At 37.1% G+C, this 144,179-nt stretch overlaps 1 pseudogene; it reads left to right on the top strand.

The window, feature by feature from the left end:
* The first annotated feature begins 83,136 nt into the window (after window positions 1-83,136).
* On the top strand, window positions 83,137-83,566 carry LOC100660382 (NADH dehydrogenase [ubiquinone] 1 alpha subcomplex subunit 5-like; annotated as a pseudogene).
* Window positions 83,567-144,179: the final 60,613 nt, after the last annotated feature.

The following is a 144,179-nucleotide window of genomic DNA, read 5'->3' as shown; positions in this document are numbered from 1 at the left end:
AACTTAAAGGTGATTTATTTTAATGCCATAATTGTACCTGCAAGATTACTGGCCCAATGAGGTTAAATAATTTTCCATGATTTGAAAGATGCTGAATGGAAATCAGAGTCTAGGTCTTATGATTCCTTGACTCCATCCTAATAACTTTGCCACGGGAAAATCCTTAGACCTTCCAAGGCTGAAACTAGAGCAAGAATGAATTTCTTATCGTAAGCAATCACAGCTTGCAGGTGGACGTTACACAGTCCTCCTGACAAAAGCTATACTTTTGACAGATGAAATGGAAATCTAGCCTCAATCATCTGGAAATTTGCCAGAAGGAGTCAGTCACTAGACCTTCTACTATCTGAGTGACCATCTGTGACCATATTTTTAGTACTATGAATATATATATGAATCTTGTATAGAATTGAGAATATAATACATATATCAATACACATATGGACACGCATACATAGACATGCAAAAGTACATATGTACATTGTTTTCACACTAAACAAAGGAGAAGTCTTTGAGTCAGACACTAAGCCATGGTATTTCATATTCTTATTTCATATTTGAAACCCTTAATTTTGAAATAAAGATGTTCAGTTTCCCAGAGGCTCTCTGTGACAAATGAAAAGGATTAAAGCTAAGCTAAAAGATACATTTGACTATCTGACATGTGTACTTGGGCCAGGTTCCCATGTTAACAGCAATCGAAGCTTCTGAATTTTTTATTACTTTTTTATTTTGCCATGAGACCCAGAAAAAATCACAAGCTGATTGAGATGTTTGGATAATGTTCGAACTGCTGACCTTTCTGTTAGCAGCTGAGTGCTTTAAGCACTTCACCACCAAGGCTCTTTCTAGGACAATTCATGTATGTGTTAAGTGTAAAATCATCTTGATGACAATGGTATTGATTGTGCAGATGGTATTAAATACAGATGATAAAATCCTGGCTTCAAAAATCTGCCTTAACTCCTGCTGACTGTTTGACCTTACTTGATTTCAACAGTGTAGACTATAGAAGAAAATAACCTGGGTCACTCTGGCTTTGATGTTTGTTTGCATGGCTTTAATTAGCAGCATTACAGAAGAGACCCAGGTCACCAATCAGGGCTAGCAAAGGGGTCCTCAGGGTAGACTCTAAATCATACACTTCTAAATATTTATTTTTAAGTGTTGTTTTGTCCCATATTACATGATTTACTGTGATGTCAAAGCTTTTTTGGAATTTGTACCATCGTCTGATCAAAGGGTAACTTCCAACGAAAAGGGGCAAAACCTTCTGATCAGTCTGGAACAATTTGTGGTTACCTATTTTGAGCTCAGAAGGTTCTTTTTGCAAAAGGTTGAGGGTACATGAGATCTTTAGAAAGTTCCATTTCTGTTAAAAGACACATTTAAGAGTAATGCTAAATAATTTATAACTTTCACCCATTTCAAATGAAATGTTCTATATATCTACCAGCCCCCACTCACGTATTATTGCTTTCTCTATATGCAGCCTCAAAATGTTTTAATTTTGGAAAAAAAAAAATCTTATGTGGAGATAGATTATTTGCACAATTAAAGTAGTATGCTTAGAATTTATTTTCTCCCTCAAACATTAAGCACCATTCAAAACCTAACACTAAAATGCCATTTAATTTTACATTGTTTGCTACACTTTGAAAATGGATTTTGTTGTCACAGTTCTATTTAATCATAGCACATGTCTGTGAGAAAAAAACTATGTATATATATATATATATATACATATCCTCTTTTTACAGACGCAGATGTGGAAAGAGAGTTTAAGAGAGGTGACAAGGAAAGTGATAGAACACCTATAGGTAGAATTGGATCTCGTATCAAAGGTCTTGTTCTACTTAATTGTGCTGTGGTGTCAGCACAAAAAAAAACTTTCTGGAACTAAACAGTGAAGGCAGAGTAGCGTGAAGAACAGTCCAGAATAAATCAGTAAAGAGTAGAAAAGAAACAATGATATGCACTCCAAGCTCTTGAAGAGCCTTGTGTCTTTTTGGTGGAAGCAGAAGATATAGACAGCAAAACAAGGTAGTTCTCAGTGGGGCAATACTGCACATGTGAGTATATTTTAGATATTGTGGGTGTATTTTTGGTTGTAAAAACGGGGCATGACAGAACCACAGCCTACAAGGGAAGGCACTGTAGTGGGTAAAATGATAAACCCATTGCCTGCCGAGTCCATTCTAACTCACAATGATCCTATAGGCAGAGTAGATGCCTCATTGGGTTTCCAAGGCTATGATCTTTATGGAGACACACTAACGCATCTTCCTCCCATGGAGTGGCTGGTAGGTTCGAACTGATGACCTTTTGATTAGCAGACAAGTGCTTCAACCACTGTACCACCAGGGCTCCTGGTGGAATGGTGCCCCCGCTCCCCCCGCAAAAGATATAGCCAGACCCCAATCCCTGGAACCTGTGACTCTTACCTTACTTGCACTAAAAGGATCTTTGCAGATGTTGTTAAGGATTTTAAAATGAGACCGTCCTGGATTATCTGGAGGGCCTTAAATCCCATGACAAGTAATTTTACAGAAAACACGCAGAAAGAGAAACACACAGAAGGTGATGCTGCCACAAACCATGGAAAGACTGGAGTGATCAGATGCTGGACGAGGTAAGGAATGGTTTTCCCTTGAGCCTTGGGAGGCAGAGCAGCCGTGCCAATACCTTGATTTCCGACTCCTAACCTCCAGAATTGTCAGAGAATAAATTTCTGTGGTTTTCGCCCATCGAATTTGTGGTAATTTGCTCTAGCAGCCACTAGAAATTAATTCAGGGTATCTCAGACAACTTTTGTTCCCACCAGACTTCCTCTTTGCCCACCTTCTTCCTTCAGCCACTGTTGTTAACTGCCATCTCAATTCAGCTGCAAAACGTGTCTCTCACTCTGTGCCCTGGGGATTCCCTGGGGCTACCTGTGCACATCTTTGGGGACCAATTCAATTGTTCTGATGGCTTTAGTGGCTAACCAGCAAAGAGGCCAATTGTCCCTGCCTGACATTTTCCTGGCCCACACAATTATTCTAGTTACTGCTCTGGCAATGAGCTGTTCAGCTGCAATCTGACAGCACGTTCTCTCAGCTGCACCATGTATCTTTTAAGATTTATTTGCTTTGGGGTTTCTCTGCTTTCCCCTTTCAGAATGCCTGTGGGAACCTGTTCAGATATTTGGGCACATGTATGTGCAAATTTAAGGTCCCTGGGTGGCACAAGTGGTTTGCAATAGGCTGCTAACTTAAAAGTTGGTGCTTCGAACCCATCCAGTGGCTCTGCAAAAGAACGGCCTGCTTTATTCTTTATAGCCAAGTAAACCCTATGGAACAGTTCTACGCTATAACACATGGAGTCACCATGAAGTCGGAATCAACTCAACGGCAACTTTTTCTTTTCCTTTTTTTTAATGTACAAACTTGGAGGTTCAGGGAGGTTAATACTGCAAATCTTAACCAACCGGACATATGCATGAGCCAAAGGATAAATATGCCCCACTTCCATCCCTTGTGTGAGCAATTCTGAGGTGCATTCAACATGGCTTCTCAGCGGTATTGAGTCCCAGTTGCCATCTGTTTTAATATTTACAAAAAACCCTATGAGGTAAATCCTATTATTGCCTAATTGTAAAGATGGGATATTGAGGTTTAAAGGTGTTAAGCAACATGCCCAAAGTCACAGTTTCTTAATGGAGGACGTGGAGTTTGAACCCATAGCTATCTGATCCTACAGTCTACACTCTTAATCTCTAAAGAAGTGCAGTAGCGTTAATCTGTGAGCTAACAGAGTTTAGGACAGGAGGTTGAAAAGCTACTAGGATGCTAACAGGATGAGAGAAAGAGAATTCTACACTTCAGGTATTTTAAACCCAATGTCTTCTAATTTGGCATTATTTGAGGAGCACCCAGATGGTGGCTTCTGCCCACTATCTCTCATCTCATCTGCCACCTTCCGTAATAATACATATTTCCTCCATTAGATATTTATTAGGTCTTCCAGGAGGTGTCTATTAAAATCAAGTCCCTTTTTAAAAAGTCATTGCCAGTCAAGCTCTAAAACCAGGCTAGTTGTCAGCTATCTGAGAATAATACCTTTGAAAGTGTAGGATGTGGTACGAGGATGCCCAAAACATACGGAAGGAATTGAAACTAAAAGAGGTAAAGGAGCTAAAAAGTCAAATTTTACTTTCATGTATTTTCTTTAAGGTTCATTTTACTAAAAATTATGAGAAGTATGCAGGTTCAAAGCAAAGATTCCGCTGAAACTGCCACCTTTTCCCTTCTAATAGCTTATAACGCCAATCTGCGGATTAATTAGGAAGCAGGCCTTCTGACTTGAATAGTCTCAAAAGTGTTTAAGGAGCAAAGCAATTTCCAAAGCAGCACTCCAAGTTTAGCTTTCTAACTTTAGTTAGGATATAAAGAAATAATTATATAGCTGGCTTCGTCATAATTGCACCATCTTCCCTCTCATGAAAGACTACAGATTATGTAACTGCAGCTATTGATTTTCCACATCAGACGCTTTAATTGAAAGGTTAAGGGGAAGCTGGATCAGCAAAGTTTGAGGTTACTAATTCTGCATTAAATAATTTGGGACTTCAAACTCCCTTGGCAGACAAGAGGCCAAGAATTTTATAAAAAAGATTTCACTTCTTGGAAAAAAGAGTATTACTATAACCAGTCAGGTGAAGATATTTAAAGCCAGGACTGAAATAAAAGACATGAACTTTTTGTAACCTTAGCTTATGAATGGGAATGTTCTGTTTTGATTTATTTTTGCTGATTTTTTTGTGGTGCATACTACAAAAGACCTTACTTCCACTTTATGACTGACAGTTTTTCACTGAACCCTTGACATTTTGGAGTACCTAGGTAAAAAGATGTCATCAGGATGATCATATAGTAGCCATTGGCATCCAGAGGTTGAGTTCATTTGTCAATCCTAAAAATCCTACAGGAAAAAGTAAAAAGATCAGTGCCCACTAGTCCGTTGTCAGCAGTACCGTTGTTCCCATGGCCATTAAGTAACTACAGAAAATAATAACTTCCATCACCATTAGGATTGAGGATCACCCAGAAATTTATCACCAGAATAAAATGATTTAAACGCTTTGTAAAGAACGAATTGGATAAATACATCTAAAACAAAAAAGGACTAGAAAAGATCAAAACCTTACTAAATCTGAGCCTTGCTCATAGGACCTGTTGCAAAAACTTCGAGTATAATCCCTGTATATTGAGTTGATTTAGGCTACACTTGAGTTGCAAAATCTGAAAACCAGGCATATAAAACTAAACATTTACAGTGAGACCCACATTAAAAATTCCAATTATTTTTTCTGAGTAGGCTGTACACTACCTATATCATTTTCTTTTCAGAAAGAAAGAAAAAAAAAACACTGCCATGAGTCAGTTCTGACTCATAACCACCCCTTTTAGAAAGAAAAGGGACAGCATAATTAATTAAATAAATTTTAAATTGAATTTTGTACTTCATGGCAAACCAACATCTGATAGGCAATAGTCATCTTTTTGTTGACACATCATGGTGAAACCATTCTTGATGCCTTTGTCTGAGTTGGGTCTCCCATAACATACTGCCCATGCCCTATTTCTTAGAATTTACCTGATTGTTTTAAAAATTGTCTATTTACAAATCTGTGTACCCTTGTAAACCAGTTGTTTAATCGAGGGGAGTGACCATGTTCTATACAACTTGGTAACACTCTGCTTGTCCCACCCCGTCTTGCATGTTGGATGGAAATGTCTGGCATCCAACAATATTGTTAAAATGGATTGAATCATAAACTCGGGATTTAACCTGACCCAGTCCTCACTCCTAACTACTCAGCTCTTAGAATACTGTTCCAGTAGAATTGAATTAGTTTACTGCTTTGAGGTAATATTCCAGTGACCTTTGTCACCATAGGTATCACATCTAATAATGACATGATACTGGGAAGTAGCTCAGGAGTGAGAATATGATGACGCTGGGATCAAAATTCAGGGTTTAATGCACGTGTAGGTATAGTTGAAGAGGAAAAGTCTACGTGAGGCTCCTTCCAATCTTTAATTTTTCATGCTGGTAAAAACAGTAAGAGTTGTAAAATGGCCTGACACAAAAACATTTAAATTATATATGCATACTCTAAAGGAGTTCATAAAAACACAGTGGACAGAAAGAAAAGGTTTGGATAGATGACTTTGTTGAACAATAATTAAATGTTTGACAGTTTGGCTAATGTTTGCATAATTCATCACTATGTGCTTGATGAAAATACTTTTTTATTTTAGGATTTCATTACCCATTTGGCCTACAAAATTTCAGGTAGAAAGTAAATAAACACTAATAACAATTTCAAGAGCTCCATTACATAAACTACATTCACACTACATGGTACATTTGTGTGTATTCTGTGGAAACAATACAGGTTGCTAATGACTTGATAGAAATAATGTGTGAGAACATAAATTTGTAGAGAAAGAAAATCAAGTTGATTTTTAAGTGCAGTAAATGTAGGTAAATATCACTATTTTACAACTGTTCCATTCTGCTATCAGGATACAGAAAATATTCGGATATTGAATTGTTTTTAATGCTCTTCATTTAACCAGCTGGAATTAATATTTTTTATTTTATTTTTAATTTTTATTGTGCTTTAAGTGAAAGTTTACAAATCAAGTCAGTCTCTCACACAAAAACTTATATACACCTTGTGACATACTCCCAGTTGCTCTCCCCCTAATGAGGCAGCCTGCTCCCTCCCTCCACTCTCTCTTTTCGTGTCCATTTCGCCAGCTTCTAACCCCATCTACCTTCTCATCTCCCCTCTAGGCAGGAGATGGCAACATAGTCTCAGGTGTCCACCTGATCCAAGAAGCTCACTCCTCACCAGCATCCCTCTCCAATCCATTGACCAGTCCAGTCCCTGTCTGAAGAGCTGGCTTTGGGAATGGTTCCTGTCCTGGGCCAAAAGAAGGTCTGGGAGCCGTGACCACCAGGGCCCTTCTAGTCTCAGTCAGACCATTAAGTCTGGTCTTTTTACGAGAATTTGGGGTCTGCATCCCACTGCTCTCCTGCTCCCTCAGGGGTTCTCTGTTGTGTTCCCTGTCAGGACAGCCATCGGTTGTAGCTGGGCACCATCTAATTCTTCTGGTCTCAGGCTGATGTAGACTCTGGTTTAGGTGGCCCTTTCTGCCTCTTGATCTCGTAATTACCTTGTGTCCTTGGTGTTCTTCATTTTCCTTTGATCCAGGTGGGTTGAGACTAATTGATGCATCTTAGATGGCTGCTTGCTAGCGTTTAGGACCCCAGATGCCACTCTCCAAAGTGGGATGCAGAATGTTTTCTTAATAGATATTATTATGCCAATTGACTTAGATGCCCCCAAAACCATGGTCCCCAAACCCCACCCCTGCTACGCTGGCCTTCGAAGCATTCAGTTTATTCAGGAAACTTCTTTGCTTTTGTTTTAGTCTAATTGTGCTGACCTCCTCTGTATTGTGTGTTGTCTTTCCCGTCACCTAAAGTAGTTCTAATCTACTATCTAATTAGTGAATACCGCCTCCCACCCTCCCTTCCTCCTTGTAACCATCAAAGAGTATTTTCTTCTCTGTTTAAACTATGTCTCGAGTTCTTATAGTAGTGGTCTTATACAATATTTGTCCTTTTGCAACTGACTAATTTCACTCACCATAATGTGGAATTAATATTTTTTTAAGTGATATCTAGTTCAGTTTTCTAAAATTGTTTGAAAAAATGTTTATACTGTAATTCTCTTAGTATTTGAATATTAAAAAAAAAGGTTATTTTCAAACAAGTAAAGGATTTAACTTGTTAAAGCACTAATAAAAAGGTACTTTGTTATTTGGCAAATGAAGACATGCCCCATTGAAACAATGAGAATTTTATCTTAAAATGTTTGCCAGTTTTTTAAAGCTTGATATTCTACTCTTGGCGAGCCTAGAAATAATGGTAATGATCATTTGATGGAGCTAAAAATACAATAACCTCCATCCTTTAGTAGAAATAGCTCAAAACTCTTCCTAGAAAATAACCTGGCAAAACTTCAAAAATGGAAAAATTGATGAATGTTAAAATAAAGTAATAATCATCTTTGCAAGGTAGAATGGTTTCACATCCTGTAGCTGGAAACCACATGGAGCTGAAGATCTTCCAGCTTTGGCACCTTTTCAAAAGTCTATTTCTATATACTTGCCAAATCATTGGGAACTTTCTATCCTGAAAATAGATCATTGTAATGTCCTGAGTAAAAAGGCCCATTGTTATGAATTAATGCCAGATTTATCTGTGCTATTTAAATTATTATGAGTATTAGCACAGCTATTAATAACACTACTTGGTAATTTTCAAAGAGCTTTCATTTGTATTGCCTCATTTGAGTCTTTCAGCAACTCTGAGAGGTACAAGGAACTGGTATTATCATCTTCATGGAGTATGTGGGAAACTGAGTCATGAAGACTGAATTGATTTAGCTAATTATGCAATGGGTAACTTTGATTCATACTCAGGAATCTTTTTAACTAAGAAAGAATTGAAAGCAGGAGCACAGATACTTGTATCCAATGTTCATTACGGCACTATCCACAATAGCCAAAACATAAAAACAACCTAAGTGTTCATCAATAGACGGATGGGTAAACAAAATATGGTAATACATATAATGAATTTTACTCTGCCATGAAAGAAATGAAGTCCTGATACATGCTACAACATGGATGAACCTTGAAAATCTTTTGCTGAGTAAAATAAATCAGTCACAAAAAGACAAATATTACATGATCTCACTTATATGAAATATCTAGAATTGGAAAATTCTAGCTACCAGGAGCAAGAAGGAGGGGAAAAGAGAAATCATTGTTTAGGGAGACTGAGCTTCTGTTAAAGGTGATGAAGATGACACAAGACTGGGTTGCCATCAGTCGGGAGCCAACTTGAAGGTAGCTAACAACAACAACATCATAAGCCAGATACTGAGCTATATACTGAGTAAACCTGTAGCAGAGGAGAAAGATACATGAGTAAACTAAACATAAATTAAATTTTACAATATTAGGTGTATCACAGAGTTCTGAAAAAGATAAAATGAAATCTTTAATATGTTTTAAGTTTAGTATGAAGAAAAATGTTATCACTGAGCTAAAAACATTTTAATATTGAGTCATATGTTGAAAGGAACCACAAAAAGAAAGCAGTTCAATAGATTTACATCCTTTGTTAATTATAAAATAATCATCCAGATAATTTTATTTTGGCTTATTTATGTTATTTATGACTTGGTAACACAACACTTTGTTATGTGTGCTGAAAGGATAGGTTAGTGTGTTTTGGGATTAAATCAAGAGTTAAGATCTCAATGATTTTTAATACTACTCCTAAATTGGCATACCATCCATTGCAATGATAATATTGTAATGAAGAATTGAAATGGATTATAGCCTTGTTTATTAAAATAGTCACATATTTGTGTGTGTGTACATGGAAATTTGTTTTCTGAAAGCAGTATTTTTTTCTTTTTTAAGATAAATTGTTATTAGGCTTCTTTGGACACAAAACCAAAAATAAAAACAAAAACAATGAACACCATATTTTACAAATCACAATCACTATTGCTCAGTTTTTTAAAGTAATAGTGAATTACTTTATTGCTTCTCTCATGATTAAAGATATATAAATCCTGCAATGCAGTTATATTAAAAAATTGTGGGAATCAAATATTGCATTTCTTCTAATGTTCAGGAAGTACAGTAGCATTCTCTTCAGCAGGAAAAGGTGATGTAATTTATAATTACCCAAGGTGGCTTTCATTTATAATAAATTCATTTATTCTTTGAAGGGCCATTGAAAATAAATACCACGTTTTATCATTCTTCCCCTTAGGAATCCCCTCTGCATAGACAGTTTTGCAATTACTGCTCAGTTTTTGATAAATGTTTAAATATTATTTTTACCAAAGAAATTTAACAACTATTTATTAAGTAACTGTTATAGGAAAGGCCCTGGTGGCACAGTGGCTAAGAGCTCAGCTGCTAAACAAAAGCTCAGCAGTTTGAATCCACCAGCTGCTCCTTGGAGGCTCTATGGGGCAGTTCTACTCTGTCCTATAGTCCTCTGTCCTATGAGTCAGAGTGGACTTGGAGGCAGTATATGTATATATATATATATATACTTTTTTTATATACGTGTATATAAAAAACCCAGTGCCATTGAATATATTAAATTTTTTTTTTTTTTTTAATATATAAATAGGAAAGGCAGTCCATGGCAACAAATGGTTAAGTACTCAGCTGCTAATGGAGAGGTTGGTGGTTTGAGTCCAACCAGAGCTGCCTGGAAAGAAAGGCCTGGAGATTTACTTCCAAAAGATCACAGTCATTGAAAACCCTATGGAGTGCATTTGTAGTCTGGTACACATGGGGTTCCCGTGAATGGAAATCTACTCAATGGCAAGTGTTATTTTTGTTGTTGTTACAGGTAAGACATTACGGGGTCATATAAGAGATAAAGAGATGACCAAGACTGGAATTTGCCTTCAGTGAGTTCATGGTTTCCTGAAAGATCTAATAAATACAGAAATAACCCTAAACCACAGTGTGTTGGTTTCTTAGTTATGCTATAACAAATTTCCACCAACTTAGTGGTTTAAAACAATAGTAATGTATGATCTTACAGTTCTGTAGATCACAAGTCCAAAATGGGGCTTACGGGGCTAAAAATCAAGGTATTGACAAGGCTATATTTGGTCTGGAGGCTCTAGAAGAGAATCTGGTTCCTTGTCTTTTCCAGCTTCTAAAAGCTAATTTGGTTCATCTCATCTCCTTCTCTGACTCTGACTCTCCTGCATCCTTTTTTCAGTTATCAGGGCCCTTGTGATTACATTGGAGTTCCTGGGTGGTGTAAAAGGCTAAAGTGCTTTGCTACTGACCAAAAATTGGGTGAACTTTGAGTTTACCCAGAGGTGCTTCAAAAAAAATGCCTGCCTGGTAATCTATTTCTGAAAAATCAGCCACTGAAAACCTATGGAGCACAGTTCTACTCTGATACCCATGGGGTCGCCATAGGTTGGAGATGACTCCAGGGCAACAGGTAACTGATGATTATACTGGGTCCATGTGAATAATCTCTCCACCTCAAGACTCTTAACTTAATTACATCTCCAAAGTCCCCTTTTTTCATATGATTTAACATATTCACAGTTTCTCTTGATTAGGATGTAGATCTCTTTAGGCAAGCCGTTATTCTCCCTACCACACATGGTTAAATATGGTAAGTAGATTAATACCTATACTTCATATTGTAGGTGTGGATACTGACTCATGAAAAAATTAAATTAACTTGTATTAATTCATATTAACAATGTTCAAATATTAATAGGAATATTATAAAGCCAAATGTTTAGCACATTCAATTAAATAAGCAAGCAAAATTTCTAATTTTCAGTTTCAAAAGAAAGAAGCACATTTGCTGATAATGTACAGACTAAGCCTTAATTAATGTACTTACTTACATATGAAGTATTTTCAATTTACTTCCACATCAGGAGCCCTGGTGGTGCACTGGTTAAGTGCTATGCTGCTAACTAAAAGGTAGTCGGTTTGAACCCACCAGCCACTTCATAAGAGAATGATGTGGCAGTCTGCTTAAGTAAAGATTACAGCCTCGGGACGCTTTGGGGCAGTTCTACTCTGTCTTATGGGTTAGTATGAGTTGTAATTGACTCAACAGTAATGGATTTGGTTTTTTTTTTGGTTCGGGTCACGGGTCAGCTACATGAATTTACCTTAATTTTATTTGCAAAGTCTTATTATCAGAGAGCAAACATGACCAAATGGTAGAACTTAAATTTGTCCTTTAGAATGTCTTTGTGATGCATTGTAAAATAATGAAATTTTAGATTTGTAAGTTTAATATTTTAAATTACCTAATAATAAATCTTTAAATAAATTTATAAAGTTCTCTTGACTCCACATCTTCCCCTACCACTGCATTTCTCTGCTCCTCTTAAATGCAAAATGTCTTAAAAGAGTTTTCTGAATTTGCTTTCTCTAATACTTCTCTTCCCATTCTACTTTTAACCTATTCTCTATTTAATATATTTAATAGTTTCACCACTTGTCAGGCAGATTGTCATACTGTGGTAGCTTGTGTGTTTCTGTTATGCTTGAAGCTACACCACCAGTATTTCAAATACCAGCAAGGTCATCCATAGGGGATAGGTTTCAGGGGAGCTTCCAGACTAAGAAAGAATAGGAAGAAGGACCTGGTGGTCTACTTCTAAAAATATTGGGCAGTAAAAACCTTGTGAACAGCAGCAAAATACCATCTGACATAGTACAGGAAGATGAGCCCCTCAGGATGGAAGACACTCAAAATATGACTGGGGAAAAGCTGCCTCCTCAAAGTAGAGTCAACCTAAATGACATGGATGGAGTAAAGCTCTTGGGACCTTTACATGCTGTTGTGTCATGACTCAAAATGAGAGGAGACAGCTGCAAACTTCCATTAATAATTGGAATGTGGAATATACAAAGTATGCATCTAGGAAAATAGAAAGTTGTCAAAAATGAAAATGTAATACTTAAAGATAAAATATCCTTAAATAGATATTAGTGAACTGAAATGGACTAGTATTGGCCATTTTAAATCATTTAATCATACGGTCTACTATGTCGGAAGGGACAAATTTAAGAGGAATAGTGTGCCGCCGAGTCACTGGGTCTGGGCTCTGGTCTAATGTGCATATGTAGTCAAAAAGAACAATTCAAGATCTATCCTGAAGTACAACGCTGTCAGTGATAGGATAATACCCATACGCCTACAAGGAAGACCAGTTAATACGATCATTATTCAAATTTACACACCAACTGACTGGTGTCTGGGGTTTTAATACCTAGCAATTGAACATCTAAGATGCATCAATTGGTCCCAACACATCTAGAGTAAGGGAGAATGAAGAATATCTAAGACACAAGGAAAATATTAGCCCAAGAGGAAATAGGGGCCACATAAACCAGAGACTCCGTTAACCTGAGACCAGAAGAACTAGATTGTGCCAGGCTATCACCAATAACTGCCCTGACAGGAAACACAACAGACAGTCCCTGATGGAGCAGGAGAAAAGTGGAGTGCAGAACTCAAATTCTAGTAAAAAGACTAGGTTAATGATCTGACTGAGACTGGAGGAACCCCAGAAGACATGGCCCCCAGACTATCTGTTAACCCAGGCCTAAAACCATTCCCAAAGCCAACTCTTCAGACAAGAATAGACTGGACTATAAGACATAAAATGATATTTGTGAAGGGTGTGCTTCTTAGTTCAAGTAGATACATGAGACTAAATGGGAAGCTCCTGTCCACAGGAGAGATGAGAATGCAGAAAGGGATAGGAGCTGGTTGAATGGACACAGGAAATCTGGGGTGGAAAGGAGGAATGTGAGGTCACATTACAGGAATAGCAACTAGGGTAACATAACAATGTGTGTATAACTTTTTGTATGAGAAACTAACTTGAGCTGTAAACTTTCACCTGAAGCACAATAAAAAAAAATTTCACAGCAACCACTAAGGTCAAAGATGAAGAAATTGAAGGTTTTTACCAACTTCTGCAGTCTAAAATTGTCAAACATGCAATCAAAATGCCCTGAAATTACTGGTGATTGGATTGGAATGTGAAAGTTAGAAACGAAGAAGAAGGATCAGTAGTTGCAAAATATCGCCTTGGTGATAGAAATAATGCCAGAGATTGCATGATAGAATTTTGCAAGACCAATGACTTCTTCATTGCAAATAAGTTTCTTCAACAACATAAATCGCAACTATACACGTGGACCTCAGCAGATGGAATACATGGGAATAAAATTGACTATATATGTGGTGAAAACAGACAATGGAGAAGCTCAATATTATCTGTCAGAGTAAGGCCGCAGGCTGACTGTAGAACAGACCAGCAATTGCTCATATTCAAGTTTAAGTTGAAGCTAAAGAAACTTACAAGTTCATGAGAGCCAGAGTAAGAACTTGAGTATATCCCACCTGAATTTAGAGACCTCCTCAAGAATAGAATTGATGCATTGAATACTAATGACAGATCAGATGAGTAGTGGAATGACACCAAAGATATCATACATGAAGAAGGCAGAAGGTCAATAAAAAAACAGAAAGAAAGAAAAGACCAAAATGGAGGGAAGAAGAGATTCTGAAACTTGCTTTTGAATATGGAATACCTACAGAGAATGGAAAAAGTGAAGTAAAAGAGTTGAACAGAAGATTTCAAAGTGTGGTTTGAGAAGACAAAGTAAAGTATTATAATGAAGTGGGCAAGGACCTGGAGTTAGAAAACTAAAAGTGAAGAACATAAGCTAGGCATTTCTAAAGCTGAGAGAACTGAAGAGAAAATTCAGGCCTCAAGGTGCAATATTGAAGGATTCTATGGTCAAAATATTGAACCAGGTAGGAATCATCAACAGAAGATGGAAGGAACTGGCCCACATTCAACCATTTTAGGAGGTAGAATATGATCAAGAACTGATGGCACTGAAGGAAGAAGTCCAAGCTGCTCTGAAGGCATTGGTGAAAAACAAGGCTCCAGGAATTGATGGAATATCAATTGAGATGTTTCACCAAACAGATGCAGTGCTGGAGGTGCTCACTCATCTATGCCAAGAAATATGGAAGACAGCTTCCTGGCCAACTGACTGGAAGAAATCCATATTTATGCCTATTCCCAAGAAAGGGAACCCAATCGGATGTGGAAATTATAGAACAATATCATTAATACCACATGCAAGCAAAATTTTGCTGATGATCATTCAAAAACGGCTGCAGCGGTATATCAACAGGGAACTCCCAGAAGTTCAGGCTGGTTCCAGAAGAGGACGTGGAACCAAGGATATCATTGCTGATGTCAGATGGATCCTGGCTGAAAGCAGAGAATACCAGAAGGATGTTTACCTATGTTTTATTGACTATACAAAGGCGTTCGACTATGTGGATCGTAACAAACTATTGATAACATTGTGAAGAATGGGAGTTCCAGAACACTTAATTGTGCTCATGAGGAACCTTTACATAGATCAAGAGGCAGTTGTTTGGACAGAACGAGGGGATACTGATTGGTTTAAGGCCAGGAAAGGTGTGCATCAGGGTTGTACACTTTCACCATATCTATTCAATCTGTATGCTGAGCAAATAATTTGAGAAGCTGGACTATATGAAGAAGAATGGGGCATCAGGATTGGAGGAAGACTCATTAACAGCCTGCGTTATGCAGATGACACAACCTTGCTTGCTGAAAGTGAAGAGGACTTGAAGCACTTAGTAATGAAGATCAAAGACCACCGCCTTCAGTATGGATTGCACCTCAACATAAATAAAACAAAAATCCTCACAACTGGACCAATGAGCAACATCATGATAAACGGAGAAAAGATTGAAGTTGTCAAGGATTTCATTTTCCTTGTTTCCACAATCAACAGCCATGGAAGCAGCAAATCCTACTGGCTCTTTCTTAACGTGGCTCCAGAATCTAAATACTTCTCACCCCGTTACTTAGCTCCTTTTCTCACCAAGATTATTTCAATGCTTTCCTAATGCTTCTCTGTATTTGTGACTTTACCTTCCTACAGTGTATTCTCAGACCCAATAGCCATAGTGATCTTTTTAAAATGTAAGTCAAATAATTGAATTTCTGGCCACACAGCCTTACAAATCTTCTCCTACTTATTTAAAGCCAAATCCCAAGTTACTATAGTGGCCTATACCAAAATCCAAACCAAGTCCACTGCCTTGGAGTTGAATCCATCTCACTGAGACCCTGTATAGGACAGAGTCCCATAGAGTTTCCAAGACTGTGAGTCTTTACGGAAACAGTCCCTCGGAGTGGCTGGTGGCTGGAACCACTGATATTTTAGTTAGCAGCTAAGTGCTTTAACCACTATGCCAGCAGGGCAGTTTAGTGGCCTACAATCTCCTGTGTTATCTACCTCCCTGTTATCCACCTTGCTCAACTCCTACGACTCTGACTCCACTTAAGTCTCATTGGCTTTCCTGCTGTGCTAACTCATAGCTTTCCACGTGCTCTGTACTCAAACATTCTTCTCCTAGCTATCGTCAAGAATTGTTCCCTAACATGTTTTAAAACCCTTTCTCAAATGTCACCTTCAGAATAAGATCTTTCCTGACTATTCTATTTAAAATGGCAACTTTTTACTCATTAACCCAGTATTTCCAATTTTTTTTCTCTGCTTTAATATTCTTAGCAATTAACACAGTATAGCATGCTATATTGCACTTACTTATTTTTTTTTTTATTGTCTCTGTTGTCTCTATAGAAAGTAAACTTTATGAAGGTAGAAGTTTTTTATGTTTTTTATTTCCAGTTGTAAGAATAGAGTCCGGCACAATGAAGACATTCCGTGAATATATGTTAACTAGATGACAATATTCCACACCCAGAGTCAATGATTTAATTGGCCTGACAATATTTCTGAAAATGGTCATATTTCAGGAGAGAGGGATCTCAGGGTTTTAGTTATTGAAAAAATATAATAATTTAAAATACATTCCTAATGATGGACCCAGCGCCCTAAGCATTGGTTTTTGATTAACCATTTAGAGTTCACGGAAAAATACCTAATCTCACACGCATCTAATAGCTCTTTCATCTTTTTTTCCCCTAAAGAGTTGGAATATGCAAAAGGAAGGTGATAAAATGGGAGAAAAAATGAATAAATATTGAATATACCCATTAATTGATCAGAAAATGAGCTCCCTTTATTCTTGCCACTGCAGAGGGTTATAGTTCTATGTGGATAAGGAAAGAGTTTATACTAAAATTAAGAAAAAATAAATCATTACGTTTCCTCCAGCAGTGATATTATTTTTAAAAACAATGATATGCATGTTCTTTCTTCAGATCAACCTGGAAGATGCTAGTTAATATCCTGGATCATGCTGAAATTTTGTGATACTGAGCAGATTATGTGAAGGCAAAATTAGTCCAGTGATACACATTTTCATAGTAGTTTTGTTTTATACTTGGCAGAGTTAAATGTGAATGAAATTTCTTATAACCAGCACATGGAAGCTAGTTTACTGTTACTTGCAGTTACTGAAAACTTATTGCTAGTGTTCCAAAACCTATTAAGGTTGAGGATGTAGCTCTTTTGTTCTATGGAGGTACCTGCTATTTAACAATACTGCTGTCATTTCAGCATAGATTCTCTGAATATGATAGGAATAAATAATTTTCTTTGTATTTGAAAATATAAAGATTGCTCATATATTTGTCTTGGTTTCTCCATAGTGCAATAAAATATTGCAGGGATAAATGGAGTCATTCATGTTGGACTCCAGTTCTGCTCCTCACAAATAAATCAAATCCTTGCTAGAGTCCAACCAGATGAATATATTAAGAGGAGAATGAAGAAAAATCCAAATGTTATGGACTGAATTTTGTCCCCCCAAAATATATGTTGAAGTCCTTACCCCTGAACCCATGAATGTGTACTTTTTTGGATTTATGGTCTTTGAAGATGATACCAGTTAGATTAACATGAGATCATACTGGAGTAAGGTTCTAATCCTATATGACTGGTGTTCTCATGAAAAGAGGGGAAGAGACAAAGAGACGGAGATAGGATGCCATATGATACTGGAGTTGCAAGCCAAGGAATGCCTGGAGCTACCAGGAGCTAAGAGAGGGGCATAAGACAAATTCTCCCTCAGAAGGAATCAATACCGCCAACACTCTAATCTCAGATTCCCAGCTTCTAGAACTGTGAGAATAAACTTCTGTTCTTAAAAGTCACCTAGTTTGGTAGGTAGCATTTTGTTACAGCAGTCCTAGGAAACCCATACACCAAGGTTTCTGAGTTCCAAATCCATGTTCCTAAATGCTTTCTATATATGCACAAATGTCATACATGGAATAAGCTCACAACTAATTTTATCGCATTATTTACTTATTACTTTTACATAAAAACATTTTTATCCCCCTGTGTCCTAAAAGCTTGGTAAATGATATTCCTACTTACCTTCTTATCCAACCTGGAAAAAAAAAACTTAATTTAGAAACATGTGGAAAGTTGATTGGGGGGGCTGATTATTAGAGAAACTTCTCTCTGCTATAATATCATTTGTATATTTCTTGTCATATTGCACTGACTAGAATTTTTTAAAGCAATATTGAATAATACTAATGAAAGTAGGCATTTGTTTACTCATTAACTCATGTATTCATTAAATACATGCATTCCTACAACATGTTGACTTAGTGGTTATTGAACTCTTGGGTCACAATATTTTGGTTTTTCCAGAGCACAAAAAAATATTGAAAAGATATAGTACACATTGCTTTATGTTTTTAATGTATTGAAGCCCGCTTTACACATCACCTAGGTCTTCACTACTGAGCAATACTTCACTGAAGCTCCACCTAATTAGGTCTCTCTCTTATATGCTAAGTACATAAAATGTCTTGGCATACAGAAGGGGATATAAAATGTAGGACTATCTCTGGCTAAAGAGGTCTTTGAAGTTTCAAACTTAATGTGAAGTAAAGTAGGTTCACTACACATTGTTCCATTTAGAAAATCAGTGAAAGCCAAAATGCAGAGGGTTTGTTTTTTTCTGCTCACAATTAGCACTGGATTCCAAAGAAAGTCACAGGCTGGACCACAGTAGTCACCCAGTGACTCAATTATATTTTTTCATTATAGATCACCTGCCAAACAGTAGAGGTATGGAGTTAAACACGCTTCTGCTTCTGTCAGGGCTCTTGCATTAACCGACCTAAGAGTGGGCTTCTGGTGCTCTCATAAACAATGGAGGCCGTTTACCAGTCCCTTGCTCACTCTCCGTTAGTCTGGTTCTTCCTGACAACAATCAGTTGGATCCTATTTTTGTGTGTTGTGTTATGTGTGTATTGCATTTCTTAACATCCCAAAAACCGTTACACTTTTCTGTGTTTTTTTTCCCTCAAAAGTTTAATTGCTTCATTTTGTGCTTCCATTATTTCTGCTGTTATATACACAGTACTCGTTTAATCAAGTTGTTTGTACTATTCACCTTCTCCTGCCCACAGATTGAGAATTCTCCATGTGCCAAATTAGGAATGTCTTTACTGCTCTTCTTATTCCCACCACAACACTTAGTACTTTAGAGATGTTCAGTGTTGGGTGGGAAGTATAACAGAAAAATATAACCATAAAATGTCTGATAACCTCTTAAATTAGATATAAACTCCAGTGCTGTCGAGTCGATTCCGACTCATAGCAACCCTATAGGACAGAGTAGAACTGCCCCGTAGAGTTTCCAAGGAGCACCTGGCAGATTTGAATTGCCAGTCCTTTGGTTAGCAGCCGTAGCACTTAACCACTACACCACCAGGGTTTCCAAATTAGGCGTATGATAGTTAAAATACCAAATATTTGATAAGGATAATCTGATATCTATTTTTAGTAAGATAACATTTTTTTCATACACACTCATTCCTTTAGCAGTCCCTGGGTGGCACAAATGGTTAAGTGCTGGACTATTAGCCAAAAGGTTGGTGGTTCTAACCCACCCAGGGGCACCTCAGAAGACAATCCTGGTGATTTGCTTTCAAAAGGTCACAGCTTTAAAAATCCTTTGGAGCAGTTCTATTCTGCACACATGGGACTGTTGTGAGTCAGAATCAACTCCCTGGCAGCTAATAACAACAACAACAATATTGCTTTTATTCCATTAACCTTTACTTCTTAATCAAGGAATCGTCAGGGCCAGCCTTAAAACCCAACCCAGTGCTTCTACTTGACAGCACTGGGTTGGGTTTTAAGGCTGGCCCTGATGATTCCTTGATTAAGAGTAAGGTTCTTACAACAGAACAAAAATAAAGAAGTCAATTGCTTGACTTTGAGATGCAGAACCTAAGATTCAGATGTAACGGGAAAATTTGGAAGAATAGAAGCTGCTGCAAGTGTCTGTCTTCTGTCAGTATAAAGCTTCAGTGGACCAGAGAGAGAGGACCATAAGTGCGGAAATACAGTTAGAAACTGATGATTCTGAGGAGGGGCTTCTACTCTGCTTCTTGAGAGGAAGAGTGACACTAGAATTCCCTGAGAGGCTTGGGAAATCTAGAATAGACAGCACTTGGGCCTTATTCCCACTTGGGAGCAGAGGGTCAGAAAACCTTGGCATTCCACCACCCAATAATAGTGGCATAAACCCTTCATAATAAATAATTGTAAACATCACATGCTAAATGTATAAGGAACATTGTCTAATTTATCTGTGCAACAACCCTGTATGAACTGACAAGAAAACTGATATTCCAAGAGTTTAAGAAATGTATCTAACATTGTATCACTAGAGAGAATGTGGGCTGAACAGTCAGGCTGCTTGGCTGTGAACCCTGGCTCCACCTCCTACCAGTTGGGAGCTTTGGGGAAGTTACTTCATGCTTCATTTTTTCATCTCCAAAGCTAGCAGTCGAATCTACTTCATGTAGTTGTTATTAAGATTAGATGAGTAAAAATCCAAATAAAATGCTTGACCCTTAGTAAGTGCTCAATAAATGTTGGCTCTTAGTTTATTATGTGCAGAGTCAGGAGTCACACTGAGGCTCATATGACTCTACAGCCTGTACTCTGACCACCATAAATTATGAGCCAGCGTTTACTGAACACTTACTGAAAGTCAAGCATTTTAAGTGGATTAACTCATTTGACACATGCAGACCTCAGATGATCTCATTTTTATTTTAAGGGTTGAAGAGGAATGGGATAGTGTTAATCTTCAAGAGCCACGTTTCCCTGATTCTAGGTAGGTATGAGTGGTAAAGGTCCAAGCTGACAGGTCAAGCTTTTCTTTCCTAAGGATGTTCCTGTGCTTGACTTTAACTTCTCTTTTCTCCATCCTTTCTATGGGTAGTCTTGGAATTATTTGGAACCATTTTTCCCCATGAATATCTTTTAGGGATCTTTTGTATTTATTTTCCATGGAGTAAGAGCTTTTACAATTCCTATAGTGAAAGCTCCCACTCAACCCTAAAAATGTGTTGTTTACTGGGATGTTATTACCTTATCAATACCAAATGTGTCTATGATTATCTAAGCTGTTTTTTTTTTAAATCAAGACCTGTGAGAAGGTGAAGAGTAATTTTCGAAACAAAATATAAATAATAGCTCTTATTTCTTGAGAGCTTATGATGAGAGAGGAATTATTCTAAGCAGTTGAAATCCAGTAACTCTGTTAGTCTTCAAATCAACCCTATAAAGTAGTTAGAATAATTTCTCCAAATATGTAGGTGAAAAAACTGTGTCTCAGAAAAATGTAGAACAAAACTCTAACTCAAAAAAAAAAGACCAGACTTGCTGGCCTGACACAGACTGGAGAAACTCTGAGAGTATGGACCTCGGACACACTTCTAGCTCAGTAATGAGGTCACTCCTGAAGTTCACCCTTCAGTCAAATATTGAACAGGCCCATGGAAAAAAACAAGACTAAAGGGGTCCACCAGCCCTGGAACGGGGACTGGAAAGCAGGAGGAAACAGGAAGGGTGGTAATAGGGAACTCAGGGTTGAGAAGGGAGAGTGTTGACATGTCATGGGGTTGTTAACCAATGTCATACAACAATGTGTATACTGTGTGATGAGAAACTAGTTTGTTCTGTAAACCTTCATCTAAAGTTCAATTAAAAAAAAAACAAAACAGAATTGTGTCTCAGTAGTAACTGGCCCAAACTAGTAAAGTTATAAAACCTGAATATTACCTGGCAACCTGGCCACAGGGCCCCATGGTTTAACCGTGGACCTCAGAGAAGCCAGGATTCCGTGCAGACATTTTTGGAGGGTTAGGCAGTCTTATGCAGCAGACAATGCCCTTTACTTCTTAGGCCTATTTCTGCAGAATGTCTGACTTTAACCTGATTGCCCCAGTGGATGCTAATTTTAAAATTTACACAAGGATATATTTCTTCCTGTGCGGGTATCCCCTTGCTTTTGAATATTTGCTTCTGAACATAATATAAGGAGATTTGGTAGATTTTATAAATATTTTAAGATTCTCCTACAGCCATGTCCTTTTACATCTGTGTATTTATAATCTCAATGCAATTACTTATTTTTAACTTGTATTTTTTCACTGAATTCTACAGGGGAATTTCTCCAGTATTTCTGAATTCTAAATAACCTAGAAATAGGGATGTCTGAAATATATTCTTAGCCCCATCTTGCGCACAGAGTAATTAAGCATGGGTAAAATCTGTTTAAAGTTTCATGTAATTAGCAAAGCTTGAGGGAAAAGTCCTATTTACATCTAACAAATGAAATGTACATATATTTTTAATTATGCACGAAAAGTGAAAAGGAAACCTGAGTCGATCATCAGAAAGATACAACATTCTAAAATTTCTTTGCTCAATTATCTGGATCTTCTCTAGATAGTTTCTTTGATTTTCTAATTCACTTTATGTACAGAAGTACAGCACGTAGGCAGCTATAGTTACAGTGGTTTCTCTTCAGTGTAGGTCGGTATTCTGTTACCTGGTGGTTGGGCTCTAAAATATACCTTTTATAACTTTTATGCACATTTAAGAAATTGATAAATTATTTCTTTCAACTTCTTTTCTACCTAAAGACAAAACTGAGATTTCAGGTATTTTTGAAAAATATTGGTTGAGTTTAATTTATTTAGAATCACAGTTCCTCACTTGGTCTTTTCAATCTTAACACTATCGATCTGTGAAGCCCACCTGGGTATATTCCCATTGTTCAGAACTGAAAATCATTTCCATTAGCCAAGAAAAGTTACCAGGGCAGATCGTAAACCTTCTATTCATAATATTTGATGAAAACATTTTTATTGTGCATATTTAGCCTAGAAAATCTACCAGCCATGTTAAGTTTAAGCATAAAAGAACACAGTTATCGATTTACATTGTCAAAATGCTTCTGGTGAGGTCTTTGTATAACATTGGATGTAGAATACCTTAGAAGTTTTTTCAATAGGCAGCAAAAAGCATACTACAGAAACAGAGAGAAATTCACAAGTCTTCTAGCTTTTATTTCTCCAACGAAGAAATCAAGTAACATTACTTTCAATATCTGGTCAGTACTAAGAAAGAAGTGATGAAGCAGGAGTGACACAGAAAGCTACGTTATATATGTTCAAAATATCATTTCCGCATTTTAGGTTCTGGAAAATTAACTGCATTTGAATTAGTTCCCATTTGTATGACACAATTTTGTATATTTCTGCAAAGTATGCGACTTGCTTTTCTCACTGACTCTCATTTGTCTTACTGAACACTCTGTGTAACACTGCCATTTACAGGAAGTCGAATGGTATATTTCCATTTTCACCTTCCAAGTCACATTCAAAGATATACTTTTTTTTTTTTTTTTGAAGACATCTTCGGGCCCCTAAACTGATTTATAATAGTTCTTTATTTCAAACTCTTACACATATTAATTACTGTATTACAGCTTTTTAAGAGTATTACCTCTTCAAAGATGGGGTCAAATATTTCAAATTCAATGAATATTTAGTTTCTGGTACAGATCAAATAATGTGGTAAAAAAAAAAAAAAAAAAAAGAAAAACCCAAACCCATTGCCATCAAGTCGGTTCTGACTCATAGTGACCCTATAGGACAGAGTAGAACTGCCCCATAGGGTTTCCAAGGAACACCTGGTGGATTCAAACTGCCGACTTTTTCAGTTAGCAACCATAGCTCTTAACCACTATGCCACCAGGGTTTCCAAATAATGTGGTAAGGGGCTGGGAATTCAAAGATGAATAAGATACTCAAGGAGCTCAAAGTTGGTTCTTACACTGCAATGCAAGAAGCACTGCAGTAGAGATGTACACAGAGGACTGTCGTATCACAGGCAAATGAATAAACATCGTGGCGTAGAAAGAGGTTAAGAGATGTGAAATTGAATATCAAACGTTCAGTTTGTGTTTCAAAGGATAAGTAGATGTAAACTGATGAGCAAGGGAGAGGACATAGGGAGTAAGGCCAGGTTATGAATAAAGACATGGGGAAACATAGAACATAGCCTGCTTGGGAAGGTGAACAGAATTATAGCAGACAGTTATGTAGAAAAGGGGATGGTAGGAGATAATGTTAGACAGATGGGATGCAGTCAGATGTTTATTTGTTTGTTTTTGCTTAAATATTTGTGCTTGTAGGAAATTGAGATATTGATCTACAAGCAGGAATGTTTAAAACTACATACCACTTCTTTTGGAAATCTTACCATATCTCCTACCTCTGAATTAGGTACCTTCTTAGGTATTCCAACATTCCATAGTATGCCATATTTATTTCTATCATAATACTTGTCATGGATTGAATTGTGTCCCCCAGAAATATGTGTCAACTTGGTTAACCTATGATTCCCAGTACTGTGTGGTTGCCCTCCATTTTGTGATTGTAATTTTAGGTTAAAGAGGATTAAGGGGGGATTGTAACACCTTTACTAAGGTCACATCCCTGATCCAATGTAAACGGAGTTTTCCTCGAATGTGGCCTGTACCACCTTTCACCTTACAAGACATAAAAGAAAGGGAAGCAAGCAGGTGGGGGTGGGGGGGGGCAGGGGGAGGACCTCATATCACCAAGAAAGCAGCGCTGAGAGCAGGCCAAGTTCTTTGGACCTGTGATTCCTCCACAGAGAAGCTCCTAGTCCAGGGGAAGATTGATGACAAGGACCTTCCTCCAGAGCTGACAGAGAGAGCCTTCCCCTGGAGTCGATGCTCTGACTTTGGACTTCTAGCCTACTAGACTGTGAGAAAATAAATTTCTCTTTGTTAAAGCCATCAACTTGTTATATTTCTGTCATAAAAATATATTTTTGTCGTAGCAGTGCTTAATGACTAGAACAGTACTTATCACTGAGTGTTATAGTTCCATGTATATATTTGTGTTCTATATTAGACTGTAAGTTCCTTCAGAGCGGAGTGCTCTGACAAATATTATTCACTGTTATACTCTCAGTCCCTAGCATTTGCCTTAGCCTATGATGGGTGCTTCATAAATATTGGTTGAGTAAGTTAATTGCTTCTTTCAAGTCTGACACAAGTGGCAAGGGTACAGAGATGTGAGACAAGATAGTGGTCAAGGAAAGTGACAAAGCCTGGATTTGAAACTGAATGAGTGATTGTTTTATTAAAGTATACTGTAGTGAATATGCTATATATACTATTGTGCATAATAAATAGCTCAATATTTAAAGCCATAGGTTAGTTTAATTAAAATAGACCATTAAAAATATTGGGAAAAAAATAGCTATCGGCTTAAGCTGAGTAAGCTGTATATTCAACCACACTGAATTATTTGATCATAAACTTTTTCTTGGCACCAGAGATGGTAATAAAATAAGGATGATATCTAATTTCTATCTAATAAGGTTGTCTATACCACAGACATAATCATGTTTGTAATATCTTATAAATCGCTTCTCTGTGATGGTATAATTCCCCATGCTCTTTAGGCTATCACTATATTCATATAAGCTTTTGATTGGCCAAAGGTATAAGGCAGTCTGGTATAGCAGGAAGAGTCCTATATTAACAGAAAGGTCTCTAACAAATTCTTGGTCCTGCTATTAATCTGTCTGGTGACACTGGACAAGTAATTATAGACTGGTGTTTTGTTGTTGTTAGTTGCCATCAATTCAATTCCAGCTCATGGTGACACCCGGCATGCACAGTAGAATTGCTGCATAGGGTTTTCAAGGCTATGACATTTCAGAAGCAGATTGCCAGGCCTGTCTTCCAAGGTTTCTCTTGGTGGATTTGAACCACTAACCTCTCAGGTAATAGTCAAGTGCTTAGTGTTTGTGCCGCCCAGGGACTCAGACTGGTGCTAATAACTCTGATTTCAGGTTGGTTATCAAATTGAAATGAGTTAGAATGTATAAAGCACCCAGTAGTGGAACTATAACATTGGAGGTGTTGGACTTATTCCTGGTCGCCTCTCTTTCTTGACTTGTTCATAGCGGAGTGATGGTTGTGACCATTTATGATGTCTTTATGAGTCGATAGTTCCATAAAGATGGAGTATAAAACTGGCTGTTTACATTCTACTGATGGTAGACAATTGTCTTCAAATATGGCAGGACATAATAATTGGATAGTTTTCTAACATTGGTTTAAAAGAAGACTTCTATTTGTAGCATATTTTCCCAAAAAAAGTCATTTCATACCAGCATCACCTTCTAAAACACAACATCAATAACAAGAGATTTTGAAATATAATGCATCACTTTGACTATTGATAACTAAATGTTGCAGCGTGCCATAGGGTTGAAATGCATTTGAGAGCCACGCTTAGCTTGAAATTTTAAAGAACTATTTAGCCATTTTCTGAAGAAAAATGGCCTTCATTTTTTTTTTTTTACTTATAGCCACTTTTATAAAAATAGAAGAGACTGAAAATGACAGTCTTCTATAACTCTAAGCTCTAAAGGGCTAGAAAGGATTTGAGAGAAAAGAAGTAAAAACTACCTGAAATTGTTTGATATAAAATAGTGGGTTTTTTTTTTATAAAATGATTCTGACTGGTATTTCAATTTTTTTTTTTTTTTGAATGAAACAGAAAGGAACCAGCTTCCTATTAATCTAGAATGGGGTGCTTTATCCTTCTTTGAAAAATAATCCATTTAAACATTTCTTGACAACATGCAGGAAGACTTTTCATGTCAATGGAAATTTTCTTTAAGGAGCCTCGCCTGATAAGACCAGGCCATCTCTTAAGACTTGGGGAATAATGAGCATTTGGTAAGAGGATCATCAGGTTAAAGCCAGCAGCTGAGTAGGAGATTGTCTTTCGTGAATCTACAAGGGCTATTTAGTTTTTCTAAAGCCTAGGGTCTTGTTCCCAATCCCCTTTGTTTTAAATTCAAGTTAATTCAGAGCCTGCAAACTTTACTGAAAGAAACGTATTGGGTAACTACTCTGATTTTGTCACTGCGATAAATATTAAAGATTGTAGAGTATAATGCCATTTTGCAATAATAATAATATTGCATAATTTAGAAAAAGTGGACAACCTTGCACCAGATTGTCGATGGTGGTGTTTTTTTCAGAGAATGAGATGATAAAGTTTTCTTTCTAGGCTATATGTCTCCAGTTTTTATGAGAATATAGATATCTTCAATAATTAAAAAAAGATGTCATCAAAAAATAGTATGCTAACATAAGAAGACAGTGAGATATGAAGAAGTTATAAACCCTGTGAAGACAGGCTCTCTTTCTATCTTATACACTATTGTTCTCAGGCTCTTAATAAATATTTCTTGAATGCATGAATGAAAACATTAAAGAAGCTGCCACAACCAATTTAGAGGCTGTCTTTCGAGACCGCATGAAATCTTTGCTCATATGGGAACATTTGTATTGTCAGACGACGATAAAACATCTTTAGCCATTGGCATGGGAAATAAACATCTTTGAAATACTGACAGGTGAAAACCTCTGGAAATAAAGTCACTCAGCAAGGAAAAACAAAGAAAAGCAGGTTCTTCATGTTTGCCTAAAATGGCTCCTTTTGCAGGATTATAGAGGTTTAGTGTGCATGATTTAATGCACACTAGATCTGGCAAAGTCTACGGAAATGGAAAGAACCTATCCTGAGTGCTTCTCATCAGCAACTCCTCAGGAGAGGCCCGGTGGTCTGCTTCTATGAAGATTACAGCCTAGGAAACTCTATGGGGCAGTTCTACCCTGTCATACAGGGTTGCTATGAGTCAAAATTAACTCAGCTTAATGGCAAGCAGCAAAACAACAACGACAACAACAACTTCTTGCCTAGTTGTATCTTCCTTCTCTTGGAGAATGTTTTACTGGCAAAGCTAATCAGTATCATTTTGCAAAGCATATGTTTCATTTTACTGAAATGAATGCATACTGGACTTTCTAACACAGAGAATTTGAGAAAATCCAGTGAGTCTTGGAATTTGACAGTCATTCCTAGTATTTTCTTCTGGCACAGGGGTTCTAAGGGTTTGATAAGTAGTAGCGCTGTTCAGTTATGTCTGCAACAAATACAGAGGCAATAACTACACTGTTCTGAAGGCCCATCATGTGCTCGGCATTACATATATATTTTCCAATTTAATTCTTTTAAAAAGTTCTGTAAGCTAGATCTTATTATACCCATTTTAGGTGACAAAACTGAGGCTCACAGATATTAAATTTGCTCACACAAGGACAGTATGTAAGTGACTGACCTGGAATCCAAATTCTGGTAGATCTGGATCTAAGCATGTTTGCTTTTATTATTCTTGTTTTGTTTTGCAGTTTTTACTATGACCCATTGTCCTGATGACTTGCTTTGTCAGCTGCCCCTCCTCCGTAAAGCGCATGCATACTCTGAGACATCCTACAGAAATTAGAGTACAATCCTGAAATGCCAGGGCTTGGATTGTACTTAAACTGTCCCATGCTTTCTAGCTATGATATATGGGTCTGAACTCATTAGTGATGGATTTCTTACGGCAGCAACTACACAGGTAAAACTTCTTAACTAAGCAGATATTCAATCATTCTGGCACTGCAAAATGTCTTAAGCACTTCCAGTATAATCGTCTGTTCTCCTCTTTGCTACATTTGGATGAGTAAAATCAGAAGAATTAGAATAATGCCAAACCTAATCGAAAGTATAGGCCAAACACTGAGGCATTTTGGGAAACCCATCTCTGTGTTCCACTAAGCTTTCTTGGATCCTGATTATTCATTGCCTAAAGTGCTAGCTGAGTCACGTGTAACCTTGTTCATTTGAATGCAGGAGAGAAAGTGGGCTCAGCTCTTGGTAGAGGTTTACCTTTGTTTTTAGACTTTCTACTTTGGCCATCCCGTATTTTCTCTCTCTGCCCCTCAGGCTCCAGGAGTTTGGCGTTTTGCCACACATTTGGCTCCTGAGACAGCATAATGAAAGTTAATGAACCTCTAACTCAGGTAATTCACATGAATTAAAATAACTTAAGAAACCATTTAAGGTTCTATAAAATCACATTTAAAATACTATGTGCAGAAGTTGTAAGAGTACACTTCAAACTTTCTGTCAAAGTAGATTTGAAATGTCCAACAGTTGTCACAAAGTCAGAGAAAATAGGATTCGTTTCCTAGTCCTCTGCAAAATAAATAATCTCAGCAAAGCTTTCTTGCTTGGTTCCTCCTAAATGTATTCAGACTTCATTTAAAGATTGCTTAAAAATTATAGAGTACATATAGATAAAAACCTTGCGCAGATGGTAAACAGGAGTGATTGTTTCATAGTTTCCAATAATTATATGAAAATTATGAGACAAAATAGAACAGAGACTAAGGAGAAAAAAGAAAGTTGCATTTGTGCAGAAACAACATTAAATTCTATGCCGAATGTAGGGGAACAGGAGGAACCTTGAATTTAATGTGAAAGAAGCATAATCACCTTAACGCTGAAAACTCCTTGAAGCCTTTCCTTTGCTGCAGTTGGAGCTGGTGATGTTAAAGCTCAGAGGGACTCATAGAATCTCTTTAGGAAGCTACATTTCTCAATCCCATAAATATTTATTAAAGCAGGCATCATGAATTCAGATACGCAGAGCAGCAAGATGTAGTCCTGTCCTCAAGGAATCTACAATTTAGTTAGGAAATAAGGCAAGCACAGACCTGTCACAGTGCTGAGAAGAATAGTGGCCATAGGCAAAGCACAGAATGCTCTCTGCGAGCTCTCTGACAGGAGGCTGACTGCATCATGCTGGCAGTCTGCATGATAAAGTGATAAAAAATAAGTGACATGGATTAAGGATTAAACCTTGGCTTTTCTACCCTCTAGCTCCAGGTCCTATGCAAATTAACCTTTTGGAGTTTCACCTTTTTTTTTAATTTTCTTTTTCTAAAAAATGGTTGTAAAAGAGTATATATCAAAAGTGTTTTGGACAAGTGTCTCGTGTATTCATTCATTTATAGCTCTGTACTGAGTGTTTAGAGTCCCTGGATGGTGCAAAATGTTTAATGCGCTGGGCTGCTAACAAAAGACTGGAAGGTGGAGTCCACTCAGAGACATCTGAGAAGAAAGGCTTGGCAGCCTACTGCCGAAAAAGCAGCCACTGAAAACCCTATGGGACGCACTTCTACTTTGACACACATGGAGTTGCCAAGTGTTGGAGTCCATGGCAACTTTTCGTCTTTTTTACTGAGTTTGCCTGGTCGTATGGGTATACAGTGTATAGCATGTGTGTGAGGGAGGCAGAGAGTATGATAAAAAGGACATGCAGGTCACAGTAGGCTATGAAGAAGAACATGCCCTATTCCTTGGTCTATCCAGCATCTCTTCGTGGAGGAGGCTACAGTTCAATAAGACTAAGAAAACTCGGAATGTTTGAATAATTTTTTCAATGACCTCCAGTTAGTAAGTGACTGAGCCAGTAGCCAGGCCTTCTGCATTTTTTCATGAGGTAATCAATCCTGCATTAGCTTGGAAAGGAATTATTAAAATAATGGGGCCTAAAGGAATTGTTTATATTAATAGAAATGCGTGTATCACAATATCTCAGAGGATTTCAGATACATTGATATTTTACTCTGCAATTGTTTTTTTGTCATGAATGGTGAAACTTATTAAACTCAATTAACTGTCATGCAAAGCAAGTATTTAAACAGTGTATGGATATTTAAAAAGTCTTCAAGTTTCAAGTTTCAGGTTACTTTCAAGGAGTTTGACCTGGTATTGTCTCCAAACCAACTCTGGTGAAAATGAAATCAACTGTGCCTGTATTTCAAAACTAAGCACTTCAGGACCTCCAGCAAATTCATATCTCTATCCCATGCTAAGATATTCCTGTAAAAATATATTAGGCCAAAAAAAAATAAAGTTCTTTTTTTTTTTCTCTCTATTGCTAAGACTCTCCTGTATCTTTCTCTCCCTCCTCCCACTCCCACTCCCACTGCTCTCACAGTCTTGAAAAAGCTGGGGAGACTTGTCCCTGCCATTAGAAGGCAGCTCCTAGTCTGTTGTGAGAGCCCTTGAGGAATCACTAGAATGGTTGTCACAGTAAACGCCCCTCGGTGACTGCTTTCTTCTGTCTCCCTCCCTTTTGCTTCCTTTGTTGATGCAATAATGGTTCGTGTATTGCTGCTCTAGCAATCACAGATAGAATACACAATAGAGTCGAAGTTAGAGTTCACAGAGAAAATGAGATGAAGGTGCCCATCGCCATACAGAGCAGATGCCTGGTTCTTAATGAGAAGTGGGAAAACATTGAAGGCTGTACACATGCTTCCAAATCCACAGATGTTTTGACTTGTGTCCCTAATATAGCTTGTGGGGAGCTCATCAGTAACTTTTCCTAATATGCATGGGCAATCCACTGGGGTTGCCTGAGTTTGCTTGTCTCCGGAAATCAGGCACAAGAATCTTTTTGCAGTTCTGTGGGCAACCAGATGAACAGAATCAAAATACTTCAGGCAATTTATCCTTGCCAAAAAGTAACAGGGCACCCTATCACCTACCAGGGACAAGCTTATCTTCTTGTTCTCACAGGGTCAGCTAAGGTCAACCTACAATAATGGGTTTCTTAAAACATGGATTTCTTAAAATATTTGGAGGCCTCATGGCAAAATCTGTAGGACTCTGGATTCTTTCACTTATGATGAATATGAAAGGTGCTGAGATGATTTTTTCCTTGCTGTAAAGCTTTCAAAATGAAACAGAAATGGATATTTTCCTACTGTGGAAATCTTATATTCTCTATATAGATGAGTTGCAGTGGTTCTCAGACTTTACTGTGCATAGGAATCTCCTAGAATCTCGTTTAAATGGAAGGTTAGTGGATCCACCCTCAGACATTCTCATTTCAGAAGAGTGTTATAAAAGCCAGGAATGTACATTTTATCCTAGGCTCTGGAGTCAGAAGAATTGGGCTTCATTCCCTACTTTGCCGCCTATTAGCTGTATGTCCTTGAGCAAAACACTTGGTCTCTGTGAACTTCGGTTTCTTGCCTATAAAGTTGGAATAACATTAACAGATAATTCCACAGCATCACTGAGCAAATGAAAGAAAAAAAAAATAAAAATAGCAGCTAAGTGCTTCCTGTGTTCTAGACAAGTTACAAGAGTGTTACATGTGTTATCTCCCTTATCCTATTCACAACCCCAGGAGGTAGGCTCTATTATTATTCTCCACTTGTAGATGAGGAAACAAGTACATAAGGGTTAATTAATTCTTCTAAAGTCATATATCTAGTATATGGCAAGCTGGGATTAAAACCCCGACAGACTCTAGACTTGGGACTTGTCTTTACTGTATTATTTATTTTAAATGAGAAAATGGATATCCATGGTGTAGGTTCTGTATAAATATAAGTGAAATAAGGTTTGCAAATATAGTGATCACCGTCACCTTGGTTTCTTAGTTCCAATTCTAAATATTCAAATCTATTGTTCTGGTGACTCTGGTTGCTTAACAGATGATCCTGAGACTTAATGACTTAAAACAACCGCAATCGTGTATTATCTTTCACGATTGCTAGAAGTCAGGAATTGAGGCAAGGTACAATGTAGATGAGTTGTTTTTGTTCTATGATGCCTGGGACTTCAGCTGGAGCCTTGAAGACTTGGGATGGAATCGTCTGAAAGCTCTGTCGCTCATGTAGTAGTTGATAAGGACTTTTGGCTGGGGACCTAGCTGGGGCTGTTCTTTGGAACACCCTGCAGTGACCTCTTCACCTGGTTGGAGCTTCCTTACAACATAGTGACCAGATTCCAAAGCAGATGTCCTAAGAGAAAGAGTCATCACATTTTCTTGCTCGAGGCAGTTATAAATGTCCACCCAGGTTCAAGGGTGGGACCACAGACTCCACCTCTCAATGGAGGGGTGTTAAGATTCCATTGTAAGAAGATCCCATAGGACTAGACATGTATCAGTGTGACCGTCTTTGGAAAATGCAGTCTGTTACAACCATATCGCTACACCAAAAAAAAGAAAAAAACATTGCCATTGAATGTATTCTGACTCATAGCAACCGTATAGGACAGAGTAGAACCGCCCCATACTGTTTCCAAGCAGCATCTAGTGGATTCGAATTGCGGACCTTTTGGTTAGCAGCCGTAGCTCTTAACCAGTACACTACCAGGGTTCCCATATCATTGTAGATTAGTACTTTAAAGAACATGAAAATTGATTTGCTTTGGGTAGAAAACAAACCAAGGTGAAACATTTCATGCCACCACAACGCAGCCACAGTACTCATAGGTTTGAATAACTCTGACCATTAATGACCATTAAAGAGTAAAATCATCACACATATCCCTATTCTTCCCATAAATCATTTCTTTAAAACGGGACTCCTCCAAACAAAGCCATTATTTTTTTTTTTTGGAACAGGAAAAAACCCTTATAGACTGATACCTCCTTTCCCAAACCTCTTCAGACCTTATACTTTGGTTATAATGAAGTTGCAGACAAGTTACAAGAGCTTTACACAAAAATGTAAGATGTTGCAGCAAAAATATAAGGAATTCTAATTCCATCTGTCTGCCTTCCAGATTAGTATGCCAGATTTACTTCCAATGTTTTCTTGTAACATTTTTTCTGGTTATAGAAATGTGGAAAGTATAAAAATATGCAAAATGTAGACAAGTATGAAGAAGAAAATTACCACCAATCACTTTTAGACTTTCTAAAATATTATTTTAAGTATAATACACATACAAAAAATATATAATTATTATCTGTACACCTCTGAGGAATTTTGGATGCTTATGTAACCAGCTCTCTCTGGTCAAGAGAAAGAACACTGGGGCACCCAAGAAGACCTATCCCCCACAAAACAAGGCTAACTGATCTTGACTTCTGTGAAGATTAATTTGCTTGTTTTTGATATATAAATGGAATCATGGTGTACACACTCTTTTCTTTCATTCAACTTGATGTCTTTAAGATTCATCCATATTGCTGTATCCGTAGATCATTTATTCTCATTGCCGTATTCTGTTACATGAATATCATGGATTAATTTGATGGCAAAGGTTTTTTTTTTTTAAGTTGTAATAATTGTATTTTAATTTCCCCATCAAACATATAAGAATCATGTATTATGATAAGCTGTTTGGAAACAGCACAGCCTACGAAATCCTTTATGTTCTCTAATGTCTCTGGGCCTTTTTACCTATTGTTTCCATCGCATAAACACACTATTTTTTCCCACAGAGTAATCCCTACTTAGCTTCCAAAACATTTCAATGTCATTGTCCCTGAGAATGCATTCCCTGACACCTACTCTCCCGCTTCCTAGATTAAGAACATTTCCTCCATATGTTCACTTTCATAAGAGAATTTACATAAACATCTACCGGGTGCTTGCGGATGTACCTCCTCACCCCGCCCCGGTTCTTCAGCCACATGGGAAGACCCCATGCTTTAATTGTTAATAAAATGGCTCAAGCCCACTCCCCCCAGCAGGAGCAATTCCAAAAGCTTCTTGGAGGTTTCTGCAGATTACCCACAACTTTTGGTGTTCATTCCACTAATACGTTCTGGCTCAATTCTGAAGCCCCTTTTGTTTTGTTTCACTCTTTGAGTTCCCCTCTTTGGGCCATACTGATCCAAATATAAAACAGATCCTTACTCCTTTAATTTCCCTAAGCAACACTAACACAAAGCTGTGCTGATTAGAGGCAGGGTTGAGGGCTGTGGAGTAAGTACTCAGGGTACCATGAAAGAAATAAAATTGAATATTAGATGCTGGCCACTCCTTCTAAATTACAAAATTCCTTCAGTGTTTACCCATCCCACTCAGAGTCATATCCAAAATCCTTACAAGTCCTACAAGTTCTAAATGCTTTTCATGCCGTAACTTACCGACTCCATTTCTTACTGCTCTATTGCTGTCTCAGTCTTCACCAGGCAAGCTGGCCTCATTGCTGTCCATAGCACAAACCAGGGATGCTTCCATGTCAGGTCTTCTGTTCTTTCTCTTCCCTCTGCCTGGAATACTCTACCCCAGATCTACCAAGGCTGGCTTTCACGCTTCTTTCAGATCTCAAACATTTCCTCATCAAGAGATGTCCCCTGGCCATCCCATACACGCACAATATCTGGTCCTCCTTACTTGAGCTATTTTCTTCTAAACATTTGTAAATACTTTCCATATTTTAAATTTTTACCTCTTCTGTATTGATGGTTCTCCCCACTAGAATGTAAACTCCTCAAGGGCGTAATGTTATGTGTTTTACTCACTGATCTCTCCTGAGCTTCTTGAACGATGTTTGGCACTTAGTAATTGCATAATAAATATGTTTGCATGAAAAAGTGTGTACGGTGATTTTCTTAGTATCCATTGTAAAATGTGGCAAGAAACTGAATTTTTTTAATGACAAATTGTTACCAAATTATTCCAATACTCTTCATTCAACCTTGCTTTCTTCCTTTGTTGTACACCATTGAGTCGATTCCAACTCATAGGGACCCTATAGGACACAGTAGAACTCCCCTTAGGGTTTTCAAGAAGCAGCTGGTAGATTTGAACCACCAACATTTGGGTTAGCAGCCTAAACTCTTAACCACTACACCACCAGGGCTCCTTCTTCCTTTAGAATTTGTATAACACCCTTTATCAGAGATAGAATTCTTAAAGAAAGAGGGTCTGTTACCGGGCTTTCTATTTCACTGAGCTCTCTATATGTCTATTACTGCTTGAGCAATACTTGTTTCTAATGCAAATGCAGCAAAATCCATGGCTAAAAACACAGATGTAAACTAAAACAGTTCCTTAGCTCTCTGAGTCCATACCGAAATGAATCACGGCGGGATCCTTCAAGTATTCCTATTTTCTCAAAAGGCCTTCAAACAAACAAACAAAAAAACCCCACTGCCATGGAATAGATTCTGACTCAGCAACCCTGTAGGACAGTGTAGAACTGCCCCATAGGGCTCCCAAGGCTGTAAATCTTTAAGGAAGCTGACTATTACATCTTTCTCTGCAGAGCAGCTGATGGGTTGGCTGGTAGGTTGGAACCTCTGACCTTTTGGTTAGCAGCTGAGCACTGAACCACTGCACTACCAGGGTGGCCATTAACATACTCTCTTCAGCTTTAGTTGCTTATCTTTGCTCAGTCTCCTAGTGGCCTGAGTGTGACTTATCATTTACCTGGCCACTAGGTGGTGACCTGACTATTGCTATTCCCATCAAGATTATCAGCACAAATGTTCCTGAGTGCTATGCACATCACAGGACATGCTGCTTTCACTAAAGAGCAAGAGAAATTTTGGTTCACTGGTGTGAAAGGTTATTGGGGTCCCTGCTGAGTTTTCCCATTCACTCAGCTTCTTATATTGCTCCCTGGAATATATTAGAGGGAAATTTTATTAAGCCCATTCTCTCAGTTTCTTACAGTTACCTCTCTCAAGGTATTTGTAACAAGTTCCCCTAAGGCTGGAGAGAATTGGAGTGTCTCTATCAAGTGTTCACAAATCGTCCTCCCATGCAGAGAATCAGCATATTTGCCAGGATAAGCCCCAGATGCCTGTCTCTCTCTATTTAGGGTAAATTTCCCACCTACCTGGAGTCCTCGTTGAAAGACTGGCATTGGAGAGAGGGGGTGGTTCTTTCTAGCCCTGTTTTAGTTCCATAGTCTTAATTTCCATATCACTTATAAACTATAATGTCTAGACAGGCCTCATTTTGTGAAGTCTCTGCAATATTTAAAAAAAAAAATTTTTTTTAGTCTTTTAGCCAACAGGCTATTTTGCCACTGACACAAACCCCATCCAGTACTCTAACCAGGTGAAGAGAAAGGTTGCAGCACATATACTAAATCTCTTTTAATTTTTATTCCCAAGAAACTAATTTTACTTGCTTTTTTGGTTTGTTTGCTCGCAGACTTCTTTAGAAGCTAACATTGGATGAAGAAATAATACTACATACAGAAATAAATGGTTAAAGGTAATTTATAACAGAAGAGTATTTTGAAAGTAGCTTTTTTCACTCATCCAACAAACAAGTGTCCATTGCTTATTCATAGTTAGGTATGTTTAGAGATGTTGTACCTACACAGATAATTATATACAGTCTATGACCTCAAGGATTCATAATAGAGATATAAACCTCTAGTACTGATAAATCACACTTTAAGAGCCTTCTTGACAAACTAGAGTATATCTTGATGAAGGTGATGATGCTGGTGAGGCTTTTTAGAACAGCTGAAGACACAGGAGGCACAGGGCATCATCTGTCTCCAAGTATTTGAAAGTCTATCATGTGCATGAAGGAGTAGACTCAATCTGTTTTGCTTCAGAAGGTCAAGTTTAAAGAGAGTCAGGCTTGGAACCATTGCAAGGAAGATTTATACAGTAACTTGTTAAAAAAAAAAATGGGTTTCCTAAGAAGAGAAAAGCTCCTATTCCTGGAAGTTGTCAAAAGAGGTTGTAATAGAAATCTTTGTTGCTGTTGTTTTATTTTGTATTGGTGGGAGGTTGCAATTATTTTTAGGATATTATCGAATGATCAAATTTTATAAAAACCAGATACTATTATAGCCTCTGTCTGAAGATTGTGTATCCTTTATGTTTATATTCTAATTCTTGCCATTCATAAAAAGAGGATGAACTCATAATCTATAAAAACTGTGATGAATTAGTAAGACTCAGGCAATAGAATCAGCTACAAATACACCATCTGCTTTACATTCCCATCTTGATTTGATTTGGACTTTATATGCATCTTCTCATGTGTGTGGGGATTTATATGGGCCTGAGGGAGTGTGGTAGAGGTACTCTAAGTATGTTTGGGATAGAAAGTGCATTCATTCTCCCTTATGTATTGAAACAAAAAGTTATAGAAAGATGTATCCAGTCAGAAACGTACAACAGGGAGACCTGGGCCAATAAAAGACTAAATGAAAGGCAAAATGTGGGACTTTGGGAGTTTCTCTAGTTTCTTAGGTTTTTCTCAGAAGCGCATTAGAGCTGTACTATTCTCAGGTCCCATGGTCTGCGGATATGTCTTATAGGAGAATATTACCTTTTTGGCTTTGTGCTCAGGTCCTTTTTACGTCTCCCTCTTTTTGAGCTTTGAAGGAATCTAGGTCTTGTGTGTGTGTTTATCTATTTATTTTTAATCTATGTATTTTTGTGCAACAGCAAGTCCTGGCTAAGCTGGAGGCAAATGCAGATATGTTTGGTGAGTGAAGTCAGATGACACATATCCCTTGACATTTGCCAGCCACCAATAATCATTCAGATTATCTATCCATACCTATTTTATCCATAGCTACATCTCCATCTGGAAACCCTGGTGACATAGTAAAGTGCTACAGCTGCTAACCAAGAGGTCAGCAGTTCTAACCCAGCAGGTGCTCCTTGGAAATTCTGTGAGGCGGTTCTACTCTATCCTTAGGGTCACTATGAGTTGGAATGGACTTGACGGCAACGGATTTTGGTTTACATCTTAATATATGCCTATATCTATATCTCTCTACATCTATCTACCTCACTACCAAAGCCTAGGAAACTGGCACTTAAAAGTGGCATTTGGAACCACAGGACAGTGTCTGTTTTCTGAATTTGTGCCAGTGGACACCCACTAGCTGGACATTTGTACCTTTAGGAAAAACAGGCTATAGGTAAAGAGTTGTCTCATTAAACAGCACAACACTGTGGAACTCAAGAGGAAACGCTGGTGGTGTCGTGGTTAAGACCTATGGCTGCTAATCAAAAGTTCGGCAGTTCAAATCCTCCAGGTGTTCCTTGGAAACTCTATGGATTAGTTCTACTCTGTCTTACAAGGTTGCTATAAGTCCGAATTGACTCAATGGCAGTGGGTTTGGTGTTTTTTTTTTGTTTGTTTGTTTGGTGGAACCCGAAGAGCCCTTCAATGGGACGATCCTAATCAAGGGAAGAGCCCTGTTTCCTATTTCAATTCAAAGAGAACAGTGAGCTGTGAGAGACAAAAGCACCAGCAGACTAAGAACTGAGGCCCTTGAAGGTGTGGCCAGAGTTGGCCTCAGAGCAGAACAATGCAGAGCAACTACAGCAGTGACAGAGTTGTTGGCAGAAAGGTGGTTAAGAACACCCCAGACAGAGCTATAACCTTAGTATCATAGCAGGGATGAAAGGCAGCAATATAAGGTGGTAAACGAAGCCCCAGGGTACAGCTCAGCAGAGAGCGATGGGGCAGTTGGTGGTCCAGATAGAATTGCTAGATGTAAAAATGTCACTGATGTTTCCTGGAAATATCCCAAAGGGGAGAGAATTTTGAAAGTGGAACTGAGAGACTGTTCTATTGTTTGGTGATAACAAGCTGGTTAATGTGACCTCATTCATGCCCATGAATGAGACTGGTGAGGCCGGTATGATTCTAGGTTATCTCTGTTACTTACTCCTCTTATGTATGCTATTACCAGGGGTGGATTATCCAATAGGCATGGTGCTTACCTTGCTTACCAGATGATCCGTAGTGAACTATTTTAGATTTTTTCACTGCATCAGAGATTCTGCTTCTAGGTATGGCTGGCATCTGTCTCTCTCCAGGCCTCACAGAACCTTCCTACAGAATCAAAGTCTTGTCAGATTTACAATCTCTGCTAGGGTTGGGTTACCCAGTAAGCAAGGTAAGCATGGGCTTACTTGTGCTTACTCATTAATCTGTAATGCACAATTTCACATGGGTTTTAGCACATTATGTGATGAATAAAAGGAAGATAAGGTAATACAAGGAAGAAAATATTCACAAAGTATTAAAAAAAAGAATGTCCCTTGAGCATTTAAAACACTTTTAAATATGTTGTTGTTGTTGTTAGGTGCCGTTGAGTCGGCTCTGACTCATAGCGACACTATGCACAACAGAACGAAACACTACCTGGTCCTACGCCATCCTTACAATCGTAGTTATGCTTGAGCTCATTGTTGGCAGCCACTGTGTCAATTCACCTCGTTGAGGGTCTTCCTCTTTTCCGCTGACCCTGTACTCTGCCAAGCATGATGTCCTTCTCCAGGGACTGATCCCTCCTGACAACATGTCCAAAGTATGTAAGATGCAGTTTCGCCATCTTTGCCTCTAAGGAGCATTCTGGCTGCACTTCTTCCTAGACAGATTTGCTCGTTCTTTTGGCAGTCCATCGTATATTCAATATTCTTCACCAACACCACACTTCAAAGGCGTCAACTCTTCTTCGGTCTTCCTTATTCATTGTCCAGCTTTCACATGCATATGATGCGATTGAAAATCCCATGGCTTGGGTCAGGCGCACCTTAGTCTTCAGGGTGACATCTTTGCTGTTCAACACTTTGAAGAGGTCCTTTGCAGCAGATTTCCCTAATGCAATGCATCTTTTGATTTCTTGACTGCTGCTTTCATGGACATTGATTATGGATCCAAGTAAAACGAAATCCTTGACAACTTCAATCTTTTCTCTGTTTATCATGATGTTGCTCATTGGTCCAGTTGTGAGGATTTTTGTTTTCTTTATGTTGAGGTGCAATCTATACTGAAGGCTGTGGTCTTTGATCTTCATTATTAAGTGCTTCAAGTCCTCTTCATTTTCAGCAAGCAAGGTTGTGTCATCTGCATAACGCAGGTTGTTAATATGTCTTCCTCCAATCCTGATGCCCTGTTCTTCTTCATATAGTCCAGCTTCTCGTATTATTTGCTCAGCATACAGATTGAATAGGTATGGTGAAAGAATACAACCCTGACACATGCCTTTCCTGACTTTAAACCAATCAGTAACCCCTTGTTCTGTCCGAACAACTGCCTCTTGGTCTATGTAAAGGTTCCCCATGAGCACAATTAAATGTCCTGGAATTCCCATGTGAAAATAAATATGAGTATATGACATTTGGAGCCCTGGTGGTGTAGTGCTAACCAAAAGGTCTGCCACTCCTTGGAAACCTTATGGGGGCAGTTCTACTCTGTGCTTATACGGTTGCTGTGAGTTGGAATTGACTTGATGGCAACAGGTTTGATTTTGGCTTTTTTTAAATATGATATTTCAGAAGTTGTAATCTACTAAAATGTGAAGAAATATCTTCGTTAAAACATAAGTAACACCAAACCATCTGCCATGGAGTTGATTTCAACTCATGGCCACGCAATGTGAATCAGAACAGAACTGTTTCCATAGAGGTTTCAGTGTAGATAGCCAGGCCTTTCTTCCAAGGCATCTGTGGACAGACTTGAATCCACAACATTTCTGTTAGCAGCTGAGGGCATTAACTGTTTGCACCACCCAGAGACACCAAAACATGAGTAACAACATTTGCTAAAATTAATCACCGACTCAGTTCAAAGTGGGGCAAGGATATCAGCTGCTTTTACAAACTGCTATCAGAAGGCTGTAAGAAGTTCTCAGAGTAAACCGTTACTATCCTTCTCTAAAAGAATCCTTCTCTAACGCTATCATTAAAACTAACCTATGTCGAACGTCTTATAATTTACAAACCACATTCATATTCATCATCTCATTTATTGTTTACAATGGTCTTTTCAAGAAAAGATTTTTGTTCTGATTTCATAATTTAGGAAATCAAAGTTCAGAGAGGTTAAATTACATTCTAGGTCACAGAGATTTTGAACTTGTCTTTGGATTCCAGTTAAAACTGCCTAACTATAAATAAGTCCAGCGTGCTTCTTAATAATTTTGTTGTTATTGTTGTTAATTGCCATTGAGTCAATTCAGACTCATGGCAACCCTATGTGTGCAGAATAGAACTGCTCCATGGGCTTTTCAAGGCTGTGACCTTTTGAAAGCAGATGTCCAGGCCTTTCTTCCAAGGCATCTCTGGATGTGTTCAAACCTCCAACCCATTGGCTGATATTCGAGCACTTAGCTCTTTTGCCTCTCAGGGACTCCTTTAATAATTTTAGGGTCATGAAAGTATATGAGAATCTGAGGGAAGTCGTAACCCTCTTCCTGGAAAATTACATAGACACGCACAATGACAAAATCAGAACGTTCTTTCAAAAACACTTGAAATATATTCGAGGATATCCCATACATCTAAAGATTCCAGGATAAAAAGCCTTGGCTGAGGGTTAGCTGTATATTGCCAATTAGGTTTAATGAATGGACTGTTTATATACAACAACAGACAAACAAAAAGAAAAAGATTTAAACCCTTCCCCAGCCTCACGCACACATCACTGAAATTCAAGGCATTTCATTTTGTCAAAGGCAACCTTATTTCTTGAGGTCCATCGATAATGTTACTAAGTGTCTCCTCCTAATTTAATTTATATATGCACATTGGGGAAAAGGGGTTTTCTATATAGTTCTTGTTTCTGGTCTATGTAGCCACATGACACCTCTTTCATCTTTGTCTCGGCCCAATGATCTCTATATGGAACAGTCCTTTACAGTTCCCTTTATTTTACAGTCCTGCTATGATGTTTCCAATTACTACTAGACAATTGCCTGTCATCATTGGTAACTATAGGGTGAATTGTTCTTTGATCCGTGTGGTACAATATGAGGACTCTTAATTTAGTTTCCTCCCACAGTTAATGAATAAATTACCAGAGAGTGATCCTTGAATAATAGCATTGCCTTAGGAGAAGCCACATTTCCATTCTTGCTTTGTTCTTAGAAAAACAGAGGGAAGAAAAAAATCAAGAAAGACCTTTAGTCATTTAGCAATTAGACCATAATTTCCTCTTTGGTTAATAACAGTGACTGCTGCAAGCAACTGCCAACAATTTTGACTTTTATTTAGCACCTTCGAGTGAAATGATCAGTGGATATCTGGGCCTGGTAAAACCCTCAACTTCCTAGTCCCATGACCCCTAACAAGACATTTGTGTATTGTAATGGTCTTTTTGATAGGTCAACTTGGCTAGGCTACATTTCCCAGTTATTCAATTAAACACTAATCTAGGTGTTGCAGTGAAGGTACTTTGCATATGTGATTAAAACCCATAGTTAATGGACTTTAAGGAAGAAAGGTTATCCTAGATAATCTGAGTGGTCCTGATTCAGTCATTTGAAAGGTCTTAAAGGAAGAGTTGAGGCTTCACTGGGAGAAGGAAATATTTCACCTGCGGACACAGCAATAGCTCCAGCCAGAAAAGAAGCTGATGATTCCCTTGAAGTTTTCATCTCTAACTGGGGGTCACTCCTTATCTTGACCTTGTGTATTCCCTGAGACATGAAAAGACACCCTGGAGTTATTGCTCTGTCTCAGTTCATTTTTGCACATATGCTTGAACAAGTCAGCATTTAACCAAAGAAGCAGAACCAGTGGGAGAGACATAGTAAGAAATTTATTGCAAGAAGTTGGCTTACACAATTGTGGGGAGTATACAACAGACTAGTAGAAAGAGCAGACTGGTGTTCACTGCACAGGTTGAAGTTCCTGTCACCAGGTGGAATCTGAGTCAGAAAGTGGCTATTTTAGATATATTTGCAAGCATGTTATTTATTAGTCTTAGTAGAAATGCTTTTTTAAATTAAAAAATATAGATGTATTTATATCTATCTGTATGTATAGCTTTAAATCTTAAAGTGTATTTACATTGCTGTTGTTAGGGGCTATCAAGTCACTTCTGACTTACGGTAACACTGTAGGACAGAGTAGAACTGCCCCATACAATTTCCAAGAAGTGGCTGGAGAATTTGAACTGCTGACCTTCTGGTGAGCAGCTGAGCTCTTAACCGCTATACCACAATAGGGTATACAAAGAATACTTACTTCTGTTGTGTAATGATATATTTAATAACATCATATCTGATTGAATTCATAAAAATTTAGAAATGAAATCCATTTGCCTTATATTACTACTCAAAGTTTCTGCCTGAGATAAAATTTTTGCTTCTTGCAGCACTGCCTAATATTTCATGGTAAAGTAACCTCGATACAATATTTCATTGAAAGTTATGCCTAAGATCACTGAACTGATAGATTGCCTGGTATTTAAAGCTTTGTCTGAATTCAAAGTGCTTAAAGAAAAGATATGAGTACATATTCACAATCATGCAAGTCTGGCTGTGATACAGGATCTAATAGATACAAAAAGTAGATCATAGAGAATATAGGGAAGTTCTGCTTCTGATCAAGTTGGAGTTGCAGGGAACAGATTTTACCTTTCCTTCTGAAATATTAAAAATTGGACAATGTATGGGAAACAGTGGTTTTAAAGACATTGGACACCTGGCAACAAAGGAAAATGATCCAGAGAAACACAAAAAAAGTTGAGGTTTAAAATTGCCCCAGCTCGTGGCCTTGAGGGAGTTTCCTGTCGCAGATCAGGGAAAGCCAGGAGGAGCCCAGTGGACTTCCTGAGATGAGCAGAGAAAACTGAGCATCAGGGAAGACCAGAGCTTGCAGTGCCAAGTACCAGGAAGGAGAGAGCAATCTCGAGATTTACGGAGAGACTTACGGAGGGTGCTCCTCCAGTACTCAAGTACATGAATGTGAGGTGATTACAAGAGACCAGAGAAGACACTCAGCATCATTCGTCATTGGGAAATGCAAATTAAAACCACAATGGGATACAACTACACACCTAACAGAGGAAGGAGAGAGCAATCTCGAGATTTATGGAGAGACTTACGGAGGTGCTCCTCCAGTACTCAGCACATAAATGTGAAGTGATTACAAGAGACCAGAGAAGACACTCAGCATCACTTGTCATTGGGAAATGCAAATTAAAACCACAATGGGATACAACTACACACCTAGTAGAATGACTAAAATTATAAAGACTGACCATACCAAGATGGAAACCCTGGTGGCGTAGTGGTTAAGTGCTACGCTTGCTAAACAAAGGGTCAGCAGTTCAAATCCGCCAGGCACTCCTTGGAAACTGTATGGGGCAGTTCTACTCTGTCCTATAGGGTTGCTATGAGTCGGCATCCACTCGACAGCACTGGGTTTGTTTTTTTTGACCATACCAAGTGTGGCAAGGATGTGGAGGAACTAGAACTCTCATACATTGCTGGTGGAAATGTGAAATGGTACCACCACTTTGGCAGTTTGGCAGTTTGCTATGAAGATAAACATACACATATCATATTATCTAGCCATGCCACTTCCAGGTATTTACCCAAGAGCAATGAAAGCGTATATCCATACAAAGTCATAAATGTTCATAGCAGCTTTGTTTGTAGTAGCCAATAGCAGCAAATACCCCAATATCCATCAAGACCTGAATGGGTAAACAAATTGTGGTAGGTGAATACAATAGCATGCTACTGTTGTGTAATAGGAGCCATGGTAACACAACGGTTAAGCACTCAGCTGCTAACCAAAAAGTGGGCAGTTTGAATCCACCAGACACTCCTTGGAAACCCTATGTGGCAGTTTTTCTACTCTGTCCTATAGGGTCGCTGAGTCGGAATTGACTCCACAGCAACAGGTTTGGGTTTTTTTAGCTGTTGTATATTGTACAATAGTGATAAAAAGGAATGAGCCATTGATACACACAGCAACGTGAATGAATCTCAAAATAATAATGGTGAATGAAAAAAACAGAAAACACAGGAATGCATATCACATGATTTCATTTATATAAAACTCTGGAAAACACAAACAAATCTATAGTTGCAGGAAGCAGATTAGTGGTTGCCTTTGTAGGGAGTAGGGTGGGGAGGGGATCACATAGGGATAACAGGGAGATGTTAGTCAGGGGCTCCAGGAAGTCTTGAAAGGTGATATGTATATTCTATACCTCGATCGTGAGAATGGTTTCACAGGTGAATCCTTATGTCAAAACTCATACAACTTATAAAATTGTACACTTAAAAACATGCAGGTTTTTTATGTCATTATATCCCAATGAAGTTGTTTAAAAAATAAAGACAAAAAAAAAAATGAAGGCTATACAGGAAGAAGTGATTGAAGCTGATTATAAAGAATATGAATGTGCTTCCTGTCGATAGTGTAGGGACAGAGGCATGGTAAGAATCTGCATGTTATTAAAAATGGAATCATGTGCCAGAGATTTAATACTGTGGGAGTGATATTCCTATTTACTCTTAAATTTCTCTTCTTGGAACACTCACTCTCTTGCTTCCTTCGCATTTCTGCTCAAATGTCATTCTAACAGAGAGACTGTGCTCTACTTCTGTGTAGTGAATTACATACCAGCTGAATCCTTCACATTTTATCCCTTCGCCCTGCTGGATTTTTCACGATAATATCCTCATATCACCAGTTATATGGATTATATGCTTATTTGCTGTTGTTAGTTTCTATTCACTATCTCTATCTAGTGAAACCCTGGTGGTGCAGCGGTTAAGAGCTTGGCTGCTAACCAAAAAGTTGGCAGTTCAAATCCACCAGCTCTCCTTAGAAACCCTGTGGGGCAGTTCTACTGGGTAACTATAAGTTGGACCAACTTGACTACAATTTTTTTTCTTTTTTTAGTATCTCTGTCTAGTAGAATGTCCTCTGTAAGGACAAGGGCTTTGTCTAGTTTGTTCATTGCTATTTCCTACCCCCTAGAACAGTGCCAAGCTTGGAAAAGGAACTCAATAAATATTGATTGATTGCACAAATAAATGAATTCCAGATCTACCACTTACTGCAAACTGTGGCAAGTTATGTAAACTCTCTATGCCCCAGTTTCTTTATCTGTCCAGCAGAAAGAAAGAAAATTTAACTTGCAGGGTTGATTTAAGGTTGTTGTCGTGTGCTGTCAAGTTAATTCTGACTCATAGCAACCCTAAAGGACAGAGTAGACCTGCCCCGTAGGATTTCCTAGGCTGTAATCTTTAAGGAAACCCTGGTGGCATAGTGGTTAAGAGCTACAACTGCTTAACCAAAAGCTTCAGCAGGTCAAATCCACCAGGTGCTCGTAGGAAATCCTACGGGGCAGTTCTACTCTGTCCTATAGAGTTGCTATGGGTTGGAATCAACTCGACAGCAATGGGTATAACAGGTAATCTTCAGAGGAGCTGTTCACCAGGTCTTTTCTCCTCAGGAGCCTCTGGTGGGTTCGAACCCCCAGTGTTGCAGTTAGTACCCAAGTGCTTACTGGTTGCTTTACTAGGGCTCCTTGATTGAAGGTTAAATGGTGACATATCTTATGTGTATACTTTAGCATATAGTAAGTCTTAATAAATGGTTGATATTACTATGACAAACTAGTTAGATACTATTTGAATTAACACGGTTTCTTAGCACCTTAATTTTCCTATTTTAACTCTCTTATGAGTCAATTTCACCTGATAAAAATTAGTAACAACTACTGCACATATACATTTTGAAAGATCAAATGAGACAAACAGTAAGTAAATTCTGAATTAGTGATTGGGAATACTCTATGAGAATTTGTAACTTGTTTTTCACTTGTTTATTTATTTGTGCAGTGGGATGCAAAAGGAAAAGCAAAGATATTAACCTACGTTTTTAAAGCAAAATATTATTTTAAATGAAACACACTGATCTCCTTTTTCCTGTCTCCACATCCAGGTGTATGCAGCTTAGACATAATAAACTCATGGCTGACTTAATGAATCATTCATGATTAGCCTGAACTAATCATCAGAATGATCAGAAATTGGCAGGGGTTCCTTTGTAAAAGGAAATGATCTACTGCCTGTAAGTGCCTCAGAATTATGAAGGTTTTTAGCTTTTTTCTTCATTCCCCCAACACTTATGTCATTCTCTGCAATCATTTATCTTGAATAAGCTAAAAGAAGGAAAGGTCAGCCAGATTCAAGACTTTAAAGGTGTCATTTCTTTAGCAAACATGCTCTATTCTTGATAGATTTTGAAATATTCTGCGTCTATAAAGGTTTCATTCAGAATTGGAAATTACAAGCTCTCCCAATAAGGCCATATTTTAAGCATGAGTCAGCGAAACCATGCAAAGTCAACTTTCTTTGTCCCAAATAGTAAAAGGATTGCCTTTGCTGAAATATCTAAATGGTTTGGGGACAATAGTTTTCTATTTTTTCTATCCTTGAAGAGAAAGCAGATTGTAAATTGAGAGGTATTGATTGGCATCATTTCTTTTAAATAAAACTAAAATATGTACATATTAAAGGTGTTCAATTGATCTGAAAAGTCTTTAAATACTCAGCTTAGCTAGTAAATATGTATCTATTAAAAAACAAAACAAACCCATTCTCCCAGACACTCTAAATTAGATGACATTATCTAAACAGGGTAGTCCCCTGGTGGTGCAAACTTGCCAGGCTGCTAACTGAAAGGTTGCCGGTTCTAGTCCACCCAGTGGTGCCTAAGAAGAAAAGTCTGTCAATCTACTTTCAAAAAATCAGCCATTGAGAACCCCGTTGAGCACAGTTCTACTCTGAAACACCTGGAGTCACCATTAGTCTGGTCAACTGGACAGCAAATGGTTTAAACTGGCTTTGCTATTTACCAATATAATCAACTGATCTGTCTAGGAAATACCCACCCAGCTTTTAAGAGTCACATCAAGAATGACTACTTCTCTAAAGAAGACAGGTAGACATGATTCTTTCTTCTTCACTGAAATGATTTGTTTACATATTGGTTTTAATTGGCTAATTAATAAAAACCCCTTTACCTTCAAATCCATTCCAACTCATAGTGACCCTATAGGACAGAGTAGAACTGGCCCACAGGGTTTCCAAGGACATAACCTTTAAGGAACCCTGGTAGCATAGTGGATTAAGCATTTGGCTGCTAACCAAAAGGTTGCTGGTTCATAACCCATCAGCTGCTCTAACAATGGGTTTAGTTTTTGCTTTGAATCTTTAGGGAAGCAAGCTACCATGTCTTTCTCCAGCAGAGCAGCTGGTGGGTTCATACCTCTGACCTTTTGGTTAGCAGCTGAGCATTTAGCCACTGGGCCATCAGGGTTCCTGCCTAATTCATAGTATCCTTAAATTATTTTGTCATTCTTTTTTAACTGCCCAATACTTAATACAGTTCGATATTAGAGTTCAATAATTTAAAGTAAGACATACATTTTTTGTGTGTATGTTTTAGTTACCTTAACGCTCTGCTGAAAAAGATCTCTTTAAAGTGTTGAAAAACAAAGATGTCATTTTGAGGACTAAGGTGTGCCTGACCTAAGCCATGATATTTTCAGTCATCTCATATACACCTGAAATCTGGACAGTGAATAAGGAAGACCATAGAATTGATGCCTTTGAATTATAGTGTTGGCAAAGAATATTGACTATATCATGGACTGCCAGAAGAACGAACAAGTCTGCCTTGGCAGAAGCATAGAAACAAGGATGACAAAACTTCGTCTCGTGTACTTTGGATATGTTATCAGAAGGAACCAGTCCCTGGAGAAAGACATCATGCTTGGTAAAGTATAGGGTTAGTGAAAAAGAGGAAGACCCTCAACGAGATGGATTGACACAGTGGCTACAACAATTGACTGAAGGATAGCAACAATTATGAGGATGGCATAGGACTGGGCAGTGTTTCCTTCTATTGTACACAGGGTCGCTATGAGTTGGAACTAACTCGAAGGTACCTAACAACAACAATATTTAATACAGTTCAATATTAGAGTTCAATAATTTAAAGTAACAGATATTTTTGTTAGTAGATATTAAGTATAATCACTATTACATTCAATGCCATTCAGTAAACAGTGAGCATCACCATGGAATGAAATAAGAAAGAGTGTAGAACATTGGACCTATAAAAATATCCAAGACAAAGCCCTTTTTCTCAAGAAATTTTCAGCCAACTAAAATAATGAAAACACTGAGTTGAGTAAGATACTGAAGAAGATGATCCATCCACTTACAAGTTAGTATTCATCCCATTTTTTATTCATTCATTCATTTATTCGTTCATACACACTTTATGTTAGGCTCTTTGGGCTGCTGGTAACAAGATCTTCCAGGTTATTTCTAGAAAAATACTACAATTAAAAATTATAAGAACTCCGATGATCCCAGGAGACTAGCTACCCTCATAATCTCTTTCACTGTCTGAACTTATACTGTCCAATTCAATAGACACTGGTCAGTTGTGAATGTCGCATGCATGCAATGCATCTAGTCTAAATCGAGATGTGTTTTAAGTGTAAAATACACACTTGATTTCAAAGACTGCTGAAAAAAAGAATGCTAGTTTCTCAATTTTTTAAAAAATTAATTACATGTTGAACTGACAGCATTTTAGTGACACATTGGGTTAAATAAAATATATTATTAGTAAAATTAATCTCATCTGTTTCTTTTAATTTTTTAGTGTGGCTACTAGAAAATTTTAAATTACATTATAGTTACATTTACATTACATGAATTACATTAAAATGTGGCTCACATTATGTATTGATTGGACAGTACTGCTCTAGAGTAGAGGTTGGCCAACTACACCTTCTGGGCCCAGTTCAGCCCACTATTTGTTTTTGTAAATAAAGTTTTATTGGGACACAGATGTGCTCATTTGTTTACATATCATTCATGCTTGCTTTCTTGTTACCATAGCAGAGTTGAGTAGTTGACACAAAGAATTTACAATCTGCAAAACCTTAAATATTTAGTATCTGATTCTTTACAGAAAAAGTTTCTAGATCTCCGCTCTAGACAGTTGTTCTTTCATTATCTGCTTTTCCCTGTATGTCTGTTCTGCTTCTCCCAGCTACTGAATTAGCCAAACATTTCTGTAATCTCTAATCTAAATTCCAAGGGAAACCAGATGATTGCTTTATCTAATTACCATTGATTCTATTCGGTCAAAGTATTTTTGCCCAGGGCATTTCATTCCAATTTACAGATCAAAAACACAATTCAGTCTAATAAGTAGCTAATTCTATGTGGAAAAAAAAAATCCGCCTAATATTTTGACCCTTCACAGTCTTCTATAAGTAGTCAGAATGGGATGCTACAGCAGGCACCATGTGTCCAACACATTTAACCCCGTGTTTGTTCCCGGGTAAGAAAGATTAGTAAGAGAGTGATATAGATACATGTTGTTGTTATGCACTGTCAAGTTGGTTCCGACTCATAGCGACTCTAAGTACAAGAGAATGAAATACTGCCCAGTCCTGTACCATCTTTACAATTCTTGTTATGCTTGAGCCCATTGTTGCACCCACTATGTCAATCCATCTTGTTGAGGGTCTTCCTATTTTTCTCTAGATACATATAACAATTAATTCAGATTCTTTTTTGGGGGAGAGAGTCTCTAGGAGGAGATTTTGTGGGGAAAGGAAGGTGTGGTTAAAAATAAGGAAGAAGGAGGAATTGTTCAGCTTTCTGGCTTCACGAATTATAACGTTGATATTTTATTTAAAATGGGGTTTATCTCTTGAGTACATTGTATTTGAATATAAGCATCAAAATATAATAATTAGTAAAGATCTATAAGCCAAAGTCATTTTAAATTTACATTTAAATGTATATTTGGGTTCTGCAGTATGGGGCTGCTGTGCTCAAAAGCCAAGAGGATAGGTCCACCATCCAAAGTTGAGGGGCAAGGATGCCATGCCAAAGGTGTAGGAGAAGGGAGCCTTCCAGGTCCAAGGGGATGGGGTCAATATTCAGATGAACTAAGAGAATGGGGCCACCCAAAGATGAGGGAGCAGAGTTGCTATCCCAGTGGGCTTGGAAGGGTGGAGCTAAATCCCAGGGCAGAGGGATTTTCACCCAGAATCTAGAGGGTGTGGCCAACACCTAGAATTTGGAGGGTAGGACCATTGCCCAGATAGTTCCAGAGAACAGATAAGTATTTTCAAGCATTGAGAGTTAATGTAGTTTATTCTGCTGGGTTTTGGACTTGCTTGCTACCTGTTATCCCTTTTTCCCTGTAATTTCTCCAGTTTGTACGGAAATGACTACCTTTTGCCTGTTGCACCATAGTACTTTGGAAGCAGTTAACTTTTATTCTAGACTTCACACATTCACAGAAGAAAAGAAATTTTGCCCCAGGTTGGAATACACCTAAAATCTCACCCATATTTGATTTAGATGATTCAGAGGATAACTTTGAACTTGGAGTAGCTTTAAGACATTTGGGACGATGTGATGTGTTTTGCATGTGGGAAGACCGTAAATTTTGGGGGGGGGCAAAAGAGAGGAATGTTATGGATTGAATTGTGCCCTCTAAAAATTTGTGTTGTAAATCCTAACCCCTATACCTGTGGTTATAAACCCATTTGGGAATGGATAGTCTTCGTTACGTTAATGAGAAAGTATTTGTGTAGGGTGTGTCTTCAGTAATGTCTTTTGAGATATAAAAAGAGCAGATTGGGCATAGAGAAAAAAACAAAGTTGGGGGAAGATAGATGCCGCAACACATGAAGATCACCAAGAAGCCAAGGAATAGAAGTTGAAGAGCCAAGGACCTTCCCCCAGAGCAAAGACAAGAAGTCTTCTCCTACAGCCAGAGCCCTGAATTTGGACTTCCAGTCTCCTAAACAGTGAGAAAATAAATTTCTCTTTGTTACAGTCACCCAATTGTCGTATTTTTGTTGTAGCAGCACTGGTTAACTAAGACAGATATCCACTAGCGACATAATGGCTATTGATCATTAGAAATGTGGCGAATTCATCTGAGGAACTGAATTTTTAATTGTATTTAATTTTAATTCATTCAAATAGGCACATGTAGCTAGTGGCTGTCATATTGGGCAGCACAGATCTATATGATTTTTTCTTAAACCAATGTAATTTTCCATTAACTACTGATTAAAAATAGTTACCATATTTTTCCCAATTAACATGTTCACCCATATCACAGGTGGCATAGTAAGCTTAAAAAAATAGCAATGGTAGAGGGCAGTTGGGAGGTTGGCAAAAAAAAAAAAAAAGTGTGTTATTTGCATAAAAATATGGTAAGAATAATTTAAATTTTTCTATATGGTGATAAAAATTGGCAATAAATATTGGTGATAGCTGTACAACACAATTGATGTAATTGATCTTACTAAATTATACATGCAAAAAATGTTGAATTGAAAAATATTGTATTATTTATACTTTTATAAAAAAATTTTGAAAAGAAATTTTGTTTTTCAAATAATGGTTATAGAGTAATTTTTTCATTATTCATCAAGTCTTCTCTAATGATGTTATACAACCTTCAGGACGATAACATAAACAACAGCCTTACTAAGATGATACCTGATTACATTGAGTTACACAATGAAGAGGAAGCAGATGCTAATAAAATAATCTCTGAATAAATAATTATAAATCTGTTGTTATGAATGATCAGAAAATAGTCAAGAGTAAAGAGAGGAGAGTAGATAGTGACAATAATTAATTGTAGAGAGGGAAGTAAACACAGGCCAAGTTAAAGAATTTTTATCCTAAGTATTTAAGAGTAATACATAGTTATGGAAGAGCTTTAAGTGTCCATATGATTGATTTATAATTAGTCTCAGTTGAGAACAAAGATGGATATGAGATTAGTTAATTGTGTAGGAAGGAGATGCTGGTGCTTTGGATTAAGATAAGGTGGTAGACATGAAAAGAACTGGAAAGACTCAAAGATAATTTGGGAGACAAATTAACGAGATAGGAAATGCAGATGATAAAGGAGAATAATTGTCAAGTGACTTCTAAATTTCTGGCTTCCACAACTGGATTGATGGTAACATTCACTGGTGTAGGAAACCATATACCAAGTCCATGATGAGCATTGGAAACCCATGAATTCATTTTTGGACATATTAAATTTGAAGTATTATTTTGAGACTGCTACAAAACAGATGTCAAGTAGCCATTGTAAATGAGGGCTTTTTGAGCTCGGTGTAGATCTCTAGATAGTTAATTAAACATTGTTTTAAACATTTGGATTAATTTATTTATAATTGTTGATATCAATAATTTTTGATATCAATAATTTTTGAGACCTTGTCAGTTTTGGGGATGCAAAGATGGTTTAAAACAATCCCATCTCTCTAAAAGCTCATAGTCTTTCTAGAGAGACAGCATATATGTGTAAAATATGCAAGTATTCACTTGCAAGTATTTACTTACCCATACCCTAAGTGCCATAATAATATAAACCAAATGCCATCAGGACATCTAGAAGGAAGTAAATCATTCTGTTGAGTGCTTGGGCCTAAGTATAAGGATGAGAACTGTGTCGCAGAAATTACAAAAATTTAGCTTTGTCTGAAAGAATATTGAGCAAAGCTATTCTTAGTTGAGTGAACAGCATGAGTAAATGCTCAGAGACATTAAGCTGTGTAGTATAATTGAGGACCAGCAAAAGGGCCTCTGGAAGGAATATTGTCCTATGAGTGATGCTTTCTTGCCTCTGTAATTGCTGGGAGGAGAAACCTCTGAGAGTCTCCATACTGTACCAGTTGCCCTTGAGTCGATTCTGACTCATAGCGACCCTATAGCGACCCAACAGGACAGGGTAGAACTGCTCCATAGAGTTTCCAAGGAGCTCCTGGTGGATTTGAACTGCTGACCTTCTGGTTAGCAGCAGTAGCTTTTAACCACTATACTAACAGGGTTTCCGCCTTTGAGGCTACTACTCATCAATTTTCTTTCCAATAATCTTGCATTTTGTAATTCAACCAGCTTTCTGATGATAGAAAAATTAGGTTGATAAATTACTAAATTCATTTTTGTATAACCATGCTTTTTTCATGCCTGTGCTTATGTCTTTGCAAATTTTCCTGGTTTTAGTCAGTCTGATTGCATCCAATGCAGAATGTCCAAGTAGTGCCTTGGGATGATGGTTATCATAGTACATGGTTTCTAGTAGAGACTCCCAGTGCTTCTGATAATAAAGAACATGTAGGTGTGCATTCAAAGGATGGCACCAGAACTAATTACTGCCTGATAAGAGCAAGGTGATTTCATAGCTGGAGTGCCAGAACTGGGGATTATCTCTGAATGACTACTCTCTATGTAGTAGGCAAAGCCTTTTACTTGATGTTATGATTGCTGAAAAGTGAAAGATGTTTGAAGAACAATTATATTGAATGCACCTGAAATTTACTCCAACAGAATGCCAGAGACAATGAAGATCAGAAAGCGAGTAGATTAAGAAACACCACAGGGACAGAATGAAAGCTACGTAGCAAACTCTGAATGCAAATGAAAAGCACAGTTAGCCACACAGAGGAATTCATAGATAAAAACAGAAAATCCAATCCAAAGTTCTTTTAAAGCATGGCCTAAAAATCTAGTTGTTGCTGATGATGTTACTGTCAGATATGGGCAAAACAAGAATATGAATGATAAGCTATTGCCCCAATGAATGGCTACAGAATTTAAGCAATAGTTAATACTTAAAGTTACATCTATTTCCTTTCTTCCTTTTTAAAATTAAAGAAAATTATAAAGACTAGATGTTACATAAAGTGAAGTCTCCCTGAGAAGAGGCCGAATAATTAGGAAGTGAAAGGATAACATCGCAGGTTCATAAAAGGTTAGAGAGTGTTGAAAAATCACCAGTTCTGGGCATCATACATCACGGAATGGTAAGGAAGCAAGAATGGAAGTTAGAGAAATGTTAGCCAATCCAGCCTTCCTCAGTGTGTTTAATTCAGCAAATATCCCAGGGGACAGGCGAGATGCTAGCATAATGCTTGCATCTAACTGACCACCAGAGCAAAGTGTGAGTGTGCAGCAGGAAGGGATACAGCAAGGATGGGATTGGGCAGTGATTTATATGGTTAAATGAATGAACTTCAGAGGTGCTATTGCATTCAGGCAGATGCATTGATGGGTGAGTGGTTTGGATGACCTACTGTGCCTCCAATTCCTGAGCCTGCAGTAACCAACACAATTTCCTTGAGACATTGAAACTTTGAAAAGTATGATGAAAAAAAAACTACATGCTTTGTTGAATACTAAAAATTGAATTACTGTTCATTATATCCAATGCTTTTTTTAGCTTGGATTTTTTCTTTACTAAATTTCAAATTTAAAAACCATTACCATTTTAGAATTATTATAAACACCACCACCATTTATGTAGCCCATCATAGTGTATTGGATTTTCCACTAAAGTCATTTCGGTGGTTTTTTACTACACTGTGAAGTGGCAGGCATGACAGATGTTATTGGTCTCATTTAACTCAGTGTAAATAGGCTCGGAGAGGTCAAATGATTTTTCCAATTCATCCAGTTTATGGAAACCCTAGTGACATAGAGGTTAAGTCCTAGGGCTTCTAACCAAAGGTCGGCAGTTTGAATCTGCCAGGTGCCCCTTGGAAACTCTGTGGGGCAGTTCTACTCTGTCCTATAGGGTCACTATGAGTTGGAATCGACTTGACAGCACTGGGTTTGGTTTTGGCTTTGGATCCAGTTTATAAGTGGTAAAGTGAAGGTTATTCCACTAATTTAGGGTTATTTCTATAACATGACAGTGTAGATTTTTAGGCTAGCACAGCATGAAGTTTAGATACATTTTAGGTTTTCTTCAGGACTCATAGGCTTATTATCATTGCATTTTTAGATTGTGGTCTCGTTTGCTGTCTCCAAGCAGGCAACACAGATGGGATTTGAGGAAGACATAGAAAAAATGTTCTAACTAAAATGTGTGAGCACCAGAATGGATTCTTGGGCAAAAATAAAAAGTGAGTTTTTTTTTTTCCTTGAATAGAACATGCATAGTCTTTTAATTAACTTTAGAATACACTTTTAGATAAGACAGTTTAACTCTTCTGCCAACGAGATGGTCCCAGGAGGTACACTGAACCCCCTAAGAACTGTATCTATCTGAAGCTACAACGCATATAGGCATAAAAATGTATACTGCTTTCTTCTTCAGAAATATTCCAAAAAAAAGTCTACTTACTGTTAACTGTATGCTAGATGTTGGAAATATAAAGATGAACTAAATAGGCACCAACCCCTCCAAAACACATACTTCTAAAATCCCAATACATTCTTTCCTCCCTCTCCTTTTTTTTCTGTTTATTTTTTAAAATTTTGTTGAATTTGGAAGCATAACAGTGGGAAAGGGCTGGCACCACTGGGGTGCATTGCTCATCATGATGATGATGATTCAGATGATTATAATAATTACAGGTATACCTCATCAAGCACTTCTATGAGCCATGCACTAGCCTACACTTATGAACTAGTCACAGTAATCCTATGTAATAGCTATATAGATATCATCTTTTCCGGGCATCATCAATGCAGAAAATTAGGCCTAGAGAGATTAACTGATAAAAAAAAAAAAATTTTTTTTTTTTTTAATCTAGAGTTGGAGCTGGAATCAAGATCTGTCTCTATTGTAATAAAAGAGCAGACATTTAAAAAGTATGAACAGCAAGATGGGAAAGTGAATTAACCTTGGATGAGGCTAAATGGCTGCCAATTCAAGACCTCACAACATGGCATTAATCTCTGTTAAATTTCTTTGGGTTCAGAATATTGTCTTTCGTTTTGTTAAACTCAGAAACTTAATCTTGTTAATGCTAAGACTTGACTAAGGTGGGGATTGCTGATACATGTTAACCAAACTCACAAGAGATTGAGATACATAATAAAAATGGAAATTTACAATTTTCCCATGAGAAAGGTGACAAATGGATTGGATATTTGCATTGGACTGAGCAGTAATTGTCAGAAGTTGTTTTAAGCAAATGGAATCAGGGTCAGAAGGCTTAGTCATGTAACTCAAATGACACCAATGTCTGATACCCTTAAGTCTCTCTATAGAGGTGAACAAGTACAGGCGTTTCTGTTATAACATGATACTTACATTCTTGTAAAACCCTGTAATCTACAAAACCAGGTACTGAAAATAAGAAGAGTTTATGGGGAGAATGGGATTGGGCCCAACCATCTAAAACCTGTGAGAGCCGTATACCCAGAGAATTAACAAACCAATAATTGGTACCTTGAAAAATTACATAGACAACCCAGGAACGTAGCTCACAATAGCTGGAAGCTGTGCCATGAGATATTAGAATGCCGAAAACAACTGAGTAAAAAGGTTGACTTGGGAGCTCTGGGGTAATACAGACGGAAGCAGAAGTCAGAGCCACTGTGGCTGCTGTTTAGATGGATACAGGAGTAAGTGCAACCTGCCACAAACCCAGAGCAAGGCTGCAGTCCTTCTTACTGGGGAGGAGATATGGGTACAGGGGCTCATTATCATTTTACTCTCATGATTTCAGTTCCACTTGCCTACAGTAATCACCTATAAACCAACACAACATTTCTGTTATATTAACATTACTCTTATTTTTTTATGAGCTACTGGAGTTACAGAAGATGTATTGTAGCAGAACAGTCTTCCTATGTTGGCCTGACAGAGCACTCTTTTTCCTGGGTCATCGAGAGTACTGGCCAAGAAGGGTAGCGGGGTAATGCAAATTCTCTGAAGTATATTTTTACAGGACTAACAACTTTTGTAAACTCCTCAAGCAGTTAATAATATATTTCTGATAAAGAAGCTAAAAGAGAAACTAATTTTTAATTAGATTCATTTTTACATCTAATTTGTAAATGGAAGAAGTTAAGTTCAGTAAACCAAATTACCGAAGTCTTTGTAAGTTACAGCAACAAAGACAAATACTGCATTTAACAGTCTATTAAATTTTGCATTTTATACTTGATTCCTAGAACCTATTACAGACCATGTGTCAAGTCTTCTTTGTTAATCAAAAGGAACAAAGCTATAAGAAATCTTTGTTCTTAATATTGGACAACATTTTCACTGAAAAAGAAACGCTTTTAAAATCTCAGTCTAGTAAATAAAATGGAGTTAGAGATAGAAGAAAACAACTACAGAAATCCCTTGGAAGTGGCACTGGTCCCTGACAGACTACTAAAGAACAATGTAATAAAAAATCTTTAGTATTGTTGTTATGATTTATAATCTTGCAGTGTTGTACAATAGAAGAGATAGAGATTTACAGTAGATAGTGAGGAGAGACCATGCATTATAATAAAAAGCAAATTCTCTTAATAGGCTGCAAGGTAAAGTAACCAAAATATTTTCATGACTGAAAGATATAGCTTATAAAGTCATCCAGGAAACTGGGTATAAAACTTTACCTAGGAGGTAAAGCTTCGGAGATACTATGTTTAAAAAGAAAAAAATTGAAAGAAAACTACATAGCAATGTACATGTTGAGGAGTATGGAAAGTTCTGAGATCTCAGGGGGTCATCTACTTACCTTTCTTACCCCTCTCTTTGACTTCTTTTCTAACATCTACAACAGCCTCACTTTTGTTTATTAACACTCCTGTTGTTGTTTTTTTAATTCTCCAAGATCATGAACAAAAATTTTGCTTTTGAAGCACCATTTCTGCTTTTTATATAGGGATTATCATGAGCTGGAATCCACTCAATGGCAACTCGTTACTAGTTTTCTTATAGTAGGTGTAGAAGTGTTTGCTGAACTTAAATAAAAAAGTTTACTATTAGTTCCTTCTCACTGGTTGAGAAAGCATAACCTTTTCTATTGGGGGGAGGGACTGGTCTGTATTTATAAAGAAGGGGGGGTAGTTAGAGCTATACAGAATGCAAAGTTTCTTGAGACCCACTATTATAAAGTGTATAAATTCAATGCCATAAGCATGTATGAAATTTTGACTATTAGACTCCTCCTTACTCTGACCCACAGTACCTAGGCCAAGAAAACAGCAACTGTGTCAAAGCATGGGCATGCGAGATAGAGCTTGTTGGGAAATCTCAAGTATTGCTGGAGTATATGATAAAATGAGAAAAGTGGACCTATAGGACGGAGTAGAACTGCCCATAGGGTTTCTAATGCTCTGGGGGAACATCGGTGGCATAGTGGTTAAAAGCTATGGCTGCTAACCAAAAGGTCAACTGTTTGAATCCACCAGCCGCTCCTTGGAAACACCATGTGGCCGTTCTACTCTGTCCTATAGGGTCACTATGAGTCTGAATCAACTCTATGGCAACGGGTTTGGTTTTTTTGGTTTAATCTTTAAGGGAGCAGACTGCCACATCTTTTTTTCCCCATGGAGCAGCTGGTGGGTTTGAATCACAGGCTGAGTACTTAACCACGGTGCCACCAGAGCTCCTTAGCATGAAGGGAAGGACCTGGAAATTTTGCTCTCCACTCCTTGAAATCTGATACTTTCCACAAGCAATGATTTAATTTTGCAGGAAAGAAAATAAAATCCAATACAGGAACATCAACATGCCAGAATATAGGAGAGAAATATTTTTATTTTAAACAAGTTGATGGAAGTCAAGAGAGGAAAACGAAAACTGGGTATGATGAAAGGCAAAACTGACAAGGAGACCAGCATTTTGCCGTATCTCCTTTCACACTTCTCAATGGGTGTGTCTTGTCATGTGGGGTAAAGCATAAAGAAGTATTTCTGGGACTGCAGATGAGTCAGTACAAGAGACTTAAATGTATATTCTGACTTCAAGTGGGAAGGTCATTCAAAACCTGTTTAAATTGTGATGAGGTTTAAAAGCTGAGAAAATTGGACGGACAGCAACTCTTTTAGTGGGAAAGGAGCAATTGTCTAAAGGCCACTAAAGGACTTCAGGAAAATACAGAAGCAGTAATTGGAATTTCCTCAGGGCTCAGGAAACAGTGCTTTAGTTATTTGTGGCAAAAAGTATCTTCTAAATTCCCCCCATTGAATGCAGAGTAGTTCTATGTATATATATATATGCCCAGGCTAATAGGAGCTATCCCTTTGGGGCAGAAAAGGATCAAAAAAGGTGAAGCTCATAGAATTCAAATGTGAGCTGCTGAACAGCGCAAAGATTTTGAAGGAAGGCAAAGAAAAAAGGTGGTATTTCTGGAGAATTAGCTATTAAATCATGCGCATTTATTATAGCCAGACTTGGCAGTACAAGTGCTGGTAAAAGTGTGTCAGAGGTTTCAATATAAAACTCCTATTAGAAATCGTTATTGTGTAAAATTAGCTATCCAGATCTCTGAGCATCCCACACCATCTGGCAGACATGTACAAGCCCAGATGTCCTGTGTCTTTATACAGAGCATAGTCACTGGATATTAAACCAAGAACAGAAATGTCTCATTCTGGGGAAAGCCTGAGATAGCGTTCATGGTGTCAGTTTACTCTACTTTATCATGAGTTCAAATAACACAGTGTAGTTGTTTATAGTACTCCCTTCACTGTAACCAACATTTCCATTTAATTTCTTAAAAGCAGGCATTTTCAATCAGTCCCTCCTGATCTAATCTTCACCCTTCTGCTCTTGCAATGTGTTGAGGGGTTGGGGTGCAATCTTTGACTTCCGGTTGATTTTGGCCAATGGTAGGACATCAGAAGGCAGGCAGAAAGTGAAGCCAATATATTTACTCCCAGGACTTTCTGCTTTTACCAAAATTCCTAGTTTACCTTGAGTGAACCACTTCCACAGCTATGAGTCTCTCCAGTTCAGGTAACTGCTAACTGCTCTTCTCCCTTTAGGCTTGGGGTAATAATATTAGTTCTCTCCTTCTGCTAGTTCCAAGGTATGCATCATCCCTTGCTCTTTTCTTTAATCTGCTCTACTTTTGTAAATAATCCCTTTGAGGTAGACAGCCTTAGAGCCCATCCTTTCTAAGAGACATGTGTTCTGGTTTATCCTCCTACACCAAGCAAATAAGCTGCGTTTTCTTCTGAAATTGTCCTTGACAATATAACCACAGAATGGGCCACAGATGGCCTCGACCCACCTCTGGGTGGAGATTTAACATCTTAATGAAGGAAAATCAAACTCTTCCTCCATCCTGAGGGGTGAACCTTCTTCTAAAGAAAATGCATAGTCATACCCAAGCCCTGAGCTGGTGAAGGTCAGTTCTGAATATTCATGATGAATTTACATTTCCTTGTCTGCTCTCCGTAAAAGCCTACCTCCCCAGCTACCTGTAAGCAGTCTTGGAGGCAGCAGCCCTGATTGCTCCTTTCCATGTACAACGAAATAAAGGTATCTTTCTAATCTCCCACCTCAGCCTTTTGTTTATTGGCTGTAACAAGTCACGATGAGCCAAACCTGGGGTTTTCATGCGGCAACACCTTCATTAAAGTGTCCTTGTTTGAATTTGCTGTCTTTCCTTCCAAGACTGATAGATAGGCATCCATTTACTAAAAGGTAAAAGATTTAGTTTGTGGGAAAAAATATTTTTATGTGATGTGCTGATCTGCATAGAGAAAAGGCAAAAGACGGCAGAAAACCAATTAGAGCAAGGAAACGGAGAGTCAGCCCTGACATTCTATTTTACACTTAGCAAAGCATCCTGAGATTTTGGCTTGGTGTTCTCACATTTCCAGTTAATACAGTGATATGAGGACTTAATCTTGAAAGTTGAACTTCTGAGATTTGAGGGCTTCATGTATATTTCAAGTACATTTTTTCTTTCATTGTTGATCTAGTTTCAATTTAATGTACTTCTTATTTTTGATAATTAGATTAAACTCACATATAAAAATAAGTAAAATATAAGCTCTCAGAGAGGAAGTATTTTGAAAGCTTACTGGGAAAATTAGAGCAAATCTGGTTATTTCTTTAGCATCTTATTTCTCTATCTCTCTGGCTATTCCTTCTCTGTCATTTTTCCTTATTAATGTCCATCAATTGCCATTCATATTGGCACTCCTCCAGGCTGTGCACTGACCTTCACCTTTTCTTCCTCTATACTACATTTTAGGATCTAATATGTATATATCCCAGAATTTCAATAGCCACCTATATTCAAATCACTCATTAATTTTCTTTTTTTGTATCTCTAAGTTCTAGTCCAACAATTTACTGGTATCGACTTCTTAAATTTCTTCCCTATTTTAAAACTTTTAACGATTTCCGGGAGCTGGGCAATGAATAAGGAAGACCGAAGAGTTGACACCTTTGAATTACAGTGTTGGCAAAGAATATTGAATATACAGTAGGCTGCCAGAATGAACAAATCTGTCTTGGAAGAAGTATAGCCAGAGTGTTCCTTAGAAGTGAGGAGGGCAAGATTTTGTCTCACATACTTTGGACATGTTATCAGAAGGGACCAGTCCATGGAGAAGGACATCATGCTTAATAAAGTATAGGGTCAACGAAAGAGAGGAAGACCCTCAACAAAATGGATTGACGCATGGCTGCAACAATGGGTTCAAGCATAGCACCAATTGTGAGGATGGTGCAGGACTGGGCAGTATTTCGATCTGTCGTACATAGGGTCGCTAGGAGTTGGAACCAACCTGATGGCATCAAACAACAGCAGCTCCCCTCTTCACTCACAGAAATACCCAAACATCATGGTCTCTGTAGCTAAACATGATTTGGCCCCTCTTTCCTGTGTTAGAGAACAGTCTAAGTTTCTGTGCTAAAAAAACAATAAAAAAAAAAAGCCCAAACAAACCAAAACACAAATAAAAAACAAAAAAATAGTGGCTTAAATAAGATAGAAATTTCTTTTTCCCTTATTTAACAGTCAAAAAGGCAGTTGTCAAGGACTGGCAATAGAGGGTTCTGTTAACCACTACATACAGCTTCCCTCTTTGGATCCATGGTTCTGCCTTCTCATTTGCATGCTATCCAATGGAAAAGAGGAAACAAAAGTGGACAAGAATGCATCCTATCTGTTCCTGAAAATAAGAGAACTTCTCAGCAGAGAAAGAAGGTGTCTTGGGAATAGTGTTACAGCAGTTACACTAATTGAGGAACAGGCCCCCCTCTCCACTCTTAGGCTGTGTTTCCACATCCTGATATACCCTGAGAAACTTGACAAATCTATTTTTCCTTTACAGAAAGTTGTTTGGGTGTTGTATGTTGATCGTCCTTCACAACACACTTCCTTTCAGCTTCCAGTATCTGCCATCTTCCTCTTCCCTTACACTATAGATCTTTTTCATTAAAGGTTATTTGCTTTTTGCTTTTTGGTCAAGTATAACAAGAGGGCCCTTAGCCTCTTCTTTTGCATATTTCAAATTTCAGCTTTAAACCAGCCAATTAGGTAATTTCATTCACTTGACAGTAGTTCTGTGATGTCTTGATTTCAACAAGGCAGCAAAGGCAACAAAACGAGTGGCCTGCCATCCTGCCTCAACGCAGTGAGCTTCATACTGGAAAGGAAGATTTATAACTTTGTGCAATTTCACATACTTTAAAAATCCCCTATTCCTATGACATCATAGGTCCTCTAACTACATTATACATTTGGCACCAGCTTAAATGGTCTTATGACATCCCTTTCATGTTAATTTACTCATATAAATGAAAACACCACGTTATAAAGAATTGCATTTCTAGAGATTTCCAAGTTAGTTGTCTGGAACTCAGAAAACATAGCTCTCATAGAAGTAATGTTCCAAAGGGAGCTTCGGTTTTCCTACTAACCCCCAGAATCATACTTAAGCTGTAACATAGGTAATGTGTAGAACTAACCTCAATTTTGTATCTTGGGAGCAAGGTGTTTCTCAGTAAAAGAAACTTAATGAGATGAAAGAGGACCTCCTCTCTTATTTTTGGAAAAAAACAGTTGGAGGTTTTAAAACTCCCTTAAAGCTTCTTGAAAACTTCCTTCTCCACATATGTCTCACCAACATTCCATGTACCCCTGCTGTGTTAAGGCCACAGATGTGGAAAGGCAAAGGTAAATCTAACTCCTACCCCGCTACTGAGTTCTCACATTTCCCAGATTAGCTATTCCTCCTCCTGTATCAAATGGGTCCAATCTCTCAATGACTTCAGTCTGATAGGAAGATTGTTAGATGATCAAATAAATTTCTCTAACGTGTGAAGAAAAAGCAATAGCTCTTAAACATTCTTGGAGATGACTGTAGTTTTTAAAGGATGATGACTTTATCAAGGATTTGTTGATTAGTAGAATTTTAGGAAGGGTGGCAGGGAAATAGGGCAAAACCAGGAAGCATAGAGACCAAGAACCAAAATGAAACACGGGCTGGAGTTTGAAAGGCAGAATAACATGGGGAGGGATCCTGATTAGAGGCGATAAGGCCCTGATTTAGCAGTGATAAGGTAATTGGGGTGAAGGGACATATTTAAATCATACTACTGGTGCAGAAATGACAGGGATAGGCAGTTGCCTGAATGTGGGATTAGGGAGAGGAAGGATTTTTTCCAGCATTAGGATTTAGGATGGTCCTAGGTTTTTCTTATCAGCTCTTTTTTGCAAACTGCAAAATGATTATTTATGCAGAAAATGTTTGTGAAGACTTCCCAAGGCTAAAGCTACATATTCAGGTCATAGTCCTTTTTTTTCCTTTTTGATATGATAATTTTCTTGTTGCAAATTAGGAAATAGCCCCACCCATTGCCAGATCTTTGCTGCCGGACTGCATTCTTAATGATTTACAAGGACGCAGGAATGCCAAAATGAAGTTCAGGAAACTTTGTGGTTGAAGTGAAACAGAACTTCGTCTTTATTCAATGTAAATGCTTGTTCAGTTGAAACGAGTAAGTGATTCAATTGGAGTGTTCTAGCGTGGTTTTCAATATTAAGATTGTTTTCGAGGCCCCATCGGACGAGCCTTTATTGTGACCTGAAGATAGACAAGATAACACTACAGTTCAGGTACTAGAGTTGACAGTAAATATCAATTTGGTCAGATTCTTTTTTATTTATATAGTTTCAAGCAAGTTTTTGTTAGGAGTATGGGGAACATTTGTTCTAAAGACAAATAAAGGAGTATCTTTCTTTCAAGGAGTTAATGTACTAAATAGACTGATAGACTAATTTTGCTTTGATTTAAGAATTTTAAAATATATATATGTACATACTTCTTTCTCCCAAATTTGACTTTAAGTTTTTTTAAAGTCAACTTACTTATTCATAGTTGAGTAAATTATTTTTTTAATGAGATTTTTCACCCCTTGAAGATTTATAACAGTGTGGCATAACTCCTACTTTTTAAGTTCATTGTTCAATCTATTTCAAGTACTTGACAGTTAGTTTTACTACTTTCAGCTTTCCTGGAGAAAGTAATCTCACTGTGACACCGCTTCTTGGGCAGATCAAGTGTTTCTGTCCTGTTAGAGGACAGCCCTGTGTTATATCCAGAACGTTTTTAAAAAACTCAGTTTATGCTGAGAATTGTCCTTTTGTGAATACCAAATATCTTTACGATAATGCTGTAGGCTCTGCTAAGTTTTGTGCATTTCAATAGTCAAAAACTGAAAATTTGTGCATTGATCATGACATTAAAAACACTGGTCTTTTTCTTCTTGAGCAATAGTATTTCCAGTGAATTATCTTGTTTGGCTGAAATGTCTATTATTTTTCATTGGCTAATTTTTGAGCTTAGACTTTAAGATGCTGGTCTACCACACTTTTCAGAAATGATTGAGCCCAACCCCTTCAATTTTCACATGAGAGCATTGAGGTAGAAAGAACTTGGCGAGGGTAACTGACTTAGACTAGGGTGTGGACTCAAGGCTAAACATCAGTGCTCTGACTCCCAAGGCTGTGTGCTTTATATTTAAGATCTACACTATAAAATCAAGGCTTTCTTTATTTACTCTTGGAAAAGCTACATTCTACTTTACAAACTTAACCCTTTTCTAAAATCATTTGTGTGCTGAAAAGCTTAGACCCCTCTCTCGGAGAGTAAGCTGCTTGGGTTATTGAACTCACGCTACATGTACCACAGAAAGTTGTTTTACAAATCTATTAGTCTTAATTCCTTCAACCAGCATTTATTGAGTGCTTTCTGTGTGTTTCTCCTGGGGAAGTTGCAAAAATAAAGAAGACTGAATTACTGGTCTTGAGTTCATGAGGGACTCTAACACATACACAAATGACTCAAAGATTAGGCTGTTTAAATACTATAGGAGAAATAAAAATGAAGTGTTATGGGACTATGCACAAGAAAGTTAATTCTTCCTGTAGGAGAAAAGAATAACTGAGTGACATCATGAAGGATCAGTAGGCTTTTAGAGCTAAAGAGCAGAAAGATAGGTCTAGAAAAAAATAAATAGCATAAAGCAAAGGAATAGAGACATAGAAAGGTATAGATGATTTGGGAACAGTTTATTCTTTGGTAGGGCTACAGTAAAAAGTATCAGGCAGGACACGAAAGTAAAATAAGGTTGCAGAGTGAAGAGTCTAACATGTAATGTTAAATTTTATTCTAAAGAATATTTGGTATTATTGAAAGTTTTGGGAAGATGAACAGGTGGAAAATACACGTTTTGCTTTAATGTTTTCCCACGGCTTTTGAAATCATACACCATTACAAAAGATAGCTACCCTCCAAGGTTTTTGGTTCACTTGCTGAATTCCTTTCTGCTCAGCTTCAAGACCCAGATTATGTTGCATGCATCTAGTCAGCCCTTCTTATTTTCATAACTTCTATACCACTAACAAATAACATGTTAAGTGCTCATAAAATATCTGTCAAAAGTAGTAATTGTTGCTCAGATATTTTCACCTACTGTTGGGTCTATGTTTTATACTTCATTACCTGTTACTATCATTTTATTCATTAACAGTTTGCAGAATAAATTAGTGCTTGAATGCATGATTTAATAAGTGGATAAATGGGTCTTCTAGGGATTTGAGTATTTCCACACAAAGAAAATTGTTTAAACTCAATCTGCTTATAGCTAATTGTTTTTATTACCCATAACCAGGCTGTAAATATTTTGGTATCATCTTTTAGTTCTATAATTTCATAGTCACTGAGATCCTCGAGGGTTTAAACATCTCAGTTGTACCAGCTGTATTCTTACCTTCTTTATTTTTGGCCATTGCAACAGTGGTTCTCCTTTCATACCTTTAGCTATGCCGTTGTGAAGATGTCACAAAGTTTATTTTATCCATGTGATAAGAACTTATTTTGTCAATTGATTATTCTGCTTCTGTTTTTCCTTTTTTTTTTTGGTTTGTTCTTTAAGATACTGCTTTCATCTAATCCTACAGAGCAAACTTTCAAGCTCAATGGCTTTCGGTTTTAAAAAGGTATTAAAGCTAATTATCAGTGCACTGATGCTTTTACCTGTACAGAAACACAAGCAACATCTTGTAGACATTAAAAATAAAATAAAAACCTTTAAAAAGGGTTTTCAGATTTTGAAATATGCCATTTTTTTCTGTAGGTAGAAGAATCCAAAAAACTATCTGAAATAGTTTGTTTCTTAAGGGGACAGCTCTTCTGGTGGCTTTCTTACAGCCAATTTTCCTGCCAAGATATCAATGTTTCTTGAGGATAGAAATATCCCCATTGTAGACAACAAAATGTCGTTTGGCATTACAGATCACCACTGCCAGAGAAAATGTAAATCACTTATTGTTAATGTTTGAAACACAACAAGTAGTACAATGGTGTCTTAAGAGATGGCTATTTCCATACAGAAAGACATTGTCAGAAAGAGATAGCAAAAGTCAGAGGAGGCCCATAGAATGTCAATTCCTTAGACTGAGAGTGCTATCTCCAGGAGAGAACATTCAGTCAACATAGAGAGCAGTGTAACATATATAAAGAGAGTTAAAAAGAACATGAAAAGAAAAAACAGAAAGCAGAAGCATAAAAGAACAATGTAGGACAGGAAGTGCAGGAGGAAAGAAAACAAAGCTTTTAAGGATTTACCGCAAGAGTAACACAAGCGTAGTTGTAGTTAAGTGGTCATTATTAAATTCCAACGGGGCATTTCAAATTCTTTGAAAAATTATTATAAGGAGAGGACAAAAAAGAACATCAGATTAAGACACAAAGTCCCCCAAAACAACACTAAGACACAATATAGACAATATGTAATCAGTGCTTTATGTTGGTTTCATTTTTTATTAGTCTTTTTGTAATTAGATAATTTCAAATTACTTCTTTTTGTGTTAAAATCCCACACGAGGAACTCTGATCTGCTGTTATCTGCAGGAGAATTACATGGATCCAGGTGGACTATAGTTACCATCTGGTCACTGGACAAATGCCCAGAATTGGACACTCTTGCTCATTTCTAGTTGCACTCACACCTTTTCCACCTCACAGGAGTATAAATGGAGAGGAGTTACATAACTTCTAACCTAAACAGAGACAACACACCAGCAAAAATACTAATATCATTAATAGGACTAGCTATGAGGCTAACATTGGTGTCAGTGTCTTTAGGTCTGTCTGTCCTTCTGTGCCAGAAAATATTATCTTATATACCTCCCACAATAATCCTATGAGATAGGCTTCATTTTACCCTAAAATTATGCATAAATAAACTAAGTCTTGTAGAAGTCAAATAGTTTCTCAAAGGCACACATCAAATAAGTGGCATGTCTTGGTCAGACTCAAAGACTTGACAGCAATGGGTTTTGATACAATCCCCAAATCAAAAAAAAATTGAAGGCTTTGCCATATGCTGGACCCCAAGAAAGATAACTTTCCCATTCTTCCCGTCTTTATACATTCATTTCACAAACTTGTTTGGCCTGATAGTGAAGTATGCTTTAGTAAGAGCAATATACTGGGGGTAGGGGAAGCCGTTGCTGCATACATCCCTAACTGATGGAAAATCTGGTTTGACATAATATTATATTTAAACAACTTTCCATGCTGTCAAAAACACTTTCAGTAATATTGAGTAACAGTAAACTTGAAGTTTTACTCCCTGACAATCTCAATGGCAGTTATACAAACTATATGTATTAAAAATTGTAACACACAGAACACCCATTGCCGTCGAGTCAATTCCAACCCATAGCGACCCTAAAGGACAGAGTAGAGCTGCCCCATGGGGTTTCCAAGGAGCACCTGGTGGATTTGAACTGCTGACCTTTTGGTTAGCAGACGTAGCTCTTAACCACTAAGCCACCAGGGTTTCCATTAAAAATTGTAGTGGGGTAGAATTAGCACCCTTTATTAAAATGGAATAGTTTTAAATGATTTGTAATTTAATACTATTCACTTAGGGGTTTTGGCCAACCCTTTCCTTGTTTTCAACATTTTCACTGTAACGGGAGAAGTTCTCTAATGATCAGCTAACTGATTTTATGCTGCTCTGAGCGTCTTTAATTAATCTTTGGGGTCTTTGAGATATTCCACTTAGCTAAAGAACTGGGACCAAGTCAACCGAAATTTATATCTGTTTGTATTTTCTTTTTCTTAAGCACTTACTACGATTCTAGAGAAATATAAAATGGAGCATGAGTATAAACAGAACATAGAGAATTGGAGAATTGGAACGAATTAAAATCACATCATCTGGGAGACTGAACTGAACATGTGCTTAACAAAGATTGGTTGAATTGATAGATGATCTCAAAATTGGAAAGAACTTGGGCATCATTCACTAGTCCAATTCTGCTTTATGCAAAAGTATATTCGATAGCACTAACTGATGTTCAAGAGCTTAGAGATAATCTATACGTGATTAAAGATAGAACTTTTTAAATCACTTCCTTCCACCCATTATTTGTCAACCCAAATGGCATATCATCACTTATCTTTTTTTTTTTTTTAATAATTGGGCCTTTGGTGTACCACCACAGACAAAGCTTTTTCTGTTTTGAAAGGCCTTTGTTGATTTCTTACTTTTCCTTTGGTCCTCTAAATATAAACACTTTAACACCACTGTTTCAAAAGATAATCTAAACACAGTCTGCTTCATGAGGGTGGGGCTGGGAGCAGGTAGTTTATGGAAGGAAAACATGCTTTACTTTGTCCTTCTCTCAAAACATACTAGGAATCATGTAAAATTGGATAAGATGAACTGAATGAGCAATGCCATGTTTTACAGGTTTTAAAGTACATTAGTTAAGAATTAGGACATACCCTACAAGCATTACTTTTTAAGCACTAATTTACTAGGAAATAAGTTGCTATTTATTTAGCACTTACTAAATGCTAAGCAGTTGGACTCAATGTTTCAAACCGCACATAATTCCAATAGGTAGGTTTTTGGTTTTTTTTTTTTTTCCATTTAGTACTGATACATGTGAGACTTAGGGAGAAGTAACACCTTAACATAAAGAAAACAAAAATCCTCACAACTGGACCAATAAGCAACATCATGATGAACAGAGAAAAAATTGAAGTTGTCAAGGGTTTCATTTTACTTGGATCCACAATCAACATGCCTGGAAGCAGCAGTAAATCGGCTGCAAAAGACCTCTCTAAAGTGTTTAAAAGCAAAGATGTCACCTTGAGGACTAATGTGTGCCTGACCCAAGCCATGATGTTTTCAGTTGCCCCACATGCATATGAAAGCTGGACAATGAATAAGGAAAACTTAAGAAGAATTGACACCTTTGAATTGTGGTGTTGGCAAAGAATATTGAATATGCCATGGACTGCCAAAAGAATGAACAAATCTGTCTTGGAAGAAGTACAACAGAATGCTCCTTAGAAGCAAGGATGGCAGAATGCTCCTTAGAAGCAAGGATGGCGAGAATACGTCTCATATACTTTGGACACGTTATCAGGAGGGATCAGTCACTGGAGAAGGACACCATGCTTGGTAAAGTAGAAAGGGTCCATGAAAAAGAGGGAGTCTCTCAATGAGATGGATTGACACAGTGGCCGCAACAATGGGCACAAGCACAGAAACAATTGTGAGGATGGCGCAGGACCAGGCAGCGTTTCCTTCTGTTGTGCATAGAGTCGCTGTGAATCGGAATTAACTCAAGAGCACCTAACGACAACAACAATAACATGATTAAAACAACCAAAGTTATTTATGGCCATTTCCCTTCAATTGTACCATGTAGTAATTGTGGCAGATGTTAATGATAAAATTGTGTTAAAAGAAAAATGAAGCAAGTAAAATAAATATATATATACTTTTTTTTTAAGAAAGTGCAAACAGAATTTTCAGGTGACTATAAATCAAGAAAATTATTATAAATCACATATGTTCATTTAATTAATAAAGTAATTTGGAAAAATGAGTTCTAAACATCTCTACTAGGTAAGAGCTTGAATAAAATTTGTAGGATTAACTTGAATTACTATGTGATTTGTAAATAATGAAGTTGCATTTAAAATATTTGATAATTCATGCTGTTCACTTATTTTTTCCAGAACGTGTAATTAATTTTGATTGCTGATATTTTACTCTGTAATAGCTACCAAAGCAAGCTCTTGTATTTTCATACGGAAACACACATATGCACACATAAAGCACTGCTTTCAGTTTGCCATTTCCAGATTTTCAGTCCAACATCAACATTCCTTTACACACTCTTTTTATTCTATTAGAATGTCATCCCATAGCCAAGGGAAATGAGAAGGATGTCACGTAGATCTTTTGTTTGTTTGTTTTCTTGCTTTAGTCACAGAAAGCTAGACTCAACATTTTCTCTCTTGTATGTTTGTTGGGTAATTAGAAAGACATTGTATAATAGATTTAGAGCCATATGTGAGGTTCGTTCTCCCCGGGCATATGCTAGAGCAGAAATAAGTTGCTATATATAGCAAACTACAGTTTTATTTCCATTGACATAGTACATTAAAATCAGATTTTATTTTTGATCTGAGGATTTATGGAAGGAAAAAAAAGCAAACCCAATTTTCGTGTATACGTTTGGTGGGACTGAAATAACATATTCTCTTAGAGTGGGACAATCGCAATGTTGGAGCTAATAGTCTCTTTATCAGTCAATGGCACAACTTCTTTATATTGCTTTAAATATTTTCCAAAGGAATTTTCAGCGCTCTGATCCAGTACGGTTAAAATATACACTCTTACCTGCTATAGTTCCTGCTCTTCTTTGCTGGTTATTTCGTATCCACTTCCAAGACTTAATGGTTGAGTTTTCCCTTGAGTATGATGTGACTATCTAGGGCAAATTTGGCCCACTTTCTATTATAATCTACGTTGGATACCCTCCAACTAGTGCATGGCTTTGTAGACTTTCCACATCAGGAGAGAATTGGTCTGGCTAAAGCTTTTCAAATTCGGTGGGAAAAAAAAACAAAAACTAGTTCCAGGGGAGGGCCCCCAGAGGCACAATGATTAAGAACTCTGCTAACCAAAAAGTTCAGCAGTCTGAATCCACCAGCTGCTCCTTGGAAACTCCATGGGGCAGTTTTACTCTGTCATATAGGGTCACTATGAGTCAGAATCGACTCAGTGGCAACGGGTTGGTTGGTAAGATTCATTACCAATTTAATGTAAACGGCAACATGAGAGAAACTCACAATCAATCTTAGGTGACATTCTCTTGTGCCTAATCACTTCTCTGAAAATTTCCTTTACCGTTTTCTTTTTAGTGAAGTTGGGTACTTCCCCTAAAGCACTTTCAAGTTGAGGCTGTTGCCTTTGCCACACTCCCCTATCACTGAGCCTGGCAGCAGAAAAGCTGTCTTTCTTTCTCCTAATTGTTATTCTTTCTTTTTCTCAACCAACAACTCGTCGTCTCAGCTGACGACCATGCTTCCTATTTTACAGAGAAGATGGATACAATTACGAGAGAGCTTCTATGGGCTCCCATACGCCTGTCTCCATTGCCACCACAATTAGTAAACATATGCTGTGTCTTCTAAGCTGTTAGTAGAATTCTGCTTTCCTATTTAAAATTAACCTCTCATAGATTATTCCAGTCAGCATTATAACATGGTGTTATTCCGCCCATTTTAGACATCAATGAAAACAGACCTCTCCTGATGGCATATTCACTTCTAGGTATATTCCGTTTCTCTCTTCTCTTCATAGAAATGATCCTCAGCAGTCTTGTGTATGTTTGTTGTCTCCAATTGCTCCTCTCTCATGCTTTCTTGAGTCCTTTAGAATGAGAATTCTGCCCCCATCATTCTCTTGAAAACATTTGCCAAAGTCACCGATGATTCCCAATTCTAAAGACCATTATCAATTTTCATTTATTACTTGATGCAGATGGAACATATCATAAAGAAATTTTACTCCTTAAAACACCTTCTTTATGTTGTTTTCAGGACAATTTCAGCTCCCACTTTTCCTCCTAATTCATGGCTTTTTTTTTTTCTCAGTCACTTATATTAGTTTCTCCTCATCTTCTTACCTCTAAATATTGGAGGCTTAGTGTTCAGATTACTACAACATATGCAAGTACTCTCTTCGTGATCCAGTTTCATGGGCTTAAATATTTTCTATATATTGATGACTCCCCAGATTATATGTGTAGTCAAGGCCTCATTCCTGAACTCCAAATACCAACTACCTACTCAACAAATCCATCTGGATGCCTAAGAGATATTTCAAACTTACTATGTCCAAAATTGAACTCCTAATTTCCTTATCAATGTTTCTCGTCTTGCTAAATGTAACTCCTACCATTTGCTCAAGCCAAAAATTTTGAAGTCATCCATGACTCCTTTGTTTCAGACTCAACTTTTCTCATTCACTGGCAAATTCTGTTAGCCATCATCAACGCTTACCTAGTTGTTTTATCTCAACTCATCGCCCTATCTCTTTCCTTCCCACCAAAAGTAGATCTTCACACACCAGCCAAAGTGGCCTTTTCAAAGTATAAATATATCATGTCACATCTATGCTTGAAACCCACAAATATCGTCCTCATTCACTCAGAGTCCTTAAAACTTCCTTCAGGGATCCATATAATCTGAGCTCCTGCTTACTCACTGATCTCATTTCCCACAAGTCTCCTTTCTTATTCCACTTAAAGTTTTCTAGCCTCCTTGACTTCTCTCAAGCATTGCATGCACTCTTGTTTTATTGAATTTTACTTGAGTTTTTTTTTTTTTTTTCACATGGCACTCTTTTCTTCTAGAGATCCACATGGCTCATTTCCTCACCTACTTCCTGTCTTTGTTCAAGTATCATATTTACTGAAAGGCCTATTCTGACTGCTTGTCCCCACCACACTATATGCTACTGCCTCTCCTCATCTGTTTTGTTTTCCCTTTCATGTAATGTATTACCATCTCACACTATACATTTTCGGGGTTTATTTGTTTATTGTTTGTTTTTAACTCGACCATAACCTCTGTGAGGGCAATAGTTTTTGTCTTGTTGGTCACTGCTATATCCCTACAACCTAGATACTACTAGGTACATGACATCCATTCTAAAAGTACATTGAAAATATTTATCCTTGAGACCTTGATAATATGGATGTCATAAAATTGTTGATTGGCTCCAAACTTCTATAGCAGGTTCACACTAATCTTGTGTTATCTTTCTATAACATCCAACACATTTACATGGTTTGAAATTTTGAACCTAAATTTTGACATTATAATAGAGGTTTTTTTTTTTTTCTTTTCTTTTTTTTCTGTGTTTTGAATTAATAGAAGGAAAGAGTGGAAGGAGGCAAGGAAAAAAAAGAAGGGAAGGGAAGCAAAAAATAAAATAGGAGAAAGAACTCTTATCCAATGATGCAAAAACTTTTAATCATGAAAAAATAAATAGTTGGCCAATAGAATTTGAAATCAGCATGCAGTTACTAAAGTTTTAGTTAATACCAAATTGCAAGCTAATTTAACCAAGTAGGAATCATCTTGTAACCAGATGAAAATATAGTAAAAGGTCATTTATTTGGAGGAAGCCACCGCAGCAACAGACTTGCCGTCAAAGGCCTGAGAATAATTTTAATAACTGAATAATAATAGTAATTTTCATGTATGATGGTGGCAATAGCATCCACAATGCTCTCATCAATCACCACTGTCATGGGGACCCAATCAGCATGATATGAACAAAGCCTGGACAATTGAAGTGATATCATAGAGATATAGGGAAAGATGTGTGTTGGTATCTTTCTCAGTAGTTTATGTTTTGCAGATTAAAATAGCTGGTCACAAAGTTAGCTAGGTAGATAAATATTGATGACAGACGAATGGATGGGTAGGTAACAGATGGTAGCACGTAGATACATAAAAAGATAGTAATAAATATACATTGTGTTTTGTTTGTTTTATCATTTTGTTGCTTGGAATTCCGACAACTCCATTCCAGAAATATTTTTAATCTGGTACAGATCAAGTCTTAGACACTTTGGGCATTCATTTTTCTAATATTTTAATGCCACCAATAGATTTCTTTCTTTTCCATCTGCATCAGCTTCTCCTGCTTCCCATATAATTAGGAGCAAAAGAACTCAAGTCACATAAACAGGTTCGTCAGTGCCTCACATGCACTTTCACATCTATGTGACATGATATACGTGGTTGTCTTTTGCTGGGATAAATGCCCTTTTATCATTGTCTAGCTGATCTTCCCCTGAGCATCACCTCCTCCAGGAAATTTTCTTATTCCCCAGTCTGAGGTAGATGCCCATCTTTTATATTCTGCTTGTGCTCTATACAAGTCTCTGCTATCGGACATATCACACGTACTACAATTAATACTATACATGTATGGATCCTCCAGTATAAAATATTAAGGGTTTTTTGAAAGTAGTGACTATACTTTTTTTTAAAAAAAGTTTTATCTTCAACTCCTAGAATAGTGCTAAGCATGAGTATTTGTTGGAAAAAAAAATTATGATAGGAATGCCAATAGCCTATTCTATCACATATGATAATCAAGATGGTTGAGAAGCATTCACTTATGAACTAATGATTTTCTTCACATCATGTTTTCCTTAAACTAAAAGCGAATCTCAGTTATTTAAAATTAAATAAGCAAACCTGACAACGGGGACCATCACTAAACTGTCATATGTTTAACAGGCATTTATTGTGTAATATGTAATGGTTTTTTAAACAAAATTGATTTCATATGAAAACTTTAAAATGCGCTTGGTAGATCAAATTTTGGCTGATGGAGAAGAAGAGGAGGAAGAAGGAGAGGAGAAAGGTGAAGTCATCGTATTGAATCATAGGCAGCCCATTTTTTTGTATTTTCATTGCCAAAATGGTAGATTAGAAAGCCAATTTAAAGAGTTTGGCATCAAGTGCCTTTAAAAGTTCAGTGGTGGTACAAAGGTTAAGCACTTGGCTGCTAACCAAAAGGTTGGCAGTTTGAACTCACCCAGCTGCTCTGCAGGAAAAAAGACCTGACTATATCCTCCCATGAAGATTACAGCCTAGAAAGCCCTATGGGGCAGTTCTACTCTGTCACATGGGGTCGCTAGGAGTCATATATCGACTGAACAGCACCTAACAACGACAATGAAATGAAATGAATGCTGGCAATGAAATGACATTTATTTCATTTTTAATAGACTGAGGGTGAGATTCTACAGGCAGATTTTACCTATCAAAACAAAGAAAAAACTCACTTTGTTTTTTATAAGCATCAAGGAAAACAAAAAACCTATCATGTAATTAAATTAGAACTATGTTTAATCTAATTAGCATCTTCTTCAATAAGTCATTTTCATTTTTTTATTTTCTAACTCCATTTATAATTTTTAGGTCCCTCTGTGTAAATTCATGTCCATAATCTTTCTAATCTTAATATTCACAAGTGTGCTGTATAGCATTATTTGTCTGACTTACATTTTGTTTTTCTACAGTCATGTCTATCATGTAGGCCAATGTGTTAGTTTCCTACTGCTGAGCTAGCAATTCACCACAAACTTAGCTTAAAAAAACATAAATTTATTATCTTACAATTCTGAATGAAAAAAGTCTAAAATGAGTCTTACAAGGTTAAAATCAATGTATTCCCAAGGCTGTAGTCCTTTCTGAAGTCTCAAGGAGAGAATCTGTTTTTGTGGCTTTCCAGCTTTTAGAGGTAGTCCGCACTCCTTGGCTTGGAGGCCCTTCCTCCATCTTCGAAGCGCATCCCTCCAATCTCTGCTTCTGTCATCACATCACCTTTTTTCTGACTCTGAGTCCCCCACCTTCTTCTTATAAGTACCTTCGTGATTACACTGGACCCACTGGGTAATCCAGGATCATCTTTCCACCTCAAGATCCTTAATGTAGTCATATCAGCAAATTCTTTAGCCATGTGTGGTCACATATTCACAGGATCTGGGATTAGGACATGGACATCTTTGGGAGGGCATTATTCTGGTCAATAGACTTTTTTTCTTATTATATTTAACCAAACAAAATCGTGAGACATCAGTAAAAAATACCATTGGAAGTTATTACTCAATTTATAAAGAAACTTTCTAGTAATTATTTCTTATTAAAATGAACCTGATCCCTGGAATATTGTCCCACTCCCCAACACTAGAAACATATGGACAGTAGCTAAGCAACCATCAATCAATTATGTTATGAAGGAGATTCTGCCTTTCAGGCAGATTTGAAATTGATGGCCTCCATTTCCTTATAACGTGAAGACTCTCTTTACTTTGTTGTAAAATAAAGACAGTAGAAAAACATCGCTGTTCACTTATTTATCTTTCCATTAAATCTTCAAAAGCTAAAGAATGGGAAGAACACAAAACAACTGCAAACGTGGTAATGGCTGGGATGTGAAATTAGTTTATATATTTTTTACATTTATCTGCTGTTTGATACTATCCATATGCTACCAAATGGCTGTAATTTTCTTGGTAACATAATATAACTAAGATTTTCAGCAAAAAGTAAAAGAAGCCTAGATTTTATCATTTGTTTTAACAATTTGGGAGGCTGTGAGAAGAAGGAAGGAGTGATGAACTACATTTTTGGGGATTAATGTACCTCAATTTAGAATGACCCATCAAAAAAAGAATATTTTGTACAGAAGAAATGGAAACCAAAAAAAATTTAGTGAGTTGCCCAAGGCCATAAAACCAGCTAATTGCAGAGCTGAAACTAGGCTCCAGCTTTTCTAACTCTTAATTTAGTACTGTGTTCAAAAAACATGAACTTGTCAATTTCATAATTAGTGTGTGCTTTGCACCTGTTGGTGTGATGTCTCTCTTTGTTCTCATTTTATATGTTAAAATAATATTTTTTTCATTTTTGTCTCTTACTAGAGGAAAAGAATTCATTTTCCAATAGAAATGATTTATGCACAAATGGACAAAATACAATCAAATTTCTATTGCCTCTCTCTCTGGAAGCCTAAGATGCAATTAAAGAAAGGAAAAGGAGCTTAAGGATGTTTTCTTCTATTTCCTCTGACTAGGAGATACAAAAAATCAGTTGAATTAAGGAGACTTTTTTTTTTTTTTTAAACAAATGCCAAAAGTTGGGAATAAAAGAATTACCGGGTCTCAAATTAATGAAGGCAATCATTATGGAAAGAGCTCTGGTTGCCCAGTGATTAAGTGCTCACTGCTAACTGAAAGATCGATGGTTTGAACCCACCAGCAGCTCTGCAGGAAAAAACATGTGGCAGCCTGCCTGCATCAAGATTACAACCTTAGAAACCCTAAACGGCAGTTTTACCCTGTCCTGCTGGAAATTGTTGTGGCGTAGTGGTTAAGAGCTATGGCTGCTAATCCAAAGGCTAGCAGTTAAAATCCACCAGGCACTCCCTGGAAACCCTATGGGGCAGGGCTATTCTGTCTATAGGGTCACTATGAGTTGGAATCAACTCAAAATGGCAAGTTTTTTTTTTTTTTTTTTTTTTTTTAATAGAGTTGCTGTGAGTCAGAATTGACTTGATGGCAGCAGTTTGATTTTTTGGTCTAATCGTTATGTGCATGTGTGGTGTGGGTACCAAATATATACGTATATGTACATGTATATGTGTGTGTGTGTATCCACTGCCATCCAGTTAATTCTGACTCAAACTCCAGCTGAAATAGTTAAAATATATTGGCAAACATATACATAACTGTAATGGCTTCAAATCTGCCTTGATGTATAAACAAATACCTTCCCTCAACTTCTTTTTTTTAAGTATTTTTGAATGTGCTCACCACCATGCTACAGATAAATTCACTTAGAACTTCTTCCATCACTACTTGAAGTCCTATTTCACTTTTTGTTTCAGGACACATATTTAGACTTGGAATCTTTTCTTGCTTTGACTGACAGGAAAATGATGATGTTTGGCACCAATGAAAAAAAAATGAAGGACACCATAAATTATTGATTTGTTCCATTCGATTGATTACTTTCAAATATCTTCTGCCCAGTTTGCGTCATTATATTCCAACATCTACTTCTTGGCATAAGCTTCATAATTCTACACATTTCCTCCTCCTTATCCATAGAGTACTTTAAGATATAACTAGAGTAATTTTATTCCCTGTCTTTGTCTAGCACTCAACCCAGTGTGAAGAATAGAATGTCTATAGTATTAAATAAATAACAAACATATTAAAAAGTCTTCATTGGGTCTTGGTCAGATAATATTTTAGTTTGTTTTGCACTACAATGATATGCACTAAGATACAGTCACAATGGCACAGAACATATGGAGGCATAAAAATACTCACCACTGATACTAATTCCACTTGAACAATTCCCAGAGCAGCCATAGACACAGACCATCCCCAGAAGTTATGTAGCCTTGTGTAAGGCAATATTTCAGCAATGACATTTTGGCTCCAGTGAATCATCATTTTCAATACTGATTCTCTAGTTGAAGAAATCCTACCATCTGGAATTGGTCCCTCTAGTAATCCTATTTATATCATCATGGGATAATCCTTCTTCATTACCTTCAGGTTAGGTGGAAAAATAAAAAGAAATGTCTATTTAATTTATGCCCTCCCTCTGGGGTTATCTAGATAGCTGTTTATTTGTATTGTTTAAACAACTTTATTACTGACAATTTTTTTCAGAGCATTTTAACCTACAAAGTTAATGATGAACATTTTGAATTTCTGATCAGATTTGGAAGTTCAGAGAACTGTAACTCTACTATATTTCTATTTGCTTGTAGTCATTAGAAACTATTCTCTATGGTGGTAGTGTGCTCATATATTAATGTAATACATATATGGAACCAATATTGTTTTTATTTCAATGGTACTATTATAAAATATGTATAAAAGAATAATTTCAACAGAGTATTTTAGATCCTTAATAAAAACAAAAACAAAAAACTCAGTTCCCAAAATGAGATGGAAAAGTAAAGGTAATATACTGATTCATCAAATAAAAATAGTCAAAACAATAAGTTCATGTTACTATTTAGAATTATAATACGATGCAAATAAATTGGAAAGTATGCATATATGAAAGAATAAGAGGATATATTTTGCTACCAAGTAGCATAAAACACAGAAAGTAATTCACCAGAGTATTAAAGTTGTAGCATCCCAGAGAGTTACAACCCAAAATAGCACTAAGGGCTAGGATGGTGAAGTGGAGTGAGGGGTGGGGAATTAGTCAACAATTTAAAAAGACACAATGTTGCAATATTTTTCAAGATAAACAACCTGGTTCCTTCCTTATAGGAGTTCTTAGCTTACTGAGATTACTTCCTTCTGAGTTGCGAGGAGTGTCAGGGAAGGCTGTATGGAAGAAATGACATTTGAGATGCATCTTAAAGTATAGGTAAGACCTGGGCATATGGGGAAGAAGAAAAGAGCTTTCCAGGGGAAGGCAAAAGCATGCACACAACAGCATCTGTGATCTTCTCTTCAAACTTATTTTTATTCTTCTGAAGACTTGGTATAAGGTACACAGTAGGCATAGTTCTGTGATATGTGCTTTATAACACCTTGTTTTCAAAGTAAAAAGAAAAGATAAATGTTCTTAGAAAACACTATTTTTTATTATTTCAATGTTTTTGAGTAATTAGTAGCATTCTTCAGGTTACTTAGCACTATGGATGGAGACGGTCCTACGGAGTTCCCGTATCTTGGATTCCCGCTTCCCCCACTCCAAAAAAGGGTTTACTGCCTCTTACATAGCAAATACCACAGAAAATTAAACTTCATTATGATATGCTGTGCAAGTGTTTTTGAAATATATTTCTTAAATACTAGGTACTCATGAAGAGGGTCTGTTTTAAGTATTATTATTGTTATCATATATTGTTGCAACCATTGTATCAGCTATCTGGGTTGAATGGAGAGAATCAACTCATGCGTTATCAGGTGGACTTGCTTTTAGACTACCAACATCAGCAGAAATGTTACTATAGTGGCTAATTGGAGGTCAAGGTTTTTCAAGGACTTTGTAGAAGTTTCTATTGAAAAGAGCAGGAAAATCAAGATAAGTAGAGTGACTGAGAGAGCAATCCAAGAAAAAAGAGTGGTGAAATAACATTCCTAATGGTGGTCATTTTTCCATGACCCTCAGCCCTGAACATTTTTGGATTGAGTAATTAAAGGAAATCCCTTGCCTCACCTTCCCTCTTTGATATTATTCTTAAATCATAGAGAGAATTTAAACTACCTTATCGCTGGCATACTTTGCAAAAACACAAGAAACCCATTATTTGCAGCCTGGTCAAAGAAGCGATATTTTATTTTGTTATAAATTCTTTAAATATATCCATCCCCTCTGTAATCCCTTCCTCAGGATTAATTGGAACTTTTTTTTTTTTTAATATGGTTTAGCTCTGATATTATGGAATCACTTTTCATATCTTGTATATTTTTCCTAAGAAACTTATCAGAGGTGTCTTTTTGATTGCAGGTTTTATGCACATTTTTAAGGTGACAAGTTGAAAATGGAGTTTTGACCCAAATTATGGGATGGTTTTGAGAACTCATGCTGATAACTTTCACTTTTCCAAAAGCTGAGAAGGGGAAACAGCACGATTGAAGGAGGAAGAGAAGCTTATTTTATTATCAGGAGTCCCTTCTACATAGTGCACAAAGGACTTTAGATTTGGGTATAGGTTGTTTAATGTAAACACTATATTTACATAGAGTTCTATGGCTTACAATGCAGTTTCACATGTATTATGTAATATTATCAACAACTGCATGAGTTCCATTGCTATTGTACCTATTCCATAGTTATGGAAACTGAGCTTCAGAGAGCTTAAATGACTTATTAAAAAGTTGCACAATAAGGACTTAAAACCAATTCTTGTGATTTCAAGTTCGGTGTCCTTTTCACAGGGTCATTAGCTTAGGGATACAATTTAAAAAGCGATTTTAAATGTTGTCATGATAATGTGAACTTCATTAAAAAAAGAAAAGCCTTCAAGATGTTTAACTGATAAGTGGCATACACTGAATAGAAAAATAATCAGTTCTAGATGGAGTAGTTTGGTATTTTCTTTCCCCCGGTAATCAGTTCATTAGAAATATTTAAAATTCAGCTACTTTGTGAAGATAATAATCCCAGGAAGGAAAGGTAACATTGGAAGAATTATCAAAAGCTTTTTAAAGCAGCTATAAAATGGTCACAGTCTCTCTTTTTCCCATTTGAGCCATACCTCCAAATTTAGTTTTAGAAAGTTCAGGGAGTAAGGTCTGACTTTTTAAAAAATATTGAAAAAATCAGGCTTTTTTTTTTCCTTTTTCAAATATCTTGGGTAAATCACAATTTTAAAATTTGTTCTTGTATTTTTTGGTTTTTAAAAGAATGCATCATTTTACGGTATTTGTAATTAAAAGCAAATCATTTGTTTAAAAAAAGACTGCAAAAAAAGCTGTTTTTGTCTCTTATAATTCTTATTAAAAAGAAGATCTGGCAAATTAAAAAAGAGAGAGAGGGCTGCACACCGTCAGTTTGTCGGCACTGTCACGGCGGGCCTGCTGAAGAAGACCACTGACCTTGTGGGAATGGCTGTATGTGAGAGTCCATGGAGAGACTAAAAATGTTACACACGAAGATCCTTGATGTTCTTCAGTAAATGCGTAAAAATGCAAGATATAGAAAGTATACAGAAGAAACTACAAATGAGACGCTGAAAATGAGAGGCTGAGTAAGGTTAACGCAGAGCCAGATGTTAAAAAATTAGAAGACCAACTTCGGAATGGACAAATTGAAGAAGTGATTTTTCAGGCTGAAAATGAACTAAGTCTGGAGAGAAAAATGGTACAGTGGAAACCATGGAAGCCTTTAGTGGAAGAACCTCCTGTCAATCAGTGGAAATGACCAATATAATCGTCATTAAATGATTTTGGTGTGTTGGTAGGCAAATGGTATAATTATATACTCTGTTTTATATATATATATATTTTTTAGAGGAACACCATTTCAGAACCATGTTTAAGAACTTAGGTTCCAGGCATTCAGTGTTTAAACACCTCTGAATGTTAACCTACATCCTTAAATGGCACAGGAAAATAATCTTGTTCACATATGTGCACTCTTACGCATTCATTCAAATGCACAGATAATAACTCACTGTGATTTTACCTAACCTACCACAACTGTCTGGTTTTGTACCTACTTCCTTAATTTCATAACTAATTTTTTTTAAAGTAAAATGTTAATTAATACATAAGTAAATCAAATGCCCAATCTTATTTTCTAAGTTGCCGCTTTATCCCATCCCATGTTTTTCCTTCACACATTTTCTCAGTGCAAAAATAGAGGTTTTTATAATAATTGCCAATCTAAAATCCTTAAGGCTGTACCTGAATTCTGAATAGCAAAAGTCAGCAACAGAATATGTGGTACCTTTTTAAATTTTTGTTTTTTAAATTGTTGTTGTTAGTTGCCGACCAGTCATTTCCAACTCATGGAGACCCCATATGCGCAGAGTACAACTGGTCCACGGGGTTTTCAAGGCTGTGACCTTTTAGAAGCAGATCTCCAGGCCCGTCTTCCCAGATGCCTCTGGGTGGGTTCGAACCACCAACCTTTAGGCTAGTAGTCAAGTGCTTAATCATTTGTACCACCCAGATATCCCATTTTTTGAAGTAGACCTCCTAAATGGTTCTGATATCTCTTCAGAATACCTGGCAAGGGCAAAGCAATTCCTTTGATATGGCAAAGAACTTTTCCCTAGAGAATTTTTCATTAAATTAAAGACTTGTAGCTAAAGTAGCCAATGCATTGGCTTTCAGTCTCACTACATTGATAACTGATCTTTTCAGGGGAGCACATTTTGACAGGTGAGTATATAGAAGCTTGAATATATGGACCATGTGTGTGGAGACAGGAGCAGAGGAGAGGGCGAAGCAGCAGGAAGCAGGGAATTGAAGAGAAGATTTGGAATGTTAAACACAGAAGATGATTAATTCATGATATTACCTATGCAGGCTCACCCTGGGTCTCAAAGAATTTAAGATTTTTCAATCTTCATCATCCTATAAAAGGATTTCCCAGTTTTTGAGGATTGATTCCATATCATTAAACAGAATCTTTCTAGAGTTTAAAAATGAAGTTTTAAGATAACCCAGACCCAACATTTTATAAATGAGGACACTGAGGTTGGAGGAGGTTAAATAGCCTTCCCAAAGTCATATATGTACGCATATATTGTCAGTGGCAAAGTAGGGGTTTGACATTAGGGCCCCTGGTTCCTGGCTGCCCTGCTTTTCAATTTTGTGCTGCTTTCTCTCCCAACAGAGCATCAATCATCATTCTAGTAACTTCTAAGAGAAAATAGTCTCAGTGTTACGGAGAGTAAGAATTTTCCAAGAAAAATGAAGAAAAATGGCACCATTTTCATTCTTTTAAGTTGCCAAGAGAAAGAATATTCACTTTCTGCAAAATAAAAGTTTAAGGGGCTGAAGGAGGATGAGATAAATTGGGAGTGGGGAGCTATGCGCTCTTTCAAAACATGAATGGGATTCCTTGGATCTTTCACTTTTTACCACATCAGAGTTCCTGGGTGCAGAATTACAGGCTCTTGCAAACTTGAAATTGATCCTGTCTCGGAGAGGATGTCTCCAGAAAGCAAGACATATAGGAGGAGACAGGTTTTTAAGGGGATTTTAGGGAAATCGTCAGTAATCTCTGTTTAGTCATGTCACTGTTTTCCTCTTAATTTCTTTTGGAAATTGTAAAAATGAGAGCTTTAACTAGATTCACTGTGCATTAACCTACTGCTACACAAGCCCTTTATGCCTTTGATTATTTTCTAACAGTAATTAAACATGAGGGGGCTTGTACATGGTATATTGCATTATAAAACATTCAATCATATAATTATTGAAATGTTCAGAACTCCCATCATGTTTATACTGGTTTAAGGCAATTGCCTTATTAAAGGCAAGAGTTCTGATTGACCAGGTGGTTTTGAACAAAAAGAACAGTTTTGTTTTGGAGATTATTGCTGAATCATTGCTATTTTATGTCTCTAGTGTGAGAAGTACAGTGGTGCTAAGTTCCTTAATGTATTTCTAGGTAAGAAGATAGTGAAATGATTCCTCAACTTAAGCATGATATCCCCTGATAAGACATTTTTCAATACATTTATCATACAAGCCTGATGGCTTTAAAGTTCAGCAGTGACTTCAATGTATGGATACGCCCATGTCACCTCTTTTTAACTCTTCCCCAAGTATCAGACTCCGGTGTAAATGCTTTGACTGAAACCTGGACAGCCGTATTTATATCCTCCTGTCTTCCCAGGTCAGCATTGCAGATCAGAGAAATTCATGGTTCGGATTCACAGGGATTACTATTTCGTTAAATTGCTCAAACAATAACCTGCTAAAAATCTTATTGGAAATGAAAAAGAAGTCTATTCTTTGTACTATCAAGGTCACTACTGAAGTCGATGCCTTCAGTTTAAAAGCACAGAGATGCCATCTAGCAGCCACCTTCAGGAATTTCCTACACAGAAACCGTCCTCTATGAAACGGAGCAATAATTGAATTTCTACAAGCTTTCAGTTTATTTCTTTTTAATTAACTTATTGAATGACAATTTGGCACACTGCCTATAATTCAGACTCTTTTACAAATGAAATTAATTGACAGCTCTTAATGTAGGCAAAATGATATACCCAGGAGTTTTTTTCTAACTAGACTTGGGAACTTGTTAATTAGACTTAAATTAAGAAAATGTAATTCTAGGAATTTTCCTGAGAGGAAAATTGACAACCTGTCTATATGAAAATACAAATAACTAATTAGTGGTGAATTGCCTTTCTTTATTAGAAGAAAAGTACTAATCTGGCCAATTTTCTGATATGTTAAGTGAGAGGGAAAAGTAAGCACATGCTGAGAGTAAGTTCATCTTATGAGCATAGAAACTTGGCCATTTCTTTGAATATAAAAATAAAACCGATTGTCAAGTAACTTATCCTACCATAAGATGGCGATACTTATGCACTTTGCAAAATGTCATAGAAGATCTGTGAGCTTCAATCACAGAAAAAAATCATAACCAGAAACATTACATGGTCTTTCATGAAATGGCATTGGCACTGTTGTTAGAAAACTGTTGTGTTTACAGGTAAATTAACACAGGGGAAGCCCATCTAGGGTTTAGATTCTAACATTTGATGTATCTGACAATTCTATACTTAAAAAAAAAAAAATCTATTCAATTTTAAGAGCTCTGCTATTTTGCCAGCTGGTGGGTATCCATGTGTGATTATATACATATGTTTACTATAAAAATAAAGTTTAGTCATATAGAAGACTACTTCGGTGTAAATAAATTTGGTTAAAAATATGATTATGGAATATATCAGCCCTATAATATTAACAAAAACAGAGTATTAGCATTAAAAAAAAAACAACTGTTTAGAGTTTTTGCACACTTAATTGTCATCACTTAAATTATTACTTATTTGTCCAAAAACTGGCCTTTGTGGTACTTTATTATTGAGTTTCAAATTTCATTTTCATAAGACAAGATTTGCATTATGGATGCTAATTTAATTATCTAAATCCTTAAGTAGCCTTATGACAATAAATAAAATTTGAGAAAATTCACCATTTTTAACCTAACTGACATTTACTTTGAGAACACAATGGTGTTCTTTATAATTTTGGGGGGACAATATAAGCTAGTAATCAGCAGTAGTTTGATAAAGCGTGCAAAAGTAGTTTCTAGTCATTTTTCTTTCTACTGATATTTTGTCTAAAAGTCCAAAAACCTTTTATAATAGGAAAATAACTCGCTATAAACATTTTCCCCTTCTCTATAATGGCATATGTGGTGTACAGCCAAATATCATCTTCTGTTCTTTGCACACTGTATTGCACCATCTAGAAGCTGAGAAGGTTAGTTTGAAAAGTTAATGCATGCTATTTCTTGCCTAAATTCCTCAGCTCAGCTGTGCTAAACAGTCACAGTTGTGTCTGAAGAGAAGTTTCGTATCACTGAATACATAAAAGTAAACTCATCAAAAGCAGAAAAGACCATATGGATTAAAAAAAAAAAGAGCTTTATTTGTCTGGGAGATTTATCTTCATATTTCATAAAAGATCTGCTGTGTTTATGTACATTTAATTTTGGAAAGAATGGCAGTGAAGATATTTATGTATTATGTATTAAAGATACCAGATAAATCAATCACACATGTTGTTGTTAGCACATTAAGTTAGCGTATCTACATTACTGTATCCATTTTAAAGAATGACAAATAAAAGACATTTTAAGTCAAATAGCTTTTTCTTCCGGAAACCAGTAATTTTGCTTTTTAAAAATATTTTAGGAGGAAGGTTTTAAACATGATACATAGAGCAATATGTTAAAAAATTTATAACCAATGTAACATAATAAGAGAGGCAGAATATATCAATATAGGTACATATATATGTATCAGTGTTCCCCAATATATACATAAAAGCAAAATCAACACTTTTTACCTAGGTGCAAAATGTTTTCAAGCTACCACTTAGTATGTAAAAGATGCCATTAAAATCATTAAGATGACATTCACACACTGTGAAGCTTTCACAGTGACAATATCAGTACAACCATAGCTTTAAAATAAAATGATTTTATTCTGATCAGGTTTCCCCAAATATGAAAACTGTACAGAAATAATTACTAGCACATACGACATGATTCTAAGTTGTCACTGTCTACTATATTATGCCTAGAAACATCAGCGAACTACATATTAGATTATGCTCATGAATTATGATAGGAAACTTAATTTCTCTATGCTACACAGATGATATGAAGCTGCAAAAATAACTTCACAATGTTGCAAATACAGCTTTAAATGTTTTCATAGCAGCATTATTTTTCCTGTAGTATAAAATTGGTCTTGACAATTGAAATAAGTAAAATGATAAATACATTGTGTCTCTCGCTCTTCTTACTCAGATGCTTTATGTCTTACCCCAGATAATGATTTTCTTAGAATGCTGAAGCTCTCAAATTACCTCACTTTATCAAGACTACACCCTTGAAAATATTTCTCCATATTTTTCCACCTTTTCATCAAAAGAGCTTAGCGTTCTCTTTAATTGCCAGTACTGGATAATTTTCAGAGTCCAGCAGCCAGGAGACAACTCATCCCTCCTATTGCCCCCCCCCCCTTAGTTTGATAGGGTTCTCACTTCCTGTTTCTTAATACTGGTAATAAGAACTTCCTCAGTGCCCCTTAATTTCCTTAATGACAAGAATGAAGCAAACAAACACGAGCCCCTTTCACCAACCGCTTCTCAGCCATGACAGAGAGTATAGCCCTGGGGCTCTGCCCTGTGTCTTACAAACAGCATCCCAAACGTTTTGGACACAAACCGCAGCACGTCTGCGATGGGAGTCTTGTTGAACAGGATCAGCTGGAAAACGCTTTACTGCTTTCAACAAAGAAACGCTTCACCATCTCCTAATACATGTTTACAAATTACATTGTTCCAACTGCAAACTCCTTTGCATTACCCGCCCGACTTCAGAAGAGCGCATAAAGCAGTTTGACACGAAAGAAGCTAAATTCCCCGGAGAGCCGCATTGCCCGCTGCCCATACACATTATAGCCTCTCCTGGTCCCTCCCCCCTCTCACCAGGACTCTCTACCTTGAGGAGCTAGTCCTCCGGTAGTTCACCTTGTTATCTTCCAAGCAATGGGGATAAGCCAGGCACCACAAGGTAGCTGGAAGAGCTGTTTCCCCAGCCGTTTTTGGCATATTTGCTTAGATTTTTGGTCGGCTTGTTACATATTGCACATTTATTTCAAACAAGAGTTAAAATATTGCCAGTACCTTGGAAGGGTCTAATCCAGCAAGCAAAGACAGCAGCAGGAGGTTGAGAAGGCTGGATGTCGCCTGCATTCTGATCTGGGTTTTTGCCCCCTCTTTACTCTCTTTTATGTAGCCACTCCACTCTCACTGCAGAGACCTTCCTCGCGTCAGTTGCACTTTCTGCCTGCCAGTCAGAGCAGAGTGGAGGCAGAGGCGGCGGCAGCAGCAGTAACAGCAACAGCAGCAGCGGTAGCAGTAGCAGTAGCAGCGGCAGCCGCCCTGGGGGGCGATCATTCCGCAGGCATTCTCAGAGCTGGGAGTCGGGGAGCTCTAGAGGGTGGGTTGGGCGGCAGTGGGCGCTGACCGAGGTGCTGAAGCTCCTCCAGCCGGAGCGCCCCAGTCTACCCTCTTCCCCGCTGCTTTCTAGCCAGCCCACCTCAAAAGTTTTGACCCAAGAAAAAGAAAAAGGGAGTAACTGCTGGGAGAGGTGTGGAGACCTGGGCAACGGATATGACATCACTACAGCTCCTGGGGGCTTGGTGGGGGGGGGGTATTTTGCAGAGAATTTGTTAACCAAACAAGGGTTGACCCTTGTGCTCCTGTTCAGCGTTTGCTGGCAACTTGAGCTGCAGAGGAGAATTAAAGAGTCAGCTAGATACAGGATTATGAAACAAATCGCAGAACCCTGGAATCTTCTGCTGTCATTGACAGAGGACTTGATATCATTTTTAGTGCTTTAAACAAAGTTTGCAGTGCAGACTATCACTGTGAATTTTCTATCCAAATCACACAATCTGCAGCTACTGTGCATGTATATATGCACTGCCGTTTATGAATAAACCATTGAAATAAGCCTATCTGGTTAGGAATTAGTGTGTTTATCTATACAGGGCCTTTGGTCAACTGAAGATACTATGCATAAATAAATAACCAAAAACCAAACTCGTTGCTGTCAAGTCAATTCCTACTCATAGAGACAGTATATGACAGAGTAGAATTGCCTCATAGGGTTTCCAAGGCTGTAATCTTTATGTAAGCAGACTGCCACATCTTTCTCCTGCAGAGCAGCTGGTGGGTTCCAACCACCTACCTTTTGATTAGCAGCCAGGCACTTAAACACTGAGCCCCCAGGGATCCTTGCATTAATATATAACCTTTTCCCCGTTACCCTTGAGTCTCCTAGCGACACTGTAGAACAGAGTAGAAGGTCCCATAGGGTTTCCAAGGAGTAGATGGTGAATCTGAACTGCTGCCTTTTGGTTAGCAGCCAAGCTCTTAATCACTGTGCCGCCAGGGCTCTGCATTTATATATAGGCTTTATTTATTTATTTATGTATTTAAGTTACTACTGGATATTCAGCGAGGAACACCCTCACCACTGAAATATGCCCTTCTCCCCAAAACACACACATACAGTCACAGACTGAAGTTTCCGTGTCGTTCTGACTTCTGTTTATGTCTGAGGAAGAAATCAATGATGGATGGACAGTAGGGTGCAAAAAAGTGATTATTCCTAAGTTTCCAAATGCTTCTGTTTTCTAGAGCTCAAACAAAGAAGTAGAATAGCTGCCTCACTAGAGTAAGGGAAAGGTAAATGACAAACTCACTCACGCTGAATCACTTAACCATACTAGAGTCAATTCACTTCTATGGAACTAAAAAGGTAAGGGTTCTTCTTAACAAGATCAAAGCTGGGGAGAAGCTGGCAACCACTTTGGAAACCTCCTCTCATTCAGTTAAGCCTTTAGTACTCCTTGAGTTATGTCTTATGTAGATTTTTCTAGAATTGATGTTTCCTAAGGATTAAAATATCTGAATAGGGGCTGTAGACTTTTTATTTTTTTTTACTTCCACATTAAAAAATAAGATAAATTGAGAAATCAGAACACACACTGGGTACAAAATGTCAAACTTGGCTGTATTTTTTAGTACAAGAAAGCTGAATTAGGATTCAAATACTTTTGAAAGTTGTAATCCCCAAGGATATACATCATATTGCATCTATTTTTATCTTGATATCATAAATATGTGTACATGTGTGTATGATTCTTCAGATCTTCTTTATACCAAACATAAGTGATAAACATAAAAATGTGTCTGAAGTTTTCTGTTGGGGGGATGAATCACACATAGAAAAGGGATTGTAGAAAAACTGAGAGAAAGTGGAACTATTTAAAAGGTGCTTGTTATTTAAGGATAATCATAAGATAAAAATCATACTTAGGAATTCTTATTATTTTCTTGTAGAAACAAAAAACAAAATTTCACTTTTGAGGTAATAGATGAAACTTGTGGAGTTGTGTCTGACATGCTTTAAGATAACCTCCCAGAGTGTAGTTGTAGCTAATTCATTTTTTTTCCTTTTACATTTGTTTCTTAAGCCAAACATCTCTCTCCCTTTCCCTCTTGCTCTTTCTCTCTCAAGTCAAATCAGCAGAGAGTAACTTTTTTCAATGATCCATTCAGAAAAAATTGTTAAAAATTGTATTCTGAACCGATTTTTAAGCCTTTCACATCACTGCACAATTTGAAAATGAATTTGCAGTGGTGTTGTAGCTGTATGGTGATAATAGTGCATTTTACCCCTTATTCTCTGAATACAACATAAATTTTTATTTGCTTTTTGCACGTGCTTTTCTCTTTTCTCAAAATGTATTCTACCATCTTTTTCCATCTCTACCTCTACCTCTCCAAAGCCTTACTCATTATCATCTATGAAGCCTTTTCAGGGCCAATGTGATGAGTCATTTAAGTCACCTTCTGTGCTTCCTCAGAACTTCATACCTTCATCTATGAACACACTTGTTAAATTATATGGACATATCTTGCTCACATAGTTAATAGTCTGCTGATACTCCTGCAGTGCAAGGGCCAATTGTTTATTTTTGTGTTTCCAGAGTTTACCATAAGATCCAGTATGTTTAGAATAAATTTAAAAAAAATGCACCTGTATAATTGTTTATTTTTATCTTCAGAGTTGACTGTGTATTATTAAACCCATTGCTGTCAAGTCTATTCCAACTCATAGCAACCCTATAGAACAGAGAAGGACTGCCCCATAGGGTTTCCAAGGAGCAGCTGGTGGATTCAATGGAGCCCTTCTGGTGCAGTGGTTAAGAGCTACAACTACTAACCAAAAGGTCAGCAGTTCAAATCCATCAGCTGCTGCTTGGAAACTCTACGGGGCAGTTCTACTCTGTCCTACAGGGTTGCTATGAGTTGGAATTGATTTGTTGGCAATGGGTATACTATTAGGTGTTTAATATAATTGCATTGAATTAAAAATAACTCATTGTGTTTGTTTTTTGTTAATTGGTGTCTACCCATTCTAATGTAAGCTCTGTACAGTTGCAAATTTAACAACTGAGTTCATCACTAGATCAACTACAGTTTATTACCCTAGTCTCATCACCTAGAGCAGAGATTGGCACAATGTACACAAACATATAATCTCGGCAGGCAATGTAGAATGCTTATTTCAGTACAGAAAGCTGTGCTTGATAGATACACAAAAAAGTAATATGAAAATATAACCATGTCAATTTACTACTTAAATGTTGTTATTTTTGTTAGATGCTCTCGAGTCAGTTTCGACTCATAGTGACCCTATGCACAGCAGAACGAAACACTGCCCTATCCTGCCCCATCCTTACGATTGTTGTTATGCTTGAGCCCATTGTTGCAGTCACTGAGTAAATCCACCTCGTTGAGGGTCTTTCTCTTTTTGGCTGACCCTGTGCTCTGCCAGGCATGATGTCCTTCTCCAGGGATGAGACTACTTAAATATAGATATTCTTGTAATGACACAAACTTTTCTTCTGGGAAGAAAAATTATTCTGGTCTTGTACATAGTTCACAGTATTAGTGACTAAACCAAAAAGCTATATGGCCACATTATTTCTTTCACTCTCCATTTTCCTATGTGTCATGGCACTGGAAGATCATTTATAATCAGGGGTTAATAAGAAGAGAAATTCTATGAACAGCTGCCCCAAAAAAGTGATGGAAGAAAACAATAATACTTAGAGATCTCTCATGGATTGATTTATGTCGCCCCAAAAATGTGTGTATCAACTTGGTCAGGCCATGGTTCCTAGTATTCTGTGGTTGTCCTCTATTTCGTGATTGTAATTTTTTGTTTGACAGGATTAGGGTGGGATTGTAACAACACCCTTACTCAGGTCACTTTCCTGATCCAAGGTAAAGGGAGTTTCCCTGGGGCGTGGTCTGAACCACCTTTTATCTCAAGAGCAAGCAGAGAGTTGGGGACCTCATATGCCACCGAGAAAGCAGTACCAGGAGCAGAGCACATCAGGCGGACCTGGAGTCCCTGCACCTGAGAAGCTCCTTAACCAGAGGAAGATTGATGACAAGAAATCTTCCCCCAGAGCCAACAGAGAGAGAAAGGCTTCCCCTGGAGCTGACACCTTGAATTTCGATTTGTAACCGATTAGACTGTGAGAGAATAAATTTCTCTCCATTAAAGCCATCCACTTGTGGTATTTCTGTTACAGCAACACTAGATGACTAACACAAGATCCAAATTAAGAAATGTAAGGTAATTAAATTACAAATGAAAACATATGATATTAACAAACTTAAAACAGACTTACAAAAAGAGAAGCTTAGTCATTTGTAGAGACTAATCAAGTTCAACAATACATCAAAAGAAGTATTAAACATGCCACTGAAAAACAAAAGCTGTAAACTGGCAACCCAAATTCACCGATACCCTACTACTTCCTCTCTCTTTAAAATAAAACAAAATTGCCTAGTTGCTCTTAAACATAATTCTGACTATTGCTTTCAGATATTCATTTGTTTATGCAGTAGAGCACTCTATATTTCCTTATAATAAACTTGATGGCAGTGTAGATCACATGATATCTTCTCTGTGCATAGCAATCCATAACATTTTTCCCCTTGTAAGGAGGAATGTTCACAAATCTCTTTGTATCTCGTGACCTACACCGGCTATTCAGAAGAGTACTACTATAAGAAGAAAATGGTGAATCTGCTTTGTTGTCATTGTCACTTTAGACTGATGGATTTAGTGAACTTAAAACAAAATGGTAAATGTGGTACATGGCATAGACTTAGAAATCTTGCATCTTTTGATACATCCATGAGAAAATATTTGATACTTATGCATGTAGTCAAAGTGTGTCTTCTACACCTACAATTGATACAAAATTATTTTGAAATTCATAAAACACTACAGAAATGTTACTTAAGAGTATTCACAGAGGCATCCATAAGGATAAGTTTATAAGAAGATAAGTTTATATATATAGCACATAGAACAAATAATTCAAATTTTTGTAACATATATGCCCAATATTACAAAATTAACCTCTTAATTAAGTGGATTACATTATTACACTATTAGTTGACATTGTCGTGTGTTTTAGTCTTCTTGTGATAAGAGCCTATTATATTATGGCTTTATACACAAAATATTTATATTATTAAATGTTCACTTATATACATTATTATTATTTCTCTATATACTATATACTATCAGTTTGTCAGAAACTCTGGTGGTATAGTGGTTAAGAGCTGTGGCTACTAACCAAAAGACCAACAGTTCAAATCTACCAGATGCTCCTTGGAAACCCTATGGGGCAGTTCTACTCTGTCCTTTAGGGTAGCTATAAGTCAGAATAGACTGTGTGGCAATGGGTTTGGTTTTTGGTTTTATCAGTTGACCAGGAGTCCCTGGGTGGTGCAAATGATTAAGAATTTGACTACTAGCCAAAAGGCTGATGGTTTGAACACACCCGGAGGCACCTCAGAAGACAGGCCTGGCGATCTGCTTCTTAAAGGTTACAGCCATAAAAACCCTATCGAGCAGTCCTTCTCTGAACACATGGCTTCTCCATGAGTCGGAATCAACTTGACAGCAGCTAACAACATCATTTGGGCAGCTACTGATCAACTGGTAAGGAAGTATACTAAATTTCAGTTGTACTGCACCAAGCAGAACTCCAAAATTTCAGTTTCCTAAGTGTTGGGCTGCTAACCAAAAGGTTGGCAATTTGAATCCACCAGCCACTCCTTGGAAACTCTATGGGGCAGTTAAAAGCTGTTCTACAGGGTTACTATGAGTAGGAATAGACTCAGTGGCACTGAATCTGGTTTGGGGTTTGGAAGACATAGGTCTACATTGTTTTGAAATTTAGAAAACAGCAGAAGTAAGCCTGCTGAAGAAGGCAGGTAGAAAAGGCCCATTAAATTCATAATTTCATTTTATGTTAATATTCGAACAACTTATGGGCACTTGAAAGACTACTGGGGAAGAGCTGCCTCCTCAAAGTAGGATTGACCTTAATGATGTGGATGGAATAAACTTTCAGGACCTTCATTTGCTGATGCGGCATGACTCAAAATGAGAAGAAACAGCTGCAAATATCCATTAATAATCAGAACCTGGAATGTACAAAGTATGAATCTAGGAAAATCGGATATCATCAAAAGTGAAATGAAACACATAAATATCAAAATCCTAGGTATTAGTGAGCCGAAATGGACTGGTGTTGGCCTTTTTAAATCTGACAATCATATAGTCTACTATGCTGGGAGTGACAACTTGAGGAATGGTGTTGCATTCATTGTCAAAAAGAACATTTCAAGATCTATCCTAAAGTACAACGCTGTCAGTGATAGTATAATATCCATACACCTACAAGGAAGACCAGTGAATACGACTATTATTCAAATATACGCACCAACTACTAGGGCCAAAGATGAAGAAATAGAACATTTTTATCAACTGTTGCAGTCTGAAATTGATCGAACGTGCAATCAGGATGCATTGATAATTACTGGTGATTGGGATGCGAAAGCTGGAAACAAAGAAGAAGGAACGGTACTTGGAAAATATGGCCTTGGTGATAGAAACAATACCGGAGATCCAATGATAGAATTTGGCAAGACCAACGACTTCTTCATTGCAAATATCTTCTTTAACCAACATAAACGACAACTACATACATGGACCTCACCAGATGAAACACACAGGAATCAAACTGACTACACCTGTGGCAGGAGATGATGGAAAAGCTCAAAATGATCAGTCAGAACAAGGCCAGGGGATGACTGTGGAACAAACCATCAATAGCTCATATGCAAGTTCAAGCTGAAACTGAGGAAAATCAGAGCAAGTCCACGAGAGCCAAAATATGACCTTGAGTATTTCCCACCTGAATTTAGAGACCATCTCAAGAATAGATTTGACACACTGAACACTAGTGACTGAAGACCAGACGAGTTATTGAAGGACATCAAGGATATCAAACATGAAGAAAGCGAAAGATCATTGAAAAGACAGAAAAGACCAAGATGGATGTCAGAGGAGGCTCTGAAACTTGCTCACAAACGTCGAGCAGCTAAAGCAAAAGGAAGAACTGATGAAGTAAAAGAACTGGACAGGAGAATTCAAAGGGTGGCTCAAGAGGACAAAGTAAAGTATTATAATGACACTGGCAAAGAGCTGGAGATGGAAAACCAAAAGGAAAGAACATGTTCCGTGTTTCTCAAGCCAAAAGAACTGAAGAAAACATTCAAGCCTTGAGTTGCAATAGTGAAGGATTCTATGGGAAAAATATTAAACCATGCAGGAGGCATCAAAAGAAGATGGAAGGAATACACAGGGTCATTATACCAAAAAGAATTAGTCAATGTTCAACCATTTCAAGAGGTAGCATATGATCAGGAACTGATGGCACTGAAGGAAGAAGTCCAAGCTGCTCTGAAGGCATTGGCAAAAAACAAGGCCCCTGGAACTGACAGAATATCAATTGAGATGTTTCGACAAACAGATGCAGTGCTGGAGGCGCTCACTCATCTATGCCGAGAAATATGGAAGACAGCTTCCTGGCCAACTGACTGGAAGAGATCCATATTTATGCCTATTCCCAAGGAAGGTGATCCAACTGAATGTGGAAATTATAGAACAATATCATTAATATCACAGGCAAGCAAAATTTTGCTGAAGATCATTCAAAAATGGAAGCAGCAGCGTATCGATAGGGAACTGCCAGAAATTTCAGCTGGTTTCAGAAGAGAACGTGGAACCAATGATATCATTGCTGATGTCAGATGGATCCTGGCTGAAAGCAGAGAATACCGGAAGGATGTTTACATGTGTTCTATTGACTATGCAAAGACATTCGACCGTGTGGATCATAAAAAATTATGGATGACATTGCCAAGAACGGGAATTCCAGAACACTTAATCGCGCTCATGAGGAACCTTTACATAGATCAAGAGGCAGTTGTTTGGACAGAACAAGGGGATACTGATTGGTTTAAAGTCAGGAAAGGTGTGCATCAGGGTTGTATACTTTCACCATACCTATTCAATCTGTATGCTGAGCAAATAATCCGAGAAACTGGACTGTACGAAGAAGAGCGGGACATCAGGATTGGAGGAAGACTCATTAACAACCTGCGTTATGCAGATGACACAACCTTGCTTGCTGAAAGTGAAAAGGACTTGAATCACTTACTAATGAAGATCAAAGACCACAACCTTCAGTGTGGATTGTACCTGAACATAAAGAAAACAAAAATCCTCACAACTGGACCAATGAGCAACATCATGATAAACGGAGAAAAGATTGAAGTTGTCAAGGATTTCATTTTACTTGGATCCACAATCAACAGCCATGGCAGCAGCAGTCAAGAAATCAAAAGATGCATTGCATTGGGTAAATCTGCTGCAAAGGACCTCTTTAAAGTGTCAAAGAACAAAGATATCACCTTGAAGACTAAGGTGCCCCTGACTCAAAAGCCATGGTATTTTCAATCACATCATATGTATGTGAAAGCTGGAGAATGAATAAGGAGGACAGAAGAAGAATTTACACCTTTGAGTTGTAGTGTTGGTGAAGAATATTGAATATACCACGGACTGCCAAAAGAACAAGCAAATCTGTCTTGGAAGAAGTACAACAGAATGCTCCTTAGAGGCAAGGATGGCGAGACTGCATCTTACATAATTTGTACATGTTTTCAGGAGGGATCAGTCCCTGGAGAAGGACATCATGCTTGGCAGAGTACAGGGTCAGCAGAAAAGAGGATGACCCTCAACGAGGTGGATTGACACAGTGGCTGCAACAATGAGCTCAAGCATAGCAACGATTGTAAGGATGGCACGGGACTGGGCAGTGTTTCATTGTGTTGTACATAGGGTCCCAATGAGTCAGAACCAGCTCGAGGGCACCTAACAGCAACAACAACATGGGCCCTCTCAGTGCACTTTCTGCTCATTATTAAGCTGAATATTAATCAGTCCTGCTCATTGCCCTCTCTTTGGGTTTCCATGAGGAAAGACTTCTCTATGATAACATGTCTGTTCTTTCTCCCTCCCCTTATTCTCTTCTCTCCATGGGAGGAGGAGTGAATTATCTGACTACCAAGTTTGGGAGACACCCCTGGTCGTGATTATTTAAACCCCTTCCTCTCCCTCTCTATGGGATCTGCCTGACTGCTGTATATATTTATTGTTTGATTCAGAACTCAGGTGGTGTAAAAACCTAAGCACCAATGAGATCAACTGAGGAGCAGTAAACAACCTATACATCTGCCTGTAGTGTGTGCCTATACAGTTATGGGCTTTTGTGGTCATAGAATCATTACGTGACTCAGCGCAATGAAGAAAACACGTTTAGGCTGACTGAATGCAGAAGAGACTCTTGCCACCCCGTAGCCCTGTCTTCGAAGAATAGAAGGAGCAATGATAGTGACAAGGAGATGAAGGGATACGCAACTAGATAAGAGAAATTTTCCACATAATAGTTAACAATTCATTTACAGTAGTGTTTTGGAATAAAACAATAGACAAGATCTGTGCCTTTTAAAATTCAAAGAGAATAAATCTAGAAGAAATGGAGAATTGTTTGCAATTAGCCCTGACAAAGCCGATACAAGGGCCCCTCATGGTGCATTCTCACATGGGATCGTGAGAACACTGTGAAGATAATCTGCAGAACGTGTGGGAACGAATAAAAAGAAAACCAGTGCTTATCAACTGACTTAAAGCACCTCCTGCATGTTAGCCACTGTGCTAAACCTTTTAGAAGGATTATCTTACATCATCCCCACAAAAACCATTGGAAGAGGCTCTGCTCTATTTTCCATTTTACAGATAAGGGATCTGAAGTGCAGAGAGAAATCTTTTGGCTTACCCTAGGTCACACATTTAGAAAGTGAAGGAATCAAGCAATCTGACTACACTGACTATCCTTTTATGTCTTCATTACATTATCTTTGATTCTCATTGTACTAGAATAATGACAGGTCTGTCTGTCTTTCAATATTTCTTGCAGTTTAGTTCTCAGTGTCCTAGCATTAGAATTATATGAGACATTTATTAAAAGAGCAGATTCCTCAACTCCACACCAGCCCTTCAGAAATGGAAGCTTTAGGTTTAACAAGTTCCCCACATTTTGAACACGCCCTCTAATGACTGAGAACCACCTATGTGAAGGATCCCGACAATATCTTGTGGAATTTACTATTAGATTTCTAATGTATAGTATTAATATTTGTGGAAAAATTGTGCTTCAGTTAATGGTATGTCAAATAGAATAGGGCTAGTATGGAATTAAGTTCAGACTATTTTATGGAATCCTAGCTTGTTATTATAAGCCCTGGGGTTAAAAAAAAAGTTATAGATAAATAATAGGGCTCCACTTGATAATTACAATTAATATTGTGGAACTCAAAGTAGAAAATCAGGCAAATAATATATTTTTTAAAGTAACTATAGCAATATTTGTTTCTGTCTGACTTTGGTGCATTTCACACGCACACACATGTGCACACCCACACATGCGCACACACACACACACACAAACATGAAGTTCTTTTTAAGCCTTTTAAATAATTTTATTATAAATTATCCAAGGGGAAACAGACTGGGAGTAAATATCTGTCTTACTCTTATTAACGGATTTCTTCTTTTTCTCTTTGATCATGCAGGAAAAGAAAAAAAATTACATGTAGATGCTAATGGGTAGTCTTTTTCCAAAGGTCACAGGTAAAAGTCATCTATATTTTAGGAAAAAAAAATATTATGCCAAGTATTTTATCACAAATGTTGAGATGAGGAATAGGTTGCAAGCGCTGCTTGAAAAAGAGGTAATGTAACAGGAGGTGCTTTGAAATTCAATGCTTCTCAGGCATTTCTTGTACATGACTCCATTCCTTTTGTTTCTTTTCTTGTGGCTACTATTTCTGCATTTAATATCAACTGCCTCAATCAGCCCTAGTACAAGATAATGGGCAAGATTACTTGAGTGAAGAAATTATAACACACAGCAACTAGTAGAAGACTAAGAGAAAGGACAAAAAATTTCTCTATCACTATGGTATTTTCAGTCACCTCATTTGCATGCAAAAGCTGGACAATGAATAAGGAAAACTGAAGAAGAGTTGACGCCTTTGAATTGTGGTGTTGGCGAAGAATATTGAATATACCACGGACTGCCAAAAGAACAAACAAATCTGTCTTGGAAGAAGTACAACCAGAATGCTCCTTAGAAGCAAGGACGGCAAGACTGAGTCTTACATACTTTGGACATGTTGTCAGGAGGGATCAGTCCCTGGAGAAGGACATCATGCTTGGTCAAGTACAGGGTCAGCAGAAAAGAGGAAGACTCTCAATGAGATGGACTGGCACAATGGCTGCAACAATGGGCTCAAGCATATCAAAGAATGCGAGCATGGCTCAGGGCGGGGCAGTGGTTCATTCTGTAGTACATAGGGTCACCGTGAGTTGGAACCGACCTGATGGCACCTAACAACAACAACAACAACAACATGGGTGGCTACCAGTCATATTTTAGTGCCTTGTCATATGCAGAAAAAGTAAATAAAGAGAAAAATTTAAATCCTCTACTTTTTTACTCCTTTCAGGGATCAGCATGCTGGTATACAAGCCAAGGTTAAAAAATATCTGAGGTCTAACAAAACGTTACAACAATGAAACTTTTAAAAAATAAAGTCATGTAAGTGTATGGGATCAAACCTTGGAGCTTAATGAATGAATGGAACAAAGTTTTTTGAAATGAATAAGAAAGAATTGAATACAGATAATCTTCCCTTTGCCAGATAGCTTGGTATGTAAAAACGACATACAATGTGCAAAGCAATTGTAATAATCAATGGGGAATATTACGATTGTTCTGTGAACTTTCAAAATGTTTGTCAAATATTCAAAACTTCTTGTTGCCTATAAGTGTATTAGTAAAACTAATACGAATTTTGCTGCTGTTGTTAGGTGCCATTGAGTAGGTTCCAACTCATAGCAACCCTATATACAACAGAACGAAACACTCCCCAATCCTGCACCATTCTCACAATCATCGCTATGTCTGTACATTTTATGTCTATAAAGGAGATGCATTGGAGGTACAATGGTAGAATTTTTGCCTTCCATAAGGGAGTCCCTGGCTAACACAGGTCATGTGCAGCCACCACCCATCTGTCTGTGGAGGTGTGTGTGCCGCTATGATACTGAGGAGGTTCCAGCAAAGCTTCCAGACTAAGATGGACTAGGAAGAAAGGACGGGCAATCTACTTCTGAAAATCAGCCAGTGAAAACCCCATGGATCACAATCAGTCATGGGGATGGTGCAGGACTGGACAGTGGTTTGTTCAGTTGTGCACGCAGTCACCACGAGTCAGGGCCAACAATATGTTCATATAAAATGAATCTATAATAGTTTGAATAATGCTTGCCTTCTTCTTCTCATTGAATGACTTTTGATACAGAGTGAGTGTCTTTTCCACGCCTTGGAGAATTGTCATACTCTTTTCTAAGTTCGGATAAGTTTCCAATATTTTATCCTTTGCACTATCAGTGTCCTGAAAAATCTCTGGGAGTTCCTTTAATATGAAGTTTCTTGATGTTGTCACTTTCTCTAGAACATCTTTTCTTTACATCACAACCATTTTCCTCACTTATGATGCTAAGTTTGCCTTCACTAAGTTTCTCTGGCTAAACGTCTAGAGTCTCTTGAATGATGGCAGTGTTAATATTCTACATTTAGCTGTTTCTTCTATAATTTATTTACTTACATTGGATTGAAATTTTACTTCCAACATTACCAATTTTCTTTGCCGCTCTTTCATCTGTGTTGGTCAATTCCCTCTTTTTAGTTTGCATCTTATAAAATGTCTTATGAGTTTATCACTGGGAGACAAGCAGGTACTCACTTTCCTGTCAACTGAATAACAGATGTGCAGTGACCAATCATTGATAGACTTTGAAAGAAGTGACGTAATTACTCATTCGTCATGATGTATATCTTTTTTTTTTTTTAATGCAGTGATTTGTGAGTTGAAGATCCAGCAACGAATTTTACTTTATGAAATTTCTCAGAGCTATTACACCATGATAACTATTATTTGAACTGTATTGTTGGAGGACTGGTGTTTTATAACTAAATCACGGTAATGAAAATGTGTGCTGTTATGAACCATGCCAGTAATGTCCTTGCTATCTGAAAATGGAAATTTGTAAGTAAGCATCTTATTTAGAAATGTTCAAAAAACTCATAGTGAGAGAATTAAAAAAAAAAAAAAAGTCAATGTGGGAATGACAACATTTTTTTCCTCCTTGTTCTTGACCAACCTCTGTCAGGTAGGAGTGAGATCTTTGTTAAATAAGACAAAGAGGGGAAGACTTTGTCTGCATAATACTGTGCCAATGTTTATTTATGACAAAAAGGTTTGTTGTCTTCATACCAACTCCACTTAAAAAAAATTAAAAGCCTCTCCTAAAATTGGAACTTCAGTAACCTTAAAAAGAAGGGATCTATAGCATGCTTTCCCAATGGAGGCAATATTGCCCACAAAAGGGCAAAAATTGTTTTTTTGGGGAGGAGAAAAACATCTTCTATATTACAATATTCTGTGGTCCTTCAAAACTCAACTTTATAGAACTAAATCTTAATATGTTTTTGTTATTAGTTGCCCTCAAGTTGACGCCAATTCGAGGCGACCTCATATTTGCACCACCTACCCACTGCCATCGAGTTGATTTTGACTCATAGCGACACTATCGGACAGAGAAGAACACCCCACAGGGTTTCCAAGGAGCGGTTGGCAGATCCGAACTGCTGACCTTTTGGTTAGCAGCTATAACTCTTAACCACTGTGTGCCACATAGGGACTTAAAAATCTTATTACCAAGTACTTTATTGGAGCCTTGCTGGTGCAGTGGTTAACAGCTTGGCTGCTAGCCAGAAGGTCTGGAGTTCAAATCCACCAGCTGTTCTTTGGAAACCCTATGGGGGCAGTTCTACTCTGTCAATATGGAGAAGTCAAATTTAATCTAATTTTTCTCCTTGAAGGGGGGCAAAAATTAAAAAAAAAAAAAATCGTGGAACACTGGTCTAGAGTCCAGCTAAGAACCTTGAAGGGATTTGTGGGCTTTTTAGGGAAGTAGCTGGAAGAAGAGCAGAGTGATTTAAAAAAGACTAAACTGGATTAAGGAAAAGCAAGGCAAGAAGGCACGCTTTGAGCAAAGAAGCATTTGTACTAAAAAAAAAAAAAAAATTTAAAGTGTTTGTACTGCTTTTTGAACTCGGTATTTTTGTGATTAGAAAATAGAAAGATTGTTGTTTTCTGATAATGAACTATACCTGCAGGCCTTTTCAGACATTTTGGGCATTAATTAAATCACCACATATTTAATTTTTTACTAAATACAAGCTTTTTACTGAGGATAATGAAACTCCAAAGCTCCAACATTTAAAAACTATAGACTTACATTGAGAAAACAGGCTTTAATATAACAAAAATTAAATAGTGGACAAATATCCCAGTGCCATACAAGATCAATTATTGAATAAATTGTTGGCTTATAGAGCTCCGAGTTCAGAGGAATAGAAGATTTTAACATTGATCTTGAAAAGACTTGATCTGACCTTTAAGAGATGAATAAGAATTAAACAACAGCACAAGGAAAATATTAAAGTTATCTAATTTTTGCAGAATATATTTACTTCTCTAAAAGAATCACCTTGAGTATTTTTCAAAATAGCTATTTTTGTGAAGTACAGGCTATTAAATGATAATTTTTTAAATGTTAGAAATTATGTCTGTCATAGAAATATAGAATAAACATGTGCCAAAGACCTTACATAATTCATTAATTAACAAGGAAATAATCAGAAAAGTGTCATAAATGTTTCAAATAAGAATCCACAGAGCTGAAACTTTTATAGGCCATTAGAAATGCTGAAATGTAAAACTGGCTTCTTCCCCAGAGGAGGGGAAGTCAGCTGAACCTCCACCAGACAGATCTTGTATGTCTACGGACAAGGCTGAGTTGCATAGCTATCAATTTTCTACGGATTAATTTCTTTCTCTCCAAAGTTGTTAAAGGGCCTAGTCAAAGCAATGAAAGGCAACAATATCCCAGTGGCTGAGCCAGAAGTGTTTCTTAATTTTTATTTACAAGGCTATCAAGAAGTTGCTTTTTAAAATCATAAAGCAAAATCTAAATACTAAGTGGCTTAGAATTTAACAACTGATTAAAAAAAAAAAATACAGATATACCCAGCTAGCAGGCAGGGCCTAACATATTCTGAAGAATACTTCTTAGCCATCTACTGGATTAACTGAACACGGACTCTGAAATACCAAGATCCAGTTGTAATTGAACAATAATCAAGACCTCCAACAAACTTATTTACAGCTTTTAAAGTGTACAAGAATCCCAATAAACCGAACTAATTCTGTTTCCCTGGCTTTACAAGGTGTGTTTTTCTCTAAGTAAAACTATTTTGGGGGAACTAACAGCCTGACCGACTTTCTTTCTTTAAATCATAACATTTCTGCATACTGAAACACCATCAATCAGAAATAGTTCCTCAAGGGAGGTTATATTTACCATTCTAAAACGCGTTTCTTTTTCTATCTCATAGATAGGAAAGTTACAGTATCCTTTGCTTGCAGTTCTGTATTGGTTATGTTTTGAAAGTATTGCTCTTAGACTTTGGGATTAAATCATTTGGACTTTCGTATGGCCAAACCCACTGCTGTCGAGTTGATTTCAGCTCACAGCAACCCTATAGGACGGAATGGAACTGCCCTATAGGGTTTCCAAGGCTGTAAATATTTACGTAAGCAGACAGCACATTTTTCTCCTCTGGTGCAGCTGGTGGGTTTGAACCACTCATCTTTAGGTTAGCAGCTGTGCACTTTAACCACTGTGCCACCAGGGTCTACTTCATATACAGTGATATTAATTTATTTCTGGGGTCCTCAGACAAGAGCAAGCTGATATCTTCTGTCAGTGGTAAGACAAATGTTTCTGCAGAGAAGTTTGAAGTATTTTCCTTGCATGGACTCTTTGCCACTTAGCGGTATTTTCAAGGCTTTATGATCTCTTAATTAGTTTGAGTTTAGAAAGGAAGCACTAAAAAGTCTGGTCGCTGTGAACAATAGTGTAGTGAGTTAGTTTTACTATAAATAAATAAAATAAAAGAGAGAATGCGATTTTTTCACTTTAACCAAATTCTGCTTTGTAACAGCAGACAAGGTTGAAATGTTTTTTGCTCCTTTTTCCCCTTTCTTTTTTATGACGATGCTGATGTACCTAACATTTCACCACTGGCACCTACTAGTAACCTTGACTCTGTTGTGAAATTATTTCCCGTGGTTGATTGTTATATGGTATAACCCAAAGGTTTATATTATTTTATTAAACCTGGATATTTTGTTTTTAGAACAAGGGTCTTACTGCAACCAAATATATATATCCAAGAAAAATATACAGAGATGAGAACATCAAACCATTATTTTTATGGAAGTTAAAAAGTAAGTATTCTTTAAAAATAAATCAAGAATAAGATAACTTGAAGTGGGGTGGCGACTTGTGAGAACACTGATGTCAAAAGATACTCAAAACCTAAGGCTATTAAGAAACTTATTTGTAAATGTTAATTTTAGCAAAAACAATTCAATCTGAATCAGACAGATTGGAGCCAGTCTGTTCTTAGAGGCATCTATTCTTAATACGATTCCGACTCATAGCAACCCTATAGGACAGTAGAACTGCTCCATAGATTTTCCAAGGAGCGTCTGGTGGATTCGAACTGCTGACCTTTTGGTTAGCAGCCGTAGCTCTTAGCCACTATGCCACCACGGTTTCTCCTCATAGGGTGGCTATGAGTCAGAATCAACTGAACTGCAGTGGGTTTTAGGTTTTATTCTTAATACAGAAACCCTGGTGGCACAGTGGCTATACGGCTGCTAACTAAAAGTCAGCAGTTCGAATTTGCCAGATGCTCCTTGAAAACTCTATGGGGGAAGTTCTGTTCTGTCCTATAGGATCGCTATGAGTTGGAATCAACTCAATGGCAGTGGGTTTGGTTTGGTTTTGATCATTCTTAACACAAAAACTCCTCTCTAATCTGAATCCTTTCATTTTTAGAAACCTTACTATCATGCATTTTCATGTTCTTAATTTTTTTAACTGTACCTCTGAGGATTAACTGGGGATTATTACAATACTCCTCCACCCCCAAGCAAGGAAGAGACAAAACTAATACATGGATTTTTCTTTCATAAATAAGCTCTTTAAATCTTTCTGGGTTACAAAACTTTCATTTTCAACTTCGATACCTGGAAAAATACTGGGGAAAAAAAATCAATCAACTTTGACAACGCATTGGTGATCACAAGTAACTGGATAATAATTAGCACTGTTTGGTACAAAAAAAAAAAATCTCATAAAACCAATATAATTTTTACTTTAGGCAGGGTGCTGAACCTGTTAGAGCAAATTAACAGAAATAAATCTTGATTTAGCAGGGATTTTGATTTGTGTTTGAATGAAAAAGTCATCAACTTAGAATATATAGTCTAGGTTAGACCCATGGCAGAAATATAAATCCATGGACACACCTCATGCTTTTTACCCACCTACTTTGATCCATCCAACTTATACATTCACCTGCAATTCATGACAGCCCCTTGACACAGACTTTTGTTGAGAAATTCAGAGCTTGATATTTTGGAAGCCCTGAAAGAAGATAAAATGTGCTGAAGTTCCGTATAGATTATGTAGCTTGCATAGAGATGGTATGAAATGGATTGATTTTTTATGGTACTTGGAGCTTCTTAGTGTTCAGTCCCTTAGTTATTTAGCCAGACATGATAGAAATGTGACTGGTAAATTTTTAGGCTTACGAAGCTATGCCATGGGTCCACTCTTTAATTAAGTTTAATCTTTTGTAAATCCATGAATTTAAGTTCAAGAGATGGCCATTTATATAATTAAGATTGAGATTTTAATAAAAATTTGGAGATCCTTCCATAGTGCAAAATCGATTCTTCCAAAAACCGTTTAGTGGCTCCCCATTGACCCCAGGACCTAACATTCCTCTTTAGTATCAACTCTCCTACTTGTTAGATAAAAAATAATCTAGTTGCATTGATACACTTGTAGCCTTCCTAAAATGCTATATAAAATCCCTCACAACAGGCCTTTAGAAAAACAACTATTTCTATCTTGAACACATTTTACCAACTCTGTATTGGGCTTCACATCTCAATTTGCTTTTCCCTATCCCCTCCAGGGTGTTTTAGGGAGCCTTCTCTAGACATCCTGTGCTTGCTTGTTCTGTCATGGTACTTTATCACATTGAATTGTAATCATGTATTTGTGTCTCTATTTTCCTCACTACATACTGAAAACTTTCAGAACCGGAACTGTTATCTTTTATGTCTCTTTCCACAACATCCAGCAAGGTGCTCAGTTGTTATTAGGTTCCATCTAGATGGTTCTGACTCATATCCATCCTATGAACAAAGAACAAAATACTGCCCAGTCCAGCGTCATCCTCACAATCATTGCTTTGTTTGAGCCCATTATTGCAGCCACTGTGTCAATCCATCTCATTGAGGGTCTTCCTCTTTTTCTGCTGACCCTCTACTTCACCAAGTATGATGTTCTTCATCCGGGGCTGGCCCCTCCTGATACCATGTCCAAAGTACTTAAGACGAAGTCTCACCATCCTTCCTTCTAAGGAGAACTCTGACTGTAATTCTTCCAAGACAGATTTGTTCCTTCTTCTGGCAGTCCATTGTATATTCATCATCCTTCGCCAACACCATAATCCAGTTGCATCAATTCTTCTTTGATTGTCCTTACTCTTTGTCCAGCTTTCGCATGCATGCGAGGTAATTGAAAATACCAGGACTTGGGTCAGACACACCTTAGTTCTTAAAGTGACGTCTTTGCTTTTTAACATTTTAAAGAGGTCTGTTGCAGCTGATTTGCCCAATGCAATACACCTTTTGACTTCTTGACTGCTGCTAATAGGGGCATTGATTGTAGATCCAAGTAAACTAAAATCCTTGACAACTTCAATTTTTTCTCTGTTTATCATGATGTTGGTTATTGGTCCAGTTGAGAGAATTTTTGTTTTCTTTATGTTGAGGTGTAATCCATACTGAAGGCTGTAGTCTTCGATTTCATCACTAAGAACTTCAAGTCCTTTTCACTTTCAGTGAGCAAGTTTGTGTCATTTGCATAATGCAGATTTTTAGTGAGCCTTCCTCCAATCCTGATGCCCCATTCTTCTTCACAGAGTCCAGCTTCTTGGATTAATTGCTCGGCATACAAATTGAATAAGTATGGTGAAAGGATACAATCCTGACACACACGTTTCCTGATTTTAAACCACACAGTACCCTGTTTTTGAATTACCTTCAGTAAAATTTTACTTGCGTATGACATCAATGATGTCATTTGATCATCTCCATATTCTCTTTGATCACCTTTCTTTGGAATTCAACATTCCTATTGTTTGGCCAGGTAACTGCCTTCCAAATTTCTTGGCATAGAAGAGTGTGCACTTCCAGGCTTGCATCCATTTGTTGAAATATCACAACTGGTATTCTGTCAATTCCTAGAGTCTTGTTTTTTGCCAATCCCTTCAGTGCAGCTTGGAGTTCTTTCTTCAATACCATCAATTCTTGATTGTATCCTACTTCCTGATATAGGGTCCTTATGCTTCAGAATCAGCTCGATAGTAATGGGTTATACAACACTGAAGGAAAATACAACCAACAGACTCAAGAAACTTAGTGAATCTAAAGTACATAGTAAAACTCCTGGAAACCTAAGACAAAGAAAAATCTTAAAATTAGCCAGGGAGGGTGAATAACTTTCAAAGGAACACCAATAATACTTTTCAACACTAAAATAGAAGCTATATGACTGTGGAATAACATCTTAAAAATGATAAAAGGGAAATTCTAGTATAATTTGTGAATGGATAAGTGTGATGGTTGAAGAATGTAATGAACACAATTTATGTCACTGACCTGTACATGTGAAGATTATTGAAATGTGAAAGTTTTGTTACATATATCTTTACCACGTTAGAGGGTGAGAGAAGAAGAGATCCATGTTAAACTACAAGTCTATGGCCAAGAATAAGACTCAGTACGAAAGTAAAATGATAAAAGTACCATACGAACCCTAACCACAGGAAGGTTCATGTAGAATTACTGCTATCAAACAAAGCAAATTTCAAGTTAAGAATCTTTACTACTAATACACAGGAACGTTTTTACTTATGAAGCAATCTACCAGGAAGATAAAACACTTACAAATCTGTATCACCTAATAACGTAATTTTAAATATATAAAGAGAAAATTAACAGAACTCAAAGTAGAAAGAGGAAAGAGAAACCAGGATGCAAGAATTGAACATGCCTTCTCAATTGCTGACTGATAAAAGGACAAAATCAGCAAGCTTATTAAAAATTCGAACAACACAATTTATAAACTGACCTAATTGACATATATAAAGTACTGAATCCAGCAATAAGAAAAGTTGGACTACTTTTAAGTGCATGTGTAACTTTTACCAAAATTGATTGTATTTTGAATCTCTAATTCAATAATTTAGAGTACATGCTTTGGCCTTAATGGAAATTAGCTCTTGCTGATCAATAACAAAGAAATAAGTAGAAAGTTCCTAAATTCTTGGAAATTAAACAATGCATTTCTAAGTAACCTATGGGTCACAAATATTATAATTGAGATTAGAAAATATTTTTAACCTAATGGTAATAAAGATATATATCAGACTTGTGGCATGTAGCTAAAACAATTGAAAGTAGGAAATGAATATATCAGAAAAACGAAGGCTAAAAATCAGTTATCTAAATTTCTACCTTAGAAGCTAGAAAACGCACAGCAAATCACATGCAAAAAAGGTAGAACAAAAGAATAATAAATGTAGGACAGAAATCAATGGCTTGGAGACTGAATGTCTAATAGAGAATATCTCCAAGCTCAAGTTGTGTTCTCTGAAAAGGTTAATTAAATTTATAGCCTCTTGCAAAACTGATCAAAAAAAAAAAACAAAGAAAGAAAACAAATTTTCAATATTAGAAATGAAAAAGTTAGCATCAATACAGATTCTTCATCATTAAAATGATGATTGGGAGGTAATATGAGCAACTTTACTCCAATAAATTTTACAATTTAAATGAAATGGACTAATCCCTCAAAATTCATAGCATTCCAGAACTGATACAAGGAGAAAAAAAAAAAAAATGAATAGTCTCCTACCTTCAAAGACATTGAAATTCTTGTTAAAAATATTCACACAAAGGAAATTCGAGGCTCAGATGACTTCTTCAGTGAATTCTTCCAAATAGTTAAGGAAGAAATAACACCAATTTACACAAACTCTTCCGTAGAATATAAAATAGAAGGGAAAATTCATAGTCCATTATGGATTCCAACATTACAGAAAAATCATAATATGTTATGAACAAGTAGACTTTATTTCAGTAATGAGAGGGTGGTTTCCATTAGCAAATCAATCAATACAATTTCAGAGGGTAATGTCAGGAGATTTATTATCTTGGCAATTATCTTAGTTATCTAATGTTACTATAATACAAATACCACAAGTAGATGGGTTTAACAAAGAGAAATTTATTTTCTCACAATTTAGGCTAGAAGTCTGAATTCAGGGCGCCAACTCTAGGGGAAGGCTTTCTCTCTCTGTTGACTTTGGGGGAAGGTCCTTGTCTCTTCAGCTTGGCATCTATCTTGCTCGTCTCTGCTTGCTTGATCTGCTTCTTTGTATCTCATAAGAGATTGATTCAAGACACACCTGCTTCATTAACACAACAAAGACAACTCATTCCCAAATGGGTTTATAACCACAGGCATAGAGGTTAGGATTTACAACACATATTTTGGGGACACAATTCAATCCATAATAGAAATACTCAGATTATTCATAGAAAATGTACAGCATTTGCCCTCAAGAGGCTCATGGTTATTTAAGCAGATAGGTTATTATCAATATGATGCTAACTACTATTAGGAAGGGGCATGAACAAAGAGCTGAGGGGGCTCAGATTTCCTAGAGAAACCAGTGAAGGCCATAACAAAGACTGGTATTTAAAGCATGATTCCATTGCTTTATTCCGTCAATAATTACTTAGTGGGCACTTTCAATGACTCAAAAATTGCCTAGGCATTAGGGAAACAAAGATGTACAAGCACCAGTTTATTGTACTTTTCTTCACCTATAGTCATGTTGTTGTTAGGTGCCATCGTGTCAGTTCTGACTTGCGTACAATGGAACAAAACACTGCCAGATCCTGTGCCATCGTCATTATTGTTGTTATGCTTGAGCCCATCATTGCAGGCACTGTGTCAATCCATCTCAATGAGGCTTTTCCTTGCTTTCACTGACCCTCCACTTTACCAAGCACGATATCCTTCTTCAGGGACTGGTCCCTCCTGATAACATGTTCAAAGTATGTGACATGAAGTCTCACCATCATTGCTTCTAAAGATCATTCTGGCTATACTTCTTCCAAGACAGATTTGTTCATTCTTTTGGCAGTCCATGGCATATTCAACATTTTTTTACAACACCATAATTCAAAGGCGTCAATTCTTCTTTGATCTTCCTTATTCATTACCTAGCTGTTGCATGTGTATGAGGTGATTGAAAACACATTTAATATTTTTCTTTATCCACAGAGTATAAGCTTTGTGAGAATATCAATTCTTACTTTTTCACTGCCACATCCCCAGCATATACCTTATTGCCCAGCCCATCCAATAAAAAGCTTTTGATAATGCTTTAGTCCCTAAAATACTTGCGTGCCCAAAATATGGAGGGCCACATGCCTTGGGATTGGGGACAGGATATATCAAACATTTTGTATATGAGATAAGACTGATATTTCCAATGTAGAGTTAGAGGTATAGAGGTGATGACAAAAAGAAAAAGGAGCAGGCAAATTTATTCCATGCAGAGGGAGCTTAGAAAGCAAAATAAAGATGAGAAACAATAATGGATTAGGTGACTTGTCAATGGCTTGGGATAGCTGAAATTTAAGATATGAAGGGTACCACTGTCAGATACAGTATTGGGGAGTGCATGTGGACTGTCTGTTCTTGAATTCACTTTAAAGAGTAATGGAAAATCTGAGATGATCACATTCTGTTTGGATAACTCTACGTAATTATAGTGTAAAAGATAAATTATGTGCATGAAAACTTCATAAGGGTAAATAAGGAGCACATTAAAAGACTCCTGCAAATTTCCAGGCAAGAGATAAAGTGGATGTGATTTAAGGTGATATTTTAGAAATTGAGATTGAGGGGGGATCTGAATGCTGCTCAGGAAATAGTAGAACCCGCAGGATTACTGAATGTAGGAAGAGTCAAAGACAGTTCCTTGATTTCTGGCTTGGGGGACTAGACTGGTTGAGTGGTGGTGTTGTACTGAGATAGATAATACTTGAAAGAGAATTGATTAGGAGAGTAAAAATCTTTTTATTTTGGATTTGGAGGACTAGTAAGGTATCAATAGTAAGGTATAATAGCAATTCTCTATTTAGGACTGGTGTTTACAAGAGATGTCTGGGTCAGAGATTTAGATTCTTAAGTCTTTTTCATGAGAGTTGATTCCATTTTAGAGCAGATGGAGTGTGGAGCTAAGAGGGACAGAGACAGAACCTCAAAGAAAACTCTAAGAGTCTTCTCAAGGAGTACTTAAAAAGTTGCTGTCTGACTTCTGGTTTCTGGTCCAGCAAGTAAAAAGCTTGGAAGTCATCCTCTCATCCTTACAACAAGAAGACAGCTGAAAAACCTTCTTAGATATATCAGAAAATTGAGGTAACAGATCATACTCCCATCCTGAAAACTGGAGAGATAGACAGGCTAATACAAAGAATTACTGGGAGCAAAAATGGCCCAAAGTCACTGGGTGTACCTAGAGGGCAATAGATTGATTGCTGGAAGTGGAGTAGCTTGAGAGACAAAAATTACTGAAGAATCAGGATGGGGCTTCTGGGGGAGGGCATACTCATGAGTTTTACCTCCTGAAGCCTCATGGCTTTCTCACTGTGAAGACTGAAGAAAAATGCCCCTATGCTAATGGCAGGTGGGGAGGAAAAGTAATCTTTTTGAAACATTACTCTGTTCTCCTTAACAAAGGCCTGCCCTAAAGGGAAACTGCTTTACCAGAAAAAAAAAAAAAAAAAAAATTTATTTTCAGTCAAACTGACTTTTATCAATGTCTAACCGAAGAAGGAAGGAGCCCTGGTGGTGCAATGATTAAGTACTCAGCTGCTAACTGAAAGGTCAGCAATTCAAACCCACCAACAGCTCTGTGGGAGACAGATGTGGCAGTCTGTTTCTATGAAGATCACAACCCAGGAAACTCTATGGGGCAGTTCTACTCTGTCATCTAGGGTCACTATAAGTCGGAATGGACTCAACGGCACCCAACAACAATAACAACAATTGATGTAGCAAGTCCCTGGGTGGCACAAATGGTTAAATACTGGACTACTAACTGGAAGGTTGGTGGTCCTAACCCACCCAGAGGTGCCTAAGAAGAAAGGCCTAGCAATCTACTTCCCAAGGGTCACAGCCATGAAAACCCTGTGGAGGACATTTCTACTCTGCAACGCATGGAGTCACTATGATTTGAAATCTACTGACTTCAACTGGTTAATTGACGTAGAGGAAGGGAAATGCCCAACTACAGAACACTGTAGTCTTCCTCTTTTACCTAAGGGGTTAAAAAAGAAAAAAATAGCTGAGAAGCACTTGTGAAGATCACAACCCTGGGACACGGGCTTACTAAGAACTGAGGCCATAAAATCCTTCTTCTCTACCCAGATCTTACCACCACATCAACATCAACAGCATTTACAGTTGATTACAATTCAAAGGACCACAATTCCTTCTGTCTAATACATCATGTCCAGGTTTCAACAAAAATTACAAGACATGCTAAAAGTAAAAATTCATAGTCTGAGGAGACAGGGCAAGTATCAGAACTAGACTCAGATAAATGGCAGAGATTTTGGAACTATCAGACCAGGAATCTAAGATAACTATGACTAATATTCTAAGAGCACTGATGAAAAAAGTGGTCACCATGCAAGAACAGATGTGAAATGTAAACAAAAGGATGGAAATATTAAGAAAGAATCAAAAGAAAATGCTGGAAATCCAAAATACCACAGTAGAAATGAAGAATACTTTTGATGGACTCACCAGTAGACAGGGTGTGGCCAGAGATTCAGTGAGCTTAGAGATAGGTCCATAGAAACTTTCCAAACTGAAAAGCAAACAAAAAAGACTGAAAGAAATGTAACGGGATATCCAAGAACTGCAGGAGAATTACTAAACGAGATAATATGCATATTGGGAATACCAGAAAAAGAAGAAATAAACAAAAAAACACACAAAATAATGGCTGAAAATTTTCAGAAATTGTTGACCAACACCAAACCACAGGTCTTTTGTGGAGGTTAATATAAAAGAAATCACATAGTTATCTTGGAAGCTAATATTCTTTTGGGTGTGGCTTCATTTGCTTAGCATAACGGCTTTGAGATTCATTTCTGTTTTTGCCTGTAATTCATCCTTTCTTATTAGGAGAATACAAAAACTATTTAAATTATTACTTCTTCCTAGATGATTATTTTCCTCTTAGACGGTGACTGCCAATCTGGTTATGTAACCTCACCTCGGCGGGCTTCCTGGAAGATATTGTCAGGAAAAGAATTAACTTTGAACTCCAAATTTTCTTGGTCCTGCTGCCTCACAACTGTTTATATGCTTGCTTTACCTTGATTTTTCCTGGTTTCTTCCTACCTCTCTTTATCTTTAACCATTTGCCTTGCTTTTCTCTTTGATATCTGGTTATTTCTGGCTTTTGATGGATGTCAAAATACTTTATTTTTATGACCTATATGATCTCTATACATTCTAGGCTTTGGATTTATCAACAGCTTCATGATTTTACATGAAGCGTTCTGTCTGGAGCCTAATGGCAAATTTGTATTGAATCTTCTCATTTACCCTTCTGAAATCCAGGCAGAGCAATGAAAATAACAGCTTCCCTTCCTGTTTGTTTTTTAAATGTCATTGATATTTGAAAAAAAAAAAAAATGTTTCATATATATGTGCACTTAAAATAATGTGGGTTTCTTCCAGTAATCACTAACTCTAGATCTTGGACAGAGAATGCACAAGGAGAACAAAGAATATCTTGTGCCAGAAAGAAGAAACTTTTTAAAGATTAATAGGTTCATGTCAAAAGGACATTCGATCCTATAGGACAGAGTAGACTTGCCCCATAGGGTTTCCAAGGAGTGGCTGGAGGATTTGAACTACTGACCTTTTGGTTAGCAGCCAAGCTCTTAACCATTGCACCACCAGAGAACCCATATAGAGAAGTTCTCACTGGCCAAATTTGTAGCAGTTAGGGAAAATTAAAATAATACTGAGCATAATTGGCAAAATCTGTTTATCTATATGGCTATTTAGAGAAGAAAAAGAAAAGAAAGTTAAAAAAAAAAAACCCAAAAAACACCAAGCTTATACTATTACAATATCCAAAGAACTGAAATGCTCAAGATGTTTCTATTTTTCTATATAACTTTGGACTGGGCAGTGTTTCGTTCTGTGGTACATGGGGTCAATATGAGTTGGGACTGACTCCACTGCACCTAACAACAACAACACGAATAAAAATTTACATTGTTTACTGTCCAAAACTCCCTCTCTTTTGAATTATTTTTTTCTGTGTCTTCAAGAGCTTTAAAATGAAACCTTAAATCGTCATTTGTAATTTCTTTTTATTGATCGTTCATGTTATAACAACAAAAAGCCTAATACTTAAAAAAAAAAAAAAAAGCCAGTTTTTATGAGTAAACTTGTGTCCATTGATGAAGTATGTAATCTGTGGTAATGAGTAGCAAATCTGAATATCAAATATCAAACCATTATGACGCTTACTGTGCTATTTGAAGTGTGTTAAAGTTCTAATACAGCTGTCAGAGGTAGGCAGTAAGTAAATGCCTGCTGATATTACCTCAGAAATAATTTCAATCAAGTAGATAGTTTATGTTTTGCTCTGCTTCTTAAATTAGTGTTGGTTTTATAATTGATAAACCTTAGTGACATGCGATATTTATAGGAGCTTTCAATTGACATAATGAATATTGGTTTATGAAAGACAAATATTTAAAAAATTCAGTTGGTTTGTCTAATTGTCACTGTAAAAAAAAAGTATGACAAGATAACTTTCTCATCCTTTGTAACTAGCTCTTTATCCCTAAAGTTTGGCTCCCAAGTTAACAAACAACTTAATGGCTGTTTGCATTTAATTTCACGAAGCACTTGTACATTCATGAAGGGAAACCAATGTGTCTTTTTATGTCTAACCAAAATTCTGTAGCAATATAAAATCTTACACTTCTCATTTTCTTTTTATTACTTGCTGTATTTGTTAATTTTTAAACTAATTATAAATTTAATCTCAACACTTGTTTATCACCCACATTAGGAAATAACTCAAATGGAGAGAAAAATGGGTGCTGTGCAGCCCGGTAGTTACATTAAAAGCCATTGCTACAGGGAAAAGGAAAATGTGCTAAGTCTTCAGCAAGAATTTGAAAACAAAAAAACACCCCACAAACTATAAACCTCTTACAAAATACATTTTTATTCCCTAGAAGACTATTTTGAGTCATTCAGCGTATTTTTGTCATATAACAAATGTCATAAGGCATTATGTTTTCATATTTCCCATATTAAGCAGACAATGCAGTAGCATCACGTTAAAGTGCCGTTCCCATGATTCCGTTGAAAACTAGTGCTTGCTTTCTGTAGAATTTCAGTGAAACAGTAGAGAACTACTAATGCCCTATTATAATTTGATTCAATTGATTCAAATTGAATCAAATATATAGTCAAATTCAATAATATTGTAACTTCACATTTTAATTAAACTGTAATATCTGTACAAAATAAATAGGATACTGTAAAGGACGGTTTAGTGGTGAATATATTGTTGTTGTTAGGTGCCGTCGAGTTGGTTCCAACTCATAGCTACCATGTGTACAACAGAAGGAAACCCTGCCCAGTCCTGCTCCATCCTCACAATCGTTTTTATGCTTGAGCCCATTGTTGCAGCCACTGTGTCAGTCCATCTCCTTGAGTGTCTTCCTCTTTTTCACTGACCCTCTACTGTACCAAGCATGATGTCCTTCTCCTGGGACTTGTAAATATAAAGAATGTAAAGAAGCTAAAAATATTGTCCTCAAGAAGCCACAGCTATTCTGTGAAGATAACAGAAAGTACATTCATCAAATAAGTGATAGATATAAATGTTCTAGAAATTTGGAGGTAGGAAAACCTGTGGTGTTGACATGCATAGGATCTTGCTGGGTGAGAATAACTGAGTAGGTAAAAAGACTGAGGGAGGGAAACCCATGGTGATAGTGTAGGTTATAAAAAAAGAAACTGGGTGTTTTAGAGGTGAAAAATAAACATGTTTGTCACAGAAGTTTTGCCACATTGTATGTAGGTATGTGTGTGTATATCTCTACTTATAATTGTATTCATATTTATGTGGAAGAGTTGGTGAAAGGAAGCTCTGAAAAATAGACTGAGGTCAAATTATAAAACAATCATGATTTACACAATGAGAAATTTGAAATTTAACCCATAGGTAATTGGGAGCCACTCAGGGTTCTAGAAAATGTGTAAAAGCAGTATCTGATTGAAGGCTGAAGAGAGAAATAGTTGTATTAGTTGAGTTAAGAAACAGAAGTTCTGGAGTTGGGTAGAGACAGGGAAAAATGGACAGAAAGGACAGGTTGAGGAAATCAAGTGAATGAAATAACAACTGAACTCAGGGAAGGATGGATAAGGAACAGAAAATGAATATGGCTTCACATTTTAGGAAGGGTTACCCTATGGAACACTTCTACTCTTTGCTAGAGGATCACTATGAGTTGGAGTCAACTGGACACACAACAATAACAACTGCATTCTGGGATCTCTTGTGCTCAAGAAAAATGAATAATTAAATTTTCTTTTTCTTTGTTACTTTTGAAAAGGATCTCACCTTACACCTGTTGCCGTCAAATTGATTCAGACTCGTGGAGATCCTAGAGAACAGTAGAACTGCCCCATAGGGTTTCCAAGGCTGTAATCCTTACCAAAGCAGACTGCCACATCTTTCTCCTGCAGAGAAAACCACTGACCTTTTGGTTAGCAACTGAGCACTTAACCACTGTACCACCAGGGCTCCAACATTGAATATGAACAGTTAGTAGTTATCCAACTTTTTCATTCAGTGCAGCATATATCCCTTGTCCCTCCACAATCATAGTAATATCATCAACGTCCCACCAATAATTAATTAGAAGGTGTGGGGTGGCAGTTGCTAAGGAAGTTCTTCTGAAGAACTCACTCTCTTAACAGAGAAATTTCTAACATTGATAACCACGTGTGCCTTCTTCTACTTATACTGAAAACAGGTGTCAAAGCCTGATTTTACAATTACTTCTTTCTCTAATTCCTCTTAATACTTTTTACCTTCCTCCTCTTTGTCTTTGATCCTTTCCTAACATTTTTCTCTTTTGACCTGCCCTGCCACATGCTGCTGCTTCTCCTTACTTCCCCTTTACCACTCTCAAAGACCCTTTCACCGGTTGGCTTCACCTCTCTGGGACCCTACTCTTTTAAAATGCATGCTGTGGAAAATGAAGCACCATATATTGTTGAGGAAATGGATAACAATATACTTGCCATTACTGTGGAGAACTATTGTGTCAAGGCCTGGTCCCAAAGCCATAGTTGTTTGGCACCTGTCCCAAGCTGGGAGAATCAAATTCTTTCCTAGTATTTTTCTCTCAGAATTTGGAGAACTGACCCATATCCTCTCCAGGTGGCTCAAGTAGTAACAATTAAATTTTCAAATTCTTATATTTCTTTGACACGTAGAGAAAGTTGGCCTAAAGTAAAGGTGAAGAATGAAGCCAGGAAATAGAAATTAGACATACCAGATGAAGCTGGAGCATAATTTCTGGTTTGTCATTATTTAGCCCAATCCTTGACTTTATGTTGAATGAAACACTCTGATATTCTTATAATACATTTATTTTTATTTCTGTTATGCGCAACCAAAAAGTGAAAACTTTTATAAAACTCTTAGCAGTTCTTTGAACATGGAAGACCATTTTATATTCATGCCTTTTTCATAATTCTCTCTCTGTTTAAAATAATTACTTCCCAAGCCTTTATCCAGTTATTTAAAATCTGATGAAATTTAAATCATGTTTAACATATTTGGAGAGTAAGTCCATGTTCTACTTCTTTGACACCTAGTTATCTATGATTGGTACCTATAAGATACCACTATAAACTGTATTATTCAATTATATAATAAATCTCATTTAATAATCAAATTAAAAAACAAATTGCCTTGCATAGAAAAGGGTGGAATACTACCTAACTCATTCTATGAAGCCAGCATATCCCTGATACCAAAACCAGGCAAAGACACCGCAAGAAGAGAAAATTACAGACCTATATCCCTCATGAACATAGATGCAAAAATCATCAACAAAATTCTAGCCAATAGAATTCAACAACATATCAAAAAAATAATCCACCATGACCAAGTGGGATTTATACCAGGTATGCAAAGTTGGTTCAATATTAGAAAAACCATTAATGTAATCCACCATATAAATAAAACAAAAGACAAGAATCACATGATTTTATCAATTAATGCAGAAAAGGCATTTGACAAAGTCCAACACCCATTCATGATAAAAACTCTCAGCAAAATAGGAATTGAAGGAAAATTCCTCAACATAATAAAGGGCATTCATACAAAGCCCACAGCCAACATCATTCTAAATGGAGAAAGCCTGAAAGCATTTCCCTTGAGAACGGGAACCAGACAAGGATGCCCTTTATCACTGCTCTTATGCAACATTGTGCTAGAGGTCCTAGCCAGAGCAATTAGGCTAGACAAAAGAAATAAAGGGCATCTGGATCGGCAAGGAAGAAGTCAAATTATCTCTATTTGCAGATGACATGATCTTATACACAGAAACCCCTAAGGAATCCTCCAGAAAACTACTGAAACTAAGAGAAGAGTTCAGCAGAGTTTCAGGTTAAAGATAAACATACAAAAATCACTTGGATTCCTCTACATCAACAAAAAGAACACCGAAGAGGAAATAACCAAATCAATACCATTCACAGTAGCCCCCAAGAAGAAAAAATACTTAGGAATAAATCTTACCAAATATGTAAAAGACCTATACAAAGAAAACTACAAAGTACTACTACAAGAAACTAAAAAGGATCTAAGTAAGTGGAAAAACATACCTTGCTCATGGATAGGAAGACTTAACACAGTAAAAATGTCTATTCTACCAAAAGCCATCTGTATATACAATGCACTTCTGATCCAAATTCCAGTGACATTTTTTAATGTGATGGAGAAACAAATCACCAACTTCATATGGAAGGGAAAGAAGCCTCGGATAAGTAAAGCATTACTGAAAAAGAAGAAGAAAGTGGGAGGCCTCACTTTACCTGATTTTAGAACCTATTATACAGCCACAGTAGTCAAAACAGCCTGGTACTGGTACAACAACAGGCACGTAGACCAGTGGGACAGAATTGAGAACCCAGATAGAAATCCATCCACATATGAGCAGCTGGTATTTGACAAAGGCCCAGTGTCAGTTAATTGGGGAAAAGATAGTCTTTTTAACAAATGGTGGTGGCATAACTGGATATCCATTTGCAAAAGAATGAAACAGGACCCATACCTCACACCAAGCACAAAAACTAACTCCAAGTGGATCAAAGACCTAAACATAAAGACTAAAACAATAAAGATCATGGAAGAAAAAATAGGGACAGTGTTAAGAGCCCTAATACAAGGCATAAACAGAATATAAAATATTATTAAAAATGACGAAGAGAAACCAGATAACTGGGAGCTCCTAAAAATCAAACACCTATGCTCATCTAAAGACTTCACCAAAAGAGTAAAAAGACCACCTACAGACTGGGAAAAAATTTTCAGCTATGACATTTCTGACCAGCGCCTGATCTCTAAAATCTATGAGATTCTGTAAAAACTCAACCACAAAAGGACAAACAACCCAATTAAAAATTGGGCAAAGGATATGAACACGCACTTCGCTGAAGAAGATATTCAGGCAGCTAACAGATACATGAGAAAATGCTCTCCATCATTAGCCATTAGAGAAATGCAAATTAAAACTACGATGAGATTCCATCTCACTCCAACAAGGCTGGCATTAATCCAAAAAACACAAAATAATAACTGTTGGAGAGGCTGCGGAGAGATTGAAACTCTCATACACTGCTGGTGGGAATGTAAAATGGTACAACCCCTTTGGAAATCTATCTGGTGTTTCCTTAAAAAGTTAGAAATAGAACTACCATACAACCCAGAAATCCCACTCCTTGGAATATATCCTAGAGAAATAAGAACTTTTACACGAACAGATATAAGCACACCCATGTTTATTGCAGCACTGTTTACAATAGCAAAAAGCTGGAAGCAACCAAGATGTCCATCAACGGATGAATGGATAAATAAATTATGGTATATTCACACAATGGAATACTGCAACTCGATAAAGAACAATGATGAATCTGTGAAACGTTTCATAACATGGAGGAGTCTGGAAGGCATTATGCTGAGTGAAATTAGTCAGATTGAAAAGGACAAATATTGTATAAGACCACTATTATAAGATCTTGAGAAATAGTTTAAACCGAGAAGAACACATTCTTTTGTGGTTACAGGAGAGGGGAGGGAGGGTGGGAGAGGGTTATTTACTGATTAGATAGGAGATAAGAACTACTTTAGGTGAAGGGAAGGACAACACACAATACAGGGAAGGTCAGCTCAGCTGGACTGGACAAAAAGCAAAGAAGTTTCCTGAATGAACTGAGTGCTTCGAAGGTCAGTGGAGCAGGGGTGGGGGTTTGGGGACTATGGCTTCAGGGGACATCTATGTCAACTGGCAAAATAAATTCTATTAAGAAAACATTCTGCAACTCACTTTGAAGTGTGGTGTCTGGGGTCTTAAATGCTAACAAGCGGCCATCTAAGATGCATCAATGAGTCTCAACCCACCTGGATCAAAGGAGAATGAAGAACACCAAGATCACGAGGTAATTGTGAGCCCAAGAAACAGAAAGGGCCACATGAACTAGAGGCTTACATCATCCTGAGACCAGAAGAACTAGATGGTGCCCGGCTACAATCGATGACTGCCCTGACAGGGAACACAACAGAGAACCCCTGAGGGAGCAGGAGAACAGTGGAATGCAGACCCCAAATTCTCATAAAAAGACCAGACTTAATGGTCTGACTGAGACTAGAAGAATCCCGGCAGTCATGGTCCCCAAACCTTCTGTTGGCTCAGGACAGGAACCATTCCTGAAGACAACTCATCAGACATGGATTGGACTGGACAATGGGTTGGAGAGAGATGCTGATGAGGAGTGAGCTACTTGTATCACGTGGACAGTTGAGACTATGTTGGCATCTCCTGCCTGGAGGAGAGATGGGAGGGTAGAGGGGGTTAGGAACTTGCAAAACGGTCACAAAAGGAGAGACTGGAAGGAGGGAGCGGGCTGACTCATTAGGGGGAGAGGAAGTGGGAGTACGTAGTAAGGTGTATATAAGTTTATATGTGAGAGACTGACTTGATTTGTAAACTTTCACTTAAAGCACAACAAAAATTATTACAAAAAGAAAACCAAAAATCAAATCGCCTTATAGCCAAAAGCTCACTGATCGAAAGATTAAATAAACTTCAAACCACAGTTAATACTTTTATAATCATCCCTGTGTACCAAATTCTCTTCTAAGTGTTTTACAAATAGTCACCATTTCATCACTGAAATAATCCTGCAGAAGGTACTAATTTTTCTGCATTTTTACAAAGAATTTGAGGCAGAGAGAAGGGAAATGGTAGAGCCAGAATTTGAACCAAGCTGTGGTGCCTCCAGAGTTCTCACTCTTAAAGAAGATGCTGTGTTGCCTAACAGAGCAATGAGGTCAGAACATGTAAAGCATAAAGACCAAGCACTCAGTAATATTTTGTAAAGCAGAAACGTGAGTAAGCACATGTGGAAAAATAAATGACCTACCTCAGCGAATTAGATAATTAGTGCAGGACTTAGAACAGAGGCCAACTCCTGACTCCAGTTTGAATATGTTAGTGGGTCAGTCCTTTTACTAGTGGTACTTTACAAGGCCCTATATTCGTGTTTGTCCTTTATTCCCTATACTAAAGCAGTAGATTGATTGTGACTCAGCTTATCTTAAAAATATGGATATAAATAAGCTAGTACATAGCACAGAATATAAACTTTAAAATTCATATAGACATCTAGTACAACGTTCAGAATTTCAAGTGTAGAAATAAGGATATTCAACCAGGATTGAATGTTTACTCTCGACAGAGGTAAATTCTTATCTGATAAGGTATTTTCGAGGAAGAAAAATGATCAAGGACTTTGAAATTTTATTTACTTTATTTGGAAGGCATTCTTAAATGTCTGACTGATTAAGAAAAACTGTGAGCCTTTTTTAATAGATATGTCCTAGAGTAACAACAAAATCATTTGAAATTTTACTGACCAAGTCACCGACATCTTAATTGCTTCATGATTTAAGATTTGATATTACTACCTCCCCATTACAATCTCATGGAACTTGGTCTCCTATGGCATAAAGGAGTAATTAACAGAGGAATTCAAGTGGCAGAAAATCAGTCCTTTCTCCTCTGGGGAAAAATAATTGAGGTGATTTTTGCTAATGAAAATAAGGTCTAAGGCATCTTTTGAATTCTGCTAGAGTTTGGTGTGATTCATATTAGCCAAAATAATTGAAAAAAAAAATCATCCAGAATGTAACAAAAGAGTTAAAAATGCAATCTATAAAAAGAACAGTCTGTATTTGTATTATACTTAAAACATTAATATATCCCAAGACTCACAAAATTATACCTGTTTGTCTTTCCAAATTGCTGTATTTTGACTTTTCATAAGACAAAATCTTCTTTAAAACCTGAGTATATAAAAGTGCTCATATGACGATTTTGTAGGACACCAAAAATTTCTGTTAATTTTTTCCTGTTTATATTTTAATGAACATTATAGCATTGTGACAATTCTAGGGATGATATCACCACTGTGCTTAAAGGAGAATATAAGGTGGGAGAACTATGCACAAAGAATACTGGATTTGAATTCAAATGCTAAAAAGATGGGTGTGTAAGATTGCCAGGGAAATCATTTGATTAGACCCAGATGGGAATAAACCTGAGTATCCGAGAGCTCGATGTCATATCAGAGGATGTCTTAATGAAAGGCTTAAAACTAATTTAGGGAACAAATAGAACCACACCAAATTCAATATCATCTCCACTACAAATAGTTTACACTTTTCTTAGGGCATAATGTCCATCCTAGTTTTGCTTTGGTATAACTTACACAGCTCTGGGATTTACTGAGTGTTAAGATCCAAAGCAACTGAGGTGAAATGTAGCTACTTCACTGCAGTTGAATATAGAATGTCATCTCTTTGTCAGCTGGAAGCCATTCTGGTCATTTAAAAATCTTAAACTACTAGGTGTTTGTGTAAACTTGGTTTATATGTTCTTTCGCTCTCCCTCAATTGGTAAAGATGAAGTTTTTCTCACATGCTGTCCTTAGTCAGACAGAGGTTCTTTTTACAAAACTAAAATATAAATTATTTGAATCATCAATTGAAGAAACCAGAACAAAGCATCCACTGTGTCTTAGCTGAGGTTCAAGGACATAGTAGAAAGCAATATTTAAAAATGGCTGCTTTGTGTGGTCAACTCTCCATGAGTCTAATAAAAAGAAAAAAAAAAAAAGGCAAAGAAATAATTCCTAATAGCTAATTATTCAAAGCATCATGTATATTTGAATTGGGTATTTTCTTTCTCTTTGTGTGTACATGCTCTCTCTCCTCTCTCTTCCACCCCTTTTCCTCTCTCCCTCTCTCTCTCTGTTTACATTGAAAAATAATTATCTAAATCTAGTTCAAGATGGCAGACTCAACATACATGTTTATTGCTTTTTTCTCTAGTGATTCTTTTAAATATACAGTATATTGAATTTTTAAAATGTTCCATAAAATAAGGGGACCAGAGATATCAAAGAAAATGAAGTTTCCATAAAATTGTGCACAGAAAGAGTTAAATAAAAGAGTGTTAATTGAGAAAACAGAGCAAACGGCACCCTAGAAGAGAAGGAACCAGAAACATTCCCCTGTTGGCAGAAGGAGCTCTTCTGGCTGTCACACTCCAGCAGTGGGTGAACGCATGCAGACTAATCAAGAATCCGTAGAGAGAAAACTGTTTTTCCTATTCCTTCCACATTTCCCCATTCCACTGAGCAAAGGAGCCCAGTGATTACCCGGAAGACAAAAACAAACAAGAAAGAATGTTCTCTTAAACAACGAAAAAGAGCCTTGGGAGAAATAGGGAAGTTAATGTGAGTATTGGCAGAACTAAAGCCTCCATAGTTTAGCCCTCCCTCTTCCCTTCTCTCCCGCCTAACACACACACAAACCCACACCCCCACCCACACCAGAACATGACTACCCACACGCTCGCTTTAGGGAATGATCTGCATACGTGGACTACGGTTTTCTGTGTTTCCTTATTATTTTTCAGAATGATTTTGTTTTAATGAATTAGCTGATATGCGCAAAAGAAATACAATGCAGGTACAACGAATGATAACACAAGCTAAATAAAAATACACACAGTTAAATACATAACACAATACTCTGTTTTTCTCCACTTACAGGGTATCCCTTTCTACCCTGGGGTAATCACACTTCTGAATCTTGGCTGGTCATTTTTTCTGTTTTTCTCACAATTGCTTTGCTACTTTAATGGTAAAACAAATGCATCAGGTATGTTTCTTAACTTTATGTAACTGACATCATTCCACACATATTCTTTTGTGACTGCCTTCTTCACTCATCGTTGTTATACTTTTGAAATTCGGCTGTACTGAATATATAATGATCCCTTGCATTTGCTTTATGGTTTCCCTTTGCGTGAATATGCCACAAGTTATCACTCATGTACGTTGGATATTTGTGTCATTTGAATATATTGCTCCTATGAATGTTTGAATCAGAATCGACTCAATGGCGATGGGTTTGGTTTTTGGTTTTATGAATGTTTTTGTGCATGTCTCCTGGTGTATCTGTGCAAGTACAAGATATATATTAAAATTACAAGATCATGGGATGAGCATTGCCAAGTATACAATATAACGTCAAGACACAGTGATGTATGCTTCATTCATTTGTATATTTGTATATTAAATTAACATTTATTAAACATCTGTTATGTGCCAGGCACTATCCTAGAACCTTAGAATAAATGAGCGAACAAAACAAAAAAATTCCTGGCCTTGTGGAGCTTACATTCTATTGCCTAACAGCAGTGTATACAAGTTTTTCTATTCTGGTATTATCCCTGTTTTTGTTTTTTGTCAACCTGATTGGTATAAAATAGTTTTATATTGAGGGTTTTATCAATAATTAAAAAAATAGCTTTATTGCAATACAATTCAGATGCATTAATCCACACATATTTAAAGTGTTCACTTTTACAAATTTTGATGTAAATATACACCCACGAAAGCATCACCACAATCAAGAGAATGAACATATCCATCACCCTCCAAATTTTCCTCATTCTCATTTGTAATCCCTTCAGCTCACCTCTCTCCACCCTCCCCTGATTCTACATACATTCTACATTCACTATACATTGTGGCAGTTAAGCACTGGACACTAGCCTAAAGGTTGATGGTTCAAACACACCCAGAGGCACCTTGGAAGACAGGCCTGGCAATCTGCTATCAAAAGGTCACAGCCTTGAAACCCCTATGGGGAAAGTCTACTCGGAACATTCGGGATCCCCATGAGTGGGAATCCACTCCTCAGCGACTAACAACAACAACATATTGTATAAGTACTCACTCTTTTTTGTCTGTATTATTTTACTCAGAATAACTATATTGAGATTTATTCCTGTTGTAGCATATATATCAATAGTTTATTTTTTTTTATTGCTGAATATTATTCCATTGTATGGATATAACTCTTTGTTTATCCATTCACTTGTTAATAAGGCATAGCTGCTACCCCCAGGGCTGAGGTAATGCCCAAAGGAGAACCACCTCCCCACCACTAGGGCTGAGACTCTGACCTTGTTGGAAAGGAAGCTGCCATGGCTCACGGAATGGCAGAGAAGTCACTGTGTCGCCTGTTGGTGGAACTTGTTGGAAATTATCCTCTAAGGTGTCAAGGAAAGCTATTTACGGGGAAGGGTCTCCATGGAGGCACTCTGTTACAAAACCATCCAAGAGGCTATTGAGGAAGCTGATGGCCACTGGGTGCTCTGACCTTTATATGCTGCAGAAGCTTTGTGTATGAGGATATTAGAATACAGAACGAAAGCGCTTCTTCCTCCAATGTCCCTCCAGTGCCCTCTTCTGGCAAAGGTTAACATCGAACCCACTAGCAAATGCAAAATATTTAAAGGGTCAGATTTTCACAAATTTGGAACTGAGAACCAGGAAATAGATAACCGGTACAGTTTCTTACTCTTTTCGCCTCCTTTCCTTATTTCCTTACTTTCAAATATTCTCTTATCTTTTTTATGATATGTATCAATATAATGTGTTGTGTTATTTTGGAATTAGGCAAATTTATAGGCAAAGAAAAATAAATGAAAATATGTGGTATTTGTAGTAAAAAAAAAAATTTATCTGTAGAATTAGTCAAATATTACTCCTTAAATTATTCAGTGACCATTTTATTTGATTTTAGTATTAATAAAATGACTATCATTTTTTCAATATCTGTTATGTTCCAAGGGCTTTCCATATTATCTCCAATCTTCTAATAATTATGTGAGGTAAGAATTTTTAATCTTCATTTGTAGATCAGAAAACTGAGCCCCAGAAAAATGAAGTGATTTTCCCATAGTTACCAAGGTGGATTGACATAGTCGCTGCAACAATGAGCTCAAGCATAACAATAAGGATGGTGCATGACCTGGGAAGTGTTTCGTTCTGTTGTGCATAGGGTCGCTATGAGTCGGAACCGACTCGACGGCACCTAATAACAACAACCCTGATTTTAAATAATAACGAGGATTTAATTTCATGAATGTTTACTTTGAAGAGCATATTCTTGAATATGACACATTCAGGTCATAATCTCACCAAACTTAATACTATATTAGTGAGCTTAATTTTATTTCTACCATCAGACCACCAATTGTCTAAACTTGGAGACTGAGTCTTAATCCTGAAGAGGTCCTATTAGAAGAACATGTGTTGGGATAAAAGATTGACTAAAGCCAAATTATTCTTGCCTGCTAGGACCTATGATGGATACTTAGATTACGTTCTTGAGTTCCTTATCCTCTAATAATAAAATTCCCAGTGTAAGTTTCAGACATCGTTGCCTTCCTTTTTCCTCCTACAGGTGGTTCTGGTACCACTACTTTCTTTGTCTGTTTTACTTCTAACTTTTTATTTTCTTAATACTCTTAAGTTCTGTCTATATTCCACTTGCTCCCCAACCACATTTCTTCAGGCCCCTTACAGGCTGCTTAACCAAGGTACAACTCTTAAATGCAGTGATCCTCTTCCATGCTTACTAGCTTCAGGCCCCATGCTCCGTGTAGACTTTAGACTTCCAGATATCCACTGAAATAGAATCTATTATCTCAGATTTGCCTGGACATTTCTCTTGATTTTGTTCCATAGCTGTCTTCTGCCCAAACCCAACCAAATCCGCTGACTCATAGCAACCCTATAGGACAGAGTAGAACTGTCCCATAGCGTTTCCAAAGAGCGGCTGGTAGATTAGAACTGCCGGCCTTTTTGTTAGCAGCCAAGCTCTTAACCATTGCACCACCAGGGCTCCTGTCTTCTGTCAGTGTCCTTATTATTGGAGTCTTAGAAATATCTCTCTTTTTCTATCCTAAGCTATGCCTCAAACTTGCTTCCACAATGGTGATGACCATACACAAAAGAGATAAAAATAAGGAACTTTAGAAATAAAAATCAAACATACCGAATTTATTTCAAAGAGGTTCACATTTAAAAGAGGAAACTGTATTACTTATTTACCAAAACAGCCTCGATTTTGAAAGACATATTCTATCAGGTGAGTAGAGTATCCCTTGTCCATCAGGAGTTGTAGTTTACTTAAGGAGACTGTAGGTCTATAAAAGTGAGTGTATCTGTTCAAATTGGGCAAGATTTACCTACATCAGTTATCATTTCTAAAAAGTATTATGACTTTCATTAATTGTTAGCATCATTATGCTTTGGGTTTTTTTTTTTTTTTTTTCAGGGTAGAATGGGGAATCCCTACATTTTAGAATCACACTAATACCACATAAACTGTTCACGGATCAAAAGCAAAAGAAAATAACCTGCCACCTATAGTAGATGCTGTTGCTTTTTCACCGAGAAACCACTTTTTGTCCCTGACAACTCATCATTCCGATAATTAAGTACTATCGTAAACCTTTTCTTTGTGCCCATTAAAGTTGCCATTGATATTGAAATCACAATGATTACATATTGACACAGGCTAGGGTAATTGTGGTGAACAGTCTTGCTGTGGGCCAGTTAGGCTCAAAATCAGAGACACAGTTGAAGTTAAGACTCTCAGACATGACATTTGAAATATACATAAAGTTCCATAGACCAAGAAAGAAGAAACTTCATTGTCAAATAGAAGAGCAAAAATGTGAGAAAATGTAGAAATATTTAATGTAACAAGGCATTTTATACATGAATTCCTCCGTGGTTAGCTTTGAAATGTAGTCTTTGAAAAATGGCCAGTGAGATATTATATGGCTAAACATGGGGACATTATACGTTTTTAGATTAGATAGAGAGAGAAAACTATTCAACTAATTACGAAAGTATTCTGAGAACACTAAATTTGTTTCTAGCTCTTCTCTTGAAAGTCTACTAGCATGTAAAAAATTGTGATTGTTATAACCTATAACCCCAATCTGTGCTTGAGAAATACAGTTGATATTTTGCTGGTGACACGAAACTGTTTATTTAGAACTATTTACTTAGAATTAGAGGTAGTTTACAAAAATGTTCAGGAATATTTATTTTTTATTTCATATTAAATGATGATTAAAAGATCACATTTTTTCTGTAATAGAAGCAGTAGTAGCAATTGTAGAAAATCCAGACAAAGTCATATAAAGACAGAATAAAAACCTTACCAACCATCAAAAGGGCAGTATTTTAACATATCCATGCAATACATAAGTTATTTCTAAGTACTTTTTGTATCCCATACCTAAAGAATTAGATACACTATTTTGATACATATAGTGATAAGAGTTAGTATTATTGATTTTGTGGTCAGATATGCTGCGATCACTTTACCTACATTATCTCAATTGTTGTACAAAATAATCTGATGAGGTAGATAATATTACGTTCTTCATTTGTCCGATAGGGAAAATGAGGTACAGAGAAGTTAAGTAACCCACTCAGCCAACTGAGTTAGCAAGTAGCATTCTTTTTGAGTTGTGGGATGATATCAAAACATCATACATGAAGAAAGCAAAAGATTATTAAAAAGACAGGAAAGAAAGAAAATACAACAATGATGTCCAAAGACTCTGAAACTTGTTCTTGAATGTAGAGTAGCTAAAACAAAAAGGAAAAAATGATGAAGTAAGAGTGCTGAACAGAAAATTTCAAAGGGCAGCTTGAGAAGACAAAGTAAAGAATTATAATGAATTGGGCAAAGGCTTGGAGTTAGAAAGCCAAAAGGGAAGAACACACTCAGTATTTCTCAAGCTGAAAGAACTGAAGAAAAAAATGCAAGCCTCAAGTTGCAATACTGATGGATTCTACGGGCAAAATATTGAATGATACAGGAAATATTAAAAGAAGATGACTCTTTTTTGTACAGAGCCACTGTACAAAAAAGAATTGGTCAACATTCAACCATCTCGAGTGGTAGCATGTGATCAACAACCCATGATACTGAAGGAAGAAGTCCAAGCTGCACTGAAGGCATTGACAAAAAAAAAAACAAGTCTCCAGGAATTGATGGAATACCATTTGAGATGTTTCAACAAATGAATGCAATGCTGTCTATGTCAAGAAATTCGGAAGACAGCTACCTGGCCAACCGACTGGAAAAGATCCATATTCGTGCTCATTCCAAAGAAGGTGGTCCAACAGAATGCAGGAGTTATTGAACAATATCATTAATATCACATGCAATTAAATTTTGCTGAAGATATTTCAAAAGGGGTTACAGCAGTATATCGACAGGCAACTGCCAGAAATTCAAGGCAAAGAAGAAGAATAGATGGAAAGAGGATATCATTGCTGATGTCAGATGAATCTTGGCTGGAAGCAGAAAATACCAGAAAGATTTTTACCTGTGTTTTATTGACTATGGAAAGGCATTCGGCTATGTGGATCATAATGAATTATGGAGTAGATTGTAAAGAATGAGAATTTTAGAACACTTAATTGTGCTTATGCTGAACTTGTACGTAGACCAAGAGGCAGTTGTCCAAACAGAAGAAGGGGATACTGTGTGGTTTAAAATCAGAAAAGGTGTATGTATACTGTCACCGTACTTATTCAATCTGCATGCTGAGCAAATAGTCCGAGAAGCCAGGCTATATGAAGAAGGGGGCATCAGGTTTGGAGGATGACTCATTAACAACCTGCGGTATGCAAATGATGCAAGCTTGTTTGCTGAAGGTGAAGAGGACTTGAAGCATTTACTGATGAAAATCAAAGACCACAGCCTTCAGTATAGATTACACCTCAACATAAAGAAAACAAAAATCCTCACCACTGGACCAATGAGCAACATCATGATAAACAGGAAAAATATTGAAGCTGTCAAGGATTTCATTTTACTTGGATCTACAATCAATGCCCACGAAAGCAGCAGTCAAGAAATCAAACTACCTATTGCATTGGGCAGATCTTCTGCAAAAAAAAAAAAAAGACCCCTTTAAAGTGTTAAAAAGCAAAGTTGTCGCTTTGAGGACTAAGGTGCACCTGAACCAAGCCACGGTATTTTCAGTCACCCCATATGGATGTGAAAGCGGGACAATGAATAAGGAAGACCGAAGAATCGATGCATTTGAATTACAACTTTGGTGAAGAATATTGAATGTACCATGGACTGCCAGAAGAACAAGTAAGTCTTCCTTGAAATACAGCCCAAATTCTCCTTGGATGCCAGTATACCAAGACTTCCTCTCCCATACTTTGGACTTGTTATCAGGAGCGGACAGTCTCTAGAGAAGGACAGGAGAAAACAGAAAGATCCTCAGCAAGATGGATCGACACGGTGGCTGCAACAATGGGCTCAGACCTGGTAACAATTATGAGGATGGTGTAGGACCGGGCAGTGTTTCGTGCTCTCGTACATAGGGCTGCTATGAGTTGGAACCTACATGAAAGCACTTAATAACAAAAATAACAACGGGTGGTGAGTTAGGATAAGGATCTAGCTCCAGAGCTTAAGTTTGGAGCTGCTGTCTAAACAACATTATATTGCTTCCTGTTGTAGGCTAATTTATTAAAATCTGCTTCTAAATACATTTTAAGGTATTTACTATAATTTTTTTTTAGAATGTGTTAAGGTAAGTGCACAGCATACCTAAACTTAATTTTATCATTAAGTATTTGGGCTATTTTCAATTTGTCACTTTTATAAATAATATTCCAACAAAAATATTGGTCAGCAACTTTTGTCATCATGTTTTAGAATTAATTACTAAAAGTCAATTTAATGTGTCAAAGGATGTAAACATGTTTAGAGATTTTAAGACTTTGCTGAATTGCTTGCCAAAAGTATTGTAATGACTTATGCTCCCACCAGCAAAGATAGCGACTACACATTTCCCTGCAGCTTTACCAGCGCGTCAGTGCAATTTGAAGAAAGCTAGGGTTTTCTCTGTTTCTGCTTTGCAGCAAGAGGGCTGGATTTCCTTTTCTGTTTCACAAATCTTCAGTTGCCTACAAAAAGTTAGAGAAGAAAGGTCATGCGAAGCACTTGATTAGGAGTACTTTGTATTTAGGCAAATGTCAACTAGCTGGAAAAAAAATTTTTTTTAATAAACTCTGATTTGCAGAAAATAGAGATTCATGTTAATTGGTGCTCATACCCCAACACTCATTACTCTTCAATATATAATGTGAAATTAGCCAAGAAACTTAGTAATTAGTGAGGAAGAGTCATGTTACTTTATGAAGATGACTGTGTGTTTCTGACACACATCTCCCGGTGGAAATGGTGACTGAGTTGTGCAAAAAGTAATAATGCCGAAAAGGTTATAATGAGATAAAAATCACAATGGGAAACATTTGTGTTACTTCAGAGGCTAGGATTTGCTTGCCTGCAATAAGCCAGGTTGGATCTTCTCTGGCTGATCTTGATCCCCTCAAGGATTCCTTAGGAATTAAGGCGCATGGATTTGAGGGTACAGGTTTTGACATATCTAGGAGTTTAGGAGTGTTGGCAGCTATGGTAGAGTCATAAAAAATTCAGTTTTTTTCTTTTTGTGAAGATGCTACAAATTGTTATACAAGTTTTCCCTTGAATGGTTGTTTCATTATAAAACCTTTTCAACAGGCATTCCATTTAGGAGTAAAGTTGGACTCAAGATAGAATTTAAAAAAAAAGAGGGAAAGGTACTGAAAATAAATTATGAAATCTCTCTGAGAATAATATGTTCTGGAAATGATTGGCAAAAGTAGTAACCAGCACAACTTTTTATTGTGAGTTTACTCAGTTCCGATCACCACTCCAAGAGCCATCATTTCGTGGAATCATTAGAGTGAGCCGGCTAGATACAGAACATATTACACGTGCAGAAAGAAGACATTAAGAATGGTGAGTGGCTTCTCCAAGCAGCAAGCGACATCCTGGCAATACAGAGCCTGATTTTTTTTTTTTTAACTATCTTGATATTCAACCTCTCATGAGAGCAGTTACCTTTTGTAAAATTACTGTGCATATTTGGCTTTTAAGGTTTCACGTATTTTGAAATTGCTTTGGGTGTGGATAAAATTTTTTTACATACATTTTTCGAGGGATGCCATGAGCTAGCCTAAAATCCTGATAGTTAAAATCCCAAAGACTCAAAAGAGAAAGAAAAATCAATTATCCTTTCCAATATATATTTCTTCCCTGGCTTAAATAATTTATATAGCCTCTTTATTTTATGTGCTACGTTTTATAACTTCAGGCATTCGATTTCAATTTTATTGTCTTTTAAAGAATCATTTTCCATTCCAAGCAAATACTGTTTTGCTCAACATCCATTTTATGCAAGGGAGACCTCTGGTTGCACAGCGTTGTTTATTTACATCTCTCTTTTTAAGTCAACAGGGAAAGTTTGCACATGCTTGTTTATTTTCTTATTCCTTTTCTTTAAAATGACTTCTACTTAAGCCATCACCTTTTATTGAAAACTGCAATGCATGAAGCTCTGAACTTTCTATTTTTATTTTTCTGTCAATCTTTCTTGGTAGTCCCTTTCCTAGTATGTCTGTCCACCACTATATTCACTTGATCCAGCAGGAAATTTCTATCTTTGATGTTTTTATTTAAGCTTTTAAAATTTTTATCTAAATTATACTGCATCTACACACCAAGACAATGATGGAAGTTAAGATTTTAACTATCTTTATTTGTTAATTTAGATGCTAAGGGAAGCCAAACTAGATAACTTAGGGATTCTCCAAAACATAATTATTTTTGGAATGTATTATAAACATTCACAAATTGTAATTTGGACTAAATCCCAATAAAATTACCTTTCTCTCATTAAAAATATATATGTATGAGGTGCTAATTCCATAATGTATACAAGAATTTGCCTTAAGAATTGTCTTTTATTTATTTTTATTTCTAAAAATATAGATATTATATTGAGTGATATTACTGCTTGAGAGTGATTTAATAAACAGACTAATAAGTATTCGGTAAAGTGTATTTAATTGAATGGAATGAGTGGACAAAAAATATTTGTAACACTGCAAATTGAGCATGAATTTAAAGGGATACTCGTTGTTGATGTTGTTGAATGCCATCAAGTCGGTTCCTACTCATAGCAATCCCATGATGGTCTGTTCTGCAGTCTGTCCCTGGCCTTGTTCTGACTGATAATATTGAGCTTCTCCATTGTCTCTTTCCACAGATACAGTCGATTTCACTCCTGTGTATTCTGTCCGGCGAGGTCCACGTGTATGTTGTTATTAGGTGACACTGAGTCCGTTCCAACTCACAGCGACCCTATGTACAACAGAAGGAAACACTGCCTGGCCCTGGGCCATTCTCACAATCATTGTTATGCTTGAGCCCATTGTTGCAGCCATCGTGTTAATCCATCTTGTTGAGGGTCTTCCTCTCTTTCACTAACCCTCTACTTTACCAAGTGTGGTGTCCTCCTCCAGGAACTGTCCCTCTTGATAACATGTCCAGAGTATGTGACAGGAAGTTTAGCCATTCTCGTGTCTAAGGAACATTCTGGCTGTACTTCTTTCAGGACAGAGTTGTTCGTAATTCTGGCAGTCCCTGGTATATTCAATATTCTTCCCCAACGCAGTAATTCAAAGGCATCAATTCTTCTTCGATCTTTCTCATTTGCTGTCCAGTTTTCGAACACAGATTAGACATTGAACATGCCATGGCTTGAGTCAGGCACACCTTAGTTTTCAAAAAAAAAAAAAAAAGATTTGCTTCTTAGCATTTAAAGAGGTCTTTTGCAGCAGATTTGCCCAGTGCAATTTGCTGTTTAATTTCTTGACTGCTGCTTCTATGGGTGTTGATTGTGAATCCAAGTAAAATGAAAACCTTGGCAACCTCAATCGTTTCTCCATTTATCCTGGTGTTGCTTATTGGTCCAGTTGTGAGGATTTTTGTTTTCCTTATGTTGAGGTGTAATCCGTGCTGAAGGCTGTAGTCTTTGAACTTCATCAACAAGTACTTCAAGTCCTCTTCACATTCAGCAAGCAAGGTTGTGTCATCTGCATATGGCAGGTTATTAATGAGTCTTCTTCCAATCCTGATACTGCATTCGTCTAATACAGTCAAGTCTCTCAGATTTTTTGTCAGCATATAGACTGAATACATATGGTGATATGATACAACTCTGATGCAGACCTTTCCTGGTTTTAAACCACATGGTATCCTCTTGTTCTATTTCAAAGGCTCCCTCTTGGTTTGTGGACAGGTTCCCCAGGTTTCTATTTTTTGCAATGTTACCCATAATTTGTTATAATCCACACAGTCAAATGTTTACATAGTCAATAAAAACAGGTAAAAATCTGTCTGATATTCTCTGCTTTCAACCAAGGTCATCTGATATCAGCAATGATATCCTTTGTATCTATGCCCTCTTCTGAATCCACTTGAATTTCTGGCACTTCCCTGTCCATGTACTGTTACAACTGCTTTTGAATTATCTTCAGCAAAATTTTACTTGTGGGTGCTAATAGTGACACTGTTTGATAATTTCCACATTCTGTTGGATCACCTTTTTTGGAATGGGCACAAATATGGTTCTCTTCCAGGTGGTTAGCCAGGTACCATCTTCCGAATTTCTTGGCATAGATGAGTGAGCACCTCCAGCACTGCAGCCATTTGTTTTTGAAATATATCAATTGGTAATCTGTCGATTCCTGGAGCCTTGTTTTTAGCCAGTGCATTCAGTGCAGCTTGGACTTCTTCCTTCAGCATCATCAGCTTTTGATCGTGTGCTACCTCCTGAAATGGTTGAACATCAAACAATTCTTTTTGGTACAGTGACTCTGTGTATTCCCTACATCTTTTGATGATTTCTGCACTGTTTAATTTTTGTCCTTAGAATCCTTCAATATTGCAACTCTAAGTTTGAATTTTTGATTCAGCTCTTTCAACTTGAGAAATTTGATTTTGTTAACTCCAGGTCTTTACACATTTCATTATAATACTGTACTTTGTCTTCCTGGGCCACCCTTTGAAATCTTCTATTCAGTTCATTTACTTCGTCATTCTTTATGTTCACTTTAGATACTCGATGTTCAAGAGAAAGTTTCAGAGTCTCTTCTGACATTCATTTTGATGTTTTCTTTCTTTTCTGTCTTTTTATTGACCTTTTACTTTCTTCATATATGATGCCCTTTATGTCATCCTACAACCCTTCTGATCTTTGATCATTAGTGTTCAATGTGTCAGATCTATTCTTGAGATGCACTGTATATTCAGGTGGCTATACTCAAGGTCACACTTTCGTTCTGGTTGGCTTGTTTTAATTTTCTTCAGCTTCAACTTAAATTCGCATATGAGAAATTGATGGTCTGTTCTGCAACCAACCTCTGGCCTTGTTCTGGCTGATGTTATTGAGCTTCTCCATTGTCTCTTTCTGCAGATGTAGTCAATTTCATTCCTGTGTATTACATTTGGTGAGATCCAGATGTATTGTTGCCTTTATGTTGTTGAAAAAAGTATTTGCAGCAAATAAGTCATTGGTCTTGCAGAATTCTGCTATGAAATCTCCAGTGTCATTTCTATCATCGAGGCCGTATTTTCCAACTACTGATCCTTCTTCTTTGTTTCCAACTTTCACAATCCAATCACCAGTAATTATCAATGCATCTGGATTAAATGTTTGATCAATTTCAAACTGCAGATTTGGTAAAACTCTTCAATTTCTTCATTTGGGGCCTTAGTGGCTCGTATGTATATATTAGAATAATAGTCATATTACCTTGATCTTACTCATAAGTGATTGAATATTATCCTATCACTGACAGCGTTTACTACAGGATAGATCTTGAAATGTTCTCTTTGAGAATAAATGTGACAACGTTCCTCTTCAATTTGTCATTTCGAGCATAGTAGATCATACGATTGTCCCATTCAAAATGGCCAATACTAGTCCACTTCAGCTTGCTAATGCCTAGGATATGGATCTTTAAGTGTTCCATTTTTTTTTTTATTATACTTTAGATGAAGGTTTACAGAACAAACTAGCTTCTCATTAAACAGTTAGTAGGCATATTGTTTTATGACACTGGTTAACAACCCCACGACATATCAACACTGTCCTTTCTTGACCTTGGGTTCCCTATTACCAGCTTTCCTGTCCTCTCCTACCTTCTAGTCCTTGCCGCTGGGCTGGTGTACCCCTTTTGTCTTATTTTGTTTTATGGGCCTATCTAATCTTTGGCTGAAGTGTGAACACTGGGAATGACTTCATTACTGAGCTAAAAGGGTGTCCAGGGGACATATGCTCAGGTTTCTCCAGTCTGTCAGGCCAGTAAGTCTGGTCTTTTAATTTATTTGTGGGTTAGAGTTTTGTTCTACATTTTTCTCCAGCTCTGTTCAGGATCGTACATTGTGATCCCTGTCAGAACAGCCAGTGGTGGTAGTCAGACACCAGCTCTTTGTACTGGACTCAGTCTTGCGGATGCCGTGGTAGATGCGGTCCATTAGTCCTTTGGACTAATCTTTGGTTTGTGTCTTCACTTTTCTTCATTCTCCCTTTCTCCCAAAGGGGTGAGACCATTGAAGGATCTTAGATGGCCACTCACGAGCTTTTAAGACTCCAGACACTACTCACCAAAGTAGAATATAGAACATTTTCTTTATAAACTATGTTATGCCAGTTGAGCTAGATATTCCCTGAGACCATGGCCCCCACAGCCCCCAGCCCAGAAAATCAGTCCCTCAGGGAGTTTCAATGTGTCTTTGGAGCATCCATGACCTTGCCTTGTACAAGTTGTGCTGGCTTCCTCAGAATTTTGTACTGTCTTACCCTTCATCAAAGTTACCACTTATCTGTTGTCTTAGTGTTTTCCCATCCTCACCCTTTCCCTCCCTCATAACCATCAAAGACTCTTTTTGTGTGTAAACTTTTTCATGCGTTTTTACAGTAATGGTCTCATACAGTATTTGCCCTTTTGTGATTGACTTATTTCACTCAGCATAATGCTCTCCATATTCATCTATATTATGAGCTGCTTCGAAGATTCATCATTATTTTTTAGCATTGTGTGATACACCATTGTGTGTAAGTACCATAGTTTGTTTATCCAGTCATCTGTTGGTGGGCATCTAGGTTTTCCCATCTTGTTGCTATTGTGAGCAATGATCCAAATAATATGAGTGTGCATATGTCTATTCTTGTTACGACTCTTATTTCCCTAGGATATATTCCTAGGAGTGGGATTGCTGGATCATATGATATTTCTATTTCTAACTTTCTAAGTAAGTGCCACGTCTTTTTCAAAATGTTTATATCATTTTGCATTCCCACCAGCAGTGCATAATAGCTCTGACCTCTCCACAGGGTTTTTGACATTTGTTATTGTCTGTTTTTTTATTTGTGCCAGTAATGCCAGGGTGAGATGATATCTCATTGTAGTTTTGATTTGCATTTGTCTAATGTCTAGTGATCAAGAGCATTTCCTTATGTGTCTATTAACTGCTTTAATGTATTCTTTGGTGAAGTGCCTATTCATTCCTTTTGCCCATTTTTTAATTGGATTTTTTGTCTTTTTGTTGTAGAGGTGCTGCATTTTCCTGTAGATTTTCGAGATTAGATCTTTGTCTGATTTGTAGTAGCCAAAATTTTTTTCCCAGTCTGTAGGCTCTCTTTTGAGTTTTTGGTGAAGTCTTTGGATGAGCATTGGTGTTTAATTTTTAGAAGATCCCAGTTATCTAGTTTGTCTTGTGGAGTTTGCGTGTTGCTGGTTATGGTTTTTATCCTGTTAACGTTCTGAATTAGGATCTCTAGTGTTGATCCTATTTTTTCTTCTATAAAATTTGCAGCTTTTGGCTTTATATTTAGGTCTTTGATCCATTTTGAATTAGTTTTTGTGTTTGGTGTGAGGTATGGGTCCTATTTCATCTTTTTGCAGATGGACATCCAGTTTTGCCAGCACTCTTTGTTAAAAACATTACCTCTTCCCCATTTGATAGACTTTGGGCACTGTCAGAGATCAGGTGACCATAGGTGGATGGGTTTACATCTGGGTTCTCAATTCTGTTCTATTGGTCAATGTATCTGTCATTGTACCAGAACCAGGCTGCTTTGACTACTGTAGCTGTATAGTAGGTTTTGAGGTCAGGTAGTATGAGCCCTTCTACTTTATTCTTCTTCCTCAGTAGTGCTTTACTTATTGGGGGCCACTTCCCTTTCCATATAAAGTTAATGATTAGTTTTCCCATATCTTTAAAAAACCTTGTTGGTATTTGGATCAGGATTGCTTTGTATTTGTAAATCATTTTGAGCAGAATTGTCATTTTCACAATGTTGAGTCTACCTATCCATGAGAATCCATTTTTGTAGCTCTCTTTTGATTTCTCTCAGTAGTGTTTTGTACTTTTTGTAGTATAGGTCTTGTACATTTCTGGTTAGATTTATTCCTAGGTGTTTTATTTTTTTAGGGGCTATTATAAATGGTATTATTTTCCTGATTTTGTTTTCATCGTTCTCTTTGTTGGTGTATAGGAATCCAACTGATTTTTGTATGTTAATCTTGTATCCTGCTCCTCTGTTGAATCTTTCTATTAGTTCCAGTAGTTTTCTTGTGGAGTCTTTTGGGTTTTCCATGTATGGTATCATATCATCTGCAAGTAGGGACAGCTTTACTTCTTCATTACCAATTTGGATGCCTTTTTTTATTTTTCTTGCCTTATTGCTCTAACTAGAACTTTCAACACAATGTTGAATAGGAGTGGTGATAAAGGGCAACCTTGTCTTGTTTCTGTTCTCAGTGGGAATGTTTTCAACATTTCTTCATTAAGAATGATGTTGGCTGTTGGTTTTGAATAGATGCCCTTTATTATGTTGAGAAATTTCCCTTCTATACCTATTTTATTGAGAGATTTTTATCAGGAATGGGTGTTAGACTTTGTCGAATGCCTTTTCTGTGTCAATTGAGATGATCTTGTGATTCTTTTCTTTCCTTTTATTTATGTATTGGATTATGTTGATCAATTTTCTAATGTCGAACCATCCTTGCATACCTGGTATGAATCCTACTTGGTCATGGTGTATTATTTTTTTGATATGATGCTGAATTCTATTGGCTAGAATTTTATTAGTCGATGTTCAACCATTTCAAGAGGTAGCATAGGATCAGGAACTGACGGTACTGAAGGAAGAAATCCAAGCTGCTCTGAAGGCACTGGTGAGAAACAAGGCTCCAGGAATTGATGGAATATCAATTGAGATGTTTCAACAAATGGATGCAGTGCTGGAGGTACTCACTCATCTATGCCAAGAAATATGGAAGACAGCTTCATGGCCAACTGACTGGAAGAGATTCATATTTATGCCTATTCCCAAGAAAGGTGATCCAACTGAATGTGGAAATTATGGAATAACATTAATATCACATGCAAGCAAAATTTTGCTGAAGATCATTCAAAAATGGCTGCAGCACTATGACAGGGAACTGCCAGAAATTCAGGCTGCTTTCAGAAGAGGATGTGGAACCAGGGATATCATTGCTGATGTCAGATGGATCCTGACTGACAGCAGAGAATTACCAGAAGGATGTTTACCTGTTTTTTATTGACTATGCAAAGGCATTGAACTGTGTGGATCATAACAAATTATGGACAACATTGCAAAGAATGGGAATTCCAGAGCACTTAATTGTGCTCATGAGGAACCTGTACATAGATCAAGAGGCAGTTGTTTGAACAGAATAAGGGGACACTGATTGGTTTAAAGTCAGGAAAGGTGTGCATCAGGGTTGTATCCTTTTACCATACCTATTCAATCCGTATGCTGAGCTAATAATCTGAGAAGCTGGACTATATGAAGAAGAATGGGGTATCAGGACTGGAGGAAGACTCATTAACAACCTGCATTATGTAGATGATACAACCTTGTTTGCTGAAAGTGAAGAGGACTTGAAGCACTTAGTAACGAAGATCAAAGACCACCGCCTTCAGTATGGATTGCACCTCAACATAAAGAAAACAAAAATCCTCACAACTGGACCAATGGGCAACATCATGATAAATGGAGAAAAGGTTGAAGTTGTCAAGGATTTCATTTTATTTGGATCCACAATCAACAGCCATGGGAGCAGCAGTCAAGAAATCAAACAACCCATTACATAGTGTAAATCTGCTGCAAAGGACATCTTTAAAGTGTTGAAAACAAAGATGTCACCTTGAAAACTAAGATGCACCTGGGATTTTCAATTACATCATATGCATGTGAAAGCTGGGGAATGAATAAGGAAGACTGAAGAAGAATTGACGCCTTTGAATTGTGATGTTGGTGAAGAATATTGAATATACCATGGACTGCCAAAAGAACAAACAAATCTGTCTTGGAAGAAGTACAACCAGAATTATCCTTAGAAATAAGGATGGTAAGACTGCGTCTTATGTACTTTGGACATGTTATTAGTATGGACGAGTCCTTGGAGAAGGACATCATGATTGGCAAAGTACAGGGTCAGCAGAAAAGAGGAAGACCCTCAGTGAGGTGGGTTGACACAGTGGTGCAACAATGAGCTCAAGCATAACGATTGTAATGATGGTGCAGGACTGGGCAGTGTTTCGTTCTGTTGTGCATCGGTTGCTATGAGTCGAAACTGACTCGATGGCACCTAACAACAACAGCAACAGAACTTTGTTGAGAATTTTTACATCTATGTTTATAAGAGATATTGGTCTGTAATTTTCTTTTTTTTGTGGCATCTTTGACTGGCTTTGGTATCAGGATTATTGTGGATTCATGGAACAAATTCAGAAATATCTCTTCCTTTTCTATGTTTTAAAGTACTTTGACTGGTACCGGTATAAACCCTTCTCTGAAAGCTTGGTAGAATTCTCCAGTGAAGTCTTCTAGAACAGAGCTTTTTTGTTGTTGGGAGTTTTTTTTTTTTTTTAATAACTTTTAAATCTCTTCACTTGTTATGGATCTGTTTGGATTTTCAACATCATTTTCTGTTAGTTTGGGTAGGTATGTGCTTCTAGAAATTTGCCCGTTTCCTTCAGGTTTTCAAATTTGTTGGAGTATAGTTTTTCATAACACTCTGTTATGATCCTTTATATTTCAGTTGGGTCTGTTGTAATGTCCCCCATTTCATTTCTTATTTGGGTTATTTGCATCCTCTCATGTGTTTCTTTTGTCAAATTGGCCAGTGATTTGTCAATTTTATTGATCCTTTTGAA

Source organism: Loxodonta africana, chromosome 3 (genome assembly GCF_030014295.1).
Source record: "Loxodonta africana isolate mLoxAfr1 chromosome 3, mLoxAfr1.hap2, whole genome shotgun sequence".
Classification (NCBI taxonomy): Eukaryota; Metazoa; Chordata; class Mammalia; order Proboscidea; family Elephantidae; genus Loxodonta; species Loxodonta africana.
The sequence above is the reverse complement of the archived record's forward strand: the minus strand, read 5'-3'. Positions and strand labels throughout refer to the sequence as shown.